The sequence below is a fragment of the Acipenser ruthenus genome, chromosome 3, assembly GCF_902713425.1.
Source record: "Acipenser ruthenus chromosome 3, fAciRut3.2 maternal haplotype, whole genome shotgun sequence".
Classification (NCBI taxonomy): Eukaryota; Metazoa; Chordata; class Actinopteri; order Acipenseriformes; family Acipenseridae; genus Acipenser; species Acipenser ruthenus.
The window spans coordinates 17,218,560-17,337,195 of record NC_081191.1 but is presented as its reverse complement, the minus strand read 5'-3'; the positions used below and the strand labels follow the sequence as shown (position 1 = coordinate 17,337,195).

At 39.0% G+C, this 118,636-nt stretch overlaps 2 protein-coding genes across 6 annotated transcripts; both read left to right on the top strand.

Annotated features, from left to right (window-relative positions):
- Positions 1-8,961: 8,961 nt before the first annotated feature.
- Positions 8,962-24,370, top strand: LOC117394745 (ribonucleoside-diphosphate reductase subunit M2 B-like). 2 transcript variants are annotated; one of them, XM_059012634.1, is made up of 9 exons: positions 8,962-10,118; positions 11,900-12,055; positions 12,428-12,544; positions 12,681-12,814; positions 15,628-15,722; positions 16,908-17,041; positions 18,400-18,504; positions 18,923-19,036; positions 20,321-22,914. In XM_059012634.1, the coding sequence occupies exons 1-9, from the start codon at positions 10,074-10,076 to the stop codon at positions 20,369-20,371; spliced, it is 951 nt and encodes a 316-aa protein (XP_058868617.1). In that variant the 5' UTR covers positions 8,962-10,073; the 3' UTR covers positions 20,372-22,914. The 2 variants fall into 2 exon arrangements, with proteins under 2 accessions (XP_058868617.1, XP_033849145.2); XM_033993254.3 differs by having other exon boundaries at positions 8,963-10,118; positions 22,775-24,370.
- A 6,318-nt stretch (positions 24,371-30,688) lies between these two features.
- On the top strand, positions 30,689-116,307 carry LOC117394447 (neurocalcin-delta). Of its 4 annotated transcripts, none has more exons than XM_059012632.1 (5): positions 30,689-30,893; positions 70,329-70,381; positions 99,960-100,356; positions 109,318-109,423; positions 110,002-116,307. In XM_059012632.1, exons 3-5 carry the CDS (start codon positions 99,979-99,981, stop codon positions 110,097-110,099), a joined length of 582 nt encoding a protein of 193 aa, XP_058868615.1. In that variant the 5' UTR covers positions 30,689-30,893; positions 70,329-70,381; positions 99,960-99,978; the 3' UTR covers positions 110,100-116,307. The 4 variants fall into 4 exon arrangements, with proteins under 4 accessions (XP_058868615.1, XP_033848622.1, XP_033848623.1 ...); XM_033992731.3 differs by having other exon boundaries at positions 30,690-30,893; positions 70,329-70,404; XM_033992732.3 differs by lacking the exons at positions 30,689-30,893; positions 70,329-70,381 and adding an exon at positions 76,323-76,461.
- Positions 116,308-118,636: the final 2,329 nt, after the last annotated feature.

Genomic DNA, 118,636 nt, shown 5'->3' with positions numbered 1-118,636 from the left:
GTGGGGGCAAGCCAGCACCGTTATACGCAATCGAGACTGTGTCCACAATCCAATGTGACAGACGCTACTTTGAGAGGGGCTGTCCTAGGGTCTGTATCCCGTGACAGACAAAGAGCTGGTCTGACTGACGCAGAGCTCTTGTCCTATCCACATAGCATCTCAATGCCAGCACTGGGCAGAGGAAATTCAATCTCTCATCCTCCTCTGAAGAAAATGGGGGTGGATGGAAGGACTCCTGTTCTACAGACTGATTAATGTGGAAGGCTGTGATCACCTTTGGGAGGAAAGCAGGGTTTGTACGCAGTGACACCTTGCTACTATAGTCCCGAATACGCATGCAGGAGCTGTGCACAGAGGTGATAGCCACAAGGAAGGCTGTCTTCATAGACAGATACTTAAACTCTATGGAGTTTATGGGCTCAAACGTCGCCCGCAGGGGCAGCAAGTTCCTCTGAGCCCATGTCAGTAGCCTGAAGGCCATGCGATGCAATCCCGGGGACCGTAGGCCACCCTGGTGGTTGACATACACCACCACTGTTCTGTCAGCAAGCCTTCAGGGGCCCTGCTGGTGTTGCGGCAGGTCAGTCTGGGGCAGCTGCCTAGGGTGGTGGCCCTGGAACTGCCTCCTGGGATGCTGGTGCGTGGACTGGCCACGACCTGTGTTTCCCCTGCTTGTTGACAGGGGCCGGAGCAAAGCAGCTGTTCGCCTCGCATTCTCAGTGGGATCTCGGCAAGGTCTCCTCCATGGCTGGCCCAAAGGTATGTCTTGGGGATATAGGTGGGTCTAGCAGCGCGGCCTTATCCGCGTCAGGAACTCTGGCTTGTGACAGCCACAGCTGTCTACGAGCCACCACTAGGCTAGCCAGGCTCCGGCCAAGAGCTTGGCCTTGAAGGCCGGATATATGTAGCAGCGTGCTGGACAGGAGGCGTAGTTCAGTAGCCAATGGCTCAGGGAGCGGGGCCTCATGCAGGACGCTGTCCATATAGGTAGTCGGTATTCTACCAGACGGGTAACCGCCAGGCGGGTTACCTGTACCTCCGCTGCGTACGCCTGTTTAAGGTGCGTCTCTGTCACCCTGCATTGCGGGTTCAGACATGCCAGGTCTTTGGCTAAGCCTCCCACCGGCAGGCCTTGACCAAGGCAGCGATGGTGAATTCTACCGGGGGAAACCCCGCTAGGCCCAGCTTGTCCACGCCTTCCAGGGAGGCAAGCTGTGTGGCCTGCTTCAGCACACTTGGAGCTGAAGCTGGACAATCCCAGGAGAAGCGGACCTCCTCTATGAAGTCTGGAAAGGCTGGGAACTTTTGAGTATGAGGGCCCATCGCCTGCGTCCACAAAACAGACCAGCCTGGCTCTGCCGCTGGTGTCCAGGGGACCTGCAGAAACGCTGCAGCATGCCCCATCAGCGCCAATGTCGAGTCCAACAGTGATGGAGTGCTGGGTTCTGCCTCAGCAAGGGGAGCGAGCTCCCCTCCTACCTCCATGCTGGAGAAGAAGGAGGCTCTGTCCCAGGAGGGCGCTATCGAGAGCGTATCCTCTTGTGCCAGCTGGGGCGTTTCTTCCCGTTCAACTTGATCTCCCCTGGGGGAGGGAGGGGGCTGCGGCTGGAGCTCCAGGACCTGGGCCATTTGTGCCTTGAGGTTCATAATGTCCCTGGCCTGTTTAGACCGCTTCACCTTTCTGGGCTGAGGAGATGAGAAGTGGCTACGGGAGGCCTGTGCTCTGGGGATGTCCAGCAGGGGGTCCTGGGACAGTTGATGGAGGAGGAGCTCTCGGGCTCGGGGCTCCACGAGCCGCCGATGGTCCGGCCATTGAGGACGCGGAACTCGCCCTCGTGGCCCTCTCCAACCTGTTCTCCTTCACCCGGGGCTGAAAAGCCGTGCAGATACTGCAGGCCACCTCTCTCTCGAGGGCCAAGGTGGCATGCTGGATGCCCAGGCACCACTCACAGAGGGTGTGCTTGTCCTCCTGAGGGATGTTAGCCCTGCAGGACGTACAGGCGTGGAATCCGGTCTTGCTCGACATCTGTTGGCGTGTTCTGCATCGACTGAACACAGCATGCACCGAACACTGGGTCCACCATGAGCTATAATATATATATATATATATATATATATATATATATATATATATATATATATATATATATATATATAGCACCGTGCAATCAAGCAACGATTGCACTGTGTACCGTGCGTCCCTGCACTAGCACTGTAGTACCGTGTGCACAGAGTACCGTGCTGCGCCATGTCCATGCACTAGTGCTGTAGTGCTGGGCATCGTGTGCATCGAGATACCAAAGTACCAAGGGCTGTGCATGCACTGCGGTACCGAAGCACCTGGGGGCCGCTATGCAACAGTGTCTACCCTAACCGGGTGGTCTCACACCAGGTCAGCATGTAGCATAGATCAGGGAGACACAAGGGCTGAAGCTGCGGTGCCAAACAGTAACTCGGACTTCTCAGATTTGAAAATACAGTATGAAAAAAAAAAAGTTAATCACACTAGCTCCTCCCACATTTTTGTAATACTCGCGGTAGTCTAAGGATATTTGGGTTTAAATCATACTACAATCTCTGTTTGCACAATTCACTTGCTTGCATTTCATTAAACAGCCTACAAGTTATATTGGTATGTTCAAAAGAAGGCCATAGCCTGCCTAATTTTATAACAACAGAAGTGTGTTTCTTGTAGTGTTCTGTACGAGGCTAATTCAAACTGACACCTCATACACTACACACTGAAATTGCATACACTACATACTGAAATCGCCAAACTGGGGGTCCCTACCAAAAAGGAGGTTGTGTGATAACATAAAATAGTGACATAACCTTAAGATTAGGGCTTCTGATTTTAACCGATAAAACACCAGATACAAAAATGCAAACACTAGAAATGGTAACTCAATTCATGTGGACTTCACCCCTTTCACATTATGAAAAAATAATCAAAAAAACACCTTTCCCAGTGCAACTGGGCATTGTCCCTCCGTCCTGACTTGTAACTGGCATTGATTTGTTCTGAATTCTTTAAACCCACCCAACTACTGAATGGCTGCAAATTCTACAATTCTGTTGGGGACCTCTTGTGAGATTACATTACAATTACAGTAGAAGGCTGGCTTGTTTGTGGGATTTAAAGACATATTACAGTTAGAGAGTGAGAATTGAAAACAGAATTGCAAATTGTGGTGAAATGTAAAAAAAATCTAGACACACAAAGACCCCAGAAGGAGGGAGCAAGCGTGTTAGTGTTAGGTATTGGTGTGTGTGCTGTTCAGTCTTCCCCACCGTTTGTGTGTGTCACCCTGCATGAGTCTGTGAGTGGAAGCGTGTTTCGTGTCTAAGAAAATATGCTGACAAGTTCTCTTTGGAATGTAGCAGTACAGTGTTGAAAACTTTGTTACAGAACCTACCAGATTAGTCTGCAGATTTAGTCAGCGTTTTTCTTTTAACAGTTTGTCACCTTAATGAAAAGTTATCATGTTTCATATGAATAGAGAATTGGTAATATTTATTAGAATAGTCATATTCCATATATGATCTGCTCATAAGCGTACAGTATTATTATTATTATTATTATTTATTCATTAGCACACGCCCTTATCCAGGGCGACTTACAATCGTAAGCAAATACATTTCAAGTATCACAGTACAAGTAATAATACAATTAAGAGCAAGATAAATACAATGACTTTGGTTCAAGCAAGTACAAGTGTGACAAAATACAATTCAATAATACAGCAGATAACAGTGTCAGTGATAGTTACATCAGGATATGATTAAATACAAAATACTACAGATTAAACACTTGGCAGATTACAGTACTCTGAAGTACAGGATTAAATGCAGTAAAATAGGGGGCAGATAAAAGCAAGTAAAGCGCATTTAAGGAAGGGTGATAAGTGTCCCAGGCGAAGAACAGAGGAGTTCTGCAGGTGCTGTCTGAAGAGGTGAGTCTTGAGGAGGCGCCAGAATGTGGTCAGGGACTGGGCAGTCCTGACATCTGTGGGAAGGTCATTCCACCACTGCGGGGAGAGGGTGGAGAAGGAGCGGGCTCTGGAGGCAGGGGAGCATAGAGGATGTAGAGCCAGTTTTCTAGTGCAGGAGGTGCGGAGAGATAGAGTGTGGGTGTAGGGAGAGATGAGGGTCTGGAGGTAGCTGGGTGCAGTCTGGTCAAGGCATCTGTAGGCTAGTACAAGAGTCTTGAACTGGATGCGAGCGGTGATCGGGAGCCAGTGGAGTGAGCGGAGTAGTGGAGTTGCGTGGGAGAAGCGAGGCAGAGAGAACACCAGGCGGGCAGCGGAGTTCTGGATGAGCTGGAGCGGACGGGTGGCGGACGCAGGGAGGCCAGCCAGGAGGGAGTTGCAGTATTCTAGGCAGGAGAGTACCAAGGCCTGGACCAGGAGCTGGGTGGCGTAGTTAGTGAGGAAGGGTCGGATTCTTCGGATGTTACTCAGGAAGAATTGGCAAGTGCGTGCCAGAGGGGAGATGTGCTGGGAATAAGAGAGGCAGGAGTCCAGGGTGACTCCGAGGTTCTTAGCGGAGGAAGAGGGAGAGAGTATGGTAGATTCCAGAGGAACGGAGATAGAGAGATCAGAGGAGGGGGAGGAGGAGGAGGGAAAGAAAAGGAGGTCAGATTTAGAGAGGTTGAGTTTGAGGTGATGCGAGTGCATCCAGGAGGAAATAGCAGACAGACAGGTAGAGATACGGGAGGAGATGGTGGAGTCAGAGGTGGGGAAGGAGAGGAAAATCTGAGCATCATCAGCATAGAAATGGTATGAGAAACCATAGGATGTGATGAGGGGGCCCAGGGAGCGGGTGTAGAGAGAGAACAGGAGAGGACCCAAGACTGACCCTTGGGGGACTCCTGTTAAGAGAGGGCGAGGTGTGGAGGTTGCTCCACGCCAGGTTACCTGTATATCTTGGACTCCACCATAGCAGCCCTAGTGCGAGCCCCGCCCAGTAGGAGGCCTGTCCAAGGATCCTGTATGCCCTAACTGCCAATGCAGGATCACGGAAGCCCATGTGAAAAAGGCTTACGCGGCTGAAGCGGAGGTGACTCGCCTTGCCAACACAGAAGGCCTCTTGACGGCGTACCTGGACGGCATGCTGCGCTCTGTAACCCTCCCTGAGCCACTAGCTTCGGAGCTATGCACAGTCTCGGGCACTTTGTTACAGATTTCGGGTTTCCAAGGGCAAGCCCTGGGCAGAAGCCTGGCAGGCTTGGTGGTGTCGCACAGACAGCTGTGGCTGTCTCAGATGAGGGTCCCAGACCTGGACAAGTCAGCCTTACTGGATGCACCTATCTCCCTGGCCATACTTTTGGACCAGCGGTAGAGGAGATCCTACAATGTTCTCACAGAGAACGAAAGGCATCCCGACAGGTGGCTGCAATGCTCCCCTCCCATGCCCCAGCACGGGGAAGGGGGAGGCGATGGCGTCCCGCAGTTACTACGATAACCCGGACTATTCCCTACGGTGCCACGGGGCGACCTGAGGGACCGCCTCCAGGTCTCCGCGGCAGCTTATTCAAGGGACTGTCATTGCCCAGGGAGACAGTTCCGACAGAACCGCCCCAGGCATCCTCCAAGGCAGCCTCCGCCCCAGCCTCAGACCCACCCATTTGCACAACACCAGCTGCAATACTGGAGCAATTGCACCTCAGACATCTGGGTGCTCACCACCGTACACACGTTGGAATTCCACTCGGGATCTCCTCCCTTTCGAGGGATAACGGTCACATCCATGAACAACCCTCTCCATGTCTTGGCTCTCAGACAAGAAGTAGAAACAAAAGTAGAATAAAAAACAAGCCATCCGTCTCGTAGAGCACACCTCTCAAAGAGAGGGGTTCCACTCGAGATACTTCTTGGTGTCAAAAAAGGACTGCGGCCTGAGACACCTCAACGGGTTCTTGAGGTAGAGGAGTTTCCGGATGGTCACACATCGCCACATCCTCCAGTCTGTCTGGCCGGGCGACTGGTTTACAACAGTGGACCTGAAGGACGCGTATTTTCACTTTCCTATTTGTCCAGCGCACAGGAAATATCTCCGCTTTGCCTTTTCCGGGGAGTGTCTTCGAGTTTTCCGTGCTGCCATTCGGCAGCTGCAAGGGATCAGGGTGATAAACTACCTGGACGACTGTTTGATCTGTTCCCAGTCGCAGGAAGGAGCAGTGGCCCACAGAGCGATTGTGACGGAGCTGGGACTCACCCTCAACGATGCAAAAAGCCAATTACCGCGACAGAGTACAGTCTACTTGGGTCTCTGGCTGGTTTCCCTTACGATGCGAGCCTACCTATCTAGCCCTGTTTCAACTAGGGTCCACTGTACAATTGGTGTTGTGCCAAAAATTACTGGGTCTGATGGCCGCAGCTTCGTCAGCCATCCAACTGGGGTTTTGTGCCCACTTCAAGCGTGGCTCAGTGCCTTTTGGCTACACCCCAAGCCTATGATGGAAAGCGCTACGTTGGATGAGGCAAGCCGCTCACCTGAGCGAAGGCATAAAGATGGGAGTGATTTATAACCATCAAGTGGTAACAGATGCATCCAACTCTGGTTGGGGGGCAGTCTGGGCAGGCAGAGGAGACCGCGGATCCTGGTCCCCGGGGTTACACCACATAGCCTTTCGGCTGCTGATCTGGGCACAGAGACATATCCTGTCCCTCCGGGCTGTACACCTCCCAGGAGTGGTGAACTGGGCAGCGGACCTTCTCTCCAGGGAGGGTCCTCACCCGTCAGAATGGCGACTGCACCCAGGTGGTGCAGCGCATTTGGGAATGCTTCGAGGAAGCCCAGGTCGATCTTTTTGCCACGGCAGAGACGACCCACTGCCCCCTGTGGTTCTCCCTCCGCAGCTGCGGGGGTCCACTAGGCGTCGATGCCCTAGCCCATGAATGGCCAAAAGTGCTTTTGTACGCTTTCCCGCCTATACCGCTGCTCCCTGCCTTCCTCAAGAAGGTTAGGAGAGACGGCCCAGGAGAATCTGGTTTTCAAACCTCTGCCAGCTGCTGCGAGGCCAGCCCTGGGAGATCCCGCTGTGCATGGATCTCCTCAGCCAGGCGAAAGGCAACCACTGGCACCCAGAACCAGGCAGAATCCAACTGTGGGTCTGGCACCTGAATGGGACCGTCTGTCTGCATTAGGGCTCTCAGATGCCGTAATCTGTACACTGCAGAACCCTAGGGTTGTACACCTACAAGTGGAAATATTTTCAAAATTGGTGCATGGCCAGAGGCCATGACCCCATTTATTGCCCTATAGCAATTATTTTACAGTTTCTGCAAGATCTGATAGATGCGGGTAAATCCCCCTCTACATTGAAAGTGTACCTAGCAGCCATATCTGCATGCCATGCATGCAGATATGGGTCATATACTGGTGACCCGTTTTCTAAAGGGTGCTTGTCGGCTACAACCTCCTAGAAAGGACGTCCTCCCTGAATGGAGTCTAGACGTGGTACTGGAGGCTCTCACTAAGACCCTGTTTGAGCCCATAGATACCATAGAGCTGAACTATCTCTCTGTGATGACAGCCTTTCTGTTAGCTATCACCTCCGCTATGCGGGTCAGTGAGCTACAGGCACTGTCAGTGCACAGTTCTGTATGCATATTTGGGACAATGAAAACAGGCTATCGTTGCGCACAAACCCTGCTTTCCTCCCTAAGGTGATTACAGCTTTTCACTTGAATCAGTCAGTGGACCTAGAGGCTTTCCATCCCCCTCCCTTTAAGGAGGAGACAGATAACAGATTGAAATTCCTCTGCCCAGTTTGGGCATTGAGAGGTTATGTGGTGCGTCAGTCTGACCAGCTCTTCGTCTGTCATGGTGAACGGACCCGAGGTCAAGCCCTCTGTAAGCAGCAACTGTCCCATTGGATTGTGGACATGATTTCGACTGTGTATACTAATGCCGGCCTGCCCCCATCTGGGAGGGTGGCTGCGCACTCTACCAGAGGTGTGGCTACGTCATGGGCCCTCTTTAGAGGTGCCTCGTTGACCGATATTTGTACTGCGGCTAGCTGGGCTACTCCGCATACATTTACCCTCTATGCCTTCAATAGGTACTAGGGTCCTTGAGGTTGCACGCTCACACCATCAACACTAGATGGTGGTAGTGAGATGTCCCTCATATGCTGTCTGCTCATTATTATTATTATTATTATTTATTTCTTAGCAGACGCCCTTATCCAGGGCGACTTACAATTGTTACAACATATCACATTATTTCACATTATACAGATATCACATTATTTTTACGTACAATTACCCATTTATACAGTTGGGTTATTACTGGAGCAATCTAGGTAAAGTACCTTGCTCAAGGGTACAACAGCAGTGTCCCCCACTGGGGATTGAACCCACAACCCTCTGGTCAAAAGTCCAGAGCCCTAACCACTACTCCACACTGCTGCCCTACTCATTCTCCCTCGCGACGGCTTTGGTATACTTTCCCAAAAATATTGTTTTGGCGGTCATCTTTGAATTGAAAGGGAACAATAGGTTACAGATGTAACCCCGGTTCCCTGAAAGAGAAGATGACCGCCAACCTTGCGAGGTCACTTCACTCGCATTCGCGGGTTTAATGGAAAAGAGACTGAAGTCTCCATGCAGTGACTATTTATTACCTCGGGAGGCGGGACCGAGGACGTCACTCTACGGAGGGGACTATCGCCAGCTTTGATACAAAATGCTCATTAAATACCTGACAAGCAGGCATATCCCAAAAGTATTATTTTGGCGGTCATCTTCTCTTTCAGGGAACCGGGGTTACATCTGTTACCTATCGTTTTGTGTCTAGGCAGTGCTCACGTGCACAGTGCAGCTGTATGTAGATGGAGTCTGTGTTAGCTGCACTGTGATTTGTGTTCGGTTCCGCCGGTCAGTTGTTTGCACGGAACTGAGGGTCTGAGCGATTGGACAGTGTGTATGTAAATGAGGGGGGGGGGTTCTTAGGAGCTGCCTGCGAGAAGCTCTGGGTCGTGCCGTGCCGTTGATGATAAAAGTATGTGAATGAGATCTGGCTGCGATCGTTTGGCTCCTTTTATGGGACGTTATAATATATTGAGGGCGTCTGGTTTTCTGTGTTTTCACCGTGTTTAACTACTTTCCTTTTAAAATGACGCTGAGCACTGTTTAATGTGTTTTGGTTTCTGAACTGAAACGGAGAAATGTGTTAATTGTTAAATTAATGTGTAAAGGAGAGGCGAAAAGTTGGACGAAAACCACAAGCCCTAATGTAATGTGTGTGTAACTGTCGACAAAGAAGCAAGGGAGGTTCTCTCAGGGAAAACAAATTAGAGGTAGTCTTTTTTTATTTATTTATTTTTTAAAGAAAAAAAAAATTCCAACAGAATGTACTTATAAAAAATGCCTGTCGATTATTTTTTTGTTTTTAATGTTCAGATTTTTTTTGTTTCACTCGGTTTTGCCACAATCCTTGGATATTTCTACAATAATTGGCGAACTGTTTGTTTGCAAACTTCCAGCTCCCAGCAGAAGAACTGTCTGTTGCTGTAATAGCCGCAAATTTTTCTGACAGTTAACACGTATTTCTTAAATGTCTACCTGCCCCTGAAGAAGAGACCTTGGAAGTGGAACTTAAAGAAACAGGCGTTATTTACAAATCAGAGGCGTTACCGATACTATGCAAGCTTTGTGTGCTTCGTCCCATTTCTGATGGCAACATGAAATTAATTCACACAAAACGACCATCTTTTGAAGCAGAAACACGTGACACAAATGACAGGCTTTTTGTTGAGTCACACACTTCCGCCTCTGTGGGTCTAATATTATGCCATGGTTTCATTTTGTAATCTGGTTATTTATTTAACAGTGTAGATGTTTGGTCGAAATAAAAGTGCTTTTTATATTAACTAAAAAGAAATACAAAAAAAATGTATTCCTGAAAACCGCTACCCCCCACCCCCTCACCCGTGGATCGTTCTGGATTGACTCATGAATATTCATGATTAATTAAGAGCGGCTGTGGAGCAGGCTTTCTCTACCAATAAAGGCGAGCAACTTAGCTGAACCGAAGGTGATGTACTGAATGTGTGAGCCAGCCTTCCTATGATGGAGTCTCTCCGTTTGCAGTCAGACTCTAAAGGGAGTGAGGTGAGTTTAAAATAAGATCATGCTATAATCTGAATAGTTTGCATGCTACACGAGGGACGTAAAGTTGGTTTTCTACTGGCGATTGTTTTTTTCTTTTACAGACATTTCAGTGTACAAGGAGAGACGAATCGAGTTCAGATTTGCCGATTCGTTTTTCATGTACAGTACAGATAGTGTGTAAGGATAGACGAATATATTTAAGATTTGCGATTGTTTTTTCAAAGATTTCAGTTAACATGAAGAGAAAATAGATCAGATCAGTTTAGTAGGTTTGCCACCCGATTAACGACGTTACTATTCACACAAATAGACAAATGTACACTGAAATGTCTACGAAAAAGCAATCGGCACAAATAGGCAACTCACTTTGTACGTCCCTACTGCTAAACTGAGTTGCTGCACACTAATGGTATACAGTCAGGAAATACAATAATGCTTTTGTGTATTTTAGCGGTAAGGTTATCATTACTGTTTGTTTTCCAGCTGTAGAAATACATACTATTCCAGAAGATAATTTCAAATTGTAGAAGAAAAACTGACGGACACTGCGAATTTACGTGCCTTTTTTATTTGTTCCTAGTATTTCTCACTTTATGGAGACACAATTATTGTTTTTTTTCTTTTTCAACTGCAAATATTCAAGTGTGCAATGAAATGTAACAACGTAAAATTGTTAGCTAGGTTTTACGTTTTAGTGACATACTATATCCTAAATTGTAAAACTGTTTTTGCAATGGTACAGAAATAGGCTACACATTTTTAAAAAATGGACCTATTCTGTAATGGGAAAAAGTAGCCTAATGTTAAAAGCGGTATGCTAGTATTGTTATTTAATTTATAATATACACAGTACATGGCGCTGTAGATTTTGACTGGAATGTAAGAGCAGGTAGGAGGAACATGGTGTGAAACTTACTTGGTTTGTCTCTATTTCCCGATACATTACTACATAAATACGTGATTATTATTTTTACTAGTCGTAGTAATAATAATAATAATAATATACTTCCGGGCTTCCCCTCTGTATAATGACCTCACGTGCTTTAACTGAAAAAAGTGCAGTAGTTGTGGATTTTCAAATTATAATTATATGAATACTGGCATTAGGGTTTTAGTTATGACAAAATGTTCACCCCTAGAGGCTCTGAGGTGCCCCGTTTAAAGATAAACTCGTCTTCTGGTTTTTGTTTTAAATACTTAAATGTTATACAAAACGGTCAGGGAAAGGCCAATGGTTCAGGTAGCAACCCATTACTGTAATCTAATAAAAACATTTTTTAAGTGAATTACTGTAATGGTTAATTTTTCAGAACACTAATTTAAATGTGGCAACACATTACATTTGTAAAGAAGTGATGTAGTTGTTTTTTTTTTTATTTCTATTTTTTAAAAGGATTACAGCTAATACACAACATGGAAATCAAAAAGTGATTCAAACTTTACAGGAACATGCTTTTTATATCATCTGGCTAGAAAATGGCATCAGAACCGGGAGCAAGTAGGTTCGATAGCACGATCTTCAAAGAATATTTCGAGCTGCAGCCTGACAAAACCGAAACAAAATAAGTTACTGTAACTACTTACAATTTTGTTCAAGTAAGTTTTAACTGCAAAGGATTGCTTTTTAAAAGTGACTTCCCCAACACTGAAAGCCAGTATCATGAACATCCATTTTCAAATAGAAATGATGCTTCTTTTTAAAATCTACATGTAAATTGACTTATCGTGAATGTACTAAGGTTTTATTGTTTAAATGGATGAAATGTGTCCTTTTTTTATAGAACGGTTTAGTAGTGACTAAAGAAAATGGGTCAGAAGTGGAGGATGAGCCTCTCCTCAAAGCGAACCCACACCGCTTTGTCATCTTCCCCATCCAGTATCCTGACATTTGGAAGATGTATAAACAGGCACAGGCGTCATTCTGGACTGTCGAAGAGGTTTGTTTTGCTGGACGTATATTGAAATTTAATAACTTTTTCTATATGACTTAATTCCTCCACTGTACTTTTATTTACTTTTTATAAAACTATATAAAAGCCCCAACAGAAGGATTTGCTGCATCCCAACTGAAATTGCCAAAATAAACCCTTTCTAATAAGAAACACGTGTATAAATTGCACTTTGTTGATTGTAATAATAGCTGACACTTAACTTAAAGGAACACAGTTGAAGCTTGAAGGTAGGCTACATTTAAAACCACTCCTGTGGTACAGTCCTATAGATAGAACCATTCTCATACACTATGTAAAACAATATCTGGTTCAAAATTAAATACATTAAAATATTGTTAAGTCTAATAATTTCTATAGGTTGATTTATCAAAGGATCTCGTTCACTGGGATAGCCTGAAGCCAGAAGAGAAATTCTTCATCTCGCACGTCCTGGCTTTCTTTGCTGCGAGTGATGGAATTGTCAATGAAAATTTGGTAAGTTTTTTTTGCAAGCAGATATAGAAAATCAATAATTTAGTAAGATAGTGTGAATTGTCTGTGAAATCGCTTTTATTTAGTAAAGTCAGTTTTCATTCTCCAGTGATGCACATTGCCCCACCCTCCATTACAGGTTCAAAGGTTCAGCCAGGAGGTACAGGTCCCAGAGGCGCGCTTTTTCTATGGGTTCCAGATCCTCATTGAGAATGTGCACTCAGAAATGTACAGCCTTCTAATAGAAACATACATCAGAGATTCAAAGGAAAGGTAAGATTGATGTAGAGGTAACGGCAAGCCAGATTCTTGCACCCACACTCTGTATATTGTATTTCCAGTCAGAGGTTAATTGCTTATTTAAAATACAATGGGAAAGATTTCGCAAGGTTTTGGAAGATATGTTTACAGTTTCTCTGAAAAAAAACACAGTAACTTGTGGTAGACTCTGAAGGTTTCACTGAAGTTTATAAGGTGTTTTACATTTCAGTATTTCAAATGCTACAAACAATTCATAAGATTAGTTTAGCGTTCTAAAGTGTGTCCACACTGTTAATTAACACTTAAAAAAAATAAATAAATAAAAATTCTGTGGCATTTTGATTTTTGACCTAATATGGCTGTTTTATTGAGTTAATTACTTTTTCAGGACATCATTATGTACCTAGTTGCAGGGCAGTGGCACTTTTTTTGTTTATTTTCAGTTGTGAGAGATACTGTAGGCCTTTATTAACAGAGCTTGATGGATAAAAATAAAGTCTGATATTCGTTAAACCAGGGGTTCCCAAACGTTGCTTGCTCGCGTACCACCATTTTAAAAATATATAATCTAATGTACTATACAAAAATGATAAACGTACTGATTTAGTGAAGTTGTCGGTAATGTCTTGGATGTGAGGGGTGTGCTTGCTTGACGATACGCAGTTGATGGATGTCAGATGAAGTCTTGGTTAGTTTCAGCCAACGGTCTGGTTCTAAGTTTAGTTTTGTCCCCTTGGTTTTTGATGGCCATCATGGCAGAAAGTCCAGTCTTGCACAGGTAGGTTGTGCAGAACGGAATCATAAACTTGCCCTGTCGGAAATCGAGATACTCCTCTTCTCCTCAGCCAAAAATCACTGCCATGCGTTTTCTTGAACCATCACATGACCGCTCTATGAGCTCTTCCCTTTCCCTTGTGAAGAAGTCATCTGGCACAATGTTATCTTCAACTGAAAATGAGTCTCTGATCCAGTTTTCATTTGCTACATCTTCAGGGAAATATTCACCTCAATTTGAGGTCAGACCAGCGTGGTGTTCTCTTAATGTCAGCAATCAGGTCTGGGTAAAGTTTTCAGTTCATTCGCAGTGAGGAAACTATCAAGTTGGGAGCGATTGGCAGTTGATGTTTTCTTGTATTTCTGGAACTATAAACTTCAGTCTCTTTACAAATGCACTTGTTTTGTCATGAACATTTAAAAAAGTAATTTTCAGACCTGGCATTCAGTTTGTTAAGACGCTTGAACATGTCTCCCAAATCGGCCAGTCATGACAACCACAGCTCATGCATGAAGCAGTCGGAAAACTCAAAATGAATGTCACGGAGAAAAAACATCTCACTTCTGTGTGGAAAAGCAGCTTTTCATGACCACTCCCCATTTTGTTGCACAACAGCAAAAACAAACGTGAATTCAGTGATTGTTCTTTATTGAAATGAACCACCTTCCCAGCCTGGTCTAAAACTGCTTTTAAGATTGGGAGGCATTTTTTTGGCTGCCAGAGCTTCTCGATGTATACTGCAATGGGTGGAACTTCTTTAACTTTTCCCAGAACACCGCTGGACTTAACAGTCTTGGCTCGAGCCCCATCAGTGCACACACCAATGCAATTTTGCCAGTGGAATCAATTTTTTGTTATAAACTTGTCCAGTTTCTTGAATATGTTGTCTGCTGTTATACGACTTGACAGAGCTTCACAAAACAAGAACTCTTCCTTAATAGCCATATCTTATTCAAACCTGATGTATGCAAGAAGCTGCACAAAATTAGTTATCTGTGGACTTGTCTAATTGTACAAAAAGAACTTGCTTTCAATGAGCTTTTCTTTTACTTGACAAGCCATTTCTTCGGTTCTTCTTGATACTGTGTTGTCTGATAAAGGAACAATGTCAAGCTGTTTTCCAGCTTTATCTCCAAGAGTCGATGACACAATGTCTTTTGGTGCAGCTAACACAAGTCTTTTCTATTGTATGTGCGTTTGCTCAATCCTAAAGCTTACTTTGTAGGACGCTTCCAGAGCCTTAGCATTAATACCATTGAAAATGGTTATTGTTCTCTTACTGTCTTGGAACTGACTGTTTTCTTCTATATAAAAAAAAAAGAGGCTCGTCTTTTAAGGACCTGTGCTTTGTATTTAGGTTATGCTGTAGAAGAGAAGGATTCATCGAATAATTTAAGAGTTCATGCCAAATAATGCACTGAGGAACTAGTTCCCTTTCTTCACCACTCCCAAGTAAATCCAAATGCTAAATCTCTGTGATTGTATCTTCTTGTAATGGTGTGCTTACCACAGGTTTTTGTAGCAGGACGCTTATCAGAACTGGCAGAAGCATCTTGGCTTTTTTCACTGCCGTGTGTACAAGGGCCTGGTAGATCAACCGCTTCTTCATCAAGGTCCGAGTCATCCCCCGGTTCAGTAGCAGACCTTTAGTTTGTCTCGGAATGTTTTCTCTGCAGGGTACAAACGTTGGCCACTTATCTACAGTAGAGAGTTCAAAAGTATATTCTAAATGATTCACTTGTGAATTCAGTGCAAACTCTTGTTGAAACACGTGGCAGAAACCATCCCAAATCAACACTCTTTTTACACATCTGGTGTTCTACGACCACTGCTAGTACAGCTTTATAAATTAATTAATACATGAGTTTAAGGTTATCTCAGTGTTTGGTATATTCCACGCATGATTCTCTCAGTGTTCCATTACAGGTGTTGTCCTGTTGTAAAAACTAGCTGTTTCGCTGTCACAATGTTTTAGCCTGTGTCTCCTTACTCATTATTTTTTTTTTTTTTTACAGAAATCCAATTACCTTTTTTATTTTTATTTTTGTAGAGATACTTTATTTAACGCTATTGAGACTATGCCGTGTGTGAAAAGGAAAGCAGACTGGGCTTTGCAATGGATCTCTGACAGAAAATCAACTTTTGGTAACTTTTTTTTTTGACTTCTGGATAGTGAACAGCAGGGATCCTAGGAAGTATTTATTGATACACTTTTAAATTCAAGTTAAAAGCTCATCCATCAATCAGTATAAACAAACATACCATTTTACTTTAAATATGCAAATACTTGTGTATTAATAATAAAAACCAAAAAATAGTATTCATATTAGTTTATCTCCAGGATGGCTATTGCCAAACTCATTGACCTGGTCTTTATGGGTGATTTTTTATCGTTTTTGGCATCTTTAAGCAGCTTGTTCAACAGTAACAACATGCTGGATACTGAAGTGAACTGCAGAGTTGTTTCAGCATGAATGTGACAGTGCGCCTCGTTCAGCCTTGACCTCTGTACACCAGAAGCAGTTTTATTGAACAAGTATGTTTACGTACATTTAAAGCTACATTGCCTGTGTTGATGATTATAAGTGTATTGATTTGGTTATCAAACGAACAAAAAAAGCCTTGCATGTTTTTTGCCCCACCCCAAGGGTAAAACTAAAAATTCTCTGACCAGCATAGAAAATCTGTGTTTTTACACATTGTTCCACAACAAACAGATACCTAGGATCCCTGGTGATCTCCTATACATTACTTAGAAATCATTGCTAACTCTCAATGTACAGATGCCATGCTGTGTATAGAACACACGGCACAATTCTAAAGTAAAAAAACAGTGTTTAATTGTAGTTCCTCAGCACAATCTTCTCAAAACAATACATCAATTCAATTGCTCCTACCTGCAACTAACCCTCAGATAATGTGCCTTTGGCCTTAAAATTGTTTACAGCATACAGTTGTGAATTTCAAAGAGATGTTGAAATGGCATCTATAAATAATCTACACCTTCATAATTCTAAATTAAGATTAGGAGTAGTGACTCAGGATTGAGGATCTTCTGCACTGTACAACCACCAAATGCCTAGCAAAGGGGGACTTAATAGTGGTGTCAGACCAAACAACACAATTATTTAAATCAAATGAAATCTCATCGTATTATAAAGACGTCTGGATTATCCCAACAGAAGCCCTGGTCGGGAGTGACTAACCTTGTAAAAGCACTTGCCTTTAGCTGGGGACCCAGAGAGATTACTGCATTGGCTAGGAAATTAATTTCAAGTGGCGTGTCTTTCTTTTTGGTTTAATTGTTGGTATAAATGTATCTCTTCTCAGGTGAGCGGTTAGTTGCCTTTGCTGCGGTGGAAGGGATCTTTTTCTCTGGTTCCTTTGCTGCCATATACTGGCTGAAAAAGAGAGGACTCATGCCTGGACTCACCTTCTCCAATGAGCTCATCAGCAGAGATGAGGTGAAAAACAACTCGAACAATCCTTGACTTTTTCATTACTGAGTAAGAAACAAGGAGAACGCCTTATACCAGAGCCTTCTAACAAGTAGCTTGGTGGTGGCCAGGATCCCAAGGGGTCACAGAAAGGTCATGAAATAAATTAAGCAGCAGTGCAAATCATGACAAACACTGCATATAGGGCTGTCAGTTAAGCCTCCAAATAGCATTTGATTAATTGGGAACACAAAATATAATCATTCGAATAAATAGCCATGATTGTACCATCCACATAAATTTCTGCTCCACGCAGTTACTTACCACAACATGCATAGCCACTAAGGTCAAGCTGATCGTTACTGTAAAATTGCGTTCAACATCACTGATCGTTTTTATTTTATTTTAACGTTATTGAATATTGTTAAATATTCATTATATAACAGTTCATTTTGAAACTCCAAAGAAGTGCAAACTATATACAGTCAGTTTTCTTCAATGTGCACAATTTATTTACACGTTGTTTGCCAGGAATACAAGCCTGTCGTCCTGCTCTGGATTCAAGGTGGCGTGCTTTGTTTTTGCATCAAATACACTGAGGACACGTACTTACAAAACATGGGACCAGCAAATCGGATGCTTGTTAACACGAGCAGGAAAAGAAGAGAACGCCCACTGCTTGTCTTTGGCAGAAATATTATAAATAGCAAGACAGGGCATTCGGTGCAGTTTTGTTGATAAACTTAAATAATGTTATTAACTATGCACGTTACAGAAACGTAATTAAGTAATCGATTAGCCAGTATTTATATCGAAGTATATAATGAGGAATGGAATCGATTTGAAAAATGGATTTTTAGATTTAATCGTAGCATCCCTACTGTATACTGTCTTTGTTTTGGATAGCACTGTGCTGGGGAAATACTGTTTAAGTATTCATACATTAAACAGTCATACAGACCCCAAAAAGGAAGAAACACTCAGAGTATTGTCTGAAGCATTTACAGAAACAACTTTTTATGGTGTTTTGCACCAAATTTATGCAGTTACCAGAAGTCAAGGGAGCCAGCAGAGTCTTGTCCTGACAGACCCTCCTAAAATTCAAGCTCTCATTTAGATGTATTAAGGGAGGCTTTCACACTAGCTGTACAGGAATGATTTCTCAGAGAGGAGTGAAGCTCTGATAGCCGCCTGTGTTACAGCACACCGGAACTGCAGACTTCAAACAAATACAATTAATAAAGTATAATTTGCTGCTAAAATACAGGATACACCTAATTTGAATTTAAACAATCATACAGCATTATAATTTAATCATCCACCGTATTGCATTTTTTTATTTTATTATTCTTTTAAGTATTTTTTTTGGTTTTGTTTCTTTCTAGGGACTTCATTGTAATTTTGCCTGCCTGATGTTTAAATCTCTTGTGAACAAACCTTCAGAAGAGCGAGTCAAAGAGATCCTCACCAGTGCAGTCAGTATTGAACAGGTAATTTTAAATAGCTGGTCTTTGTGTAAAAATCCCAGTTAGGCAACAGAGGATGCTGATCATGTTTTGGTTTAAAACTTGAACATTAGTGCTGTGAAGAACCACTCTGTTTAAATATAATACAATATTTTCTTTCATGCACAGCCAGTTCATAACTTACATTTACATTTGTTATTACTTATACAGGGTGGGGTATAATTATGTACCCATTTGCACATCCCTTCTAGGTTTCTTTTAATTTATGGAACATGTGCTGTAGTTACAGATACATAATATGGTCTACCCTGTACAGTAGTAAATGTAAATTGTAAGAATTGTATTTATTTTTCTTAAATGGGAGTTGGTCGCCTTTACGACGTGATGGTCAGTGTGTTGTGTGTTATGTGGCATTTCCTTGTTGTTTTTGGTTTTTTTCCAGGACTTTCTAACAGAGTCTTTACCCGTAAACCTCATTGGAATGAACTGCACCCTGATGAAGCAGTACATTGAGTTTGTAGCAGACCACCTGTTGGCAGATCTGGGCTGCTCAAAGGTAAGGGCTGATTAGTTAGAAAGGTGGAAGAATGAAAATTAAGAGCGATTAACTTCATAATGTACTGAAGTCCAATGATAATCGAAAACACAATGGTTAATATAGTCCTGAAGATGGCACAGATCTTGCTGTGGAACATCAGCCATACAGTATATGTAACCCACAATCGTCCTAACTTGTGTGGACGCTTCTAATGTGCCCATAGCCTCTTGGGAAGATCGGGGGCAACATTAAAAAAGTAAAGCTAGTTATTGCAGGATACTGAAATGTACATGTACTGTACTGTACTGTACTGTACTGCACTCTATAAGACAAATAAATCAACTATAGTCTGTCTAAGCCAGTGAATACCTGCAATTTAAAAAAAAGTTATTGGCATTACAGCGAAAATTGAATTTCACATAAGGAAGCGTTTTCTTCTTTTATTCATGAAGAATTATCACATTTAAGTATCCTGCAATGTCTTGCAGGTAGGGAATGGGGTAATGAGATCATAAAAAGCCTAGATTTGCTAATAACACAGTTTGACAAACAAAAGGAGGCCTACCTGTATCACAGGACATATCGCACATTCCTTTACACAAAGATAAAAAATAGCATCATTGACCGGAATGAAAGCGCAGGCTTTATCAGGGGTTCTCAGACTCGACTGGTTTTCATTCAAATTGAGCTCTCAATTACTAGACCCTTAATTTAACTAATAATTAGCTTAATTCAACCTTTTTTACTTGTTTTCAACTCTTAAACAGTTGCAGTTCAAGTTACTTATAAAATAGGTAACTTGGAATCTGCAACTGTTTAGAGCTGAAAACAACTAAATTAAGCAAATTAACAGTTCAGTTAAGTCTATAGTTAAGTAATTGAGGAATTAAGGAATGAAAAGCAGCTGCCACAGGGGGGTCCCCAGGACCGAGTTTGAGAAGCCCTGCTTTTATATGAAGCAAATAGAAGGGGAGTGGGTGAAAACTGCACTAAGAGAAAACTGCCCGAAGGGGCACTAAAACAATACGAATCGTATTTAAAACTATACCACATGATTACTCCCTCTCTATAATCTACATATTAAAAATGTATTTTTTATTTTTAATCATGTGGTATAGTTTGTAAGAAGTTTCTCATTGATTTAGTGCCCCATTTCCAAGGATCCAGCATCATAAGTCGGCTGACTTTTGTGCTCTTTTTCCCCCCCAGGATGGAGGTCTTTCTTGTTTTTGTCAATTGGCACATCCGAGACTTTTTTAATATTATTTAAGTAATTGTTAAATTACTGTTCTGTTTTTTCAGATAATCACGCGCAGGCCTGTTTGTAACGTGGTGCTTGTACACCTGCCGTAAGAGCAGCTGCTTGCTTCACCAATCCGACAATAGCTACTCCTGTTTCCTGTACGATCGACGCCCTATGTAGGGTGCATGATGCGGAAAAGCTGGGCCTGGCCCATTTACCAAGGACACTGCCTGCCCTAACAGCAGTGCCGGGTTTCTGACGTGATCCTTGGAAGAGCCTGCTCAGCTGGGGCTTTTGCCTGGGCAGGGTTTCCACATCAGTGTTTTAGAGTCTGGCCTTGTAGAATTTTTTTACAGGAGGTTCAAAGGAGACGTGCTTGTCCGTACAGATGACACAACAGTGGTTGCTTACATCAACTGTGAAGGCAATCTCAGGTCGCTGTGTGGCCCGCAAGCTTTTGCTGTGGGCACACATGAACCTCCTCTTACTGTGGGCAGTTCACCTGCACGGGATGAGGAAATAGGCAGCGGACCTCCTCTCAAGGGGAGTCCCCAGCAGCTCAGAGTGGAGGCTTCACCTCGAGGTAGTGAGCCTCATGTAGGAGAGGTTTGGGAGAGCAAAGATAGACCTGTTTGCCTTCCAGGAAACAACCCACTGTCCACTCTGGTTCTCCAAAATAGGAGGCAGGGAACAGCTGGGAATAGATGCTTTGGCACATAAGTAGCTCAGAAAAGAATAGCTTTAAATGGACAGAGAAGCGTGCTCTGGGCGACAACGAGATCAAAAACTGAGCACGGAGAAATATATTCAATATAGTTGTATAACTGTCAACACACACCCTTGTAATTATGTTATGTTCAACATGGCACTATCTATTCTGCCTGGTAACAGTCAAACCAACACAGACATTCCTTTGCTTCATAAAGAGGCCCTCACATACCTGGCTCAAGTACCCCACCCAGCTCCTCAGTTTTCTCTATTGCAGAAAATAACATATTAAAAGAATAGTTCTAATCTATATAAACTATTACAAAATTCCTACAAGGGTTATTGACATTATACCGAATGCCAGAGCACTGTCCACGTGCTCCCAGTACGGGTACAAGTGGGGCGACTTTTTCCATGGCAGTTATACTGCATTTTTTTGCAGGACCTTATTGATGAGGGGAAATCCCCCTCATCTTGTTAAAGGTCTATCTGGTTGCTATTTCAGCTTGCCGTGTTAATTTCCCAGGAGCTCACTTCCTGGTGGGGCTATTTTTGAAAGGGGCTCTGCGGCTTAGTCCGGCTATGAAGGATGTTGTCCCTCGCTGGAGGCTAAATGTGGTGCTTAATGCACTAATGAAGCCTCCATTTGAACCCCTACATTCAGCTGAGATGAAATTGCTATCTTTGAAAGCGGCTTTCTTGCTTGCTATCACCTCCGCAAACATGCTCCATACCAATCCTGCCTTCATGCCGAAGACTATCTCGGCTTTCCATGACAACCAGTCTGTGGAATTGGAGGCTTTCCATTCACCTCCTTTCCAGTCTGACGGAGCGACAGCTCCATATGCTCTGCCCAGTTCGGGCCCTGGCGTATTATGTTGACTGGACAAAAAGTTGGAGACAGTCCGAACAATATTTTGTCTGCTATGGGGCGAAATCCCATGGTCAAGCCCTGACTAAGGAGAGGCTGTCCAAGTGTAACCATTAACCTTCAAGGTCGCTGCATCATTTATTCGCAGTAGGCATGAAGACAAAGTGACGCTGAGATCTGTGACTGCAGTGCTTTTGATCCCTCGGGGGAGGGGTCAGAACTGCATCCCAGGCTCAAAGAGCAGCTTTGGTACAAAGTATTTAAGGTTTGGGTCTTTAGGAGGTTAATACCCATTCAGTAATGATTACATTTCTGTTTCAGGGTACCAGGGTTATGATAATAACCTAACAGTTTTTTTTTTTCCTTTTTTTTTGGTCTATGAGCATTCTGATTGATTAAATAAAAATATGGAAATGCTAATTTTTTAATATATAGACTTCAGTGAGTAATTGTGTGGTATAGTTTAAGATGTTTCACATTATTTTAAAGATGGTGCTTCAATTATTGTGTGTTTTTTTGTTTATTTCTTTCAGGTATGATTTTATTTTTTTATACACGTGAGTTTATATGATTGCCCCTAATTTGTCATATGTGTAATATGTATGGGAGGGGGGGGGGGGGGGGTTGTATTGATCGGACAGTCAAAAGACCCTCCCACCGCTACATAAGTTCCAACACAGTAAAGCTGCAGGCTCAGAGATTGGTACTTTTAATAGATAACAACCTTTAGTGTGCCGCAGATGCAGGACAGGTTAACTAAACCGCATGTCACATTGACCTCAATTTTATTGCGGAGCCCAATGTGCCATACTTCACCACTTTTATAGCTGTCCAAGGCTTGCACTGTATTGTACCATAAAATTAAACTTGAGTACTCTGAACAATCATATCTGTCTATGGTAATACCAGTATATTTTTTTTCTTAAATTTCTAGGTATTTAAAACAGGAAATCCATTTGATTTCATGGAGTCAATCTCTCTGGAAGGGAAAACAAACTTCTTTGAAAAGCGGGTAGCGGAGTACCAAAGAATGGGGGTGATGTCTAACACAATGGACTGTACTTTCACATTAGATGCAGATTTTTAAAAATACAGATGTATATTGGTTTTTTTTGTTTGTTTTTTTAGGTATGTTTTATTCTTTTATCTTTTAACATGTGCTTATTTGTTTTATTTTGTCAACTTTAAGGATTTTTCTTGAACCTCTCCAAAACCTAGAACTGTATTTAATTCAGCAGACTTCCAATAGTTTGATAGTTTGGGCTCTCTGAAATGATCGAGGTTTGTTAATTCTCTAAAAGGTGCCGTAGAATATACAGTATGAAAGAATGTATTCCTTCCCAGTCTAAAATCAACTCCACATGGGTTACCCAGATCATGATAATTGCTGAAGATTGGAGAAAATAAATTCTTTACACACTAGTACATCCGTTTTGCTCAGGATAATGTAAGTCTTCAGTGATTTTTTTTATTTTTATTTCCTATAGTGTGTTGTTTCCTAGCAACCACCCAATGTCTAGTGCAGGTTGATAATGTACTTGAAGGGTTTTTTTTAGTTGGTTTCTAGCATCTTTTCAGATGGAACGGTTACTCGGTGGGCTTGCACCTATTAGTTTCCCAATTCATGAGCCAACTGCTTCAAGTGAGGCCACCAATAAAGCTTATACAGTAGTGAACTACCGGAGCTCATTATTAGTGCATGGGGAAGTTAACAAGAGCCTCAAGTACCTGTTCTCTCACACACCTCTGCTTAACTGGTGGGAATCGCATTGCAGATGCTAATGTCTTATACCAGAATGCTTTCTGCCTCCCCATCACCATCCACCACCCACCACCCTATTTAAACAGCACCAGTACAGTATTTGGGTTTGCTACCATTTAGCAAGATTAGATCACTACAGTAGATTAGATCACTACTGTAATGTGTCTTTTTATTATATATATATATTTTTTACAAAAAACAAGACGCATGTTCACTTTAGCAGTTTTGCGAATACAGTATTTCATTTCAGGATCATGCTTTACCCGCATGTCGTGCATGTATATTTGAGGCCCGTGAGAGTACTGTGGCCATGTCAGCCTTATGTGGCAGGAGTGTGCAAACAGTGTTCTGCTGTTCTCTCCAGGAAATCTGATGAAGAAAATGTTGTTCTTGTGTAAATTATGCTGTAAAATGTTTTATTAAGATTGTTGTTGATATTATTTATGTATATTTATTTAAGAAATGAGTGTCTAACCCCATCATTTATTATGTATATATAAAAAAGCCCTCTGGTTTCTTTTATTGTTGATTTGTAGACAGAACCTAAAAAAAAAAATGTAAAAAATTTAAGGATTAAAATTATTCTTGATTTCTTACGAGTCAGAGATTTGTATCGGCTGCTACTCTATAATCTCTTGGCTTCATTTGTCTGGAAGTTTGTATCCATCACAAATATCTGGATGATGTATTAATGTAAATATATAATCCTGTACCTGGCTGACAATTGCATGTGACTAGTTTTTAAATAAAGCCTGTTCTATCCTGTGATTTCTGTGGTGGTTTCAGTGTCAGTACTGACCATTATGTTTTATTTTTTACAAGACTACACATTGCCTGGCAGCACAACCAATTTCAGTAGCTAAAAACTTGAATCGAGTGCAGAGGCACGAAAAGTTAGTTCCCTTCTGAAAATGTAGCTTGACGTTTTGCAAAAATATTTGACCACCAGAAGCTAAAACATTTTCAGAAGGGAACTTAACTAACTTTACATAAGTTTGAAAAATGCACCTCTTCTCACATATTTAGGGAGTTTTCCCAGTTTACCTTGAAGCAATAGCACTCGCATTCACTCAAACTACAAGGTTTCCTATGAGCAAACCTCTATGCACTCGCATTCACTCAAACTGCAAGGTTTCCTATGAGCAAACCTCTATGCTATGCGTGATTTAATTCATTGTGCTGGGTATGAAGAACTGCTTTGAAAATAATTGTGTTTCCTCCTGATTTCTTTTCTCATTCTGATAGCCTTGTGCAGGCATGAGATGACGTTATCCACTGGATTTGGTATTTTCTTCATGGGCTCTTTCTAAAAAGTGCTGCTGCCAGTTGTGGGCTATTGAGAGTGACCTACTGTAATCCAACTAGGTGAGATGGTGCATGAAAGAATTTGGCGCTTTTGTGTTAGTGTGTGTGTTCTGAAGTCACAGTAATGCAGCGAAATGTAAAACAGGATTAGGTGGTGACTCTTGTTTTGACGGGAGAGCAGCAGCACATGGTTTAGTCATTAAGGGCTTTACTGACTCCTCATATTACGACTTGTAATACCAGACTGACTGGAACTTAAATTCACAGCTCTAACAATATGGTAAAACTTGCTTTGTTCTGCATTTATTTTGGTTACACACACACTTCTCCATCTTCATATAGTGGGTGCTTATACAGCATTTGTTTGTAAAACATCTGCTTTTTCAACAGCTCATCTTTGAGAAGTGGTTTGAGATGCATACACGGGGCAACACTCAGGTTTAGGTTTGTTTTTTTTCTAATCAGTCACCAGGATGTGGTGTCTGAATTAAAGTGAAATAAGAAGATGGTGACGTTAGTTAAGATGCCTATGGTATTTCATATTCATACCCAGTTTACCAAATTCTTCATGTGCACCTGCAAAATGCTAGATAACTCCTACCGTTTTTGAATAGTATGATAATTTAAACCCTACAGTAAATTTAAAAAAAATGAAATCCCAAACTTTCCATAGACTATTGTATCTTGTTCAAATTCTGGGTAGTTTTTTCACTTCATGTTTTATTTTAAATCCCAGCATGCAATGTTTTTGCTCCCATTGAGGTCCAAACTGAATTTCAGACAGATACTGTTAAAACAAATAAATACAAAAAATGAAGAAATGTCTTTCATAAGGGCATATCTGAAATGTAAATGTCAGAACTGTGATACAGATCTGACACCGCTGTTTTGGAATTTGCTGGGCCTCCAGAATGCTAAAATTGTCATTTTTGCTGTTGATTCTAAGGCAGATTTAAAAGAACACTGCTTCTATAAAATAAAAAAGGACTGGAATACACAGATACTGAGCCAGAGACGCTATTTTCATTATCACAAAAAAAGATAAGTCTTTCAAATGATTCTTCTAAATGCACAACCGAGGTATTAATTTGATTTTTAAAAACGTCTGCGGGGAGAATTGATTTTCATGCTTCTAGTAAAAGGGATTAAATGGGGTCTGAGTGATAAAATGCAGTTTTCAGAGTAACAAAATGAAACCGATGATATCTAGCATTATAACTGCAGTGGTTCATGGCTGGTGGTACAGGCAGTGAGAGTGTTTACAGGGATTTTAACTTTAGAAATAAATATGGAAAATGGAAAGGTTGCTATAATTGTTCTTTAGGGTGGATTAGTAGGGTGCTTGAAATGTTCCTGGAGTTCCAATGAAGAGCCAGACTGAATGGTGTTTACACAGTGTAATAGGATCGCATTGCATTTAAGTGTTAGGTGGTAATAATGTAGCTCCCTGAGGCTCAGATCCAAGTGTGCAGTCAGGAAAGGATCCCATCTGGTGCAGGAAGCTAACCAGCTTTCCAATCAGGGCCTACAGAACAGAAACCCAACCACATAATGCAGAAGGTGACAGAGCAAACACAGGCTACTGGGGATTGACCTGGATCAAAATGGACCTGTGCCTTCATAAACACCCAAAAATGCTGACAAGAAAAGAAAAAAAAAAAAATCAAGTTTGCTCTTGAATCTCTGGATCAGTAGTGATTTATAGTCTATGTTGGCAGTGGAATTGCCAAGTCTTCAAGATGAATCATGTTGTGAAGAATGAATCTACCTTCATAAAATAGTTTGTCTCAGAAGGTGATTTAGGCAAATAAGATTAAATGTTAATTTTGGTAATAATTAGAGATTTAAATCTTGTCATCATCAGTTAACTGGTTATCATGGGTTAAGTGAAGCCTGTGGTTCATTTTTGCAAATTGAAAGTCATGTCTCTTGAGAGCAATCCAATTCTGTCAACACTGTAATCGCATAGTTGCAGCAGTTCTTGTTGTCCAGGCATTTAGACAAGTCCAGTTTTATGGCTGACATTTTCCCCAAGTACTTGGTCACAAATTGACTCAAAGATTTTAGATTTTAGAATGTACTTTGGCAGTGTCTAATTTGTAACACACACTGTAAATGGGTATCTCAGCGACAGAACACAGATATAAAAATACTGAATTTCAGTTCATCCTGAAGTTTATTCCAAGACCACAGTGCAAGAAAACGGAATGCTTTTTTTCCCCAAATTCTGGATAAACTTTAGGAACGATGAAACTTAGAACAGTCTGAGATCTAAGATCATAAGTACTACTAGAGGTAATTAACAATTTATTAAGGTAATTTGGGACTTTGCCAAGGATGCTGACTGTCACAAAAAGGCTATTGGCAAAATCCTACACCTTAATGAATGTGGATACTTTGTAAATCATGTAGACCTAACATCTGTATAGTGGATGTAGGAAAATGTTATAATAAAGGCATTTAAGTAATTATGTGATACATTTAAGGAATTTAACCATTAACTCATGCCTACAGGGGTCAATTGTACACATACACTATTGTTAAGTTGCAACTATGGAATCTGGATGGGTGCTGGGAAGGCCCTACTGCATCGGCACCAAGGTTGTACTGGAAGTGCATGAGTGTTGGCCAATAAGTTCAGTAATATGCAGGATTGCCAATATATGAAGGTTCAGAGAATCTTGTTTTTTAAAGCTGTACACTGGAACTACAAACCACTTGCTATCTGTATGGAGCCTAGTCTTTCTGAATAATAATGAAATGCATACATGCTGCATACAGTAGGTTGTTTTGCAGTTGTTTTCCAGGTGCAACATTGCTTATCTTGACTTATTCTGAAAAGTTAGTTAATCCTCTTTGTGCTGGGTGGCACACAGGGCAGCAACAAGTGTTCTCCATCTCTGCTGGTTGTAAGCGATGTTCTCAGCTGGGCCCACGTCAGGTTTTCTGTTGTCAGTTCGATGTCATAGTCCGTTATTCTCCAGCTCTCAGGCATAGAGCAGCACAGACAGGACACAGCTACGGTATAATTTTAGCTTGGTGAATCTGCTATATGTGTTGATTTCCAGGTGGCTCTCAATTGGAAGAGGGTGGTTCTGGCTTTCCCCAGTCTAGATTTAACAGGGGTGTAAATTGTGATCCATCTTATGTCTCTATTTTGGTCTTCAGTTGTTGTCCTCAGTCGATAGGCAAATTGAACAGGAATGCTGACATCACGCATCCTTGTCGAACACCAGACTTTACCTTGAAGAATGTACCGGTGTTCTTTCCAACAGTGCACTTGAAGTTGGCATAGACTTGCTTGATGATCCTTATAAGTTTTCCTCAGATCCCATAACTGTGCATGATCTTCTAGCTGCTTTCTCTGTGTATACTGTCAAAGGCGCCTCTGCCATTCGCTGCTTTGCACAATAATGTTCCTTAGCGTGAACATGTGACCTTGCCTGAAACCAGCTTGTTCTTGTCTTATCGGTTCGATTTGCCCTGAAAAGGCAATACTGAAAAGACAATACTGAAAAGGTAATACTGAAAAGGTAATACTGAAAATAAAATAAACTGCAGCTAATTTATCTATTTTTATTTCAAGTGACATAGAGTGCAATAACTAGGGCATGAAGTTTTTGGTTTTAACCGATAATAAGCAAACAACTGCTCTCTTACTATATAAAGAAAACAGCTTTCAGAAGGCGGACAGTGTGCAAAGACATTGCTACTGACCAGTCATACATTTTTGTGTACGTATGTCATAGAATACAGTCGTTAGAGTGACTTGTGACGGGTGGGCTGAAAAAAAAAAGAAATCCACAGTGTTGTAAAATTATTTTTGTTATTGTTTAGGACCAACAGATTCAGGACCAGTAATTATTTGAAAGTTACATTAACATTTCAATTTGCAAAATGAATAATTCAACATCAGTATTACGATCAATAAAATAAAACTTAATACTGGTAAATAAAATATATACTTACTGTTAAAAGGCTAATAAGTCAATTGGCTAAACTCCTGTTAACATTAAGCTTGCTTTGCAGTGGTGTATAAGTGTTAGCCTTCTAATTCTTTGAGTGGTGTTTATTTTTAATAATACAAAATAACCGACTTTGCCAAATAATAATTAATAAAACACCTTCGAACTCAACAAAAAATAAAAACCTAAAAATTCAAGCCCTACCAATTACATATCCCTTGCTGTGGACATGGATTCCATGCACAGCACTATTAGAAAGTGATCACTAGGTGGTGCTGTGTTTCATGGTTCTTTGGATAGAAGGGGAATCCTGCAGTTGATTGTACTGAAGGCAAGAATTGAGAAACACAGCTATACTGGCTTAACTATAATCTTAATTTAACAAACAAAAATACAGTCTGATAAATTCCAACTTTTTAATGTATACTGTGTATGTACTACACTGGTATGCTGAATATTCAATGACACACACACACACACACACACACACACACACACACACATATATATATATATATATATATATATATATATATATATATATATATGTATATATATATATATGTATATATATATATATATATATATATATATGTATATGTATTTAAATCATTGGATTTATTTGTTTACTGATTACAGTTTCTTTAATAAGCATGTAGTACATGTTTGTGGCTGTGGTATTATATTCACGAAACTGTACCAAACTGTTGTCTGGTTTCTGTTTTATTCATAAAAACAGACACTGGGGGGGGGGGGGGGATTCTTAAATACGGCCCTGTATTACAAACTGTAAAACATGTTGAATTCATACATAAATGATTATCAACATGTTCAAAATAAACATACTGTATTAAAACATGCATGTTTCATATTCATTCTGGGCTCTGAAATAACTTGCGTTTGACACTCGGAAGCAATGGAAAGCACTTTCAGGTAGGTTTTTTTTATACTGAAGCAGTATCGTAATCGCCAAAGTAGCCTTGACCAGCTTCGGGCAGAACAATGGCAGCCCCTAATACAGCGCTTCAGTGATATCACCTCCGTGAAATTGTCTCTAGAACACACAATACACATGTTGCTGGGGTATCTACTCTGTGGAAGGAAATACTTTGCATTGCATAGCTGACCTAATTAAATGCAGCCTTACAAGCTGCAAGGTTGGGTACACCATGTATGTACATCCATATCCAAGTCACAGTTTTGCATGTATCTAGAGAGCAGCTTATCCAGTTTATTGAGTGTACCAGTAGATGGGGGAATATGGAGAGTATTTTTCTGTCTTACATTTTTACATAAATCTAGACAATCGATTGTCCAATTCTGTTGGACAGTCTTTCTGTGTGTCACACCTGTATATGTAGTCTAGAACTGCTTATGCAGCTATAATACAATGAAAGGACTTTCTTCAGAACAAATCAAAAAGAGGAGCAGAATCTGGAGTGTATTGAGGCACCCTGTCATCCAGAGACTTGCTTAAACTTACTGACACCGACAGTTCTTCTGACAAGTGCATTCTAAATAACATGACAAGAATATATGTAAATATTTCAAATGAAAAGTTCGGTACGATACATAGAATGTGAACACAGAAGAGATAAGGATGAGTAATGCCAGTTTTTAAACGAATCAGAACGGCCTTCATTATAACAGTACAAATAAATAGGCCTGCCCCCAGTTTGTCGTTTGTCCTCTCTCTCTCTCTCTCTCTCTCTCTCTCTCTCTCTCTCTCTCTCTCTCTCTCTCTCTCTCTCTCTCTCTCTCTCTCTCTCTCTCTCTCTCTCTCTCTCTCTCTCTCTAAAATACAGTTCCATTTGAGATCATTTTGAACCCTCCCTCTTGGCCACATCGTGACGTCAATAGCAGCTCCTTGCATATGTTCTCTTTGCAAAGCAACAGCCTGAAAATCGCATATTCTTCGGAGTGATTTTGACGCTAAAAGAAACATTAGCCGCAGCCTCTACAGGAACACACTTTGCACCATCTGATTTGCTTTGCTTTTTCGCAGACTGAATTTGTTCACAGTAAGTTTTGTGTTTAAAAACCTCTGGTGTGTTGCATTCGTTGCTCTACTTTGTAATGTTTTGCTCGTGTGGTTGCGATTGCAGAAAGCGGATGCAGAGGGGAGATTCGGAGTAGCACTGAGAACAGGCATTGCAACAGTTTTCAGTCGTGTGAAATAGACTTGCAGTGCAGAAGTGAAAGTTGTAGTGTATGCACTTTGTATAAAGCTAACGACTTTATATACGGAAGAATGGAACGTTGGAGTAAATAATTGTGATCTCATTGTTTTCATTGCAACACCGTTTACTGTAATGTAAGAGCAAAAGGTTGTTATTAAAAACAAAAACTGTTGTACTATGCAGCATTAAACTTATGAAACAGGAACTCCATTTTGATACGCTACTGTATATTTAATTTAATTAAAATGCAGTCCAGTGCTAAACCTCGATATGAGGTTAAGCATTGCCACTTCAGTCATATTTCTACAGCATGTTAAACATGCTTCGGATATATTGCCACCCAAGTAGGAGTTGCGGTTATCCTAGTGTCATTTTTTTTCATTGTCATTGCAGATTATTATTACTAACTCGTAGGCGGCGATTGTTGTGGAAATGAACCGCGTAGGTCGTATTTTAATTAATTCCCAGAATTACACTTCTGAAATTCAGTTGTTTGCACTATGCAGGACGATCGTTACTATTATACAGCTATAATTATACAGCTTATTCATAATTTGTGAATGGAAATGTAAGCATGTAGTACGGTAGAACTGTTATTGAAAGTTCAGTGAGGTGACAGTTGCACAAGGCAACATTTGTTTTGCATGCTGTCGGTGTTTTTAAATAATGAAAGTCAATGTGCGGAATGGGACTGATATAGGAGTATAGATTTGTTTGGCTGTCCATTTTTAAAGGGACACTGACTTTTAGCGCAACTAGAAATACATGTTGTGCTTGCTTATTATCTTTATCTATACTTGTATACTGTCTCTATTTAGATTGTAATAAACTGCTTACTGCACATGACATTTTGGAGGGAACCTTTAAAATACACCACATCTACTTTACCCCCTAACTGAACGCTGATAGTCCCCTACAGCCTAGAACATGGAGGTGTTTCCCCTGTATGCAGATAGTCCCCAACAGCCTAGAACCTGGAGAGGTTTCTCCTGTATGCTGATTGTCCCCTACAGCCTAGAACATGGAGGTGTTTCCCCTGTATGCTGATAGTCCCCTACAGCCTAGAACATGGAGAGGTTTCTCCTGTATGCTGATAGTCCCCTACAGCCTAGAACATGGAGGGGTTTCCCCTGTATGCTGATAGTCCCCTACAGACTAGAACCTGGAGGGGTTCCCCTGTATGCTGATTGTCCCCTACAGCCTAGAACATGGAGGGGTTTCCCCTGTATGCTGATAGTCCCCTACAGACTAGAACCTGGATTGGTTTCCCCTGTACTCTGATAGTCCCCTACAGCCTAGAACCTGGAGGGGTTTCCCCAACACTCTACTTGATTGTAATAGTACATTATTTCTGCAGCTTTTTGTGGGTCATAAAGAATGTTTTCACTGATACTGTTATTAACTGAACTGAAAATATGGGCCTCCTACCTTCATCTCTCAGCATTAGGATTTATCTGCTTACATTTGTTGTGGCTTTAAATTGATCTTCAAACTATGGGGTTGGAGAAGAGGTGTTTAGAAGAGACACTTGAGTACCCACCTGGATGGAACAATGAGTATATATAAGTAAAGAGCAATAAACTGTTGGTCTCACAAGCTGGACTGTCTAAAGCATATCAATGGCACATTTAGTTTTGTGGATTTTTGTCAAAATAAATACAAAAAAACTAGAGCTTTTGGACTAAAATGACCCATGCTAGAGTGAAACTACTGATTGGGTTTGTGATGCCTTGCCGTGAAATGCGCTGTGAATCCAATTTTGTTATTTTTGTGATTTCACTCCATTAGTTAGAGGTTAATCAATTCTAACCTTCTGTGCTGGAAAAGACTGCTATACTTTGACCCATAACATATCACACACCTAGTCATAACACACACAATTGTGTACTCCAAAGATTTAATTTAAATGGGGGATGTCATAGATTCAGCAGCTTTATTGCTAAAGCAACAGGGTTTGAATACATTTATTTGTATTTTAGTGAAGACTGCTGTAGTTCTGTTAGGCATTCCTTCACTGACTGTTTACAGTCACTTCATGGTATTGGCAAAGAATTATTTGAAAACAGCATCTCTGGGAAAGGACAATTCTCGGTAACGCTTTATAGTGCATGGCATAAATTTAATATTAATTGCATATTAAATTAATGTTAAATTAATATTTGATAAATATGCAATAGCTGGTTTCTTGCTAAATGTTAACCAAATGTCAACCAAATGTAGATTGAAAATGTAATTGCATATCATGTCCATTTATATCATGTTTTGTTACCCTTGAAAATATGAAATAATTTCCCACTGTTTACATGTCCGTATTGAAAATACAGTTAATCTGACTTAAATGTTAATGGAAAGTAACAAGGAATAATTGAACGTAAATTTAATATTAATTGCCTATCTATTAAATATTAATTTAACATTAATTGAATATGCAATTGCATATCTATTTAATATGAATTTATGCCACGCAATATAAAGCGTTACCCAATTCTCTTACAGTATTCCCTTGTGATTTTAACACACTACAGATCATCCAGCTGTCCTTATTAGGGGTGAATGCCCTTCCAGAGGGGTACGAGGCCCATGTGACATACTTAGAATTTCTGTTTTGCATATTTTCATTTTTAATTATATTATATATTGCCCTGTCATGTAAGTGCAAGAGGAAGTTCTCCACTTGTAGAAACTGGTTTTGAATTTTATTTTAGAAACTAAGCCTTCATTAACTAGCACTATCACAAACGTTATGGACAGACACAGAACACTGATTGATTTCATTTTATACTTCCAATTCTCAACAAATGGGTTGCAAAATGGCTTGGGTGTCTGTATTTTACAGTCATGTTATGACCGATTCATCGATTCACACGGTGAACCGTGATATTTTTCTTCGCAATACGATTATCGATAGTGACCCCTGAACATCCATTAATTTGTGTCTAAACTGATTTAATTAGAGAATATGATTTATTATCATGTACTCTAGCAGCCTCACCTACCATTCACTGTGTCGAGTGTGTTTTTGTCTGCTGGCAGCTGAGTGAAACGGAAGCTGAGCGGAGGCGGGTTATTAACGTTGATAATCTCATCAGGGCGACGGAAAAACTGGACCTGCTCTGGCCGGTTTAAAATCCATTGTGGACTCGCCTCATGTTCTATAAGACTAGTCACGCTGTGTGTAAAATGTGTAAGGCTTGAATTTGCAGGGCTCCAGAGTGGAACTAAAATGGTTGCAAATGCGACAAAAAAAATTGTAAACAGTTTTTTCGGGGTTAACACAAAAATGTAAGCGCAGACAGGTGCTGTATTAACACCAGCAGAATACGGTAATCCAGTTTCATGCAACAGATGTGACGGTGACCAAACGTGTTCGAGTGTTGTGTAAATACTGCAATTTAAACTTGTTTTTTTTTACTGAAAAAGAAATGGTAACATGTAATCATAAGAGCAGTCTGTTTTACATGCTGTCAGATCAGGACTTCACTGACATTGAGCATTGGAGCTGCTATTTCCCATTGTACACTGTACACAATTAGAGGTACCGTCACCAATTCCAGACACAACACTTGCAAAATATTTTGAATATAAGAACATAAGAAAGTTTACAAACGAGAGGAGGCCATTCGGCCCATCTTGCTCCTTTGGTTGTTAGTAGCTTATTGATCCCAGAATCTCATCAAGCAGCTTCTTGAAGGATCCCAGGGTGTCAGTTTCAACAACATTACAGGGGAGTTGGTTTCAGACCCTCACAATTCTCTGTGTAAAAAAGTGCCTCCTATTTTCTGTTCTGAATGCCCCTTTATCTAATCTCCATTTGTGACACCTTGTCCTTGTTTCTTTTTTCAGTTCGAAAAAGTCCCTTCGGTCGACATTGTCAATACCTTTTAGAATTTTCAATGCTTGAATCAGATCGCTGCGTAGTCTTCTTTGTTCAAGACTGAATAGATTCAATTACTTTAGCCTGTCTGCATACGACATGCCTTTTAAACCCGGGATAATTCTGGTTGCTCTTCTTTGTACTCTTTCTAGAGCAGCAATATCCTTTTTGTAACGAGGTGACCAGAACTGAACACAATATTCTAGGTGAGGTCTTACTAATGCATTGTAAAGTTTTAACATTACTTCCCTTGATTTAAATTCAACACGTTATTTACTGTATTGTGATACGTGTCGTTTCGTGACCCTCGTATTGTGATATGTATCGTATCGTGAAGATACTGCTGTTACCCTCCCTACTGAAGAGGTGGGGACAATTTCACTGTCCAGTTGAAATGACAAAGGAATTGCAAGACTGCTTGAAAGTAAGGCTTGGAAAATTTACATGTTTGCTAGATGCAAACTACATCTTGATAAAAAAAAAAGTGTTAGTGCTACAGACTAAAATATCATTTTTTTATATATTTCTGCAGCAGTATTTTAACTAACTAATTTTAACATGAATTTTCTGCAGCCATTTGTCAGGACACTGAATTATTGTACTGTGTGCGGTATTCTAAAAACAACAATCTTAATAGCTGGCAGTGCTCACTAGTTTCTCCTGCTAGTAGTTATTCATTTCTTTAAACCCCTTCTGCAACGTAAATGCCTCTATATGTTAGTTCTACAGTGTATACATTTGTAGGCAGTTCTGTCTCAATAGTGCATTTCTTGTATATTTCATGTAGCATCAGTGTAAAACTGTTTTAGGATATTATTTTTCTGTAAATGTTACCTAATAAGAACAATGTCCTTTAATAATACACATAATACAATACACAAGTGTCCGCTGGCAGTCAATGCTGTTGGTAGAGTACTGTTTAAAGGCATTTCATTTTTATGTCAACCCAGCGTGTTGATTCTGGATTGGGTCTACAGTTTCTCAGATGTGTCTTCATGCAGCCCTAATTTACTCTGAATACTTTGCAGTGCCTTCCTGCCTAGTGTCATGCTCTGTGGTTTAACTCCAGACCGAGGTGCACCTGCTGTGTTATAAAGCTTCATTCTGACTGCAAGAATGCCATTTAAACTACTTGAGTTTAGTTTCTGTTTTTAAATTGTTAGCCAAGAATCCTAGGAAATCAATACATAGCTGCTTTTTCCCATGGTGAAGCACAGCAGATGCATTGCTCGCTGGATTTGTTACAAATAAAAGTATAATGACACCGAACACTTGCAGAGCAGAAATCTGTCAGTGAAACAAAACAATAAGTTAAGAAAACTTATGTTTACAAATATTTTTCATGTATACATGGTACTGTATGGAGTGTAAAAAACCCCACTATATTCCCTTAATAGCAGAATGGTAGATTCATCATGACTGTGTGTGGCGGAGTGTCCCGCCCCTATTTATTATTATTTGTATTTGTTTGTGGCGTGGATAAAAGCGCAGCGTCTTTTGTTATTGTTTTTGTATGTTTAAAAACCCGTGAGGATGCGTGACTGATCAGCTACTGATTATTTAACTAGCTGACAGTCATGCATCCTTACCAAACACGTGCAGACTGTGGCCGAGGGGTAATAAGATAATTAACAGCTAGTTAACCCCTCGGCCAGAGTATAAGAACCTGCAGCTGTCCGTGCTGCAGTGTTTGGGTGTACAGAGAAGAGGTACGGGGAGATAGAGAGGAGACAGAATTTAACAATTGCTAAAAAGTGCAGGATTAGCCAGCACGACACTTACTTGTTTGTCTGTCTGATTCGTTTGGCCCTCGTGCCCTTTGGTTTTGTTGTTTGGTTCAAATCATTTGTTTTGTTTGTTAATAAATTCAGCTGAACGCTGTTGCGTTCAGTTTCACCCGCCCATCCGTTGTTTTGGTTCAGTTACTTCCTGGTCCGTGACGTCACCACACCTCACCACTGCGAGCCATCCTGCCACACTGTGGCATGGCACAAGTACAGGTATCTGCAGTACAGAGATTCTGTAGATACAGTGGTATGTGGATGGAATGCCTTAAGAAATGGGTACAGTTAGTGTACAAGGTAGAGGGCCCAGGCTAAAAATCAATAAAAAGTGTGATATAACTGTGTAAAGCCATTCAAAAAGTAATTCTGTAAATGCATGCTAAAGTACAGTGCATAATGACAATAGTAAACCTTAATTAGGAAGAAATGAGGTATTATCCAGAGCCAAACATTTTTTTTCTTTTTTCTTTTTTATTCAATTGACTAAATTAGGTTTTCCCTCTCCAGTCTACAGAACCAAAATGTGATATTTATTTCCCAGAGGTTTCTCCCAAACTGCCTTGAGATTTCCTCAGGGAATTATAACATGCAAGCTCACTCACATAGAGGCAGGCAGCAGATTAGAATGATTTAGAAGTACCAGGGTTTGCCTTTTATAGCTGGTTACTGCAGTCTTGAGCAATGGCAGGTAAGTGCTACACCATTATCAAAATGTTGACTTTTACATTTTTAAAATACTCAAGCATTATACTTCAAATCACAATAAAATAAATCTATTAAACTGTACAATGCTACCTGGGTGATAGGCTAGGGATTGCAAACCAAACATTATCATTACCTCTCCATTCTTGTGTTGCAAATAATTGGTCAGTGCTTGTTTTTTATGCAGATATATTAATTCTAACCCTAAAGATGAAAAGTTGCCACTGCTTCCTTGTACCTATTTGTCTGAGACAGCTGTGACACTGACATTGAGAGGGTTGCTCACAATGTGCCCCTGCGTGAGCCAACTCAGGGACAGATGCGTTCACAGTAGAGCAAAAAAAAAAAACCGATCAAAGCCGTCCTCTAAAGCCTGCCACTTTTGTGGTGTCTGAAACTAGGGCTTACGCTTGTCAAGTGACCCTGGAGAGCCTTCATGATACATCAACAGTCGATTGCACAGTTTTTTTTATTTTTTGGTTGTCTGGGCATTTAACAAAAAAATACCAATACCAAAATACCAGCAGAGGGGTTTTGGACATTTCTTTCAGTACAGCTTACGCTATACAATACTTTGCTGTCGAGATGGCGAATGAGGAAATTAAAGGTTTGCCACTGGATAACATGAGCTGGAGGGGGGAGGGGCAGATGGTGCTCAGTTTTCAAAATTAAAATTATTAGTGTTGGCGTACATTTTGTATGTTTCAAACATACTCTACCATAGCACTTCTCTTACACTGTCTTGTACACTAGGTATTCAGTACATATTTTACTGAAGCAATACAACCACTATAGGTACAAATATTTTTAGTTTGTTTTCTTCCTGCATCTGACCTGACATCACCACTTAGCCATCCTGTCACACCAAGACATTTCAGTTTTTTATTTTTCATTAACTCTTTCACAATAATAATTATCTTGCCTCTTCAAAGTGTTGACTAGGTTGTGTAAATCAAAGGAAAAAAAAAATCTCATTTAAATGCATCAAGATTTCAGGTTGTAACACAACAAACTGTGAAAACGTCCAAGTGGGGGTGAATACTTACTATAGGCACTGTATATTTATACAAATGTTGTTTATACATGTTTATACATGTTTATACAAATGCATGAAGCAAGTAACATCTTCTGTGCATATCTGTGACACCCATGCAAGTGTTTTGTATTTGTTGAGATTCATTAAGTGGTAAAGAAAGAACCGTTGTTCATTGCTAGAACTGTGGGGCTAGATTTTAAAAGCTGTTTATGCCATATATTTATAAGCATCTTTTTTTACTGAAAGGAAAATAAACACACCAATTGCAGTATGATTCTGTATCAAACATTGTAGGACTGCTTACAAAACCCCAATGTAATGTCTTTCTGGTTTAGGAACTTCATTGGGTGGGTCTTTCTTTGCTGAATAAATAATGTTAATGACGATTTAGAGTAAATGGTTTTCTAGCCTACTGTTTTTTTCTATCCCTGTCATACATTTTTAGTTCTTGCCTCTAGGGAAACACTCCTTTTGTTTGGAATCCGGTTTTGTTGCTTACATGCCACAGGAATTATATAATCCCCCATTTTAATATTCTAATTTAGTGCTGTGCCACTGCCACCAAATAACTGAACCGACAGAAAAGACTTGTACCTTGTATTATGGGGTGGTTTATTGTTGATTGGGTATTTGTGGTGGAGTGTCCCGCCCCTATTTATTATTATTTGTATTATTGTTTGCGGCGCGGATAACAGCGCCGCGTATTTCTTATTATTTATAATTTAAAACCTGTGAGGATGCGTGACTGATCAGCTACTGATTATTTAACTAGCTGACAGTCATGCATCCTTACCAAACGCGTGCAGACTGTGGCCGAGGGGTAATAAGATAATTAACAGCTAGTTAACCCCCTCGGCCAAAGTATAAGAACCTGCAGCTGTCCGTGCTGCAGGGTGGTGTGTAGAGAGGAGAATTTAAAATAACAATTGCTAAAACATGCTGGATTAGCCAGCACGACACTTACTTGTTTGTCTGTCTGGTTTGGTTGGCCCTTGTGCCTTATGTTTAGTGTTTTGTTATTGTTTAAATCTTTTGTTTTGTTTATTTGATTTATTAAACATGCTGAGTGCCGTAGCATTCAGCTTCACCCGCCCATCCACTGTTTTCGTTCAGTTACTTCCTGGTCTGTGACGTCACCACACCTCACCACTGCAAGCCATCCTGCCACAGTATTGTACTTGAATTTAAAAATGGACCTTGTACCTTTTCAGCTCTGTTGGCCACACAAGTGCTTATGCATTTATAACACAGAGCAGGTTGGAATCAACAGAGTGGGGATTTGTGTCTGGAATCTTTTCACTTGACATTGGGTAAGCCCACCATAACAGCATCCACTTTTCACAGCATCCACTTTGATTTTTTCTTTGAATGTCAGAAAAGATATTGCAGTAATGTGCACAACACAGTAGGAATCCTGTCCACCCTTTAATGACCATGGCACAGGCTTTTAAATGCAGTATTTATTAGCTATAGGTAGCGCAGCCCAGGTGATGAATGTGTCATTTATAGTTTTTGTCTGTTCTAGGGTGGCTAATCTAATGCTTGAATAAAGCCAGTGTTCTGGTTTATTTTTTGCTACTTTACCTAAACAAAAAAAAAAAAAAAAAAAAGGTGGCCTCGCCCTGTAATCCATTTACAATAGCAGACAGTACACAGGATACTGATCAAGAAAAGGTCTGCTTTTGGTGTCAGTCCTCTTTTCTAAAGTCAAGACACCATATGGATTCAGGCTCTTAGATGTTCTCTGGCTAATTGGATTGGAAGTAATTTTCTCAAAATGTTCCCTTTTAACCTAGTTTTAGGCTTGGCTTAACAAAAAATCGACAGCTGCATTTCCCGGCGAATGGCTTTTTCTTCAGGCATAATTATATTTAGAGCTCGGTACAGATAAGTTGATTAAAAGGACTTGTGTATATGTTTTCCTCCAACAAGTATTAGTACAGTAGTGGGACACTGGATACATCCTTTTACTTTTTTATATAACTGCTGACATTCTATCCTGATCTAATCATGGACCAGTTTAGTATTTGTTTTTTTTCTTTTCTTCTGAACCATTAACCATTTGGATTGCTGATGTGTGTTTAATCAATAGAAGCCACAATCCTATACTGGGATTGGTTCCACATTTTAAATTGGCTTGGCAAGGTCACCCAAGAGTTGTTTTTCTGTGCTGTTGACACACAATTACCCATGTGTTCAATGCAAAGCTCTTATTCAAATTTTAGAATCTTGAGGCCATACCTTTCCTTTGAGCAATCTGCCTGGTGGTGATGGAAACAGACAGACAGAGGCTTAATTACAGGAAAGTCATGGAATCGAATATACGTTTGGTCAGATGTAAACAAGGCTTAGATGTTTAGCCTCCAATTTGTAAACCTTCACATTTGAATGTGAGCACCACACACACAGAGATAGTGGATGTTAGTTACATCGCAGTGAAAGGCTGTTTTTAGTGAAGTCAACAAATTGCCCATCAGTGATGATTACCGTAAGTAGTTGTACCTGGAAAAAGGGTACAAATTCATTTGTCGAGTGTGCTTTCTAGAAGCACGCTGTGCCCCTGGTAATGCTCTTTTACTCCTGGAAATGGTCCTGTTATAAGTGGAAAATAGCCATTAAAAAACTGATACTGTGTACTTAATTAGTATTGATCAACAGTATTTTTTTTTTAATGAATTTAAACAATAGTTGACCATAGTGAAACCTCAGCAAAGCACAGTGTAATACAGCACAGTGAAAGCACAGCACAGTGTAATACAGCACAGTGTAATACAGCACAGTGAAAGCACAGTACAGTGTAATACAGCACAGTAACACAGCATAGTGAAAGCACAGCACAGAGTAATACAGCACAGTGAAAGCACAGCACAATGTAATACAGCACAGTGAAAGCATGGTAAAGCAAACTTTTATAAGGGCAGGGCCTGATTCAGAACATGTGGGGGCCGACACGCAACTGGTTTGATCCCAAGCTTATTTTAGTAGTCCAGCATCCTCCATTGATCATAGATGCGGTAGTCCAGAGCAGATTTCAGTCCCTAGCAGCCAAGGTTTTTGTGTCAACCAGGACCTTAATATATGTTTTAAATTTGCATCGCTTTCCATTGCGCCTAAAAGAGCTGTGCTCCCAGACAGCCTTATCTGAGAATTTAAATAGTCTGGAACTACAGTTACTGCTATTTATGTACTAGATCCCGGGTTCTCAGCTGGGGGTCCGTGGCCCCCTAGGGGGCCTTGAGGAGGTTTTCAAGGGGTCCTCCAAAAATAAACCAGAGAATGTGTTATTTTCCCTGCATGCGTATGACACGCTGAAACCTATTAGCTTCAGCATATCATAAGCATGCGCAGAAATTAACATGTTCTCAAGTTATGTATGGTGTAATAGAGCTATTTCGCTAAACTTGATTTTACAGGAAATATACAGATTCTAGTTACTGACGCTGCGTAGAACAAAAGTTTATTTTTCTTATCCCTGTACAAAGTTATGATACTCTTATACCAAATATGTCATATACATTGTTTTAATTGTGTCTATTTAACAAAAGATGTTAAACGTTTATATACAAACAACATAAAAATACTGTATATAATTCATATTAGTACTGTATTTTGTAACAAACTCTTGAAAATTAATTTTTTCTTAATATGTACCGGTAAGTACGTTTTCTTAAAAGGAAAAAAAAATGGGCTTCTCTTCGGTGCCTCAGGTTCTGCTAGATGCAGTAGTACATAACGAAGCCAAAGTACGTAGCTGTAATGGTAGATTAAACAACCGATGATGGAAACGCAGCTCAGCTGTCTTGTGCTTTCAGGTATATGACTGACAGTGGCCTGAAAGAATGGTTGTTGTGTGAAAATGTGTTGCATTTACTAAAATAATAATAATAATAATAATAATAATAATAATAATAATAATATATTGTGACAGCCACGCAGCTGGTTGATCATAGGTGTTCGTTATGTTGGGAACTTTCTCCTGGTCAGTCCGGATATTTATGACACAAAACCATGTTTATGTATTTGGAAACAGGGCGGTGCCTGCACTTTTATTTGAGAATATAGGAGGTTCAGGTATTACTGTTTATTTCTTCAATACCAATAATACCCGGCACACACAAAACAAAACTAAGCAAAACAACACCTATCTCTATTCGGAGATCTTACTTCACTCTTCCCATTTAGCTATGTCACCCACTGACTGGGTAGCTAAACTACTTACAGTTTTAAACTCATTATACCATGTTTTTGTCTTTTTCCAAACTCTCCTTTCCCCAGTAAGTCTAATCGCAACCACCATAAACCTCCCTCAGATCGACCCAGAGCAATGGACACAATTTCCTTTTATTCTCAACCAGCACAGCCACTTACAAAACTAACACCCGTTAAACACCTGCTGGTTTACATTTCAATTAAAACCCTAGCGGTCCTGGCCCTTGTAGTTTCTTTGGCGGCCGCCATTTTTGTAGGCCCTATTAACTACAACCCCCGCATTGTCTCTTGGGAGATGCAATCTTTACCTGCTAAATCCGGCACTTTCCAGTGCCCCTGTCCTGTATACCGTAATATGCTAGGACCCACATATTTGCCATTCGTGCTCTTTATTTTAAACAATTAATTGAAATCAGGTTTAATAAGTTCAACAGCGCTGTTTCAGCCCCCACAGCCTGAAACTCCTACAACTGAGCAATTTTAAAATATTTATCCATTTGTGGCAACTGCTGTTGGATAAACATATGCTTTTAGAGAAACTGGATAGTTTAAAAATTAGCTAGATTTCATAGACTAAGTTAATTTGAAAGATGATTCCATTCTATCCTGTGTTTTAGGGAAATGACACCTTGGGCTAAACATCCTTTCCCAGTTTAAACTTCAAAGGAAATAGGCAAAAGGCTTACTTCTTTATTCTTCTCTCTTCCTTTTCAACTTTAGTTTTATTGCCTTGTGAATGAAACACCTTAGGTGAAGTTGCGATAACTTAGAAAAGTGGGATCCACGTGGTCAGTGATATTATTGGTTGATAGGAGGCTTGTAAAACTTACATCAGTATTTAATTGTCTTTTCTGATAGGTTAAGAAGAAAGGGGTAATGTCATATAATTACAAGCATGTCTATCAATCTTTGATTCCATTATGATTTGTGCTTAAGCAAAATGGAATACGCTCTCTGTCACTTATTAATCTCTACAACTATTGCTACCAAGGTAAAAATGATTATGACACGTGATTCGTGAAAACATGTAACTTTTTCAATGATTAACGTACTGCCAAGAAAAGGCTCTCTCTGATTTTTTTTTAAAGAATTAAAAAAAAAACACACACACACACTCTTTTAGGGGAGTCCAAGATACAGAGATGGCAGAAGAACTGATAATAAAAAAAAACCATCAAGTGAACACTTAGAAATTAGAACCTTTGATTTTTTTAAAGAATAAAAAAAAAAGAAAAAATCAAAAATCTTAATTTTCTCAGTTTTCACTTGATTTTTCTTTTTATTATCAGTTTTTCTGCCATCTCTGTATCGTGGACTCCCCTAAAGTGTGTGTGTGTTTTTATTTTTTTATTTTTTTATGTCAGGAATTTCAAACAAAAAAGAAGGCTGGATGAATAATGAATTTCTGCTTCAATTGAAGCATCACACTGTTAGCCAGAAGGGACTCTTAAACCAGGATCACACGTGAAATAAATTTGTCTTGCTCCATAAAGAAAGAGCAAGCTGTGGATTGATTGGAGAGCACTACCCAGCCTTTCATAACAGGATAGCCTAGGTCCAACTGGACTGTAATCAAACTCGTCTGTAGTTATTACTTTGACGGTATGTGTTGTTAACCCCTGAGTAGGTTTATTCTAATTTTACCTTTTCTGCTCTACTGTATATAGCCTTTCTGAAACCTAGACGGAGGAAGAACTACCAGTGATGCTAATCTTTACCAACGGTATTGCTCGCCTCAATAGAAATGAGGGTCAGATGCAGAAAAAAACACAGTTATATAAATAGGATGTTTTTTTTCAAGCATGCCACTGTTGGAGCCATTCATACAAAATATGTACACAAAAATATTTAAAATAGGAGCAGACAGTAGCTGGAGCGACAATATAGACAGAAGGATAATTGTAATAAATGCAAAGGATCATCATTTATTTAAGTGAGACTCTGCCTTAAAGAAGGGAGCAGGAGTTAGGACCTGGTGATGTGTTGTTGTGTAGACTAGAAGGATCCTGATCGATTTCACGCTGTTACCAGCGCAGTCAAGTAGTTCATGTTCGTGGCATGTGTGCTAAACCTTGTTACCCTGGAGCAGTTCTGTATTTCTTGATTAAAGACAGAGAAAAAAGAAGCTTGCAACCTATGTGTCGCCACCATTTCTACCTTCCATTCCTGGATCAAGACGGTAACAGTTCACTAGCAGTATAATAACACTCGTTCCCCTAAGTAGAGAAGCTAAACTAAAGCAGAACTTTGTTGTTTTCTTTCTGTGTTTTGTTTATTATATCTGTAATATGTTTTGACTTTGCTGTACGAGAAGTAATGTCATAATGCAGAACAGCTATATGTTACCGCCAAAAAATGGTTTCTGCAGGGGTGACTGCTAAGTCTCTTTTGTATCGAGCAGCTGTGGCCCACTTTCAGACTTGGAAACTTGGAATCTTTGTTTTCTGTCTGCTTTCGAACATGGCTTCATGATGTGTCACTTAGCTTCCTAAAGTGTATTAGTACCCTGCTGGAGCAGACAACACATCTTCGCAAACAAGATGTTGCATCACAGCAGGCAACATCTCAAGTATCTTCTGTTAATAAACAAGTTAAGTAACTGGAGAGATGTAAACACAGCATGAAACTTGGATGACAGAATCAGAAGTTCATGCTGTCAAAATTGGCTGTGAAGTAAAGAGGTCTAATAGGGTTCAGACTCGAAGCAGAAATCTGAACTTACTGACACATCAGTGGTTGTGTTGTCATCAGGATAAAGGTGAAGGTACTGCAAAGTGAAGATGACCAGTACAGACAGGACATATTGTCTTTTGGTTATTATTAGGGGTCACCCTGTTGAAAGTTGGGGTGTGCTGTTACTTTAGTTTACGGCATTGGTACGCCAGTACAGCAGTAAAAATGTCAGCGCCCGGGAGAGAGGAAAGTAATCTTGCAATCGGCTTTTTGAAAGTTAATTGCCATTGAATGGTACTTAATTGTGAAGGTGATTTTGAAATCAAGCCGTTAATTAATCCATTTATTGAATACATGCCAAAAAAGCATTCAGAGTATGAATAATGAGTAACAGCCACCACTATTTGAAAGTTTGACAGATGCAAAAGGTCATGTACCATGTTGGCAGCTTATAAATAATTTCAACCCTGCAACGCTTCTGCATAAAGGTCTAGGAAAGGTCAACTCCCTCTCAAAACTGCTGACCATGATTAAACCATTTAACAAGTTCTTTATTTCTGTGATTCAGATCAGGTGATTCAGATCAGGTGATACACTGTCCAAACAATTTGTGCACTACAGCTATGTTTTTTGTGTTTTTTTTATTTAATTCTGCTTGTCCCCCTTCCAGCGATGTCCTTTTGTAGACAGCTTTGTAAAGATAATGCAGCTAAGTCCAGGCTCTACAGAGGTTGACAGGCTGAGACACAAGTTTTGTCAAGCACAGCATTTCTTTAGAATCTCGACTGCACAAACTCAGTGGACTGGCCTGTTTCCACTGCTATGTTTTCTTTCCAAAGTTTTTTAAACGTAAGTGAAATTAGTTTTCATAACAAAAGAGGAATGTTACAGTTGGTTCAAGTGGTTACCTCCATGCTGACCTGCAGAAACCTATTACTTGTTAACCGAATATGCCACTTAATCACCACAAAATCAGGTGGCACTTAAAAAATATATTTTATGACATGGACATTAATATTCAAATCAGAGATCATGTCAAAGACCTTCTGGAAACCCTAGACTTGATATTAGGTTAGGAGTTTTGGTCGCCAAGTGAAAATATTGGCTTACAAGACTGATTAAACAATGTAAAAAATCTTGGTCTCTGCTTGAGCTGTAGGTATTGATTGTGTTCCGTTCCTTTAAGATACTGTAGAGCCTACAGTATTTCGAGGTCATCATGACAATATTTTCTTCTCTAATGACTGGGTATTGCAGCAACAGTTAAAAACAGCTGCATGGGGAATCAGCAGATACCTGACTGTATAAATCAGAGAACAAGCTGCACTGTTTTGTCACTTTGTTGTCATCCGTAGTATCTGGTGATTTCCTCTTTATCCTTTGCATGGCTGCGTAGCTCACAATTATGCTCCATCACTGGGGAAACAGAAATTATATCCATTTGTATCCCTAATAGATTTCATGGCGACATATAAAAAGGTTGATAGATGTATTGTTTAATTAGCTGGAGGTTTGCAAAAGCACTCCCTATTCCCAGGCTTAATTAAACCTGATGTCTGAAGTGCATACTTGAGGCCTGTTTGGGGATTATTTAGAGGAAACAACTCTCTGTAATTCTGCCACCATATCTCACTCATAAATGGTGTGTACATAATGCATTGGCAAAAAAAAATGTGAATGCATTCAAAATGTTTAGGGTTTGATTTTGTAAAATGTATTACCTGCCTTTAATGGCAGACCATTTAGGATAACATGGACATAGGTCTTGGCTATATGTTCATATGTAACATTTTTATTACTTCTTCTCTATCAGGCAGTGAAACTGTTTAATTAATTTTCTGTATAATTACTTGGGGCCCGATTTACACGTACCAGTGGTAGAACTGGAGTCACGACTGGACGTGTGTTGTTATCACTCTAAACTTTACTCCTTTGCCGTCACTTTAATTCCCAAACATCCAAATGGTGTTTTTTCCATGGCTTTTGATCAGCTCTCATGAATAATTAATTTGTGTTAATACCACCTTTTTTACCATGATAGTGAGACTCTTACCTTATTATCTCTTTAAATAAATAATAAATAAATGCAGCTGGCTTAAGGCACATTGGGGTAATATAGCTTGTATTTAAAAAGCCTTTGCTTTAACTAAAAATGGCTCAACAAGGGAGCACATTTTTAACATTCATGAGTTTTTTTTTTCTGTAGAGTTATAGTTCTGTTACTTTTAAGCAACAGTAATGTGAAATTTATTATTCCATGCTGTGTATGATTTTCCATGACTAATCATTTGTTTAGTGGGATTAAAAATGCACATTCTTTTATTACTTACATATTGAGGAACAGAGAAAGTCTGAGATGACAGCATTCATACAATCCCTGACTCAGTTAAAGTGATTACAATTTCACACTGCAATTAATAATTTTTTAGTCGTACTACCTATATATTAAAACAGGGAATAAGTGAAAGGCAGACCAAGACAGAACTGCCCGGATGGGGTACTAATTGAATACTATACCACACGATTACACCGTCTCTCTAATCTACATATTAAAAATAATGATCATTTATATTAATTTTCATACATTTTTTAGTAAATTAAGAAGCTACTGGACCAAGACAAAACTATACAATGTTTTAGGAGAGGTTAGCTGCATATAGTTACAGAAGTTAATGTGAAACAAAAAGAGGCTATATTTGTATTGTGAACTGTACCCTAGTGTGAATGATCGATTTCAGCTCCATGTTATTATATGGGTTTATTCAGCCAGGTTTGATATCTCACAAGACTATATGCCAAAAGGAAATTCTATTAACACTACTTCTGGAAATAATGTGTACAGTCTGTTCTTGACGCTGTCATATTTAACCAAAATGCGAAATCCTATCGACTGTGTGCCACCAATTACATTTCAGCCCAACAGAAGTAGTAACATCCTGTACACTCTCCAATCATTTTTAATTTTTCAAATTGCTTCCCACCCACCTCGTCTTCGTATTCTGTGTTTTTTATATGTACATCGAGCAAAGTTGGCGATCAGTGAGTGCAAAAATTGCATTAGAAATGGATAGATTCATTTGCTACATGGTAATGGTTGCGGGGACCAGCACGTATTTACCTTTACTGGATCCGAGGTCAAGCCCCAGTGCATTATTTGTCAGTAGGTTTTGTCAAACAAAACTCTTAAACCTGCAAAATTGAGATGCCATTTATCTACAAAGCATTCAGAATGTGAAAAAATAAATAATTTTAAACAAAAGAAACAGGAACTTTGCCATCAGCAACTTTAAGTTCAGGTCTAAGCTCCTCTGTGACAGAGAGCGAATGAATCCAGTCAACAATCTCCCTCCTGACCTGTGAGGGTGCGGTATAACAGGAACAGTGTGCCCCGGACTGGATGGTTTGACAGTTCATTCCAGGGTCAGTTGGAAGTCACCCATCTAGGAAGGGGGTGGAGCCACAATACCAGAAGTCTTCACCTTAATGCCGTAGGCGATGTGTCAGTCATGGATTGGAGGATACGTGATTGCACTCGCTACCGAAGGGGGCGTGACTGAGGGTATATTGGTATGTGGCCGTGCAATCTGTTCCTTTGTTATGGTTACGGACTGACCTGTAAAAGGAGTACAGAGATAAAATAACTGTGAGTGTGTCGTGTTTTGTTTGTTTTGTGTTCTAACTGTCATTGTTTGTCACTGTTAGACGGCTAACACTAGCCGGAAGCTGTCGCATCCCAGTGTTATTAAGAAAACGTGTTAATAGCAGTAATTCAAGCACTATTAAGAAAACGTGTTAATAGCAGTAATTCAAGCACTATTAAGAAAACGTGTTAATAGCAGTAATTCAAGCACTATTAAGAAAACGTGTTAATAGCAGTAATTCAAGCACTATTAAGAAAACGTGTTAATAGCAGTAATTCAAGCACTATTAAGAAAACGTGTTAATAGCAGTAATTCAAGCACGCAGACTGATCTTTGTGGGTTACATTATTTGCTGAAGAAGGATATTAGCATTTATATTAATTCAGAAATGGTACTAACCTCAACAAAAAAACAGCTTGTGAATCAGGCCCTTAGTGTTTAAAGGTTTTGCGTATGTCTTTGAGTTTCTTAAAGCATTACTACTTGTTTTCTGAGCACAATAACGGGGGGGGGGGGGGGGGATAATCCATATTTTGTTTAATTCTTGTAGGCTTGAAGCCATTTTAAACTGTTGGTTGTGTAAGTAGTGCTGGTTGTGTCTCATCTAAATGTTTACCATGGTGAATCTGCATGGTTATTTTGAAGTTTCACTATTCCAGTGCTTATACTATATATTTCCCATTAACCATGTCTTAACATTCTTCTCTGTACAATTTTCTTCATAGTGCTTTATTGTGTTTTTACCATGGCTAATCTGCACCCTTGCTTGTGTTCTCACATACAGCTGAGAGGTTAGTTCAGACTGCATTCCTCCACGGCAGGATATAGTGTATGTAGTTCCTCTGTGAAGAAACAGAAGACATCAGTCTGCCGCCTCTCATTCACCCCTGTTGCTTTGTTTTTATAAACAGTTCATGGTGTAGTTACACATTTTTTCTCGAACCATGAACATAACTCATTTATGTCTGACATATATTTAGTTTGTACATTTCAATTGATTGTAATATTGTTTCCAGGCAATGTCTAAGAGAAGGCATGATGTAGGTTTAAGGAAGTTAAAGTTGTTAGTGAAGGTCGTCTTCCTGGGCAGTGCCAGCGGCAGGAGTAGACAACATCGGTCATGCTCAGAAATAAAAATAAAACACGTACTGTGGGCAGGAAAGCGAAACGTCAACATTTGGGAATGTTTAACAACCTTGTTGCAAATAGATATGGTTCAAAGATATCTGTTTTCCATTTCCTTTTTTTATTTTTTCAGGATGCTTGTTTATATGACTGGTGAGTTTTAGTTTCTTTTAGGTTTTTTTTAGTTCTGCAAAACTGACACACACAAAAACTGAACAGAAACTTAATTGTCACTTTCTTCTTCTTCTTAATAACTTCCAGATCGTCAGGATGTCTGGTAGGATAGTAATAAGGAGGCTTGTGTTTTCAGCACACACTGAAGCAATTCAATGCAGTGGATGTGATTGCCCACTATTTGTTAATGGAAATGTGACCTATTTGAATCAACACAAATAATAGTCTTAAATGTTTGTTCTGTTTGCACCAGTGCAAAGTCTGACCCTATTTATTCTGCATGGAGAATGTTTATTTAATAAACCAAACAAGAAACAGTTTCTGGTAAAAGTAGTTAAAAATCCCTGTAACAGGGCGAGGAGCCCTGTACAGTTACTGTTTATTTATTTTGAGAATGGGGTCTGCCCCTCCTGTGCAGTGTATTTTGTATTTGTTTTGTTTGATGATTTTATTATTGTAGTTGTATGACGGCGAGGCGCTGTGTGTTTTTGTATTTATTTACAATGTATGACGGCGAAGCCCCGTATGTTTTGTTTATTTAAAATGTGTTCTGGCAGAGGCGTGAGTGGGTGCTCGTCCTCTGCCAGGAATAAATTAAAAACCTCATGCAGAAGGTGGCCATCTCCCGAATTAATTAAGTGATTTAATTTGTTGCTAATCGGGAGATGGTCACCTGCATAAAAGCCTGCAGCTCGCTGCACTCCGGTTGGGGTGTATTAGGAGTGAGAGCGGAGAGACAAAACTTAAACATATACAGGAACAGTGACAGCGACTGCCCAGCCTGACCTGTATTTATTATTTTGTGTTCGTGATTTGTTTTATTTAAACCTTTTTTTTTTGCTCCGTGAGCACAGTGTTTTGTGTTTAAATATTTTATTTATTTTTGTTATTTAAAAATAAAACGGCGCGCCGCATCATTTATTTTGATCTGCAGTACTGGTGTCAGTTTCCTTCCTGCTTCTGTCCTGACTTCACCGCCCAGCCACCCTGTCACAGTCCCATTCAGGGTTGTTGTTACTTTAAGTTAGTATGTTGTGTGTAGGGTGTCTCTGATTGTATAAGAGATGTCATCTCATGCAGTTTGGGTGAGAGGACCTCAAAGTGAAGAGACACCTGTCACACAATGCAGCAACTTGTTATCCATCACAAAACTGACATTGTAGCCAAGAAATACTAAATACTTAAACATAAACAGCAATTTTTTTTTTTTCTTTTTCTCAAACGGAGTCAAAGTTCTCAGCGCAGGTTAACATCTGTACACAGGATAAGATATACTGGGGTTTTGACAAAACCACAGGGATTGATTTCTCATACATGATTTATATTCAGGGGTTCACATAACTTTTAACATTAGGTTATCACCAGTAAAAATGGTTTGGTACTCAACAAAATTAGGGGTCATCATCCAAGTCGCTGTCTAGCTCCACCACCTCCTCCGACAGTTCAAACAGTTGGGATGTCAAGGATCATGGGTGCAAATTTGGAGCTAGATTCTAACACCAAGGTACCTCATATAGCACAAGCGACATTCAAATCTGGCGCCAGTAGACATGTTTAATTTATTTATTTATGCATTTAATTCGTTAGCAATCATAGATGATGATAGTTTCTCATTGGGTCTGGACTACTCAAATGACCCCCCTCCCCCACACTCATCCACATACACAGGAGAGAAGGTTTGTGTTGTAAGGTGGCTTGATGAGGGTGGTACTTAATAATTTAGCACATGTAAGCTTTCTGGTGCTAAACTTTCAAAACAGTTTAGCACCAATTTTCAAAATGATTTGCACTTGTCAAGGATGCTGGGTTCAGGATAAAAGGTTTCAGTGGTCATCTTACACATGAATATGCATCAGGGCAGAAAGCCATGAGGCCGACATAGGCGGCATCGATATTTGTTTTTTAACGTTCACTTTGACATGTGAAAACCCACGCTCACAAGCAGCACTGCTTAATGGCCGTGCAGAGACAACAACAATATTTTATGAATGTTTAAGTAGGAGTCCGGATTGCTGGTTATTACAAATTTCAACAAATCATCACACATTCTCTGTTTATTTCAATAGCCTACCACCAAATTCCATCCCTGGGGATTCAAAAGCAAAAAACAAAATACTTCTTCACTTTATTAGTGTTGTTGAACACGTTAGCTTGACGGCACAACTTTATTTGTAGAAGGATATAACTGAGGGGAAGAAAATATTATTTTAGCTAAAATGTTTAAGTAAGTAGGAGGCTGTGTGGTCCAGTGGTTAAAGAAAAGGGCTTCTAACCAGGAGGTCCCCGGTTCAAATCCCACCTCAGCCACTGACTCATTGTGTGACCCTGAGCAAGTCACTTGACCTCCTTGTGCTCCGTCTTTCGGGTGAGACGTAGTTGTAAGTGACTCTGCAGCTGATGCATAGTTTACACACCCTAATCTCTGTAAGTCGCCTTGGATAAAGGCGTCTGCTAAATAAACAAATAATAATAATAATAATAATAATAATAATAATAATAATAATAATAATAATAATAAATGTATTTTTTTTTTTAAACATTTAAATGTAATGGCTTTCAAACATCGACATCTCCCTCTCGTCCACGCTCAGTTTGGGAAGCAAAGCGTCAGCGATTCCACCTGTCTCCTATTTCTTTTTTTTTTTTTTTTAAACCTTGAAGCAGCCAATGATAGCGCTTGCAGGGATGGACTTTTTAGTGAATTGGAACCCTCCGACCTTAAGTGAAATATGGTGACTAGCATTTAATTATGGTCAGCGATAATAAGTTCAAGGGGCGGCACGGTGGCGCGCTGGTTAAAGTTGCTGCCTCACAGCTCCAGGGTCCTGGGATCAATTCCAGACTCAGGGGTCTGTCTGTGGGGAGTCTTCATGTTCTCCCCGTGTTTGCATGGATTTTCTCTAGGTACTCTGGTTTCCTCCCACTGTCCAAAGACATGCTAGCTAGGTGGATTGGCCTCTCTAAATTGCCCCTTAGTTGCTCTGCGATGGACTGGGTCCTATCCAGGGTGTAGTCCTGCCCTGTGTCTGCCGGGTTAGGCTCCGGCTCACCGCGACTCTCTATAGGATTAAGCGGTTACAGATAATGGATGGATAGATGGATAATAAGGTCAGTTACCCGGAGATCTTGAGACTCAGTAGAAAATCGGGAGGGGAGGCAGGTATGGGTCACAGCCAGATAATATGCTTGACCTTGCAAGCATGAGCACCCTCACTGCCTATATGAAAAATGCTTTCCTGTTAAAATGGTACACATTCACATCTTATAAACAATATGGAAGTCCGCATTATTATATTTTTTTTATTGGTGTGCATGCGTACCTTCGTACCAGTTATGTGAACCCCTGTATGTAATTGTTTATATCATTCACAAATCTCGTGTTGGGATTCACAGGGAGATAAACATGGTCAGCAATGTTGGCATACATTAATGGCAAAGTTCAAACACAACCTGTTTGCTCCTAATGTTACCTAAGGTAAGGTAGTTCAAGATAAGTGGTCATTGGGGTCAGTGACATTTATATTAAATAAACAAAGAAATCTAGACAGTGATGACAATAACCACATTTTAACAGTTTTAGTATACAATATATAAAACTATCATCCGGGAATCACTTTGAACTTGGTTTTGCCAGCATAAATCTCGGAATAACGCTTTCTTAGAAAATGTTGCCAATTTATTTCTGCAGCAGAGGACCAGGGTCCCCTGTTGTGATATTTCAAATTTAAGATTCACAGACCAGAAGCATCTTTAACGAGAATGTTTCACTCTGTTGCTTTATCACTGTGGCAGCCCTCCCGTCTTGCAGTTCATGTACTACAGCAGGGCTATTTCTCTAATCCGTGTTTCCAAAACATTTTTGTTGTCCTGTCTGGTTGAAGGGAGCTATAGATCTGTTCCATTCCTTACCATACTGGGCTCTGCAGACTAAACCTAAAGCTGGCTCTTCAGCAAACACCTGAGAAGACTTTGAGACAGAACAGCCTGTGAACCAAGATTCATTTCATAACTACAGCTGTCTTTGATGGGAAAACTCTTTAAAGTTGAAAGATTAAGACATAGTTTCACTATTGCAGTCAAATGCTACAAGTGGATTCAGTGTCACATTTTGTGCTGTTTTCCATACCTGTATCGCAGTGTCAGATGTAATCCCCCCCCCCGCGTTCCCTTAGAATAGCCTGTCTGCTGCCATACTGTGGGTGTGACGTAAGAGAAAGAGTAATTGAAACGCCCTACTTCATTACATGTCAAGCAAACAGAATTGCAATCATTTGCTGCCCACAGACACTAATCTGCTTCTCGTTGTTTTTCATTTGGAATGGCAGAGGGACCTACAGTGTCTGTGACCTCAAAGCAAGTGTAAGTTGCAGCAGGTTATGAGTTGTCGCGATTTATCTTCACATTTTCCTTTTGCAAATTTAGATAAGATACAAAGCAAGCTTGCAATGTGACAGCAGTTCTGCTGGCCGTGTTGCTGTTCATAGATGCTTTGTTGCCTCAAGTTCCAGTTTAAATACTCAGGCTTTCAGGTTGGGCTTTGTTTGAACGCTTCTATCATCAATGAACCAACACTTGAAAAAGAAAACTTTTGTCAGTTTTTCAATTTGTTCTATTATAGGCATATCTGACTCTGGTAGATTATCTTAGTGGCTGACTTTCCCCCGCCACCTCTTAAACACCTCATACAACATCATCCCATCAAAACCTTGCTCTTATTGTATTACTTGTATTGTAACACTTGAAATGTATTTGCTTACGATTGTAAGTCGCCCTGGATAAGGGTGTCTGCTAAGAAATAAATAATAATAATAATAATAATAATAATAATAATAATAATAATAATAATAATAATAATAATAATAATAATAAATAAATAATAAAACCCTTGACCCCAAAATGTCTCTGAAGCCATCTTTTATATACACCAGGGAGAAGATGATTCTACCTTTTCAGCATCTTTCATAAGAAGCGTCCTCAACCTGTAAAATAGTTCTACAGTACATTATAAAAGAAGCTTTTATAAGGCATAATTACATTTTCTGTTCCAGTTGTATTCTGTTCAATTTCAGCTTTCTTCTTTAATTAAATAATGGGTCATCTTTCAGCACTATTCAAAAAAAAGGTTTTGTTCCTTACTGCTCAAGCACTTTGAAGGCTACGTTTGTTAGCGTTCACATTTTATAGAAAAGGTTACAATTATATTTCTGATGATGTATAATATCCCAAATGACCGTCTTTGTGCTATCCTGTTATTGTTGCTTTTGTGCAGAATAAAGTGGATGGATGCATGTGATTTGTATCCATATATGATCTCTCTTTTTCACAGGTATACTTGCATGAGTTACAGTATACCTCTGAGAGGATCTATTAAGCAAAGAATATTGGTGCTCTAAAGCAATGGTTTTCAGCCTTTTCATCTTAAGTACCAGTGTTTCCAGCAGGGACCACCAGATGCACCAGTAAGTCTCAGCTATGTGGTTTTAAAAGAAACACATGTTATAGTAAACATACCAGATAGTGGCTTTTCAAATAAAAACACATGTTTAATGTATTTCTTTAAAAAACGCTCATTTGAGCCCTGTGTAATGAATCAAGTGCACAACAGTTAAGATTCATGGAATGAATGCGTTCTCTACAATCCCTGTATGTAATGAAATTGGGTTTGGCTTGTATGGTAAATCGAAAATCTCTTGTTTCACTATATACTTAGTAGAAAATGATTTCTACTAGTTATTTTTCACAGTAGTTTATAACACCCCATAAGCTACACAGAATTAGTCCTACAGTATAAAGTGGTAAATCCCATAATAAGTGCTTTTCATAGGCTATGCCTCTACCTGCAAAGGCAGCTTTTAAACAGCCTCAAGGCCATCCTGGATAGTGCAGGTTCAGCAGCATAGCTTGATCATTGCTTGGAATAGATGCTATACTATGATGTCACCAGATCGATCTTCTAGTGCTCTGGGGCTTGTCAACGTTGTACATGTTAGTTTTTTTTCAGGCTTTTCTATCGTGCATGGTGGCAGTTTCTGTGTGCAGATTATTCTAAACCAACATTACGTAGCCATCTTTTTAAATTTAATACTAGCAGAACCATTATCACCCAGTAATGGACTCGGAATCAGCTGTTTGATCAATGTTGTGAAAAAGTTCACACACATGTACTTTAATTTGGTGGATGTAGGTCATTAAACTGAGGGCACCAATTCTTTATTTAGGAGATATATGTAATGTTTGTCACAACTTGTTAGTTTGCCTTTAGCATTTCTATACAGGTGTTTATTTTGTCAAGGTGCAACTATACAGTATGGCTATTGCTTCAATGACAATGGAAGCCTCTGGCAGAGCCAACAGGAATATAAATGTGCAGATTTATTTAATATGTTATTTAAACCTAGTCCAGTCTATATATCGTGGCAGACCCAAGGGTAGGGTGATTGATGCGAAGTACAGGAGGGCAGAGATTTTAATGGGATTGTATCCGGCCACAAAATGGCTGACCCAAAATGGACTACAATCCAAAAAATGTCCGCTCCGGGGACTGCACTACCCAGAAGCCTTAGCAGGAGGGCAGGGTGTGGTGAATGCACCTGTTAGGAGCACAAGAGTGTGGTTCACCTATTTAAAAAGAGGGCTGACTCTCAGCTCAGAGTGGAGTGGAGTGGAGTGGAGTGGGTTACGAGACCCATGTAAGGATTATTGAGAAAACTATTGCTTTGCTGTGTATGACCCTGGACTGTTTCGAGAACCCTATTGACTGTATTGACCCACCTTTGTTGGGGAACCTGAACTGTGTACCGGACTATACTGCAGTTTCAATGCAGAAGACAGTACTAATACAGGGATATAAAATGTGTTTTATAAAGGTGAATAGAAACCATTGGTAACCCCCTAGCTGCAGCTACAGGGTCTAAGAGCTGTAATTAGGTTTTGAGCTCTAATTGTAACTTGTTATTACATTCATGTTAATGTTATTCCAAAGATGTGTTCTGGTTACTTAGAAAATAATACCCAGCACAGAGGGAACTGGCAGAGATTATGAACTGGTTTGGTGGTAATGTGGCCATTGACATATCCAGTAATGTAGCCTTCATGCTGGCATGGTTTCTGATTTTTGTTTCTGTTTTGGTTTGTAAATGAAATGTTTCTTCTAATGTATAGATATTTCTTCTCTGCCAACCCCAACCCCCAGTATGAGTAATTGGTAAAAATAAAAACATATTCCCGTAATGCATACTGAAATATTGGAAATAAGTTAAAGAATGAGTGCTTTTTTATGCTGTCCCAGAGAATGGCAATATTTGACAGAAATGGATGGCTTTCTGATGCTGAGACCACGAGCGTTTGACAGCTTTTGAATAGCCAAGGCAATGACAGGCGATCTTACATTTATCAAATGCAGTTTGATGCAAAGCTTGACCTTTAGTCTTTATTGAGGTAGAATTGTGGTATCTCTTACTAAGAGTATATTCTTGAACAGGGGAAGAACTTCAACAAACTCTGTGCCAGGGAGATGACTATATAAACTAGCAGTGTACAACCTTTAAATCTCGAGCGACATCACCTGAGCATCACCGGACTCCCCACAGAGCATGAATTCTCCCACTTTACCGGGGGTTTAGGTCTTATAAATATAGGTAGTTTCATGTCAGAGATCTTGTCACTCACAAGTATCAAGGTCAGTTGTCTTGATTTATCTTGAGATATAAAGTGTCAGATCTTTACTTGTACTGTATGCAGTTAACAGTGCTTTCCATATGCTTCCCCTGTACATGTGTTTTTTACATCTTTTACCGTAGTGGTTCACCATGATTGCCTGTGCTTTGCCATGCGTTCACTACGCTTTTCCAATCCTTCACCATACTTTGCTTTAACTCTGCAGTACTGTAAACTTTTATTAAATTACATTTCTATTCCAATTTGATTCATTAAATTCTGCCCAGGGAGGGTCGGGTGACTGAGTGCTGTAGTATTTAGACCATTTACATCAGTCACCACTGGGATTGAGGCTCTTTGACCAGACTATTGGTGCTCAAAAAAATATTCAGAAAGAATCTCCAAGTAAAATCAAATAAAAATAAAAATAAAAATCTTGGTTATAAGTAACGGTGGGAAAAGTTTGAATTTATTTTACGAAAGCAATACATATTTTACTTGTCCTGTCTGCAGCTAAGTTCTTTCTCTACTTTTATAACATTGATGAGGGCACACTTTGCACTTTCTTTATTGATCAACACTTTGCAGTCAATTCCTTTTAGTTTTATAGCATATTCTGTTTCCTTTGTGTGTTCATTATCCAACCATTAATAATGTGCCTGTGGCACTTGCAAGCTGTGAGCTGTTATGTGCTGATGGATTAAACATGACTAACACGCTGCCTCCCAGTTGTCTCTCTTACACACATTACCACGAGAGAACAAAGAGTGTAGCAGGCATACAGTGTCTTCGTGACTCATATCTATACACTTGAGCTCATTCACAATATTGTGGAAAGCCAGTAACAGCGGTGCATTCTGGCAGGTTGTGGTTTAACAGTGTTGTCATGGCACAATTCCCATATCTGATTCCTTTAAATGTCATTGTTAAATGCTTAGAAAGATGCCCACCCTGCATATGACCTACTTAAAGGATTTTATTACATAGGGGCTACTATGTTTTGTTTTGTATTTTTACTCCTTTTTTAATAGTTTTAGCAATAGCAACACTACAGATTCCAGAAAATAAAAAAAACAGTGGTAATGTGAGCATCCCTACATTGTCCCACAAGCATGCCTGAAATGTGTTCCACGGATCCATGGTTCCAACATGAAGCTCTACTGACACACCGTGCATTACAATTAGAAAGTTATGTTCAGCACTATCCAATCTCAAAGCAAGGAGTTTCCAGGTGCACACAATAGGTAAAGCAGTAACACTTTAGATTTCAGGACCTATATAAATAACCATGTAATAACATGGTATTCTTGGTAATTATGAGCGTGTCCTGCTTTTGCATCCTATCTACTGAATACGTGAGTATTTACACAGTAGTTATCATGGAAGGGTAAGAACCATTGGCAATTACTAGTTATTACGATGTAATTACAATGTAATAGAAATATTTGGTGTGTCAGGAATGCATCATAGGATCAGTAGTCCCAAAACAACTCTAAAATATTATATTATAACAAGTAATTTACAATAAGTAACTGCTAAATTTGTCTGGGACCATGTAGAAAATTCGTACTAGTAGGACATTCCTCACTTCTTACAGGCCTGTGGTGGTATATACTTGTACTAGCTACCTCTCTCAAGGGAACTAAAGTGTTTTTGAGAGAGAGAACTGTTTTTTATTGTTGTCTATTTTTAAAAAGATGTATATTGCACTATATTATTCATTTTTGTGTCACAGTGCAGCAAGTTGAGTTTTTACTGGAGCAATCTAGGTAAAGTACCTTGCTCAAGGGTATAGCAGCAATGTCCCCCACCTGGGATTGAACCCATGACCCTCTGGTCAAGAGTCCGGAGCCCTAACCACTACTCCACACTGCCTTATTATTATTATTATTATTATTATTATTATTATTATTATTATTATTATTATTATTATTATTATTATTATTATTGTTATTGTTATTGTTATTGTTATTGTTATTATTATTATTATTATTATTATTATTATTATTATTATTATTGCCAGTAGAGCATCATTATCTTTACCCTTTTATTGTGTGCAGTTTTTTTCCCAATTACAGCTGCCTGAATTTCAAAGAGCAGGAGATGTGATCCCTTTTATTGGACTAACTAAACAATAATTAAGCACAGGCTTTCAAGACCTCAAAGGTCAGGTGAAAGTAGGAAAGAGTGATTGATGTTTACATTCAAAGGTGGCATCAGAACTTTAACAAAAATAATACATTTTGAATCACTACAATTCTAATGTATGTCGGGGGAAAAAAAAAAAAAACACAAAAAAACATTCAGGGGTGCAAATCATTTTATTTATATCAATGTGAACTGGGATCACTGGAGAACTCCCCTATTGTGTATCCACTAGTCCTGTTTCGTGATGCTGTTTATTGTATTTTGTTGCAGTAGAAGTACTGTACAACGGCCACTCTGATTCCTAGCTGTGCTGTTATTTGATTTGAACCCTATATGGTACATAATATGATCCCTCTTCACATGATTCTGTATCTGGGTTACAAACATATGACGTCTTTGCTCAGTCCAACAAAGTAAAACACTTCTTAGTCTGATTAATTTTGGCTTATGGTAAGACTGTGGCTCAATCTGAATTTGCTTTATTTCACAACGACTAGGATCTGTTACTGTGGCACAAGAGCATAGCGTAGGCTTCATCGGGAGCAAGAGAGAAAAAATATGATTCCGGCTCAAGATCATGTCACCATCAGCAGGACAATTGGAACCACTGTGTTACTTACCACCTCGCAGAAAGTGCAAGGGAGTTCACAGTCACTAAATTAAAGAGAAAAACACAATGCCCAGTGCCAGAAAAGACTCATAGTAACTGATAGTAACCTCTCCACCCCCACACTCACCAGATAATTAACAATTGTCTGACTTATTAAAGTAATCTTTAACCTTGATCTTTAGGGGGCAATCCAATGACGCAAACCTAATTGTATCGATCTCCATGGAGGTGCTCCAAAAAACAAAAGGGGCTAGTTGAGCGACTGCATGCGATGAAGGCAGCTGAGGGATGAGTGGGCAGAAATCGTGACAGCAAATGAAAAAGAGAAGACAAAATAATATTTTAAAAAGTGGGACAGCGTGCAGGATCCTGCATGTCGCCAGCCCACGCTGTCGTTGAGCTCATGCAGGATCTTGAATTCCATAAATTAATTATGCTTTTCCTTTTTCAGCTTTTAATCTTTAATGATATCTGTTAAAATATATGTGTGTGTGTGTGTGTGTGTATATATGTATATATATATATATATATATATATATATATATATATATATATATATATATATATATATATATATATGTGTATATATGTATATATATATAATTAGCTCAAAGAGCCAGCTGCCAAATATATAATATTCATGTTGAATATTTGGTCACCTAGAGGCAACCTTGAATTGGAAAGATTTCCATTGAAGAGGTCTTTGGGAGCTGTACAGCACAGTCCATATAAAGACAGTTTAGCCTTGACGGGGAGCAGCGCTGCATGTACATTCTTTCTTGACTGGCATAAATTACCTATCAAACCTGATGAAGCCGTTTTACAGACTTCACAAACTCTTGTGAAGTGCAATTTCAACAGTCTCGTGCGTTCTCCGCAGGCATATTTGTTCAAATTAAAAAAAAAAAAAGCATGATGTTGCTCTTCAACCAGTAGAATGTAAATTAAACTAAAATGATTATGGTGTCTGAATTGATTAATTCTGCAGAGTGGGAGGCAGTAATAAGAAAACATTATGCTGTATGATAACCTAGAATCTCAAGCAAGTCACTGTTTTATTACATTTTCATTGCACCATGTGGGTGTGCTAGCTTACTCCACATCCACTGTGCTTCAAAGAAAGTAGAGTGAGACGTTACATTTGTGACATGCTAATCTGGAATATACAGTATAGTAGACACTGATAATGATGCAGCCATCTGAAATGTCTTTGTTTCTTTGTATGCTATGGAAACAATGTCACAATAAAGATAGAATAGAGTGCCATGTAAGATGCAAGCTCATTCAGCAACCCATGATTTTTTTTTTTAAATACTGTACTGTAAGGATTTTCAACTAATCAAAGTGGAATGAGTTCCAGTGACCTCAGCTTGGCGGATCAAATCCACTTTCTGTAACAAAAAAAACACACACACAAAAAAAAGTGAAATAACATGGGACGACAATTTAAGTCATTGGCCAGCAGGCACAAAATGGCTGACATGTTCTACTGCAGTGTTGACTACACTTCATCGTTACTTTGTAATTACATTTTGAAGGCACTTTGTGATCCTCTGTGGAGGAACGGTTCGTGTTCAGTATTGTTTCATTATCTATTTGGTTCAGCACAGTTCAAGATCAAGAACTGATACCAAAAAGGCAATGAGTTGTGGGCCCTTGTTAAAACTTGCACAAGATATATTTGTGTCGTACAGTCAGATCCAATTAGTTTGACACATTGGTGACACAGTGTTCTCCTAAACAGTTATATGTCTTCATGTCTTTTTTTAATTGGTAATGAAATAAGGAATCGTGAGAGGCAAGTTCCTAGCAAGCACTGAGAAAGGTTGTTTAAGTGGTCTCACTTTGCTCTCATAAATAGCCTTTCCAGTTGCATGTTAAATCTTTCTGTGCCAGACAGTGCTTACAGCGAGAGACCTGTGGTACAGTGTTAGTAAAGTCAAGAAAAAGTATTTCTGCTGTTGAATGTCTCAACACTATTGTCATGGTGCTTGCTGTTAGACTGAATAAGTTAGAGCATCCATTTATTTTTTTTTTACATTTTTTTTAGCGTGATTAAAATTTACCATGACAACTTTTATAAGGAAATTGGTAACAGGAGTAACTGCTGATGTAAGAAGAGCTGTAGAAAAACTGCTGGTAGGACTAACAAAGGTGACCGAGACTTGAAAGAACCTTAATTAATGTCAGCTACTAAAGTGGTTGTCCTGAGTACAGTGCACTCCCTTTATAAGAATCACTGATATCAGAATCAACTGCATATAGTGATCAAAACCACTGGGACAAAATCATTCCTATACTATCCAATGTAAAATAATCCGCTTGTAAGAATCAAGCAATCCACTTATAACAATTATTTCGGGGCAAACTCACTAGATGTAATATGGTACTTGATCAAGTGCAATGACGTGTACAGCCAATAAAGCTGTTTTTGAATTAGAATTTGATCACATCTCGCATGATTAGGCACGTACACAGCATGGATCGTGCAATGATGCAGGAAACCCTGCATTGTTTGTAATCAAACAGTGACTGCGCCACTGCATTGTGCAGGTATGTTTTTTGTGTGTTCTCTGTTAGTGAAAATGTGTTTCAATAAAGTGAATGCACATTCATTGAATACATACTGAGTACAGCACTGTTACTGTGTGATATGCATGTAGAGGAAGTGGGATTGCGGCGCGGTGAGGAGGTGGAGGAGGAGGAGGAGGAGGAGGGGGGGGGGGAGGGGGCAGGGGATTGCAGAGCTTTGCATCTCCGCTTAGTGAAAAACTGTGAGATTTGCATCACAACTGAAAAAAAGCAAGCCACAGATGCTTAAATGCAGTGGTAGTCCTGACAGTAAAATACTGTACTGTAATGTCATTTTAATTCAAAGGCCATTCCAGATCTGTTAATAACGAAATAAGTAGGTTCATGGTGGATTGCATCATTTGACCAACTCTCTCAAAAAATTCAAAGTTATTATCTATGAACAACTCATTAAGAGAGTTAATGCCATTTTTAGCGAAGATGGGAAAAGAAGAATCTATCATGGGGGCTGGAAATAAATGGTTTCTATTGACAGGGGCTAAAATGGAAATAGACTGCAGACCAAAATGACAGAGGGCAAACCTCATTACAACACAGGTTATCAGTTCTGATGAAAACACTCAGACCTTTAGCAAATAAAACATGCTGTCATCTTAAAGATTTATAAAATGTACATTGTTAATAATAATGGAGGATTCAAGGTAATGATGCACGCTTGGCCTTGGTCTCTAGTACATATACAGAAATACACTGTCAGGGACATGCCATTGTTATATTCTCATGCTTGTTTACAGCGCAGCCAGGACAGGAAATGAAAAAAGAAAAGAAAGACCTTATGAAATTGTTGCAAGTGAGTTATGTCGAGTTATGTTTCTTGGGCATTTGTATTGCTTTCAACATTTAGGAATCATCTGTTGCTTCATGGAGGAAAATGAAGAAAATCAACACAGCATGCTTGCAGAGTTTACTTCAAAACAATAACAAATGCTGTAGGATTTTGTAAAGATATAGAAGCAAAAAGCAGGTGAAAAACAAAATGAGCATCTTGCTTCTTGGATTAACTTCAGACACTAACTTTTGAAATGATGGAATTGTTTGTTAGATACTGGTTAAAGGAGATTTGTAAGTGTAGCTTACGTGGGGGCTGGGTGAAACTGAAATTGGTTTGATGAGCCCTCCCGCCCCACAAGACACATCACAATCCCATCACACAATCCATGATGGTCTTTGCTTGAGGGAGGCCCAGGACTGAATGACAGTGGGTGTGAAGGTCAGAACTTGTCTCTGAGAGGAAGTTTCATGGTGTCTGACAGCAACGTACCTGACTGTAGAACGTGCCATTTGTCGCTCTGCTTGATGTGTATATTATGGTTCTGTGACTAATCTAGATTATAAAACAAACCTTGAAAAATAGTGAATGAAGTTTATTTTTAAAGAAATGCTTGCTGTATAAGTAAATTTATTTCTGTCCAGGGTATATATTCAGCTGTCTTTGAATGAGGCCTGCAAAGGGACTCTGTGATATTTTCAAAGGGATCTCTGCAAGGCATAGCAGGAGATCAACTCTGCTGTGCTAATGTGAAGATAGGATACAGAAACCAGATAGCAGCCATGAGATGAGCAAGTTGAGCTCAGTTCTGTCAGTAAAGTAAGCCATGAAATGATCTACATGTATCTCAATCTGACAAGACTCAAATTATATCTACTGGGTCCTGACAGATTTGCCAAAATGCAGTTCATCGGTCACAGCATTTGTTAAAATTATAATAGCTAATGATTACTAAGCAGCTTGGGCCAGTGCCTGGACTGGGCAGTGTGAGGGGGCATTTCCCTCGGAATTGCTGCCCACTGACAAGTCTTGGGAATGCCTATAGAGTTTCCCTTCAGCACATACAGAGACTGTGCGGCATGCTTTCCTTCTGGAAGATTTGCTTTAATTGACATCTATAAAAATAATGTGCCTTCTGCACTGGAGTTTCTGTAGATTCCTGTCATGTCAACGCAAGGTTTTGCTTGTCTCTGTTTTAATTTGAAGTGTGTAAAACATTTCCGGCACTTATTTTCTTTATTCTTTTTTTATTACTGAATTTTTTTTCATTAAATATTAATTGGGGAATATCAGAAACAGCAAAACAAAAACTAGACAAGGTATGTTTTAGTAACATAGTCAGTATTCTGCTAAAATTATTAATCTGAACAGGATCCAGTCCCAACTGGTTTGGATTAGCAATAGTCCACTGTAAGCAGGGGTAAAGTACATCTCCTAGCTATCTACCCAATATCAAAAACCTGAGCTGGGTTACAGCAAGCCAACAGTTTCTTAGGTGTGACCTGCATATCCCTCATTTGAGCTCATTAAATCTGCAGAAATACAAATTCTTCCTCATCTTTATCTTTAGTTGTTTTCTGAATTACGTTCTGCTAATGTCTTCAGTGTCATTATTATGGCGTTATCTGAAATGTTTGTCCGAAGCAATACGTTTTGATGTTGAAGGACAAACATTAAACCTCTTGCATTGGTGTTATACAATACGTTGTCCATTAGCAGCCATTCATGTTAGTGATAATTACCTAATTAAAGGGTGTTTACTGTAATTAGTTTCAGTTCTGATATCTTTCAACACAATGCAATATTGATGTGGTGTTGAAAGAATGGCTGTAGTACAGCATTTGGTTCCTTTTAAAGGATTTATTCTTACTAAAGGCAATTAAGAAAAAAAAAACCGGAATATCGATTCTGCCCAGCATATCCAATATACTTATATTAATGTTTGTTTCCTGATAAAATATTTTTAAACACTTACCAGCATGTTACTTTCATGTTTAACTTCGTGCATGAGGAAGTTGGATAGGGACCAAAAGATCACAAAGTTTTGCTTTGACTTGTAGCCGTTGGCCCCTTGGGCACATTGGCATGGCAGTTTAGGAATACTGTACCTGTTGTTTGGATGAGTTGGGAATGGGATGTGCCACATATGGTACTAAAGATGACCATGGCTGATGCTGACTTGGCACCACCAGGGAGCAAATACTGTAGTCCCAATATATATTTATTACAAAAGAAAAAGCCCTCACTCTTGTCATAGCCAACCTGCCCAATTCTGAACCAATTCCAATTTATGACTTCTGGGGCGTTTTACAAGAACTTGAAAGTGTTCATTCGTTTCCATGGAGTTGGCATCCTAAGGATAGTAATATTTTAAGAAGATCATGTCCTCTGAATGAGACTTGGGCTTCACAGTAAAACAACCAAATTACTCTTGAAATCAAAGGTGATAAACACAGCTGTAAAGAAGAATATTGTATTTATTTATTTCAGTAACCAGTTAATACATAACATATATACAAGTTTTGATTTATGTGTAATGTAATATTAAATACAATTTGATACAAATATGATGGTTACTTTTAACATGTTAGTTTACATATTCCAATATGTCGGAAAGGCCATGCTTCCTGTAATCATTATATTGGGCCATGCAATAAAGGTTGATGCAGACAAACTACCCAGTTGCTGAGATTCTTTAATACTTGGTTTGTGTGCAAATTTATCTGTGTACCCATTGGTTATATCTGAGTCACTGAAGGTAGATTTTTTTTTGTATATGTGTGTTTGCATGCACAGTACATAAGATTGCAATTTAATAAAATTGCTCTGCAAAACAGATTTGTTTTCATATGTAATAAATTGGGTTCCTGCATAGTTCACAATGGCTTATCCTAGTTCTGCTGGAGCATCCCTTTACCAGCTGTGTAATGTTCTTTCTGTATTCTGTGAGATAGGGTTGAGAAATGACTTCTTACTGTTCTGCAGAGATGTGCTGCTCAGGTAATGTTCCAGCTGAGTAGCATTTGGCTTCTTTTAAAAGACATTGTGTCTTCTGCTCTGCGGGGTCTTTTCAGACGTGAAAGTCTACTGTAGATTCCAGGGATGCAAGTCGGTTGTGATCGGTTTGGGTTTATCAACTCTTTCAGCTGTTAATGACATCCAGACATTTTTTTTGATAAAACCGTAATGAAAGATTAAAACCGAAAAACAGAACTGCATTTGTGCAACCAAGGGAACAGGACATGCCAACATGTTGGCTTCAAAGTGACTGAAATGTGTGGGAGCATTTTAAAATGGTTTCTGACAAGGAAACACTTCTAATTAAAGCAGCTTGCAGATATTTCTCCGCAGTATCCTGCTTATTCCATTTTTAGAATGGTTCAGGACCTCAACTATACTTTTGCATTTAGCTATTTTAATCAGTTTAGCATCATTATTTTTTTTTTTAATTTGGTCTACAGACTCAACAACTTTTTTTTTTTTTTTTAACTCAAACTTCTACTGTGAGCTTTTCACTTCTTAGGATGCATTTCTTTAGCAAAAGGTTTAGGTTAGGGTATGCAGGTTTCATCAACAAGCCAAAAAAGAAAACAGCCCTAGACAGCTCAACACCCAGACTAAGTATGAAGCTGCGGTTATTCTTACTGAGGGCAATCGGGTCAGTCTTGTTATAACATAAGGAGTCCGACCTCTGCCTGTGAGAAGCCCCTGCCTGCAGGAACCGGGGTTCATCACATTGGTGTCAGAAGCGGACGCAGGTACCCCAGAATGCACTTGGAAGCCTGTAGCCTGGTGAGTCCGAGAGTGGACTTGAGGCTGGCAGGGGAGAGTGTAGCGTGCACGAGGGTAGGGGTCAGGGCTGGTAGGTGACGCAATCTAAACATGAAGACATGAGCCCGATATCTGCTCCTGAAAGGTATCAGTGCTATGCTTCAAAGCGGGAGGTCCTGGGTTCGCGTCCGAATTAAAGGATGTTAATATGAACTGTCTGCATGCAGCAAAGTGTGCAATGAGCTCCCGAAAAAGCAGACAGCTTGCTGCTGAGACTGCTGATGCCTTTTCATTGTACAAAAAAAAAATGGTTCGGTTTTATCTTTTTTTTTTTCCGGTATTGTTCTGTTTGGAATTCAATGCAAATGTTGGTTTCGGTTTGGGAAAATCATAACCCATACATCTCTAGTAAATTCATAACATGTGTTTTCTACTATTTATTGTGGATTCAAAGACATGAGCAGGATGCTAAGCAAATATTTTATCAGGGTTCAGAATTTGTGTCCATTAGATAATATTGCATTTTGACATTGCTGTCAGGAAGCCCCTGTGAAAGCAAAGCTTCATGGCAGCGGGCTAAAAAATTCAGGCTTATTATGAGCTGTATTTCTGGCACCTGACAGAACAGTTGAAAAGCCTGCAAGGTTGTCATTAGCGACTGCTAGAAGCAAGCTTCCTGCTTTTTTTCAGGAGAGCTGCTAAGAGTTCCAGATCTCGATGATTAGAACAGTGGCCTGCATCTTTAAGCAGGTCACATTTCTCATCACCATGACACTTTACTGACATTGCTGCCTAATGATGGGTGACTTCAGCTAGTGAATGACCTGCTTTGCTCAGAGATGGAGGCATCTCTTTTGTGTCTTAGTCCAATGTACAGTTATGGCCAAGTTTTGCATCATCCTACAGAATTAACTAATTTTGCTTCATAAAGTCAGATGAAACCTGCTGAATAATGCTATGTTAACATAATTAATTACATACCGCTTTGTAGTTTTCCATATACTTAATGAAAAAGTGACAGAAATGGAAAAATGTTTGATTTACATGATGTTAAATACCGTATTCCTTCAAATTTGACACCCTCAAATTTAAGACGCAACCTAAGTTTCCCACCCTCAATTTGAGGAAAAACTAAAACATCAAATAAATATGCATTTACAGAGATACAGTCTCAATTACGCACATGGAGGCAGTTTGCGGCTATTTGCTGTCACACAGAGCATTACAATTATGTGCTGCTTCTCATTTCCAGTCATGATTATTCACACCTGCATTTCTTCCAATTTGTGAACTCTGGTATTGCTTGGCATGTCGAAAAATACGGGGGTCTGATCAGCATTTCTGATCTGTCCAAGCTGATACTGTTCGTTAGAACCGCTGAAATTGTAAAAATCTTCTCTTTGAATTCCTCAGGAAGCTAATGATGCTTCTTTGAAAATGGCTGCCTGTACTTTATGTCATGGAGGATTCGAGATCGGGCAGTAACGTTTTGGTTTGTTTTTCTCTGCAGTCAGTCTCGTTGCTGCTTGTGTATTCGGGCAGTGACGTCTTTGTTTGTCTTTTCTTGTTAGTCAGTCACGTTGCTGTTTGTGTACTCGGGTAGTCACGTCTTTTGTTGCCGATTTTTAATACATGCATCATTATACTCAAATTTAAGATGCAGGCTATTTTTGAGAAGCAAAAAATGGCTCAAACAGTATGTCTTAAATTTGAAGGAATATGGTTAAAGATCTAAATTATGTTCATTTAGGGGTTTTTTTTCAATTCTATCTCATAGCCATAGCTGTACTATATGAAAGAAGCTAGTGGCATTTTAGATTACAGGACATGAATAGCGATGTAATTACTAATGATTCCTGCTCTGCTTGGTATCCACTGCACAATTACATGGAAACGGTCTTGTGATCATTTTGTTTCCTGATGTAATTGCTTGGAAACACCAGGGCGCAAGTTGTTTCCATGGACTGTAATTCCTCACTTGTTCCACCCGTATTTACATGCATTTGTAGTATCTCCTATAATCTGAAGTGTTACCAAGCAGCATGAATTAGAAGTAAATGCAATGTAATGTTAATGTAAATATCAGTGTCATTTGCTTTTGGCTCTTCCAGTCCATTCCAATCTAGGCCCTTGTTCCAACCAGGACTTTTCTTTTCCTAATTTAAACACCTCAATTAAATTAAATTGGGCACAAATGACTTAAACGTTACTTTAAAGACTCAGTTTTGCCTAGATTATTTTATTACTAGTTAGGGAACACTAACAGTTTTACTTTTAATTCACAAAGAATTCTGCAGATGTTGTCCTCAGTAAACTGTTTATGCTGTTATTTACAGTATCATGCCCTTCCCCCCCAACTCATCAATGTGTCACCTTCAATTAGAAATCTCATAGATCTGTTTCCCTGTTAATCTCTATGACTAATGATCTAAGCATGACTGAATAAGCCATGCTATTAAATGCTCATTAATTAGCTGACTTTATGTTAAATATCTGCTAATTTTCTTTGCAGATTACCAGAGTCGCACAGTTTGCAATTAGCACCCCTGTGAGCAGCAGAAGCAGGTGAGGAGCCGTTTCTGCAATCTGTGAGTACCTCTGCTGTTTTTTTTTTCTTTCACTTATGGAAGTGTAAAAATGAATGTGTAGCGCTAATGTAGTCATGAATGATCATTTTGAAGTGTATGCATCTTCAAAGTTCTGTCATTTTGTGCAGACAATTCTTTCTCTGTCACACTGCTCTACAAAGATTCTATAGCTTCCTTAGTTATTTTCCCTCTTCCTGAGGTTATTTGAATGTAGACAGGAAGACCTCAGGTGGTGGTGGTTGTGGCAGAGGAGGAGGCGGAGGCGGAGGGAGGGGGAGGAGGGGGGGGGGGGGGTGGTGAAGGGGGTTCGTGTTTCCATAAACTTTATTTAGCATTGCTTTTGAAACATGAATTCCTTCTTCAGGAATCGATATAATGAGGTTTGTTGAAGAACTGATTGCTAAGAATTGCTTTTGGGAAGAAAAGCTGATGCACTAGCTAACACTATAGTGCTAAATATTAAAACAATTTAGTTATGTGCCAGCACCAGGGAGATTCAGGCAAGCAAGCCAGTCAGCGCTCCCTTTGATTTACAAATGCCTCAGACAGAATACATCAAAGGAAAACCCTGTTGTCCACTGGATAAATCATGAATGAGAAACCGTGTGATGTATTTTATGACTTATGTTGGCTGAATAGTTTAGGAGTCAGTGATTAAGTGCTTGAGTCGCAGATTACAGTCAGTACTCTCTGGACTCGCTGATAAGATAAGTACGGTGCATGCAGCTGTTACGGGAGATCACGCCACTGAAACAGGTCTCGATTGTTTGATGATAAAACGAAACTCTGCCCAGAGTGAACAGAACGTGAGAGTTCTCTTCAGACATTTATGTGACCAAATACAGCATCCAATTTGATTGCAGCAGTGTAACGGCTTGTTGTGTACAGTATACCATGCACCTTTATTTCCCATTTGTAGTACATTGTACAGTAATCTATGATGTACATAGGAGCGTGTTATATCAAATAATAAGACACAGCATACACAGGTATGTAAGTAAGTAAGTAGGGTTATTTATTTAGAATCATTATGGGGGGGCAAATGTCCTTCACTTTTATTAATCTAAGCTAGGCAGGAATCCAAAGGAGCCTTACATTATTTAAGTTTTGCATCCCTAAGCTGGGAAGGAGTCTACTTTTCTGGAGCCTGATGATTTCAGTTCCTGCACAGACGCACAGAACTGTTAGCAGCAAAGGGCTTTATTTGAGAATGGAGTTGAAGCCCAAGTCCTTTGTGCCAGTGTGTAAAACCTAAATTAAACATTTGTGTGTCATTATAATTCGACCCTTTTGTTAGCAGTTTCTCAGTATCTGTGATAATGTGTTCTATCCAGGAAATTCGAAGCACTTCAGTTGTGTTTTTCTCTTCTCCTGTTGTGCCTGACTGTTTTTTTGGTGGTGATTGAAGACCTATGCAATACTTCAATATGCAGTTAGGTAATGGCTTATCAGGTCCATTAGGCGCCCTTGGCCTCCCCCTGGGGATAATTAACTGCCTTAATGCTGTCATTACCTAATTATTAGGGCCAGTGTTAGTACATGCTACTGTTTATTTATAATTAGCTGGAGGGCTATTGGTTTGTTTCGGTAATTATTTGTATTTATTTTGGAGGTTTAAGATTTTACTACCGGTTAAGGTTTGAAATATCTTATCTCATTGGAGTCAGACACAAGTCTGTGTCACACACACAAGAAGGTACAGAATGCCTGGATAAGAATGCCTATAGGACTAAAGAATGAAGTGTTAGTGGTACCTTTCGTGTACAGTTCCCTATAAGGCAGTGGTACTCACTTATTGCAATTCCAATCCAGGATCCTGTTTGAAGCAGGTCCTTAGTTATTCGATTGAACAATTAAAGACCTGGTTGGAACCAGGCTGTATACTGGGAAACTCAATAATTAAGAACAGGATCCTGAAAGTGTGATTGGAAATCCTTACTGAACGGCATTAGCATTAACACACTTGCAGATTTACTAAGCTTTTGTCCCAGAGCACTTTTTTTTCCGAACTGCAATTTCTCTTTTTTTTAAATGATATTTTTATTGTTTTCTGTTTTTGCAACGATAAAATGCAGTTACCCAGTGCCTTTCATACATTGACCCTGTGTTGCATCTTAGAACAGAGCTCTTAATTATGTTTCTAATATTATACCACATTTTTTCAGGGGTACAATATGATAATTCTCTCAGCCATTGAGTTCGAGGGGGAGGGTGCTCTGACTTCTGATAAACAAGAATACGTTTTTTAGCAGCCATTGAGAGTGGTATACTGTACATTTTTTGGTAATTGCTCAACTGGTTCAACAACACTGCATCACCCCAGAATCCATATTCTGGGATCAGGTGGAATTTGAAATTCTAACATTAGAATTCTTTAGAACTGGACAGCTCCAAAGCATATGTAGAAGGCCTCCTGTGTCTGATGTCGCCTACATGATGTGTAGTAGATACGACAGCATGCTCTGTTTCTAGTTTGCATATGTCCTCCTCCACTTTACTCAGCTCCTTTCTTTTTCTTTTTGTCTGTGGGCTCCATAAGACATAATAGGCCCTCTCATAAAGGCCTAACTGCAGTTTCTAACAAAACTAGTGTTTGGTCCACCCTTTTCATTTTGCTCTCCCCTTTTTTTCCTGGGATTCTTCTGGAAAAATAAGACGTCCGCTTTAGAATATACTTCGTTTAAAGGCTAGATAAACTTCAGCAACTGGTTTATTTGTTCCCTGTGTTCTACACTTTCGTCCCCCACCCAAATGCCTGTAAACTCCTTTCCATTCCTATAAATTCCTATAGTTGTATACACATCTGTTATAGCATGGGGGTGTTTTTGCTACTGAAAGCTTTGGTTGACCTTTCATTTACTCCTCGACAGGGAGGGCCTCAAGTCTCTATTCACAGAAAGCCCAGATGGTATTTAAATGAGGCTTTCCAGAATGAGGAGAAAAGAAAAGTTGCAGCATTCTGTGCATCCCTGGAGTTTTTCACATGCAGTGGAGGAACACTCCAATAACCTGATCTTGACACCCCTCAGAGACAGCTTTAGCAGTTTGTGCAGCTGTGGGTTATAAATGGATTGAGGAAAATACCCATACTGTACTCCGGTCACCAGTTGTAGTTTTGATACTGCTGCATTTGAATAGCCCCACAATAGCGATCAGTACTAACCAGGTTTTTGGTGCATCTTACAGTGTTGGGAGGGTACTAAAACTTGGGATGAATGTTTGGAATTACATTACTGTATTTCAGAGTATGTGTGTGTGATGTATTTGTCTTTTGCTGGTTAATACCCACATTCTTTGTTAAAAAAAAAATACCTTTGTGAAAATAACACCCGAGTGTGCGTTTGCCTTTGGTGTAATCTCTAATGTTGTTTTCAACATACTGTAACATATAGATACAAAACACAGGCCGATTTGACCCCATAAATTGAATGGCATGTTTATTTATCAGTGTGGCAGAAATGGTTTCATGTGGCAAGGTATCAAACCCTTTGTGATTTTACAAATAATGGATTCTTTCAGAGTTACCATAGAACTGCTCTAGTCTGTAAGAGACTTCATAAACTTTTTTCAAACTTAAAAAAAAACAAATGCTATACTTGCACTTACAGCTTTTGTTGGTATACTATATGATGTCTCCTATATTCATATAAATGAGACAAAAGGCTTAGAGGGGGATTCAAGCAATCTTGCCTGTCCTACAGCAACCGTCCAGAGACACATACAATATGTTCTTTGAAATTGAAGGTGATTTGTGTGAATTTAGTTTGCACTCAGGAGTTGTCCTTTTATATCTGAAAGTTTGATTAAATAGAGCCATAAACTAGGGAAATAACACAGATACAGTATGTTTGTGTTTAATCTGCCCCTTACTGGTGTATATAATTGCCATGAACTTATTATTTCGTTATCATTGTATCTTCATACAGCATACGCAGACAGTGCTTTTTTTTTTTTTTTTTATATAAATTTAGTCGTCGCCAATTTTTTACCCCGGTTTTCTCCCCAATTTAGCATGCCCAATTATTATCTGTATCCTCGGCTCACCGCTCGCAACCCCCCCGCCGACTTGGGAAACGGTGGCTGGAACACGCGTCCTCCGAAACGTGCTCCTGCCAAGCCGTCATTTTTCGCACTGCAGATCCACAGCAATGCCACCAGACCTATAGTGCCGGAGGACAACACAGATCTGGCGGCTCCACTGCAGAACCACAGACGCCCTATCGGCCACAGGGGTCGCTGATGCGCGGTGAGCCGTGGATTCCCCTGCCGACCTAAGCCCTCCCTACCCGGGCAGCGCTCTGCCAATTGTGCGCCGCCCCCTAGGAACTCCCGGTCACATTCGGCTGTGACATAGCCTGGATTCAAACCTGCGATCTCCAGGCTATAGGGCACATCCTGCACTCCGCGCGGAGCGCCTTTACTGGATGCACCACTCGGGAGCCCCTCAGACAGTGCTTCTTAAAGAAAGATGTGAACTTGCTTGCGTAAATACCTTGGACAGTCAAGCTGGATGCTGCTGGATGGCTTTTAGAATTCCTCAAAGAACCTTTTTTTATATTTGTACAACTGAGTCAGTCAATCGGCATCCTTATTATAAAATACAATGCAAACAAACAAGCAAGCTGTTAAAAGTTTACTGTTGTCTTACAGTTCTGCTATGCTTGTGTGGCAGGCAGAGCTGACATTTGACCATTTGACCTTTCGGTAAATATTTAAAGAAGTGTGATGTTCTGTTCTAAGGAGATTTCCCTACTGTTGATTTAAATGGGAAATTATGAAATAATGCAGGTCATTCCCATTTTTTTCTTTAGTTTTAATTCCTCTGGCTTCTGAAAACCACATGCCTAACATTTTATATGGTACAATAGTTTTTTTTTTTATGAGTTATTGTTGAAGCTGACACCCTGGGATTCTTCAAGAAGCTGCTTGATGAGATTCTGGGATCAATAATCCACTAACAACCAAACGAGCAAGATGGGCCGAATGGCCTCCTCTCGTTTGTAAACTTTCTTATGTTCTTATACAATTCCAGGGACTGGTTAGTTAGCAGTACTTGTAACATGACATGATGTGTTCCATTGTATGCAAATATCTGAGAAATGGGGGACGGTTTGTTTTTGGGAAAGCCAAGCGATATGCAGTAGAGATTTTAAAAATAATTCTCATCTGCGGAAGAGAGACCAGGATTTCCATGGACTAATCCGAAAGCAATTTTTAAATTTATTTATTGCCCTTTGTGTAGAAATGTATTGTCAGCTTCTAAGGGAATCAACCAGTATTTCAGTAACATAGACTTTCTTTTGCTCTGTTTAAACATTTCAACAGAGCAAAACAAAGTCTGTTACTGAAATACAGGTTAATTCTCTTAGAAGCTGTCATGTGTACAGTACACTATTCTTTTTTTATTTTGTTTTGTCGTTATAACTGTTCTTTTTGTACTAGTCCTGTATAAACAAATGGTATCTCTGGTATCATTTATTGCTGTTATCTTACCAGCTTAAGAATAACTTTTTTGTACTTTTTTTTTTTAAATTGAACATCTCTTCAGAACAGCAGTAATGGCTTTGTGTGCATGAATGTGTTGTATATCTTGTTTAAACTGAATTACATGTATTGCAGTCCGAGAAGCACACACAAATATACATTTCTGGGGCTTAACTGAATCCAAACTGGTTTTATTAAACACTACTGTCTTAGGGACCATTATATGTTATAACTTTGAGCCTTTTGGGAGTTTTTTTTTGTAATTCTTTTTGGGTTGACAGAAAGCCTGGTGTTTTTTTTTCTGTCCACACAGTGTGACAGATGACCTATTGATATCGTTACAGTGCAGTGTTCCTGTTGCCAAGGCAACCGAGGCTCTCTTTTTTGGCTTTTTATCTGAGCATGTGACTGGGACTTTGACGTCAGCAAGAGGCAGAGTTTGCGACTCCGTCTAAAGAACCAAAGCCAGGCTTCTAAGAATCTTGTGGAGTTTTGTGTTCCTGTTCCTGCTGCTGTCAGTTGTTTGGGAACTACCGGGGAATGAAGTGGTAAAGTTCATTTTTTTCAGCTGAGGTAAGCTTTTAGCTTTTGTGTTGTGACTGGGGTTAGTGTTCCTCATGAGTGTTGTCTTTTTTATATATTCTAGTTGTAAAAAAAAATAATAATAATAATAATAATATATATAAAAAAAGCCTTGATTCTACTCTTTAACAGTGAGAGTTGCAGCGTGGCTACAGGAATTTCCATTATAATAATAATAATAATATATATAAAAAAAGCCTTGATTCTACTCTTTAACAGTGAGAGTTGCAGCGTGGCTACAGGAATTTCCATTATTTTTCCTCTGATCTGCATGACAATACTTTGAGGAATCGGGGGCGGGGGTGGAGGGGCACCTTCCACCCCATAATATTATCTTTTGTTTGAGAAAGAAACACAGGGGTTTTGATGTGCTTGTAAGTGGGAAGATGCTGTGCATTGCCAAGATATACAGCTCTCACTAGCAGGCAGCTTTGTCATAACTAACAGAAGCACTGTCTTGGGGGATGCCAAGATATGTGGATTAGACAAGAAGGAAATACATAGGGGATTAAAGAGAAGACATACAGTTCTGTATTTCAGCACACTGTGTTCTCTTGGCAGCTTCATTTTTTTCCTCTGCCTGCTGCAAGCTAATACTAAATAAATCTCCCCAGAGTTAAACAAGGAGACAGGAAACGCAGTCCGAGAACGACTGCTTTAGGCCCTGTCCACACTACATAACCGATCTCGAGAACCGTACTCGAAACCGCTCTAATTAATCCAGCTCAAAGCGTCCACACTGAAGTACCGTTTCATGTTTAGTCAGGCTTAATGCGTCCACACACCATTAGAATAGTTCAGTTACAATTCCCAGCAGCGCAACGAACCGTGGAAATTAATACGATAGTATCCCACCATGCACTGTATTTTATTTTAAAATAATGTGTTATGCCCCATATTAACAGAGGTCCATATTGCATATATGAAATATAACAAGTATTGCGGAAAAAGTAAATCCGAACACACACACACACACACAAGTAGGGCTTGAAGTTTTCAGGTTTTATTTTTAATCAGGTGAAGTCCCTTTAAACAAATTGATCTGATTCTGTTTCATAATTAAACTCAGAAAAAGCTGTTAATTACAAAACAATCTTTGTTTTTACCTTCATATCTTGCCTGAGCCTAATTCCGGTCCTCTTAATTTTATTTCAAACAGAGCTGACAAATTACGTAATTTGTTCAACCCCGATCTTACTCTTAACTCGCATTTCATTTTTGCAGTCGCCTAATTTAACGTTGTGCTTTTGTTATTTTCTGCACTAGTTTAACAGAGATGTCCTGACAGATTTTTTGAAGCATAAAAATGAATACCTAGTGCGGAGTGTACACTGATATGATAGCAAGTCCTTCGGGCGCCTGCTCTGAGTATTTCGCCAAACATAGCACAAAGCATTTTGGGATATTGGAGGATACACAATAAAATATAGTTCGGTATTACAGCATCCACACTTGTGATAAACCGCACTACCTGATGCGATCTAATTAGAACCGGACTCGAGACTACCTCCTGAGGTGGTCTCGAATCCGGTTCTCGAGTACGGTATTAAATGCTGCGTAGTGTGGACGCAAACCCTATTTAGCACTTTTAAGCTGGCTTAAATGCAACTAATATGGTTTAAAGGCATAGTGTGGACATGGCCTTAGAGACTATGGGAGGTGGAGGAAGAAGAAGTTAATAATTGTTTGCAACAAAACATTGTAACCTGTTCATAAAACCTGAAAAAACAAACAACATAAATCAATGTGTTCTCCACTGCTTCGGTATGGAACATCACTTTAAATTTGAATTGCAGCTTGTAGGAGGAACCAACGTTTCCTGGAGAAATTGGGAGTTAGCCAGGCGCTGTCTTTTTTGTGTTGAAACTAGAGAGGTTGTGGCTATTTGATCTCCTGCTGGGTTGGAATCAAGCTTGATACAAGTTTAATCAAAGTGCTTGGAGGCAGGCTTGCCACCCTTTAGCAGGGCTCCTAAAGCAAATGCTGCTTTAAACAAATGGCCCGTGGGGACCAGAATTAAGTGCTGTGGTGTCTTGCTTTTGCAGAAGGGAAAACTGTATTTGGCGCTGCCTGGACTGTGTTGCAAATAGGGCACAGGAACTGCTTATAACCCACCCTTCAGCTGTACTTGATTTGTAGTTGAACTGAAATAGTAACTAAAGGTATTTGTTCTGTATATGTTCCAGTCTTTTTGATTATATTGAACATGCTTTGTCTGTGTTCATATAGCGGTGATATTTTTCGTAGCAGTTGTCTTTTTCGGACTGCTTCACCAACCAGGCAATGCGCAGGCTGGACAGTAACTCACTCATAAGTCTATTTAGTGTTTCTTGAATCCACTGAGCACAAGTAAACCAATAAAAAATGTAACACTGAAACAAGTCTCCTTGTGTGATCAGCGAGCAAACTACAAATTCAATTTAAAAAAAATCAAAACACAGCAAGGATTCAGATAAAAAGGAAACTCGTGAATTCAAGTAGGGGGATTCTTAACCTTGTGTTTTACCCATAGGGTCGTACAACCCCTGATGCAAGTTTACTCTGTATTTTTACAGTTTGTACCATGCTTTGCCAGTGGCTTGCTATGTTTATTAATATGCTGCACCATACCTTGCTGATCTTTACTATGTTTACCGATACCCTTATCCGGGGCGACTTACAGTTGTAAACAAAAATACATTTCAAGAATCACAGTACAAGTAATAATACAATTAAGAGCAAGATAAAAATACTATGACTTTGGTTCTAGCAAGTACAAGTATATGAGAAAATACGATTCAATAACGAAGCAGATAACAGTGTCAGTGATAGTTACATTAGGATATAATTAAATACAAAATACTACAGATTAAATAACTCTTGTGACAGATTACAATACTCTAAAGTACAGGATTAAATGCAGTAAAATAGGGGGCAGATAAGAGCAAGTAAAGCGCATTTAAGGAAGAGTGATAAGTGTCCAGAGGGAAATTGTTGTGTCTTCAAATTGTAAGCTGTGTCAGTGAATTTAACAAAAGCAACCAAACAGTAACCATGTAGTTTTGTTTTTAGTTTGTGTGTAATTTGGTTGGTTTGATAAGCACCTTTTTTCAAAGCATCTTTCAGACTGCCTTTTTAAGCAGACAGCACGAAGTTTCAGTGGTGGAAACAAAACGTCAATCTTTTCATATTGCCATCCCTGGTTTCGTTGTAAACCTGTCTGGGAATAAAAATGAGATGGCCAGCACTGGGTTTGTTCAGCAAGCTCTCATCTGTGAAAAAGCTTTGTGCCGACCTGAAGAGTTTCACAAAGCAAATGTATTCCTCCCCCACCCAACCCGCCCGCCCGCCCGCCCGCCCACACACACACACACACACACACACACACACACACACACACACACACACACACACACACACACACACACACACACACACACACACACACACACACACACACACACACACACACACACACGCTGACAGTGAAAATTCTATAACCTAAAGAAGCTCCATCGTAGCTGCTAACCGCTGCCCTGGCTGTTTTCTAGAGCTGTCTTTGTTGGCTACTTTACAGAGAAGTCACAGGTCAGCAAAAGCCATGGCCATGGAGGGCTGCTTAACCCCCTAGAGCCCGGGGTGCCTGTGGGTACCCATATTTAACATTTTATATAGCGGCTACTTCTGCATCTTGTCAACAAGACAGAGCAGTGGTAAGAACATAAGAACATAAGAAAGTTTATAAACGAGAGGAGGCCATTCAGCCCATCTTGCTCGTTTGGTTGTTAGTAGCTTATTGATCCAAGAATCTCATCAAGCAGCTTCTTGAAGGATCCCAGGGTGTCAGCTTCAACATTACTGGGGAGTTGGTTCCATACCCTCACAATTCTCTGTGTAAAAAAGTGCCTCCTATTTTCTGTTCTGAATGCCCCTTTATCTAATTTCCATTTGTGACCCCTGGTCCTTGTTTCTTTTTTCAGGTCAAAAAAGTCCCCTGGGTCGACACTGTCAATACCTTTTAGAATTTTGAATGCTTGAATCAGATCACCGCGTAGTCTTCTTTGTTCAAGACTGCATAGATTCAATTCTTTTAGCCTGCCTTTTAAACCCGGGATAATTCTGGTTGCTCTTCTTTGCACTCTTTCTAGAGCAGCAATATCCTTTTTGTAACGAGGTGACCAGAACTGAACACAATATTCTAGGTGAGGTCTTACTAATGCATTGTAAAGTTTTGATTTAAATTCAACACTTCTCACAATATATCCGAGCATCTTGTTGGCCTTTTTTTTTTATAGCTCCCCCACATTGTCTATGGTGTCATAGAACAAGAGCTGGCAGGTGTTCTAGGATCTTAAGGGTTAAATCTTAAGGGTTTACTGTATTGTTTCATAGTTTACACAAGGTGTTTATTTAACACTTTTTTGTGCTCATATTTTTTATAGTGAAATTATTATTTATTTATTTTTCCTAAGGAAAGTAATACTTGTTGTGGATTTTCTGCATTCTCCTACATGTATAAATCATATAGTATTTTATAATACTGACAAAAAAAATAGCCTTTTGGGTTTCAAATAGATATGGATTCGGTACTTTAATGTGTTCTAAAAATATTTATTTATTTATTGTTAATATACAAGCCCCAAGCTGCCATGTTAGATTAGCAAATCTCAACCTTCTGGTCCCTAGAGTAGGAACAGCCCCAGTGTGACTGCAGAGGGGAGATATGAACAGCTGTGATGACCCCTCATTCAGAAAAGACCTTGCACAAGTCTGTCTTCAGCCCCTCCCCCAGATTCCCAGGAATTTAGAGCTCTGAGAGAGAGCTTGGGGTCGCGATAGCTCTTTCGAGTTCCCCTTTGTGTAATGTAACAGTGTGATAGCAGGAATTGTTTGCTTGCCTGCTCTGTCCTGTTACTTGGGGTGAGTGCATCTCCAATTAAAGCAATTATCCTCCAGCAGTGATGCTGGCTGACGTGTTGTGTGTGTCGCCCGGGCCTTTCTGTTTACTTAGTATACACAAACCACTGCCGTTTCCTGTCAGATTCTGCCCGAATAACTGGAGGTCACTTCTTCTTTTCTGCAATTTCCCAAGGAATACATGAGGCAGCACAAGTTAACTTGTGTAAAGCACTCATGTACAGCAAAAGACCTATGAGAAAAACCCAGGCAGGGGAAGGAAAGTGTGGTTCTATATGTGTTTTTTGACTGCACTGTCACTGTTTTAATATAAATAAATATGTACAAAATATTCAATTTTAACTATGTTGCATATTGCGAATCTAAAGCAACTTTTGTGAAAAGACAGACAGTTTCATCTCAGGGTCATTTTCATTTATAATATAGACTCAATAAAAAACAAAGTTTATGGTGCTTCAAGGATTTTTATTTAACCCAGGCCTTGGATACAATAGATTTAACTACCCATTCTGTAGCTTTAGTGACATTTTCACATCTCTTAAATATTGTTTGAAATTCTCACTGCTGATGTACACTCTGTGCATGTGACCTGAACTAAAGCTAAAAAAATGTAGGAAAGTGTTATTGAAATGCCAGCAAGTTCACCTAAGATGCTTATTAAATCGCCTGTTCCGTAATAATGGATTGTATTTTATTAATACAAAAATGCAAGAGTGCTGCAGCGCAGCTTGGACCAAGGCTTTAGCTGCTGTTGCTTGTCTGCCTTCCAGGAGATGGTTTATTCCATGTGGTGGGGGAGGGGGATAAGTAGGTTCAAGATAAAAATAAGCACTCTTGTGTGTTATGTAATTGTCGCACTCAAAGGCCTGAGGGGTTACATAGAAAACATCCTTCCCATTACTGAGGACTCTGAAGCTCTCTCCCATGTGACCCGTGGGTTGTGAGCTCGGTGTAACTGCAGTACTGAATATCCATACTATTACAAGGGTATTGCACAGTTAACACAATTGCGCAGCCAGCCTATATGTTAAATCCTTGGAATTAGCAAACACAGTAACAACATCATTGCATAATATAAGTTACCCTCGGATAACATTTTAATTACGGCGCTGCTGTACTTAGTGGCTTTTTAAAAGGAAAAAAACTATGATGTCACACTAGCATTGCACAAAACCAATCAGTTATCTTTCTTAGTTGTTGTTTGTTTAAAATGCGCTATAAAGATATGTAATCCTAGGGTTAGAATTTATGTAGTGCACAATTAAAGTATAGAATGGTCAATCTTATGGTACAAACCTAAAATCAAACTCATTTTGAGCTTTAACATCAGACACAGGGAATAGCACTGATGGGCTGAACAGGCCTGTAAATCCTGGTACAGTAGTCTCCGGCTAAAAGAACACCCCTCAGGAAGCAAGCTAAGTGTTCTTATAGCTGAAATGTTCTCTAAAATGGAGTTAGCCACCAGACATATGAATCAATAAATAAATAAATAAATAAATGTATGTTAATAAACTATAATAATAAAGTAACAGACCAACTAAATTAACACAACACCCATACAAACGTAAAAAAAATGCAGCAGCAGCTCTAGATTAATTATGAATACCTGTACAGGAGCAATATTCAGACATGCACAAAATTCTTTACTTCGGTGGGATTAAAATCCCCTAAATGAATCCCTACCCTAAAGTTTATGAAATTATCCCGGTTACACACGCAGTGATAATCTTGCTTGGTCCATCTGGTTCACTCTCCTTGGCTGTCCACCCTGGCATGAATCTTCACACTGGTACACAAGGACAGGAACAAACAAAAGCAGAACAAAGGACTGGCAGATGATAAGGGTTAATTGGTGGTCAATTCTTCAATTGACACCTGCCCACCTGCTGCACATTCCTTTCAATTAGACAGGGAGAGGAGTCTAATCTCCCACCACTGCTCTATCTAATCAAACAAAAATATATTCTTATGTGCAAATCAAACAAAAACACATTCTAACAGGGGCAGGCCTCACTTCTGGAAAGATTTAATGAACCAGTCACTGTGCCTCAAGACACTCTTGCGATGACAAGTCACATTTGAAAAAAAAAAACAGTTGAATTTGGTTTGGTGATGATGAGTTATCAGGTTACAAAACAGTACCGTATCAGTTATGAATGAAACGCTACCAGTGCCAAAAAGGTGTTCTTTTAAGCGAAGTTCCTGTTTCTTTTACAATGAATGGGAAAAATCTGTTTCACCACAAGGGTGTTCTCTTAGGTCTTCCTATATGCAGAGACTACTGTAATTCCTAATGTCAAAGGCATTACCATGCTCTCTAAATGATTCTCATTATACAAAAGACATCAGAACTGTCAAAAAGAACAAACATCCAGTACTACCTGCTGTGTTTTTTTTCAAGCTGCCAGAAAGAAGACCTGTTAAAAATGAAATATGCTGGGATACCCCTTCGTTGTGTCTGTCTTCCTCTGTGTCTTCTTGAAGCTGCTTTACTTGTATCTCCTACATGATTTCACTCAGATTTGGAGATTTCTGTTCTAATAATTTCAACAGCGGTTGATCTAAATACATTTTACTATGCTGTAACCCTGCTGGGGTTTTCCCACAGGGATGACCGGTTGCTTCTGCTTTATTAAAATTCACAATAGAGTATTACTGGCCCAAATTAAAATGTCTGTGATCTTCAAGGAACTCTAGTCACGTTTCTGCTTTCAGTAGGGATGTTATCTCGAATGAGCTATGCTGTCAATGTCCGCTTTTGGCATTAACAAATATAATTACACAATTTCCCCATAAATTATGTTTGCGATCTAATCGCGGTTGTAACTGTGTTTGTAGTTTGATACAAGTGCAGAAATTCACTCTTAATGAAATACTGTAAATGCTGGTGATTTACTATTTGGATTAATTGCTGTTGGTCTCGCATGACTTAAGTGTTTTACCTGATAAAACTGTTTTTAGAGAATCCATTTCCTTCTATATTTAAATAACTGTATAATTCTCTGTGGGTGTTTCTTTACCACACACCACCATGGGAACACAGGAACAAACTTGCCTCCACTCCTTTTTTAAAGAAACAAACCCATCTGCGCGAGGCTGCCTACTTCAAGCTGATTCTGAGCTTCTGCACGACAGACAATGTAACTTGGGAGGGTAGTACTTATCTTTTTCTCTATTGTCTGAAAACACAGAACACATTAGTATTTTTAGCACTGTTTCCAAATGTGTAGTTAAAATAAAAAATATAATTTGACTAGATAAATGACAGTTAGGAATAAATTCAGTCCTTTTTTTTAAAAAAATGAGTACCGTGCTGTATTATTTTATCATTTAAAGTTCGCTCAATTAGCAGTTCATGTACAGTGACTCTGGAAAACCCATTGGAATGTCATAAAATAACAAATAAGACTGCAAAAACTGTGGGCCATATTTTCAAAGTGTTTACTCCTCCAGTCTTTACATCTGTTTTTTTAAGGAAAAACATTTCTATGCTGTTATTTTACAAAACCTGACAAGCTAACAACCCGAATGCTTAAGATCTCCAGTAGTTTTGTTTTTCCTGTATACAAACATTTAATAAGGAATTAAGAAATCCGGCTCATATCAGTTTTCATTACAGAGAGCAATTCACGCACCATATCTTATGAAGAAACAGCCCAGCAGGAATGTGACAGAACTGTAAAACAACATAAAATACATTTTTAGTTTACTTCGATTTTTTTTTTATCTCAATAGGCCAACTTCCTGGCTGGAGGATTCTGTATCTGGTAGTAAGCCTTGGTTACACAAATAACTTTCAGATAAAGAGAGATAACAGGTGCTGATAGAAACACAAGGTCATAGATAGTATGTAAATAGTTTTAGATAGCAAAGAAACAGTGAAACAGTTAGAAACAGTGGGCCCTATTCACAAAACTACTAGGTTTGTTTTAAGTGGTTAACAGTGCTTTGAAAAATGAGAATAATCTACACCCCTTCCACTTTCTTAAAACAGTTGTCATGAACTGCAGACTTGGTATAATTAATTAGATCAACTTTAAAAATAGATTCCTTAAAGACATTCCTTAAAAGAGTTTTGTTAATAGGCACCAGTGTTACCAAAGAATAAGAGACAGCTATGACAGGGTTTTCAATTAGTTTTAAGATATGTGGCACTTGCAAGGAAGTAGGGGGCACCGATCTCATTGTGGTGCGTAGTGCCGGGGGGGCGGGGGGAGTGGGAAGTTTCAGATTCAAATGGTGCATTCTGGTACATTTTTACATGGTTTAAGCATGTGCTAGACTAGTAGTGATCTGTTTGTAATGTCTGACAAAGTACTCCATTAGTGCAATGAAGGAGCTTTATTTCAGCACTGCTCACAGCAAGGCAAGAAGAGAAATGTACTTTTGGAGCATCAAAGCCCCTGCAATACAAGACTGGCAGGAATCGGTGACCGCACCTTTAATTGTGTCCAATTGTAATATAGGAAACAGCATGCTGCAGCTGTCATGCTGGTTAGTCAAGTCCTAATCTGACAGCATGTAACACAAACAGCTCTTATGATTACATGTTACCCTTTATTTTTCAGTAAAACGCAACATGTTTGTTCTGCTATTTTCGATATTAAATAGACCACAGCAAGCACATTGTTATATTTTAGATCAGCGGTTTTCAAACTGGGGTACACGTATCCCTGGGGGTCCTTGAGAAAAATCCTGTAATGGCGGACAACGCTTTTTTTTTTTTTTTTTATAAACACCTTGTAGTAATTTGCGACTTTGCAATCAAATCAACAATGTTGAATCTCCTTTCAAATAAAACCACAGCCGTACTGGTGTACATTTCCTTTCTGTTGGAATAGGCTAACTATAAACACCCAGCTGGCTACTGACAGTGCGTTGAGCGTATATATAGCAGGGCGTTGGTTACTGCAGACTGTGGGCTAAAAAAAATAAAAACCCCAATGATGGTCATTGTATAATGATGCTTCTTTTAAAAATGTGTAGTATGGGCTCCCGAGTGGCGCATCCGGCAAAGGCGCTCCGCGTGGAGCGCAGGATGTGCTCTATAGCATGGAGGTCGCCGGTTAGAGTGCAGGCTATTCCACAGCCGACTGTGGACTAGAGCTCCCAAGGGGCGGTGCACAATTGGCCGAGCGTCGCCCGGGTGGGGAGGGCTTAGGTCGGCCAGGGTGTCCTCGGCTTACTGCGCACCAGAAGCCCCTGTAGCCTGGCCGGGTGCCTGCAGGCTTGCCTGTAAGCTGCCCAGAGCTGCATTGTCCTCCGACACTCATGACCTATACAGAATTGGATACAAACTACTAACAACATTAAAAATCAAGAAAAGAAAAACAACAAAGAATCTAAAAGAATGCCAATTTTAAATAAATGTGTTTTAAGGTGAGATTTAAAAACAGACAGGGACTCGGAAACTTGAATCTCGAGCGGGTGTGAGTTCCACAGCCTTGGTGCACAGGACGAGAAAGCCCTATCCCCCACTGTTCACAGCTTGGTTACGGGAACAGTTAAAAGACCAGCATCGGCGGACTGTAGAGCGCGACCCTGAGTGTAATTTGACACGCTAGAATTATATATTTTTTAAATAGTGTGAGAATTTGGCTTTGGTGAGACTGAACTTTATCCATAGCATAGTGCTAAGGTAAAGGACTTCCCACCCCCCTTCCCAAAAATAAATAATTAATTTTAATAATATGTATATTGTTTCTGTATGGGGTGTTATGACATTTGTACCTAAAACATCTTAGAAAACAAACTTACAGTAAAAGTACAATGGTTGAAAACTGCATACCTTCAGAATATGGGGGACGGACGACACATGTCCATTAAGATCTGAGCGGAAATCACCAGATTTTTTACATTGCAAGACCATTTTCTACTCCTGTATGTGGTCCCCTTATCTGTGGTCTTTCTTGGAAATTCTGTTGTGTGTTTCTTTTACTTTTTAAAATCTTCTAGTTCTAGTCTCCCAGATCGAAAGGAACAACACAAAACATGAGTATTTGTTATGCATTACATTTAAATATCATACTTACTTCATATTTTTTCAATGTGTAAAACACCCTTTACACAGCTTATCTGGCACGCTGGTTACAGTCATACACCAGTTCAAATAACTTGTGAAAATGTCTTTAATTGATAAACAACCTAATAAAAATAGTAAAGCTTAAGCTTGGTTTTGTTTTGCATTTTTTTCATTTCACAATGTTTACTATAATCACATTTTAAGAAAAGAAACATTTTAACAGTGATGGATGTCATGTTGTTTAATTGACCGAAAGTGACTTTGTTTTTTAAATGCTTTGTACTTTAAATATATCAAACAGCAACACTAAAGTTGGTCACGGTCTGGAAAAGTATTCTGTAGGTTAACTATGAAATAAGAGTTATTTTGGAGATCATATAATTCAGTTAAACCCATCTGGTCAATATAATAAGCAATACACTTTTTTCTTTCTTATTCAGTGAAGTACAAGGGACAAATCAAGGTAGGTGGCCACAGCTTTACTTTGTTCTTCCCAAAGAAAATATATTTATGCTCCTGTAGTTTTGGAGATGAGTCATTTAATTATATAGAACACATTTGGTCTGACTTTTTTAAAATCCTTTTGATAGAATGAAAGTAATGTGTTTCTTTCTAAATAAGGGAATGTTCTAAATTGCCTATTTTGGGAAATTGGCTAGATAAATGCCTTTTTGTAAATGTTGGCATATTCTGTAAAGTAGTAAGCTAGTTCCTTGCCAATATGCATATTTTCTGCAATCTAGACTCTGAGCTGATCATATCTGTGAAAAGCAAAACAGGCAATTTTTGTGTAGCATCTACCTATGCATGTGTACACATGTTAAAATCTGTTTTGCAGTTTAATGTGTGAATATACATACTGTACACCTGAAATAAACCTCTACAAATAATTCTAAGGTAAAAACTTAGTCAAGTAAACAAATGTTTAGGCTAGTGCCTTCTTCGGTGTACTAATTGGGTAAACGGCTTGGAAGTAATTTGGACCATTGCTAACCTTTTTGACTGGAGTCAAATTCCCTGATTAGAGGTCCTCCTGCCTTAAGAATCTTGGGAGTTATTAGACACCTTTTGTAGTTATACCCTATCTATGTATAGTTTGTTTGTCTGTTTTACAACCAAATAAAGATTTTTTTTGATGAATACAAATGAGCAGGAGTTAAGTATTGAATCCTTCTGAAGAAAAATGATGAGAGTGCCACTATGAATATCCCTACAGAAACCATTTTGGTAAGCCATTAAAACTGTTTGACTCCAAGATTTTTTAACTTTTGTATTACCATAGAGACTCTTCAATATTCCTTCACTACATACAATTACCTTATACTGGCCAACATCTCTTCAATATAAAGCATTGTAGTGCACAAATAATTTAGACAGTTTAAACAATTAAAATACAAAACTTTTCATTTTAAAAGTCCAATATTAGATATTTTTTTTTCATTTGAAATATTCTATGCGCTTTTAGTAAGTGTTGTATTATGTAAAAAGAAGCTTACTTTGCTTACAGATTTGTATTTCCTGCCACAAAAGATCACTGATGGTCTTTTAAAAGAAGAGGGTGAGTACTCCTGTAAATGATGTCCAAGATAAGGGAAGCTTTAAGGATGTGATGAAAAGGTTTTATCTGTGTAATCCCACAGCTAGATAAAGTTAAATTTGGATTACTGGCCTATGTATTCTCAAATCATCAGGTGGCTTCCCTTGTGTATCTATCTATGAGCCTGTCCAAGTGTTAGCCGTAGTAACAGGCTTAGCATAAAAATAAATTACTTTTCTTTCATTTTTTTATGTATCATTACCTGTATACATTCCCTCAGTCCAGGTTCAGTATACAGAGTGCTGTGTAATTTGTCCTTTATATATTTATTTGTCATTACCTGTATGCATTCCCTCAGTTCAGGTTCAGAGTGCTGTGTAATTTGCGCACGTCCCCAAACCTGCATGGCCATGGGTTTCTTGTTCTGGCTATTTGGATTTTGTTTTGGAAGATTCTTTTCTGGGGTAGTGTCCAGAGGGGCTACAGGTGCGGTTTGGAGATCTTTGACATGCTTCATTAGTGGAGTATGTTGGAGTGGAGAGTTTCATCAATGGAGTGATTATTACTGCTCTCGATAATCTCCCATCAGTTTAACAGAGCACATGCAGATCATTGCGTGCCTTATCAAGTTTAACATGCAAAAGGGAAGTATCAGTTTCAAGTGAGGTTTGAGGTCAACATTTCAAGCTGAGATTGACAGTATCCTCCTTGACACTGAGCCTCTGTGCTGAGAAACACAACAACTACAAACAAATCCAACTGAAATCCATTTTAACTAATCACACTGAAGACCAAGCAGCTAACAATTTTAGACCAACTAACTCATTAACTCATTGCATACAAAGCTGCCTTAACTCGGGTTGACCGCTCCACTTAAAGCTAACATCCGGTATTCAGCATTGTCAATTCAGTGTTTTGTTTTCAATATTCCCAGAACTCAAGATTATGGGTAATTTAAGATGTAGGTAAACTGAGACTTATCCTTGCAGATCAAATGGGTAATTGGCTTCACAGGAATTACAATTTTCCTCACCACAGTGAATTCTAAACAAAAAAGGCCATTATATTTATAACAGGATTACAGTGTCCATTTACCTAAAGGTGTGTTTTAATACTGCTACAACTAGTCAGATTTATAGTTCAAACTGTTGATTAATTTCCCCGCACAAAGAGGGTGCTGATTCAAACGCAGGCCTCCAGAAGTGAAGAGCCAGTAAATTAACCCACTGCACTACTGTAGCCTTCAGCCTGATATTGCTTTTCAGCTGTAAGGCTTAAATGTTCTAAATTTTAGAGCACATGCCAGCTCAGGTGTATCCTCAGAGGACAAGTAAATAAAGCAAACTAATAGAGTAGTAACATTGGAACTTGAGCCGCTACTGAAACAGTCTTTCAAAATGTGACAAACTACTGCTGGAAACAAGTAACTGCAAAGTACTGCAAGAAAAAAGTAACAAACAGACAAAATAGATTTTTTAAAAAGAACCTTGAATGACAAATTGAGCAACATTTTCGAGTTTTGTAAACCTTTAAAACTTATGTTGACACATCAATTAAAATGGCAGTGTTCTTCCTATAGCCTATTTTGCTGCCTCTAATCCCAGAATATTAAACACGAGAGAAACGTTAACTGCAAACCTGAAATGACAAAACCAAAGCTTTTGTGTTTTTCTTTATACACACATTGTACATTTTTAGCAGGATGTAGAAATGTCATTGTACAGTATATGGAATTCACCACATGAAGCCGATATTTGTTTGACCCCGTTGCCGTAGTAACCAAAAGCACGGCATTCTTGCCAGACTGTGTACAGCTGCTGTAGCGCTGCTTCTACTTGATAAAAGTATAACATGAACAGGGGAGGTGGAGAGTAATGGAAAATACTGTAAGGAAAATAAAATGCATATGTTTCACGGTAGGCAGTCAAATACACAATTTCCGTGAAACTCGTGATATTGTGAATTTTCCGGGGCCCTAGAGAAGCCATGAAAAGCCATGACATATGGTATTTCTGTCATGGGCAGATGTGGCAGTAACATAAAATGCCGTATGTGATGGCCTTTAATGAGATATCTTGTTTATACCAAGAATGCATATATACATATTTAATTTTGTTTTAAACACATGACTCTGACTCCATGCCTGCATTTGTGTGCCTTATTTCATTTATGAAGGGCTACATTAAAAATAAATGTTGTATTTTAGTGTAACACAGTCAGTGTTTTTGCTGTCGCTCGTCACTCTTGGCAGTTACGAATGTTTCTTGACAGTGACAAAGAAAAAATCAGCCCAGTAGTCACTTGTGACGACTGCTTCAGTTTTGTATAATTTGTTTCACTTTTCAATAATTGTTTAATACGATGTTAGTAGTTTAAACACAACCACACAATATGAAACAGATAAAGCAGAAGATCATACTACTATAATCTCTATGGAACTATACCAAATTTTGCTAGTACTACCCGCGTTCCATAGAGCTCAGTGGTTCTTGTTAATTCTGCATTTCTGTCATTTGTTGAAACAAAGTTGTGTGTACAGTACTGTAGTGATTCCATCTTCCTTACAGGGAGAGGAAAGCAAACAGTTTTGTTCAAGGAATGTATAGCTAGAAATGTTTTCACATTTTATCATTGTCTGATATTCATGATGTACAGTAATTGAGATGGTTTAACAATGGTAATGAAAATTAATACATAGTTGTAATTAAATAAGGATGTTTAAAATAGTAAAGGTGCTCCTATCAAAACCTTCATAGTTGTTTTAAATGATACGCAGTATGCAATATAATGCATTTGCATTGCAGGGTGTCCTGTAGCCATGAGAACGATCTGTCATGATCACTTTGCCTGTGTGAAAGGGTTATGATGGTATTATACCGGCATAGATTGCACAATTCCGTGCTGTGTGAATGGGTATTTTAAAGAATTTATTTAACCTCTCTGTCAAATCCAGAGCCTACACTATTCTGATTTGCGGCGCGTTCACTTCATTTAAATACTCCGGCCCACATTCAGATGCACAGGTGCAGTTTTCAACACTCCGCAGTTAATACATAGCCTGCATCTACTTGCGCTTGCCGGCTCTTAGTACATAAGCCCCCTAGAGATTACATTAACTGGAATACCTGCACGACAGCCACCCCCCAAGTTTTTCTTACTGTGGAATACCAGGTTAAAAGCATAAAAATGTGGAGTAATGTATGGCAAAGTCATTATAAAACATGCCTGTCAGAAGAGCGTATATGTTTTTAGAAATTCTCCACTGCATTTTCAAATGCATATACCTGAAACAGTTTGAGATGCTGACTTCATGTTTTTGTATTTCAAATTAAATGAAGTACAAAATGCCAAGATCTTTAGCACAGGGGGCCAGGTAATAATGTCCCTGTCCCATATTTAGCATTCATAAATGTGCTTTTTTATTTCCTTTCTGTTTGTTTGTTTGCCTCGGCCATGTGTGTCTTCTCAAGCTAAAAAAAAAAATGCTGTTGGGAAGAGCCACGATTTAAAGGAATGCTTGAGGAGGAAAATATTTGAAGTCACAGCAATGGGTCAGCTTTTTGAAGGCGTGATCCTCACAGGGTCAGCTCAGCCTAGTTTGGGATGCCATGTTCTACATTGTCACCCTGTCTTTCCTTTAATACTATAGATTGTGAACTGAATGCAGAAGCACCTCCTACTGTAACTGAACACCCGCTGTCAGAATCTCTGATATACTGTACTGTCTCGCCTGATTCTGACTTGCAGCAGGAAGGATACATTGTTATTACAGAACATATTTCAGTACAGTGTCCTTTGCATAACAAATTATTCACTCAGCTTAACTTCCTAATTGATTTGCATTCTGACGGTTCCATAAAGCATATACAGGGTGCGAGCATTAGCATTTTAAATGAAGAAAGTGGCTGGCTATTCCTTAGTTTAAAAAAAAAAAAAAAATACCCTGACTGTTTGTCCTTTTGGTCAAGTTCAGGTCTGGAGGTCTTTTACCTAACACCACGGTGCCCAACAGATCCTGGTTACGGTGACACAACAGATTCATTTGTGCATCATTAGAGAGGCCATTCGTTTTAATGGATATGTTGAATGGATTGCGATTTAATGGAGCTTTTTATCAGATCAAGGAAGGGATCTGTAAACAGGTTTCAGGGAAAGTGACCTGCACTGCACATTATGATTACAATTCTTCTTCCTGTGCCTTGCAATGGTAGTCCGGCCTCTGATTTGCCTTTGGGGAGTTCTCAAAGACGTTTAACTTAAGTTTGAAGACCCAGAGCCAATGCAATTGTATATATACTTGTAATTATTTTGAACGTTACATGCTGGTAGAGGTGATTGGGAGTTCATTAATTGGGAGGCCGCAGTCTCAATGGTCTATGAAAGAAAACTTGAAGTCCTCAATGTAATAACTTCCTAAATTCTGTCAGAACGCAGCTTTAGTCCCTAAAAGGTTAGTTTTTTTTTTTTTTATTGCGTGGAGTACCTGTTGCCAGGGCAACTGTAACAAAGTGCAACTGCTTGATATTCATTCATAGAATATAAAAGAGCAGATGTATAATTATGCTATTTTTACACAGTCTTTTAAGCTGTCGTCTTTAAAAAAAAAAAAAAAAAAAGAATACATATTCACAAAAAAAAGATGTTAAAGTGGAAAGATGTGTAATGAATTATTTGTTCCAAAACTAACAAGAAGAAACTCGGCATACGTAGGTATTGTAGGAAAATTAATATTGACAGTTGTCTTTCAGTCACAGGGATACAAGATACAGTATGAAGAGATTCAATATGTAGGATTTAGTTATAATTCTTTACTTGTTTGATGTTTCCTCGCACTAAAAATTTCATGCTGAGGGAGAGAGCAGTGTACCAGGGCCGAACAGTACAATGTGCATTATGCTACAGTAACAGGGTACATTAGCTAGAAGGGAAATGTGAACAGAAATTTGTATGTGGGTGTTCACATGGAGATCATAATTTTTTTTATTAATTATTTATTTATTTATTTATTTATTTATTTATTTTAAATTTAGTAGTCGTTTACCCCATTTTGTCTCCCAATTTGAAATGTCCAATTGTATTTTTAGGCTGAGGTCACTGCCACCACCCCCACGCTGACTCAGGAGCGGCGAAGATGAACACACACACTGTCCTCCGAAGTGTGTGCCGTCAGCTGACCGCTTCTTTTCACTCTGCAAGCCCGCCATGAAGCCAACCCAGAGCTACAGCGTCGGTTGCCTGTACGCAGCTCTGGGCAGCTTACAGGCAAGCCCGCAGGCACCCGGCCAGTCTATAGGGGTTGCTGGTGCGCGGTGAGACGAGGACACCCTGGCCGACCTAGCCCCCCCCCAAAGATAAAAAAAAAAGTACATCACAGTATCTAGAACTGTTTAATGATTAACTGTTACATTACCATAGCTTGTCTCGAACCGGCGACCTCCAGGCTATAGGGAGCATCCTGCACTCCACGCAGAGCGCCTCTACCGGATGCGCCACTCGGGGGGGCCCCCATGGAGATCATTATTAATAATCATAATCATGATCAGAATAATAGTAGAGAAGTGGGTGTTTGGGGGGGGGGGGGTAATTAACTGAAGATGACATGAAAATGTTAATCTCTCAGGATCCTGTAAGTAGCACAGTCATGCAGATTCTTTCTGCATAGTCTTCAAAGTACCCCTAATGCATTCAGCTGACATTGGAGGTCCTTAGAACCACAGGCAAGGGTGGGCGGACGCGCCCACAGTAGCGTCCTGTGCAGTGTGTAATTTCTGCCAGGGCACAGCTCTGGCACGTCTTCAGTTATGAAAGTTAAAAATCTCATACAATTTTTTGCTCTCAAATGCGTTTTCTTAAAATTCTCAACACTGTGTTGTCCATTCTGCAAGTTCTAGCATGTTCTAAAGACAGTCCGCTGTCAGAGACATTCATACTTTTAATTACTTTACAATTTCAGCTACGTGCCTTTAAAGTAAGATGACACAGGTTGCGAAAGAAGGACTCTATTGTATACTGTATATATATATATTTTTTTTTTTGTGTCCTGCGGTTGCTTTTAATATTTTTCTGCACATACTACTACTTTGTATATGATGTAGAATATGTGATTTTAAACATGTAACACTAATAAGTGCAATAATACAATAAACTAGGATTCTGAATGTGCGGGTCTTAAGAACAGGATTATTGTTATTGCTTGCTCCCCGGCACCTCTTTCTTTACAAATGAAGCAGTGGTTCTGCTTCATTTGTGCGAGTACACAAACATGACTGACTGCCATGAAGAGACAAACAAAGACATCACTGCCCGAATGCACAAGCAGCAACGTAACTTACTGCCGTGAAAAGATAAACCAAAACGTTACTGCCCGATCTCGAATCATCCATGACATACAGGCAGCCAAGAGTCATTAGCTTCTTGAGGAATTCAAAGAAGCTTTTACAATTTCAGCATTTCTAACAAACAATACCAGCTTGGACAGATTGGAAATCCTGATCAGACCCCCGTATTTTACCACAGTTCACAAATTGGGAGAAAAACAGATGTGAGTCATCTCCATATGCGTATGTTCTGTTCTGTTGGTATTGTGCATACCGCTCTGACTGTTGTGTTTGCAATGCAATCAATGCTGTTGTGGTTGCTGGGTTACATGTTGCCTGATGTAGTGGAGTGTTGTGTTGTGCTTGCTGTTGCCGGAATGCGTGATGCCGTGAGTGAGGGGTGTGTGTACGACAGAGATGCCATCTTAAGTACTATAGTACTAGTTAATCTACAACAACACTGTTTTGGGTCAGTTTTGTACGATACAACAGAGTAATTGAGGTTGTTTCTTTCCTTTCTTTATTTCATGTTTTATTTTTTCCTCAAATTGAGGGTGGTAAATTTGGGCTGCATCTTAAATTCGAAGGAGTATGGTAATGCTGAAAATCTTGGTGAAATCTGTACAAAAGAAGATACTATCTACTGTTTTTAATATTCACAATATATATGTTTCTTGTTTAAGCTGCCCGTGCCTCTCCTGGGTCAGCAGCACAGAGGGTGTATCATATTCCTCACCAGAACTGTCACCAAAGACACCTGCCCTCCACATTAATCAGGCTGACAACACCCAGTCCTCCCACTGGGACACTGACCCAAAGCAGCTTCCCTTTTAAGGGCAGTACGTAGGTTCCACAGCTTGGCTTGTATTTGTTTAGTGTACTAAGCGAATATTGTTTAACTGGGCATACCTTGGCTCTTGGTTAGAGTGAGGGTTTTGCCCTTGTTGAAAAACTAAAATATAACTCTGTAGTATTTTTGTTTTATATGGGTGGACACTAGTGGTGGCTGCCTGTGGCAAAGTGGTTAACAGTGTGCAGGTGCAGGTGATCAATGAACAGACAGACAATTATAATCCAGGTGCAATGTTGTTTAATGGTTTTTTAAATCCAATGGCCTGATGGCAAAACAACAGTAAATAATAACAATGGTAATGAAGCAATACAGCGGCCTGTATTGCTTATTTGTAATCCGCGGGTTGACCCACACGTAACACAAACACAAACACAAACACCAGTCCGCAGTGCGTGCTCTAGTGCTCGTGGTGAATACCGTTCTTTAGTGAAAACAAAGTGCAGTGTTGTTGATCCAGGTTTAGTGCTGGCCTTTGGCGACAGCTCCGGATCGTGTTAGCCGTCCACATAATTACACACAGTATTATTAACGACAAACAAACAAAAACAAACAAAACACTCGCGTTTCACAACACAGGTTCTCCTTCTGCTCATTTATTTGAACCATTCACAAACGAACAGATCACATCACTATGTCCCCTTTTTATAACGTCACCCATGACCCCTTGGTCAACGAGCGCGTCCACTCCTCCAATCCACGGATGCCACGCCGTTTCCCGTCCGGGTCATTGAGTTTGTATACCGTAGCTTTGCCCCCTTACTAGATGGCTGACTTCCAACTAACCCTGGGAAAAAACTGTCATGCCATTTAGTGCAGGGTATTCTGTTCCCTTTATGCAGCTGCCTCGCAGGTCGGGAGGGAGATCTAACACCAAGAATCATTCGATCTCTGTCACATATCCCACCGCTCAGAGTGGAGCTGAAGGAACACTCGGCTAAATCTGGTTTTCCCATTACTCTTCCCTCTCGGGGAAAAATAATCTGCATTTTGGTGGTCTTTCCCCGCACGGTGTACCATGTGGTACATGAAGGGCTAAAATGCCAGATACCACCAAGTTATCCGGGCATTGCTGTCCTTCATTGTGAATAACCACTTGAGTGGGAGTGGTCAGTGATGAGATCAAATGAATGTCCCAGCAGGTAGTATCGTAAAGAGTGAGTAGCCCATTTAATGGCCAAACACTCCTTTTCAACCACGGAGTAGTTGCGCTCCCGAGGGAGCATCTTTTTACTGAGGTACAGGATGGGGTGTACTCCGTCTATTGTTTGGGACAAGACTGCATCCAAACCGACATCCGACGCATCGGTGTGGAGGATGAGTCTCTTAGTGAAGTCTGGAGTGATGAGAGCTGGGGCCTGGCAGTCTCTGCTTAACAGTATCAAACGCCCCCTGACATTCTACTGACCACTTAATTGAATTTGGTGCGGTTTTTTGGTGAGGTCAGCCAAGGGATTGACCACTGTGGCATACTCGGGGATGAATCTTCGTTAATAAGAATCATTCAATCTCTGTCACACTGCCCCTGAACTAGAGTGTTGATTTTGACTTTGGAGTGGTCTTTGTTCCAACCATGTTCTAAATTGTTTAATTGAGCCAGTTAAACCTCCATCCAGACCTTGAAGTAGTTAATTATATCATTTTACTTGTTAAACCTGGAGTGGCATGGCCCTCCAGCACTGTGATTGGACACCCCTGCCATAAGATATAAAAGAGCAGTGATGTAACAGTTCAGAGTGTATGTTTGCTCTTTTTCATTGCCAGCAGGTGTACGTAGTGTACAGTATTATTCTTGGCTTGCAGATTTAAATCATACTGTGGTTCCTAAAGCTGGGATCATTTTTCTAATCAAGCAGTGTACTGCCACTGAAAGTGAACTGCATCTGGAAACTGGCTGCACATTTGCTGTAAGAATTAGGTCTCTGTGCCATGCAGCAGTACGTCTGCAACCTGTGTCTCCTTCTGGGGTTTCTCTTCAGTTAATCTTGCTTGAGAAGAGATTGGGACAGTCTGCCCACTAGCAGTTTAGCTTGAACGAGACTGAGAAACCAGCACTGACTCTCGGGTTAGACCTGCTTCATCTTTGTGTTTCCCTAGGTTTTTAAAAGACGGTCTCAAGTGCAACATTGTTAACATAATGACCAAAAGTCTTTTGCTAACAAAGCATATTTTGGCACAGGAAACGATGGAGATGCAGTTTTGTGGTACATATTTTATTTCTTTTTTATTTTTTTATGTCATGATTTCCAAATCTTTATGCAAATCATGACAACTGGAAAAGCAGTTCTGCAGATACATGCAACAATGTAAAACAGACAGCTGGATGAACAGCTAATATTCTTAATAACTTCTGCTAAATAATGTTACGTTTCTTGACAGTTTCTAAGCCAGGGGTTTCCAAACTGGGGCCGAGGGCCTCTGGAGGGCTGTGGGATGGTCACAGGGGGCTGTAGCACATATAAACATTTTCTCTCCCAAATGGCCCTGACAAAGACAGGGGAATTAATTCATTTACACGAATGCTGCTGTTAGGTGCTTGGGATTATTTTGAATGTAACATTGATGTCCAACAACTAATTTTCTCCATTTGTTGGATGACCTAGACAAACGAAAGTCTGTTTCAAAGCTTTCCAACAAAAAATAATAAATTGACATAAAAATAATGAATTGACATAAGAGGGATGAGTAAATCCTGTTTTTCCACTTGAGCTGGGATGACCCAGTATATAGATGCAATATATAGTATTTGATCTGTACTTCTACCCATTTTAGCTTGAGTGAAACTGACAACAGGAGATTAATGACCATATCCAGGAAGCATTAAGTGCAGCGTAACCCTATGCATTAACAGCCTGTTAATGTATTATGAGTTTGTCTCCATTCCATTACCACACTAAATGAGTATGCCAAATGTTATAGCTGTAGTTTGTGTCCAAAGTTGACATACTGCAATTGTCATACCCTTATGCAACACTGAAAATGACAGGCATTTAAACATTTTTCAAAATCAGCTAAAATATAAAAGATTGACCTGGAATGAAAATATTAAAAGCGTGTTTGAAAAAGCTGTTGGTCAGAAATTGTCAGCCAGTTCTTCAGCACCAGTCCAATTCTCATGTTCAGCTGGTGTTTGATTCTGAAGAGGGACATGTTTTAACAGAAACAGAAAGTCTTCTAATCAGTGGAGAAAGGACTCGTCCTGGCTGGAGAATAAGAGATTTCCGGTTGGAAAGTTTTACTGTCAGTTTGCAGCTGATATTTACCAGACTCACACATGGAACCTCAAGCATGTCAAAAAAGAAAATCCACTTAGAGAATTGTTTAAACCTTAAATTTTAGCAAGTACAGGATTGTCTGAACAAAATATTTTATAGAATGTACTGAACAGGTCTTAATAGACTGTTTTTAAGCTTTTTCTAATGTTTGAATTTCTTAAAGCTGTGAATACATAGTAATTAGACAAGACAATTTGCAGCTGGATTTATCCATATGAAAAGGATTCATTGAAATATTGAAATCTAACATAAGCAAGTATGCATATCCCCCATCAATTAGGATATAGTGCATACACTTCTGTACTATACCTATATACATACATCACAGTTAATATTTACCAAAATATGATTAAACTTTGAATGAACATTTGTATTAATTCACATTATGGTTACGGTTATAATGATAGTTTTCTGCATTTTGTTAAGAAGTGCTATTATATATGCTGTGGGTCACCTTTTCATTGTACTATGGACCCTTGTGATGGTGTGATTTTTACTGACATGCTTTTGTCTTTTTAAAGCAAATAGTTGAGGATGACATTTGTTCAGTGATGCTCTTTACAAAAAACAAACTTTTTTTTCTTTGCAGTTAAAATCTAGAAACCAAGATGGGGAAGCAGAACAGCAAGCTCCGCCCAGAAATGATGCAGGATTTATTGGAAAGCACGGACTTCACAGAGCATGAGATCCAGGAGTGGTATAAAGGCTTTCTCAGGGATTGCCCCAGCGGAAACTTATCAATGGAAGAGTTTAAGAAAATTTACGGGAACTTCTTCCCTTATGGGGATGCTTCCAAATTTGCGGAGCATGTTTTCCGCACCTTTGATGCCAACGGAGACGGAACAATCGATTTCAGAGAGTTCATCATCGCTCTCAGTGTGACGTCAAGGGGAAAGCTGGAACAGAAGCTGAAGTGGGCCTTCAGTATGTACGATCTGGATGGAAACGGCTACATCAGCAAGTCAGAAATGCTGGAGATAGTTCAGGTACAGATTCTGTCAATTGATACCCGTGTTTTATATTTAAAATTGGTGTAAATATTAGCATCGATGAAAAGTGAAGAAGTGTCTGCTATGTTTTCTGTCTCCTAAACCTTTACCAATGCCTATCCCCCTGAGTTTCTTTTCATTATTATAGGTCTCCTAAATACAGTAATATGTTTATATATGTACATCATTCCCCTTTTTAAAATGTTTTGTGAGCTATAAAAAGAACCATAACTAGAAAAGGTAATGAACATGAACATGTATACTATATGTATCAGATCCACAGATAAACTAGAGAGTTTTGAGTATCTAGTTTTTTTCTATCCTCATCCAGTCTTTTGGGTTTAGTATCTGTTGAAACTTGTCCAAAGTTAAATACAGTTTTCCTATTTCAGAAATAGCATATCCCAAAGGTAATTAGTACAGCCTCTACCATTACCATTGAGAAATCTCATCCTTTAACATCTTAGCTATCTGATAGATTTGACCCAGATATAGATATAAAGCATTGACGTATATTTAACAATTCAGAAAAGAATGAAAAGAATATTTCTGAAAGCACCTATCATAGGTTTTAAAAGGGGTGCAAATTTGGCTGACATTTTAGTCCACAATAAACACAAAGGGATCATAGATACATTAAGGGAAATTGAAATCTGTAAAAGCATGTGTAAAATGTGCAAATATATTGGTAATTAATTAATAGTAATTATTATTTAGCAGACACCTTTATCCAAGACAACTTACAGAGACTAGGGTGTGTGAACTGTGCATCAGCTGCAGAGTCATTTACAACTACGGAGCACAAGGAGGTTAAGTGACTTCCTCAGGGTCACACAATGAGTCAGTGGCTGAGCTGGGATTTGAACCGGGGACCTCCTGGTTACAAGCCCTTTTCTTTAACCACTGGACCACACAGCAATCTGGTAAAGATAAAAGTGAAATCGCATATAAAGAAAATAAATATTCAGTGTTAAAAAATCTGTCATGCAAGGATAGCAACCTTGTATGATATATTTTGCATAAAATGTAATAAAAAATATATATATAGGAAGGACAGGTACACCATTATATATAAGAATACAGAACCATTTATCAAATGTAAGAAATAGAAAAGTAAATGAAGCAATAGTTCAGCACTTTACAAGGAACAGACCCACCATAGATGACCTAAAAGTTGTGGTTTTAGAAAAAATCAAATGAGATAATGTACAGCATAGAAGAATAAAAGAAAATAAATGGATAAATAGACTAGATACCATGATGCCTGAAGATTTAAATAGAAATGAACAGTAGATTGTTACATCATTAGTTATATAGTGAATTACATCACAAAGACATTGGATTTAAAGAGAAATACATGTTTGTTACCATGGCATCAAAAGCCTAGAAATACTTCCAATGTTTGTTTTGAAACCCACTTTCCCTTGACAAAGGCATTGGGAAGTTGGCTAAACATTGGAGGTATTTATAGGTTTTTGACGGCATGACAACTACTTGTTATTGTTTATATTCAAATGCATGATTTATTCTTTTGTGATGTAAAGGTGTTGTTCTGTATATTGAGACATCATTTTTACTAATATCTTTAAATTTGTATTAATTCTAATTAACTTATATTTATATTATCATGCAATGCTGGCTTCTATATGTTGCCGTCCAATTATATATATATATATATATATATATATATATATAGCTCTGTGTGTGTGTGTGTATATATATATATATATATATATATATATATATATATATATATATATATATATATATATATCTATATATATATATATATATATATATATAATGTATATGTTTGGGGTTTTTTTTTGTTTTTTTTTTAACAAAGCTAACAGCTTTTATAGTGCACTGACGTATAGATCTGTAAATCCACTAGTTGATTAATACTCCTCCCCACCCCCTAACCCCAATTTCTCCAGTCAGAAATACTAGACATGAATTTTTTTAAGAAAATCCACCTGGCCTTAGGGCAGCTATATTTGATTAAAAACTGCATGCACTCCAGTTCACCTAATTTCAGCAGAAAGCTACTTCAATTGAGTGTTTATTTTTAGAAACATGTGGTTTGCTCCCAGCTTGAATTCTTTCTGACGCTAACTCTGCCCAGGCAGTCTGGATCAGAATCCTTTAACTAGAATGCACCAGCGAGTGGAACCTTAACCAGCTTTGAGCCACAACCCCCACTCTGCCAAATAAAATTGACTATGAAGAGCCAGACTATCCTAGATTCATCATCTAGGACAACAAAAAAGAAGTCTGATGCTGTTCTGATTTATTAATATATTTATTTTTATTCCAGATTATGTAACATGAGTTCATCTTAACTCAAACTGGTTACATACAACCGTTTTTTTCTTGTATTTTATTATTTTATTTGACAAATACAATCAAATGACTCAGCTGAATAAATAAGCAGCAGACCTCCATTGTGACCTGCACATTAGAATACAGTTTCAGGCTTGAACTTGCCACTTTGTGAAGGCAGACATCCTCAGTAAAAGTGATTCATGAGGAAATTATCCTCTGAAATCCAGATGACAAGTGAAATGCCATTCTCTTTGGGTAAGTCACCTTTACCCTCTCCCAGGCGAGTCGGTTGGATGGTATTATTAATAGGTAATTGCAGCCCATCAGTGGCACAGAACATTTAAGTTATGCTGCTGTGTTCCAGAGTGTGAAAACTAATACATAGACTGTGTTTCAATAAAACATTCCAGTACACTTGTAACAGACCAGAGCTGGCAGACACCAACTGACCTGCTGGTTCTAAGTAAGGTATTAAATGTAAACCTGCCAGAGGGTCAGAGAATTAGTAAAAAGAGAAAGCAAAAACTGTAAAAGGCATATGGTTCAGCAAAAACATTTATACATTAGGTCTGCCATCTTGATTTTTGGACAGATTTTTTTTTAAACAACAAGCTTGCCTTGTTCTCCCTGATTTTTATTTTTGTTTTGTAAGCGGTGAGAAAATATGTGTAAAGTTTTGAACTGACATTTCTAGACTCAATACAAAATACTGCACTGATGAGTTTGTGAACACTTCAAGCTAGGGCTGTATTTTTTATTTTTTTTTTCACTGTAAACAATTACATTTTCACTGCATTTCACAGTCTTAAAATTGGTATTTCAAGATATTATTATACAAGAAATGTTTCCAAATATTTGCATATCTGAAAAACAGTAAATTCTAATTTGTAGAATTTTTTTTTTTTTTTATGTCAACCTTTTAAAAAACATTCTGTTTTCACCATCAGTGAATTATCAAACGCAATAAAATATAAATAAATGTAAAAATAACAACAGACACATGAAATGACCTCTTGTACTGGACAAAGTGAGGTTTAGCAGAAATAATTCCAATCTTTTGATATATGTATATTTACAACATGCATTAAAAAATGGGAATTTTCACGGAGAACTTTGTATTACACAGCAATGGGAAAATTTCACGGAAATTGTGGAATCTGTGATAACCGTGAAAATACTATCTGAAGAACATAAGAAAGTTTACAAATGAGAGGAGGCCATTCGGCCCATCTTGCTCATTTGGTTGTTAGTAGCTTATTGATCCAAGAATCTCATCAAGCAGCTTCTTGAAGGATCCCAGGGTGTCAGCTTCAACAACATTACTGGGGAGTTGGTTCCAGACTCCCACAATTCTCTGTGTAAAAAAGTGCCACCTATTTTCTTTTCCGAATGCCCCTTCATCTAATCTCCATTTGTGAGTCCTGGTCCTTGTTTCTTTTTTCAGGTTGAAAAAGTCCCCTGGGTCGACATTGTCAATAGCTTTTAGAATTTTGAATGCTTGAATCGGATCGCCACATAATCTTCTTTGTTCAAGACTGAATAGATTCAATTATTTTAGCCTGTCTGCATACGACATGCCTTTTAAACCGGGGATAATTCTGGTTGCTCTTCTTTGCACTCTTTCTAGAGCAGCAATGTCCTTTTTGTAGCAAGGTGACCAGAACTGAACACAATATTCTAGGTGAGGTCTTACTAATGCATTGTAAAGTTTTAAAATTACTTCCCTTGATTTAAATTCAACACTTTTCACTATATATCCGAGCATCTTTTTGGCCTTTTTTATAGCTTCCCCACATTGCCTAGATGAAGACATTTCTGAGTCAACATAAACTCCTAGGTCTTTTTCATAGATTCCTTCTTCAATTTCAGTATCTCCCATATGATATTTATAATGCAAATTTTTATTGCCTGTGTGCAGTACCTTACACTTTTCTATATTAAATGTCATTCGCCATGTGTCTGCCCAGTTCTGAATGTTGTCTAGATCATTTTGGATGACCTTTGCTGCTTCAGAAGTGTTTGCCACTCCTCCTATTTTTCTGTTGTGTGCAAATTTACCAGGTTTGCTTACTATACCAGAATCTAGATTTAAGTAATGTAGATTAGGAATAGCAGAGGACCTAATACTGATCCCTGTGGCACACCACTGGTCGTTCCATTTTGAGGTTTCTCCTCTAATCAGTACTTTCTGTTTTCTACATGTTAACCACTCCCTAATCCATGTGCATGCATTTCCTTGAATCCCTACTGCGTAATTTCCTTTTTGACTTGCGTTTGCAGTTCCAAGTACTCTTTCTGTGTACTTTTTTTGGGTCCCTTTTAAAATCTCTGTAAAGTGCCTTTTTTCACTGAATATATATATTTTTTAAATTGATCTATTAAACCGTTTTGGACATTTTGTTTTAGATTTAGATTTGTCTACTTTTGGGATGTAATTGTTTTGCGCCTCTAGTACTACATTTTTAAAAAACAGCCATCCTTTTTCTGTGGATGTTTTCTCTATTTTACTCCAATCTACTTCTGAAAGTCTCTGTTTCATACCCTCATAGTTTGCCTTTCTAAAATTGTAAACCTTAGCTTTAATCATTACTTTTTGGGTTTTAAAAATCACTTCAAATGAGACCATGTTGTGGTCTGAGTTTGCCAATGGTTCTCTGACCTCTGTTTTAGTTATTCTGTCTTCGTTATTTGAAATATGCCCACTGGTTAAAAAAAAAAAAAAAAGATATGCCAGTACTATAATAATCAATAAGTAACCATAACAAAACCATAAACACAATCTGCGGCATATTAAAGTTGTACAGCTAGTAGAAAGAAATGTTGGAGGAAGTACATGTGATCTCCATCGGCTTGCAGATCTCTTGGCAATGTAATATACAGACAAAGAAACCTGACATATTCAGCAACTGGATGTATATTTGAAAAGCTGAATTTCAACTCATTTTGAAAAACAAAGAACATAAAATGGAAACTTGTTCATAAAATATACAGTAGTACTCAAAAACTCTAAAACTTTACGAATCTTCGAGAAGTCTTTGTCAATGTATTTTGTCTTCTGAAAAATACTAATAAACACTTGTCATTAAAACGTATGTCTAGCTTTATAACGAAGTTTCATTTTAGTATTGAACTCACTACTAGAAGTTTGCTGTATGCCCCTGGCGACTCATATTCCCGACAGGCTGTAGGGTTCATTTCTTCGTGTCAGGTAGCTTCAGAGAGAGCAATTTAAAAACATACTGAAATAGAGCAACTGAAGCTTAAAATTGAGAGAGATAGACAAAGAGAGATAGACAGAGACAAAGAGAAGGCAATTGTATGGGTTTCAAACAGTATAATAACCAAAGAAGGTACATTTATATTTCAGAAGAAATAATTCATAATAGATACCCACACTACATAACATCTCGAGAACTGTACTCAAAAACATTTTAATGAATCCAGCTCAAAGCGTCCACACTAAAGTACCATTTCATGTTTAGTCGAGCTTAATGTATACAAACACTTAAAATAGTTTGGTTACAGTTCTTAGCAGCATAATTGACTGTGGGACTTAATACGATAGTATCCTACCATGCACTGTATTTTATGTTTACAACCCAGCAAATATAGAGCCTGTGACCACGAAAGACATACCGCTTCTTAGCATGAACGTTATAGCTTTGTTTCTTAAAAACACAAGGTATATCTTATCATAATGTGTGCGTTTCATTTTGAATTCTGAAGTTCCCCTTGACTGATTTCATCGCTCTAGCTATCAACGTGCCTTGATTTCGGCATTAGATCACGTCGCTCTGTGATCCACCATTTTACAAAAAGCTTCAGAAACTGTATACGGTACAGCAGTATTGATAGTCATTCTCAACTCCTTCAGGCACCTGTTCTGAGTACTGTATGTGTAATGTCCATGCGCCAAAACATATCAGAATGCATTTTGGGATGTTGGAGGATACACAAAAAAATGTAGTTCGGTATTACAGCGTCCACACTTGTGACAAACCGCACCACCTGATGCGATCTAATTTAGAACTGTAGTCGAGACTACCCCCGTGGTAGTTCTCGAGTACGGTATTGTAGTGTGGACGTTAACTGTATTTAGCACTTTTAAGCCAGTTTAAAGGCAACTAATTCGGTTTAAAGGCATAGTGCGGACAGGGCCTAAAACACTTGCAGAGCTACTCATTTTGACGACTGCCGTAGCAATATTCTGAAATGACTCTGTCTCTTCAATAACCTTTTATTAATTTTGCTTTATTCAGAAACTCCCCCAAATAAGCGAATGGCCCTTTAAAACATGCTAAAAATGGAGCTGCAGCATTTTTGAAAGTTCAATGATTGAACAAAAATAATAATCAGCTACAGTATATGTATGAAACTCTAATATAATATAGGTTTCTGTCAGTTATCAGTTTTAGCATTTAACAGAACTAATCTCTTTTAGTAATTCTAATGCTACAAGAGAACTTTTGGAAAGGCAAAATGGGTATTAATCATTTTCTTCGGTCAGAGATCACCTTTAGACCTGCAATTTTCAACTTATGTAGAGGAGATATGTAGAATACATTATACGTATATATATATATCCACATGTTTGCCCAGTAGGAAATAATGTATAAATCTCTGTTCATGGTAGACATGCTCTTGCATTCATTGGCTAATTCTCTGATGCCCTTCTCTGTGGCAGGTCAGAAACAGTGTTATTTTCCCTGATGCACTGTTCACATAGTATTCTACTTTTAACTGGTGCTTTCACTTTTAAAACATAACGTCAGTAGTTTACAGGTCTGGCTCTAGTCTGTTGTAGATACAGTTCAGCCATGGGCTTCTCCCAAGCAGAAAATGATGGCTGTGTCAAATACACTGACTCATTTGAGACCATGAAACTTGTTTTACAGCTGATGCAAGCTGGACTCAACCCCAAGACTCAAAAGATTAAACTCGACCCCATTAACCTGCTGCATTGTTTTATTATCTCTTTTTATTGTGTTAATCATCAACCCCAATCCTTAATCCAGTCTGCCAGGCAGAATATTAAACTTACCATAAATATACTAATAAAGTAAATAGTATAGGAACATCCAAAAATTGATGGATGGAATAAATAGACACTTCAGCTTGTAGTCGAGTTGTAGAGTTGGTCATTTATAAATGTGGTCAAGACGAATTACACATTGATTTATAACTGAAAAAGAAAGGCCCTTTCTTCTAGAGGGTGTTCAGCTGCAGTGTTAATGAGAGAAGTCTGCATTGACCTCAGGGGACTGACTTAGGGGACTGGCTTGTAAATATTAAATCATATACAGTACTAAAGGACTGTCAACGCCAACAGCGGCCAGAGTCTTTTGGCTGTTTTTAACAGTCTATCCATGTGCTAAATGAGTTCTGGTGTGCCATCTCAGATCACCCACAGGATTAGTACCCACAGTTTGGTTTCAGAATATATTTTAGGAATGTAATTCCTTTTGTCTCCATATTTCTTTCTAAATGAATCTTAATGCTTCGGGTGAAATTCCCTGGGCATCATGCTTGGTTTGGCCTTTCACAGTTAGTGTCAGCGATGAGGGCTACCGTTAAAACCGTTGAATAAGTCGGGGCATTTTTGCGGGGCCCTTAAAAGGGGGGAGTGACTAATACACCGGTGCAACGTATGCGCCGTATGTGTATGTGTACGTATGTGTCTAATATTAAACTACTGTACCAGTGCCACAATGGGCTTACTACAGCCATGGTTATGTTTCACACAAAGTTAACTGTAAACAACCCCATTTATTTGTTCAGGATCTACGACATTCAGGTCATGTTGCTAGGTAGAAACACAAAACCACTCTTAATACCCATAGTCATTTTGAATGTTAAACGCAACCTTTCCGACTCTTGACTGACCTCCTCTCGAAAACGTCACAGCTATACTGCTTCACTTAGTGTTAACACAATAGCTGTCAGTCTCTATGAATTTCCTTATTCCCACCCTCCCAAGCCATTGATTTGTCAACATTCAAACTGAACCCGCCCCTGAGATCCGTACCAAACAGAAAGCCGAGTTGTAAACTTTTCAAGTCTTCTGTTGTAACTGCAATGCTATAATAATGCAGGTGACTTTGAGACTGGTTAAAGTACGACAGTAAGAAAAAAAAGAAAATGCTACTCAACAGGTTTGAAATTGCGTGTTGTTGAATTTGCCGAAATACGTGTTAATCACAATGCTGAAAAAACAGTACGTGACTGGAGACGAAACAAAGACCAAAGAAAATCGAGTGGGTCTGCAAGACCTCTTTATAAATGATAGCATTTTGTAGGATGACTAAGTAGATATTGTTTTGGTCTAAAAGCTGGTCATTGAAATTCAAAACCAGGTGACATAAAGACCCATAAAAAAAATTAATACATTTGGAGCATTTCACTTGTTTCTGTGACCTAGCACTTGAGTAGTTAAGTAGATGGCAATTATAAACACAGTGTCCATGAAGCAGTATGTGGGATGATTAATTTCCGTTTCACAGACTTGCTCGTCTTGCTCCGTCTCCTTTTAATGTTCCCATTAGTTTTGTGACATTTAGCATAAAGGGCATCTGGGGAGCACAAAACGCTGACTTGGAGAGCATTCACTTATGTTCCTGTGCTCTTCTTTCACAGGCAATTTACAAGATGGTATCCTCAGTAATGAAAATGCCAGAAGATGAATCGACCCCCGAGAAAAGAACAGAGAAGATATTTAGGCAGATGGACACCAATCGAGATGGTAAGCACCTGTGTTCTGTAAATCAAACAAAATCAATCAAAAAATATTAGAATACAATAAAATGTAGGTCAATATCCAATACCGAATGTTATTGTTGCTTAGCTCTTGGCTGATTTAGGTGCTGCTTGTGACAGGAATGGCTGGAGTCTTCTCCAGCAACTGTAGCAAGGGAAGTGCCGCAATTATGTGCTTTAAGTTCTTAGTGTCAGAGTGGCTTAAGAGTGCCACCTTCTGTCAGGATGCTTGCATTGAAATGGATCCATTAAAAGAAATGTCTGCATAAAACCACACAAATATCTTTTAGATTGTGTGTGTTTTTTTGGTTTTTTTTGTTTTTTGTTTTTTTTAAAACACTGAAGTGGACCTGAGCTATTAAAGTGGGTTGAGGAGCTCTGAATTCACGTTTGGCTGTTAAGAGATTCATCCTGTCTGGATATTAACATTTGATAGTTTGCTTCTCCAAAAGTTTTGCATTGCCTGTTGCCTTGTATGGTTACAAGACTGTTGTTTTAATATATTAAGTGCATGCAATTTAGTTGAAAATTCTATATTTTCTCTTTTTTTTCCCCCCTTTTCAGGTAAGCTGTCGTTGGAAGAGTTTATCAGAGGAGCCAAGAGTGACCCCTCCATAGTCCGTCTGCTCCAGTGTGACCCCAGCAGCGCAGGCCAATTCTAAACCCAAGGAAATAATGGATTGTAATCAATGCTTTTGTTCTCTTTTTCTTTTGCCAAACCTTTTCAGGAATGGCGACGTCGCCTCTGTACGGCTTACCATGCCTTTCTCTTGTGGCATTCCTCAGCTGTTCTAGTGTTCTAGAACAAATTTAACAACAGTTGTTTTATTTCTGTACATGGTGATTGGAAAACAACACCAAACAAAGTCTGTGTGACTGAAGAATGCTGTGTTAGGTTACTTTGGTTTATGCAGGAGAAGTTCTGTTGATAACGATCTGAGTTGTTATAAACATTTTATATGTATCCCTTTAATAAGCATGCATTGACAGATTTTGTGAAGGATGTCTCAAAGAGGCTGGATAGGCACAGCTGCTCAATAGTTAAAAAATCAACTGGGAACCTAGACTAAATAACTCTGAAGATTTGCAGAAGTCAGACGAAACTCTGTCTCTTTGCCCAGGGGATTACAGACTGTCAGGAGCTTTAAGAGAAGTTTTTTTGTTTTTTGTTTTTTGTTTTTTTTAACCTGGCTTTTCCAGTAAACTGTGTTTTGTAATGTAGCATGTGTAAGCAGTGTAGCTTTAGTCAAGGTATTACTTTTTCATAGTTCATTCTATCTTTGTAGATGATGTGCTTAATGTGTTTGGGTAGCTTTTTTGTTATGGCTAGTGCAATTTTGATACTGTAGCCAGTGTGGCTACACTAAAGTAAGAAATAACTGTGTTTTTACTTCAGGATTTTTTTTTTTTCTTGGACTGCCACACAGCAGCTATCAAAGTGCCGACTGCTGGAGAAATAGTTTTACATGTTACTAATAAAACTTAAGAGATCTTCGGCGATCCCACAGAATTAAAAAAAGGAAGAATATAAGCCCAAGAACATGTATTGATCCCCTTTTCAACTGTGGTCTGAGTAGGCAAGGATAAGTCTTGAGCCTTCAACAATGCCATTGATGTCAGGGAAGCTGAGGCCCAGTTTCAAACACCACAGTTGCTATCACAGGACCCTTTGCTATCAAGCTGATGGAAAGACACCTGTCCCATAGGCTCAGTCACTGTAAGTTCATAATTTCGCAGCCCACTAATGTGACATCATCATGACTGATTGGGACTAGAACAGTGATTTCACAATACATTAGGAATAGATTTCTGTTTAAATTACTGGCCTTCACCGTTGAGCGTGATATTCCAAGCTACTTGTAATGTAAAAATTGTAATTTAATTTAGGGACAATGAAGTAAACTTCTGATTTCATAACAAGAACAGAATGAGACAAGAAGGGAGAACAGGTAACTATACTCAACAAAAAAAGTTTTGCACCAGTGGTTATTAGGTGCAATAACTTAAATGAAGTTGAATGTACCAACCACAGATGTTGATATAATTGAAGAGCATTCACATCCAAAGATTTCACAAAAACACAGGCTTTATTGCTGCAAATATTGTACAATACAGACAAGCTTAAACAACAGTGTGGTCAAAATGAAAGTTCACAAGTTCAGTCAATAATGAATACGTCCACCTTCTGCTTCCACTAAAGCAATGCAGTGCCATTGCATGCTTCTAAACAGTGTCTAAATTGTTCTTTGTGGAATCGCATCCCACTCATGCTGCAGTGTGTCAGCCAGCTGTTGTAGTGTACGAGCTTGTGTATGGTTTTGTCGAACGCGTCGCCCCAGCTCATCCCACATGTGTTAAATTGGTGAGAGCAGTGGATCTGGCTGGCCATGGCAAGACATTGATGTTCTCTCTCTGCAACAGAGCAATGCGAGGTCTAGCATTGTCATGTTGGAACATGAATGCCTGATGCTGTTGGCACCACCACTGGCTGTAAAATCTGACTGCAGTATCGTTGTGCATTCAAGGTACCATTAATAACCACTAGCTGTGTCCTACCAATAGAGTGAATCCCACCCCAAACCATCACACTGCCTCCACCAAGACGGTCTTGCTCCAGAACACATTGTGGGTCATATCATTCGCCTCTTCTCCTCCAGGCCCACATTCGGCCGTCTGCGAAGCTCAGATTAAAGCAAGATTAATTTGTAAAAAAAAGACCTGTTGCCAATGATTTGCTATCCATCTCTGTAGTACTCTAGCCCACTGCAGACATTCTTGCCTGTTCCTCAGAGGTAGTGGCATCCCCATCACTAGTCTTCTGGCTCGCAGCTCTGCATGCCTCAGGCGGTTCCGCACCACATGATGTCACCCGCATGCCTGGTGCTGCTTGTAGCCGCGCTGCTAGGATTGTAGCAGGAAAAAGCCTTTCTCTTTTGGATGAGATGACCAGATTCTGGTCTTCTCTACCTCAAGTGGCTCTGGAACGTTTCAATAGCATTGTATCGTTGCTGCAGTCTGACAATGGTAGAGTGATGAACCAGCAAGATAGCGTATGCTTCGACCAGCTTTGAAGCATGACCAGGGCACGGAAGCGGTCGTTTATTGGTAAAGATCTCCTTCTAGGCATGGCGTAAACATGAAGATCCACTGCTTTTAGACTGACCCCAAAGGTGTGATTCAAGCAATAGCACTTTTAAAAACCAAGCAGTGCTAACTGATGGATCATGTGATTAGCAGGTGCTTTGAACACCTGACTTTAAAGAAGGTTCTGGAAAGTCAACAAAACAACAATTCAACTAGGACTACCATGGTCATGCACCAGTATATACATGCATGGTTAGGATATTGACACTGCAGTGCAATAATATTATGCAATGACAAAAAGTGGTGCAAAACTTTTTTTGTTGAGTATATTTTCTATGGAGGGAGCAAAATAGTAATACTGAAGAAAAAAAGACTATCCTAAGAGATTCAGAAATACATTATATTGACCTAAACCTCAGGTATAAGTATATAGATATATTTATATAAAATAGCCTATAAAAACCCAGTGTAGGTACTCTGTGATATCTACCAGTTCCCCAGTGGTTTTCCTACCTGTTGTGCAGCAGAAGTGCACTTTTCGCAAAAATCTGGAACTGCAAGTGTCAGGTATGTGGTTCAGATTGGGTAGAGCAGGTATGTGGTTCAGATTGGGTAGAGCAGGTATGTGGTTCAGATTGGGAAGAATACAGTATTTCTGGTACAGGATGTGTTGCTTTGCTGCCTTCATATCCAGCGCAGACCATGATTAGGTTAGAGCAACACAACTATTTGACAATACAGGTAAAATAATGTATTGTCAAATAAGGAATCAGAAAAAAAAGGTTTAATTGAACTATACTTCTGAGTCCTTATCTGACAATTTCATTATTTAGTTCTGTAAGAAAATGCTACATCTTATTTTATGCTAACATGGCACCAGCCTGTTTATTAGCATTGCTTTTATGGATCTGTTGGTGTGGTGGACTCCATTCATTTTGTACCTCGGTGTAATGATTCCTTTCTGATGTACATTTGGTTAATTAGTTTTATGATCTTTTTGTCAGACTAATTGTTGCTTGTAACTGTCAAAGGATGGTCTGCCTCAATAAGGGGAGGGTCAATGTGCTCTTTCACAATAGGTGTTGGTCTTATTTTTGTTTTTAGGCAGATTCCTTATGTATCCGATTATTCTTGTGATTCACCAGGAAAGCATATTTGAATTCATATTTAGGATTTTCCTATCAAAGGCAAAAGGCACTAAATTAATGTATTAGCCCTTTATTTAAGAGTGGCATTCAAATTCCATATGGTGAGACCCCAGACCCATGTTCTGCAGGAACTTTTCACAATACTATGGCATAAAAACGTATCGGTGACTAATATTGGTCCATCCAGTATTTGTATGTAAATGTACGTGTAGTATTTTTAACATTTGGTTTCCAGATTCTCATGTTCAGTGCTTGTTTGGATTTGCTTCCAGGACAGTACTGGGTTGTTACCACAAACCCTGGTAGGCTTGAATTGATGAAGAGCAATTCCATACAAGCATTGAGAAGAGAAGAATGTGAAAAGCAGCAGTAATACCTGACACTTGTTTTATTTTTTGAATTGACAGAAACACAAATTAAATTAGAAAAAAATAATAATCAAATGACTTTTTTGAAATTTTTTATTGATAAAACCATATTAGGATAAACAGGGATGGGGCACAGTATAAAGTGACCAGTTTATGTTGTTCTTGTCCAGCATCAAGCTGTTCCCCTGCAGTGGACGAGTTACAGTAATTGAGAATTGGTGCAACGTTACAGAACAAAATGTCTTCTAAATTGAACTAGAGTTATGATCAGTGGACCACATATTTACTAAGTGTGTATTTTTGTGCAGTTTTAGTGACAACTAGTCTTGCATAAAAACAAAAATCGCATGTTCCTCATTTCTATGAAGTCCATCAAATCCAGCTACATTCATATCACACAGATGTGCAACGAATCTGATTATCATTTGTCAACATAATTGTGGGAAAATATATTGTGCTTTTTAAAAGGGTTAGAGCATTGCTATTGTAAGGTGTAAAGAGATTTCATTGAGCTCTGTATTTGACACTGGGCTCCAACGAATAACACAAAAAGCACTTATCAAAAAACAAAGATTACATTTTTTTTAAGCACAGTGATGCTATTGTTTGAAAAGTGACTGAGTTAAATTTGTTTTAAAAAGAAAAAAAAACACTTTAATTCTGTCATTAGTTGTGGTAGGTGGTCTATATTTAGTCACATTTGTAAGTTTTGGGTCAGCCTGGGTATCCTAATTTTCAGTTTCGTTTAAGCAACAACAAAAAATCAGAATTCAAAAAGTAATTTTAACTGTACTAAACTCTTGAAAAATAAGAATATTTTAACTGCTGCTTATAATATTAACATCTTTAAAATATAATGAAAGATTTCTTTCTTACAGTATACTGTACTTTGTTGTAAACCAGGACTGCCGATGTAACTTTCTAACAAGTTCCTGTGCTGAATTTGCTGGAGTGCTGTATTGTGTTTGAAGCAACATACAGTAACATAACACTGTATTAGGATTTTATTACATAATTTATGTGTTTCTTTTTTTTTAATCTTTTATAATGGCAGTCTCTTTGACTTACAGGGTAGCCAAACAGCTTCTGGTACTACAGTAGAAAATTAAACAAATTATTCTTCTAAATAATCTTAGAATGAAAGCTTCATCACTCCCATGCTGCCCATCTCTAGTTCCAAACTGTTGACCGAGATGGGAAGAGAAACCCTTTAGTATGCCTGTGAGAGAGATTCACCTCCAGTTCAGCTCCAAACAGCACTTCCGGAAGCTACAGTGTCCCTGACTCGTTTATGGAATCACAGCAGCTTTGTTTAGGTGGGGTAATGTTTTAAGGCCAAGGGTCTGGGGGTTGATATGAACAGCAGAGGACTGAAATACAGCTGTAATTTAAATAATTAAAATAGAGTGCTTTTTATTTCAGATTTTTACAGGCAAAAATAAACTAAGGAGACAAAACATCCCTTATAAAAGTTTACCAAAGTAAAGAGTAATAAAGCATAGTGAAAGGATGGTAAAGTATAGCTGAGCATTGTAAAGAATAGCGAGGTATTTAGACCCAGTTAAGTTGGTCAAAGGATTATACTCCTGAATGTTTTAAATAAACTGCTGTTTGTTTTGTTTTTTTTGGTTTTTTTTTTTTTTTTTAATAAGTAAACACAAAATGTCAACTACTGCAAGTACTATTTAAATGAAAAATACAAAGAAAGGTTAAGCTGGTGTTCTTAAAGCAAATAAGGCAAAAGGCATAATTTTGTCTGTATTACACACAATAGCATCATGTGGTTAAGTGCCAAATATACATAACAGTATTGTATACATTTATACTGTACTATTATCTGTTGAACAAAATGTTTGTAAGTGTTACATTTTGTAGATTTTGTATGGTATTCTGTTTTTTGTGACATTGTAGTTTTTAAATGTAGAATTTTGTTATCTTATAAGCCAACATTGAAATGTGTAAAATCCTGTCCCTTTGCCTGTGAGTCTTCTTTCCTATGTCTGTCAGTGCCTATATGATTGATAATATGACATATCAAGACTATTATTTACATTTCCCTCGAATGATTGTGTATGATATACTGTAGAGATTTAAACGATACAAAGTCCTGATAAATTTCATAGATGTTAAAATAGAGAGATGTTCCCATGTTTAAACGGCTAGGTTTAGAATTGTGGACAAAAAAAGAAAACAATACAACTTATTTTTATATACAAACAAAACATTGATGTAAATAAGCTTTGAATAAATAACACAAGGGTTTCCTTCAAGAGCTCTGTAACATTAGCATTTTTTTGTTTGTTTTAACAAACAAATGGTGCCAACTTTGCACTTTGGTAAATGCTGTGTGAATATGGTCTGAATATATCTCAAGTTTCTTGTTTTATATTTCTGAAAGTGTCTAAATTGAAGTAAACCCCTGATTCGGAGGAGATGGAGAAAGCAGAGGATTGTTTTAGTCAAGCAGTCCTAAAATTACACAATTATTAAACACAAAGAATACTGACTCATTGAAAAGTCTGTCTAATTTTAGCAATGTTACAACTCTTATAACTGATGGATTAAAGCTATGGGTAAACCGTGTCAAACTATTCAATCTTGTATAAGACAATGGTTCATTTATATTTGCGTATTTAAAAAAAATCTAATTTAAAATATACTGTACGGCTGTAATCAGAATCCTGTTTTTCATCTTGCTGCATATACTGAACTGCCTGAGAAGAAGATTAAATAATAATAATCTTAACTGCAAACTGACAATGCCATTAATATTGGATAGCAAATGTCTATTTCCCCATAGTGGCGCTCCTGCATCTCAAAGCAAGAAGAACCTTAGTTTATAATGTACGAACAATCTGTCATTTTTATATTGGCCCTGAGACGCTCAAACTGAAACCAAGAGATTGCGGCTGACTGACACTTGGGTCAACTTGAAAGTTTGATAATTGAAGGATTTTGTGCTTTGAAACGGAAATTATATTTTCCAAGTCTTATCTATGCCTACAGGTTTGGTGACAATACTTTTATTGGATTTTCTTTGACTAAGCCTGGTCCTTTCTTGTTAGTAGGGCAGGGGTACTCAATTCTCACCCCTGTTGGCAATCTAGTTTGTTTCAATGGTGTCTTAAATTACTGAATTAACCCTTTGCTGGTTGAATAACCTAGTTCATAGCCACATTGTAACAAAGACCAGGATTGGACAACTGAGTACCTGCTTTAGAGAAGCAATTTAACTCTCCACGTAGGAAACCAATGTCCTGCATATAACAGGAATCCTACATTCTGGCTGGATTTTTACAAATGGTCTTCTACCATGGAGCTAAAATAAGGAATAAAGTTGCACATGATAAGGCTGTCATTTTATCAAGGCGTTCCGGTGACAGTAAATGACCTGATTCAGGCCACGGGATGCAAGGAATCTAACTCTTCCAGAATGATGCTGAAAAACACAGTTATACAAAAGAGTGTACTGTAATATATGAAAAGGTAGTTATGTAAATCAATGTAGCTTTCTGCTTCCGGGAAGACTTTGTTAATGAGATTTTACATCTCTACTAATTAACAAATAAATACATATAAAGAAATCAGTATATATGTTTAAATACAAGTTATATTCAGCCATCAATTGCAGGTTTCATTATTTCTTTATATGCTGTATGGTGTACATTAATCTCAATGAAATGCAGATTATTTTTAGCACAAAAACTAGCTCTATCAATGCTTCCTTTCCTCTCAGTCTGACTGGTTAGCCTGTGCTAATACATGTGTGGAATCCGAGAGCTGGTTGTGAATGTGCAGCAAGGATGGAAGCTCCTCTGGGGTGCACATGAGGAAGTGCACGAGGGGGACACTGACTCACAGTGAAACCAACTGCAGCTGTTTCAAGTTGAACTTAAATGAACAGCATCTCAGAGGATTTTCTTGTTTAGATTGTACAGTGCTGGATCTGTCAGACCTCTTTTAGGCCAGCTAAATATGATTCATAGCATCCTGACTGCTGCGTAAGGTTTCCTGATTAACAACGCAAACATGGTTAGAAGCTGAGGAGTGGAATTCGAGGGGCTGTTTGGGTCACACACTTAAAACCCATCACATTTAAATAATTTCACAGCAGACGACCTATAGTAAGTCATGAGATAATAAGCGCCATACACCAGATATCTTAGTAAAGTGCTCATACTGTCTACAAGTTTCAATAAAGGGAGGAGGGTAACCCCAGTTGTTTAAATTGGCCATTTTCTATATACTTTATTTACATAACGGTAAATCATCGCCAACTTATTCCAGTTCTTGTATTAGCATAAACATTGAAGAAAACTCGCACAGCAGCACTATATTTCAAGGACCCAGTAAAGTAAATGATTTAATTTAATGACAAATCTTTTGAAAATAATAATATCAATTTAATATTGGGTCATACAGGGCTCTTTTTTGAAAAGAAAAAGGGCAAAGGCACATTTTCAAAGAGGAACTGCTTAGAGCAATAATTTAACTGTTCCTAGCTGAAACAAGGTTGTTTCTTGGTAGTTTTATACTGTTATTTTTTATTTGCCTTTCCACTTGCTTAAAACCAGTACCCTTCGTAGTGGCTGTTCACCA

What these genes read in the sequence shown, in the direction of transcription:
- LOC117394447 (XM_059012632.1), top strand. Translation starts at nt 99,979, where the DNA reads ATGGGGAAGCAGAACAGCAAGCTCCGCCCAGAAATGATGCAGGATTTA. An exon ending in AAATGCTGGAGATAGTTCAG is followed by an intron (nt 100,357 to 109,317) that starts GTACAGATTCTG and finishes CTTCTTTCACAG; the next exon opens with GCAATTTACAAGATGGTATC. An exon ending in GATGGACACCAATCGAGATG is followed by an intron (nt 109,424 to 110,001) that starts GTAAGCACCTGT and finishes CCCCCTTTTCAG; the next exon opens with GTAAGCTGTCGTTGGAAGAG.
- LOC117394745 (XM_033993254.3), top strand. Translation starts at nt 10,074, where the DNA reads ATGATGGAGTCTCTCCGTTTGCAGTCAGACTCTAAAGGGAGTGAG. An exon ending in TGACAGAAAATCAACTTTTG is followed by an intron (nt 15,723 to 16,907) that starts GTAACTTTTTTT and finishes ATCTCTTCTCAG; the next exon opens with GTGAGCGGTTAGTTGCCTTT. An exon ending in GTGCAGTCAGTATTGAACAG is followed by an intron (nt 18,505 to 18,922) that starts GTAATTTTAAAT and finishes GTTTTTTTCCAG; the next exon opens with GACTTTCTAACAGAGTCTTT.